A 144,179-nucleotide genomic window follows, 5' to 3' on the forward strand; every position below is an offset into this window, starting at 1 on the left:
CGACCCTAAGTGGCCCATACCATATTTTGCACTACTTTAATCCTCTTAGTACCTTACTACTACTACTACTACTACTTAACGGTTTATTTTATAGTGAGGACGTATGCTTGTCGTAAGTCGTAAAAACCAAACTCGTTTTTTGGGGCACGGCTTATTGGTCCACTTGAAGGGCATCATTTGTTTTGTGTAAGTAATGTATTATTCCTAACTGTTTATTTATTATTACTCAGCAGGTGTTACTTTACTATAACTACAATAATCCCAAGTGTAAATTTCATTAGATAGCGTGACGAGCGTTCACGTTGGGTTACCTATGTCTATTTTTGTATGGGATTTATAACAGCGCATCAAGCGGGTCGTTTTGGAAACTCAAAATTCCACTTAAAGCAAATACAAAATGACACTTAACGCGAACCGCGTACGTCACGTCACGTTATCTAATGAAATGTACACTAGAGATGCACTGGATATTCGGTTACTATCCGGTATCCGGCCATTAATTTACTATCCGGTCGGATACAGGATAGTGACTTACTATCCGGCCGGATACCGGATAGTAACATTGCTTGATTTTGGAGTAAACAAATTGGATTTAAGAAACAGACACGGTCATAGTCGTACTTGTTTATTATTTTTAAACAATTTAAACATTCCACTGACTTGCACGCGCACTCATTTCGAACCTAGAAATGTGTCCGCGCGAACGTTCACTAGGAAACAGGTCAAACCTGTAGAATGCGCAGCTGAAAAACCGAAATGTAGGTATAGTTTCGCTGGCCGAATATTCGGCGGCCGGATACCGGATATTCGGCCGATGATCAGGCCGAATATCCGGTATCCGGTATCCCGCCAAACAACTATCCGTTGCATCTCTAATGTACACCAAGGGTACAATGTATAAGGTGTATTCAGGTAATTCTGGAAATTGGGTAATACTTATTATAAAAATACTACAGTTGTTATTCCATTGTTAGTGTAACGCATTCTAATTATTCAACAGTTGTAAATAATTAATTATAAATATTTATACCTATACGAATACTATCAGGAAAATTTTACCGGCACAATAGTGGCGTAGGGTAGAAGATGTTTAATACAAGGTTAGTATCTAGGGGTCATCCATTAATTACGTCACACGAATTTCTAGGTTTTTTGACCCCCCCCCCCCCCCTTGTCACATTTGGTCACATTTGGCAAACCCCTCCCTCCCTAGTGTGACGTCACATTTTTTCTACGAAATCGCCAAATCGAATTAAGTAAGTACCTAAGTATTATTAATATTTTATCAAAATATTTTTGACGATATAAATATTAGTAATTTTATAACCCAAAACTGCTTAGGAAAGAAAATTAAAAGAATAAAAACCGGCCAAGTGCGAGTCGGACTCGCACACACACGAAGGGTTCCGTACCATTATCTATAAAAACGGTCACCCATCCAAGTACTGACCCCGCCCGACGTTGCTTAACTTCGGTCAAAAGTCAATGTTGTATGGGAGCCCCACTTAAATCTTTATTTTATTCTGTTTTTAGTATTTGTTGTTATAGCGGCAACAGAAATACATAATCTGTGAAAATTTCAACTGCCTAGCTATCACGGTTCATGAGATACAGCCTGGTGACAGACGGACGGACGGACGGACGGACGGACGGACGGACGGACGGACGGACGGACGGACGGACGGACGGACGGACGGACGGACAGCGGAGTCTTAGTAATAGGGTCCCGTTTTTACCCTTTGGGTACGGAACCCTAAAAACGATTATCGTTTTAAAAACTTGTTATTTAAATGTACAGCGAATAAAATAATTACAAAAAAAATTCGGTAACTGATGAAGTTAAAGTGACGTCACAAAGTTTGTGTCTCCCCCCTCCCCCATGTCACAATATGTCACATTTTCTTGACCCCCTCCCTCCCCCTAAACGTGTGACGTAATTAATGGATGACCCCCTACCTTGGTACTTACTTATTAGTCACTCTGAATTTTCAATGCATTCCATTAGTTTGATTAGTTGATTGATTTTAAGTAGTAGCTTAATTACTAAAGATAAATTTTGATAGGTCCAAAGATATTGTATACATTTTTATTGTAGGTATTCTTGAAATGGTAACCATTTCTTTCTAATAAATAAGTAAATTAGGGTACCTACTAAAAGTTTGTTGGAATTACTATATTAAGGAAAAGTATGTATCAAGAGTCAAAGACTGCATATCAAGCAAGGCTTTTAAATCTTTGAATGTAGGTGCAGGTAAAAAACTTAAGTACGAACAGAGCCCTAAAATTATATGCGTTTGTAAACCGTACATTAATTCAAATACACATCTATCCGAAAGCTTGAGGTGTTTGCTTAGGTTTTTTACCTATAATCCATTTAGGGAAAGAAACTACACGTTTCTGATCGTTTCAATTCATATTAAAGTATACTCGTTCGTACCATATATCACGCTCCGCGATTGTGGCGCCATTTAGGGTCCTAGCTAAATTGTTTGTTCAATACTTTACGCTATAGAATTTCCAATTTAGAAAGAACCGTAAACGGCATAACAATCCCGTGTGGTGACTGTACCTATGTTTATAAAATGCGATCAATTGAACACGCGCTTACATGATGTTAATATCTCAAATTGCTGAGCGCACGTACGTATTTAAATTTAGCTGATAAATTGATAATATGAATAAGAGTAAGTAGTACCTACGAGTAGGTAAACATTTTTCTGGCCATGTTTTTTGTCTGGACAAATTTTATGTCAATAATATTGAAATAAATACCAATATATGTATGTGTAAATGGTAAAAACCAGATAAAAGAGTTAAAAATGGTTTGTATTTTATTTAAATTTTATCCTTTTTTCGTTCCGTTGACTGAAGTAGTATTTGAGTTTTGGATGAAACCGTAAAACTTCCTATTTAGAAATGATCTTAATGGTTCCACTTCTGTATAAATATCTTCAGATATTTCCTTTAACTGTCGTTTTTGATCCAATTCCGCTTTGAGATTTCGATATAACTCTGCTTTTTGTTCTCTAAGGACCCCTCCATAAGCATAATCTCTAAAATCAGTGATATTTCCTGTCAATTCAATAAGCTGAGTGTCGATATCTGCAGCTTGCAGCGTCTCCCGGTAGTGTGGCTGCGCCGAGTGGTGGTCGCCCGTCTGCACCAGCCACTCTTGCATAAAGTAAGCCTTTGTAGCAATATACAGGTCTGATACTTTATTCGTGTTAAGACGGTCTAATATATCTAAATTCCCTTGTAACCAACTGAAAATAAAAACGTATTAATTAAGACAGGTGGGATAAGTTCGCCGGAGCAATGCGTAGACACCATTGCGCACCATTTTCACAGAGTGGGACAAAAAATAATTTTATAGGCGTATTTTCGCCTTGCTTATTTATTGGAAAGTATAGTTTTCCAAAATCTTCCATTTCACTTGTTCGTCTGAAACAGTGTCACTTATTCCGTGGTGAGCACTTGCCCCTTCTAACCATTTAAATTCATCAGTCACCTTCAAGTTTGAAAGAATCTCTAAGCTTAACACGTTCTACTGCCATGGTAATCGGCGTCAACAAGTACCTAATAAAAAAAATCACTACCAGTGCATATCAATTATGTGACCACGACGAGTGGGGTAAATTTTGCACTTTATATATGAGGAACTCGTTACGAAAAAAGTACTTATTAGACTGACTTGGCATAGTATCGCAGATCAGTGTAGATGAGGGGCAGGTCGTGCGTGTAGCCGCAGCCGAAGCCCCAGGACTGCAGGCCGACGAGCGCCGCCAGCACCGTTAGCGGCGCGCCCGGTGCCGCCAGACACGGCGCCAGCGGCTCCACCTCGCGCGCAGCCCCGAGGCACAGCGTACCTTGCCCACTCTCCAGCTTGATCATATGCTGCAATCGATCACAATTATTCTAGCTATCCCGAGACACTACATGCTAAAAGGAAATCATGTAAAGGCCTGTTCACACATTGATTACCTAGTGTTAAGTGCAAGTTTATATTATAAGTAAATTGTTACTTGCCTTCAGTTGAACATGTATGAACTCACACTTAACAGTAATCTTTGTGTAAATAATAATATACCACGGCATTGATTTATATTATACACAATCATTTAAGAAAAACAGTATCTTTACATGCCTTCTGTCTCTAATTTCTTTCAATTTCATAACATGTTGGCATAATATTAGTAGGTACACTTACTTTTTCATATCCCACACAATAGGGGCTTTCATCAAGATAAGAGTGATTGAACGAGATAGTCCGCAACATGGGATCTTGCTTCTCGTCCGGAAAGTAGACAGAGGACCGCGGCAAGCACAATTCATTGCCCTGAAAAATATTCATAGTGTTGCAATAGATGGAACTACCTACACAAGACCTACACTTATAATACCTACATCGGGTGCATAAATTTTATTAATCCTCTTTAATATTTTAGATTGCTGAAAACTGCATTAGGGTGAAAATTGTATTGTTACTAATCCTAGGGACATGTAAATAAGATTAGGTCAAACGCGGATTCATTATTGATAAAAACCATGTGATCATCGATATGACTCTACTAAATCTAAATTAGAACTATCGCAAGCCCAAATTCAATTAAGGGTGATGTGTAATGATCCCTCATACACGTCAGCTGCCGCTCCGTTGGTCGGTTGAGGAACTGCAGCCACCCAAACACGTAATCAGTTGCTAAGTTCATGAATTAGGCGTAACCCCTACTTTCTACTTTACGAACTTAGCAAAGTTGTATACCTAATTAGAAATATGTATCAAGAAGAGGTAAGGCGGGTATTTTTTGATATATTCATGGGACTAGTAGACGGTCATTCCACTGCGATACAAACGGCTGACGATTATTTTAATTCACAATAAAATCTAAACAAAATTTCGGTCGGGAACCCATGACTATTTTTCGTGTTTGGATGGCTGCCGTTCCACAAGCCACCAACAAAGCAAAGTAACTTACCCTCCAGTCACAGCGGCCCCAGCCGGTAACAAAACGCTCGGCCACCACGTAACTTACCACCCAGTCATAGCGGCCCCAGCCGGTAACAAAACGCTGAGCCACCACGTAACTTACCCTCCAGTCACAGCGGCCCCAGCCGGTAACAAAACGCTGAGCCACCACGTAACTTACCCTTCAATCACAGCGGCCCCAGCCGGTAACATAACGCTGAGCCACCAAGTAACTTACCCTCCAGTCACAGCGGCCCCAGCCGGTAATATAACGCTGAGCCACCAAGTAACTTACCCTCCAGTCACAGCGGCCCCAGCCGGTAACATAACGCTGAGCTACCAAGTAACTTACCCTCCAGTCACAGCGGCCCCAGCCGGTAACATAACGCTGAGCCACCAAGTAACTTACCCTCCAGTCACAGCGGCCCCAGCCGGTAACATAACGCTGAGCCACCACTTAACTTACCCTCCAGTCACAGCGGCCCCAGCCGGTAACATAACGCTGAGCCACCAAGTAACTTACCCTCCAGTCACAGCGGCCCCAGCCGGTAACATAACGCTGAGCCACCACGTAACTTACCCTCCAGTCACAGCGGCCCCAGCCGGTAACATAACGCTGAGCCACCACGTAACTTACCCTCCAGTCACAGCGGCCCCAGCCGGTAACATAACGCTGAGCCACCAAGTAACTTACCCTCCAGTCACAGCGGCCCCAGCCGGTAACATAACGCTGAGCCACCAAGTAACTTACCCTCCAGTCACAGCGGCCCCAGCCGGTAACATAACGCTGAGCCACCACGTAACTTACCCTCCAGTCACAGCGGCCCCAGCCGGTAACATAACGCTGAGCCACCACGTAACTTACCCTCCAGTCACAGCGGCCCCAGCCGGTAACAAAACGCTGAGCCACCACGTAACTTACCCTCCAGTCACAGCGGCCCCAGCCGGTAACATAACGCTGAGCCACCACGTAACTTACCCTCCAGTCACAGCGGCCCCAGCCGGTAACATAACGCTGAGCCACCACGTAACTTACCCTCCAGTCACAGCGGCCCCAGCCGGTAACATAACGCTGAGCCACCACGTAACTTACCCTCCAGTCACAGCGGCCCCAGCCGGTAACAAAAGCTTTCTGCGCACCTTGTCTTCGTAGATGCGCTGCCTTGAGTCTTGGTTCCCTGTCATCAAAATTCTTAAAAAGGGCAATCGGCTTTTGATTGATCCTGTAAATTCAACATCGTTAATAGTTAAATCAATTAGCGTAGATTCAAGAATATTAGTTTAACTTTAGATAATTTTCAAACAAATTTTCTGTGTTTGGTACCTAAGATTTATAAAGATCTAACTGGTGCGTTAAAACTTCTTCATTCGGCTAAACGAACATGCTGATCGTACCTAGTGGTTAGTAGGTATGTAAGTGTAGACAAATATGAGTATATGATACTCGTATAGCCAGTTGGACGGTTAATCAGTAGGTAGCTTTGTGAAAATAAAGACTAAGACTTATTAACAGTGGCGAGGTCATCATTTGATAAAAGCTATTTTACAAAAGACAAAGATTTTCTATCTTATCAGTTTCCAAAAGTCAAGAATACACCTTTAAAATTTAAAATCTGTCGAGTTTTACCAGCTCACGGTGTATTTATGGTGCACGATGATTCACGCTACTATTATGTTAATACTTCGGTAACACGAAGTGTAGACGTGCTACGACTGCTACGCTGTAGTCCCGTAGCAGAGTTCGGAAAATTCAGTCCCAGGCATATTCATTGCGTAAATATTGTTTAAAATAGATACCTAATTTCTAAGCAAACTTTCATTCACAACCCAACAGGCAATGTTTTTCCATGCCCGTTTTTTTTTCAAATGTTTAATCATTATTTTGCTAATAATCTCAAAACCAATCCTCTTTAGAATGTTGATCTCAAACATACATGCGAAAAATGGCCTCGTAAAGCCTCAGCAACACAATGTCCGCCTTCAGAGTGTAGGGGTCGAAGTCCTGGTGCGTGACCGCCAGCAAAACGGTCAGGTAGTTCGCGCCGCGGTCGCAGTACGTCTCGCCCGTCACCACGCCAAGCTCCGTCAACGGGACACTGGTACAATTGGTACAGTCACCTGCAATAATATGTTACACAACGGAGGCCCCAAAAATATCTAACGCGATCTTATTTGTAGAGCCATAAGAGCGTGTCACATATTTTTGCGGCCTTCGAAGAGTACCATATTATTGCAGGTGACTGTACATACCACAAACGAGATTAATCCATGACTTAGGGGCTCAAATCTAAGGTCAAGCGGGATTAATATATACATATTGAGAATTTTGAATATCACATACATATTTCTACTACGAAAAGCAAATATATTATGTATGCTAAATGTATGTAAATGTATTGCCGGATTAACACTCAGCACAGCGCAAACAAAATTTCTGTTATGACAGGTCATGTGAAGGGAATGCTCTCGGGGCTGAATTTGTATGCCAAGATCCGGAAATTCCCGGTCCCGGGACTGATTTCGTAAAGAAAACCAATACCGGGAGCACACCCTAGTCATGTAGGTTTCCGGCCGCCCACAAAAACCAAAAACTCGAGTTCACTAGTTTATTTCTAAGCAACATCTATCTCAAATCTCAATATACTTTTTAGGTCCACACCACTGTTTAAATATTCGCCCGTATTGAATTTACACACTATATAATACCTTCATATGACTAAACTAAATATATTTATAATAAATAATAATAATCACTTCATAAAAACTAATAAAATTGCATAAATACCTACCTGTTCCGCATGTAACGAGAAAGAACAAGAGGTCATAGTCATAGTCGCAAGATGAAAAAGATGCATGGTATTTTGATTTTTGAGCGATCATTGCGTAACACGACCGTGGCCTGTCGATAAAGTTTACACTGTGACCCTGTCTGACTGTGACTGTGTGTGTGTGTGTGTTAAGTTAGACAAAACTAATGAAAAATAAAGTGGTCTGCTGCCCTGGAATTTTTGTAGACCGCCGGCCATCTCGTACATGGCCTGCCCGTAAAGTAAAAAGTGTAGTGATCGGCTGCACTTAGAGATGGGTAGTGAGTAAATACTCACGGGTAAATACCGAGTAAATACTCAGTATTTACTCAATATCAGTCAATATACCCGCATTTACTCGTTTATACCCAAATTGGTGGGTATAAACTATTTAGAAAGCTGAAAGGGGCATATAAATTTGAAATATAGGTGTATTTTGTAAGCCGCTACTGGATTAAGTACTCAAATTTGTAAGAAATGTATTTTAAGAGGGGCACTCCATACATGTAACTAATTGTCACAAAAAAAATCAGAAATCTCCAACGTGTTTCACATCATTAAATGGGTCTTTAAAAATAACTAGAATGCTTCTAAGAACTTTTTTTGGATAAATTGAATATTTTTGGAAAAAAACCCTTTCGAAAGGCCAAAATAATGTTTATCTCTCTATAACTTTCGAACCAAAGTTCAGAAAAAATATGAAAACATCGGGAGATTAGTCGTATAATAGAGTACAAAAAACAATATTTTGAACATGATCGGTTAAGCCATTTTAGAGTTTTCTTTAAAAAAACTCTTAATAAAAGGTCGTAAGTACCGCGTAAACACGCACCGCACTTTTGCGCGACAGTTATCTAGAAATTCTAGAACATCGATAGAATTTAAGTACCGTATTTTTAAAGTAAATACCTTCTTATTTAAAACAAAATTGTTTACATTATCACAATTTGCCTCTCACTGATAATTACCTTTTTTTCAGAAATTAAGCGTCCTTTATGCTTTTTATTTTATAGATATTGTTAATACACGTTAGCACTCTTCAATGAAAAACAATTTAGTTCTTAAATCCCACTTTTTTATATTTTATAAGCAGTCGTTTTTACCCATCTAAATGAGTAAATACGGGTATTTATCGGGTGCTTTGAGTAAATACTCAGTATTTACTCACGCCTACCCATCTCTAGCTGCACTCGAATGGTTAGTGTAGGTACTGCCGGCGGATGAACGTGCCGCGCCGCTGAGAGTAAAACATTCAGGGATCGGAGTAAGATATATGTATACTATACTATTTGATTCTAGTGTCTCCCAACAGTCTACCTGCCTATAATGTTCGTTTTTGGATATGTGAAAAAATCATAGCATTGGTATGAAAATAATTAAATTTAGACTTCTTTTGTTTTAGAAATATTAGGCGAGGCAAACAAGTAATAACTAGCGTTTTTTTCTAATGTGTGAGTAAACTGATCAATCACAAGGAATGTGATCTGTGAAGTTAAATTATCTTATCTTCATACATCACATTCCTTGCATGATACTTTATCAAAAATAGGTTGCAATGCGTTGTATGAGGATTACCACAAACTCATTACTTAGGTATGTCTTTATCCTACTGTGACCAAGGCCAAACTAACTTGTACAAAGGGTGAGCCACGGTGACGATAGTGTGCACACTCAGGATGGCCCCGACGAGGTAGTGCGCGTGCAGCCGACGGATGCTCACCACGTACGGGTGCTCCTCCACCTGCACACGGGTCCCACGGAAAACCTAACACACATGGTAAACTGTCATAAATCTAGCAAAATGGAAAGAAATGTTTTAAATATGCTAAGGTAGTAATAATTTGTGTTGAAAGTCAACACGAGTTCCTATTGTATCATTTATCTCAGCAAACTGCGTATAGCGTAATACCTATCAATAGAGTAATTGAGGAAGGTATAGGTTTAGGTGCATAATTTGTTAAAGTTTTATGTAACCCGTGCGAAGCCGGGGCGGGTCACTAGTTGCTGTAATGTAATAGGTATACGGCAAATTACATAGGGAAGGATTCTGTATGTTTTCTATCTATGTGTGTATGTTGAGTTCCACCGTAGCAACAAAACTACCTACTAAGCAGAGTTTAATTAATGAGGTGTCTCTATCAATCTATTTGTGTTTCTATGACAGATAAAATTTTAACAGACTTATAAAGTGGAGGTATCTATTTGCTATAGATATGAAAAAAAATGTAGTTCCTATAATGTTATTGAAGTCAAAAAGCGTACCTTGCGGTTTAGCACAGGAACATCGCCGAGCTCCGGATACGCTTTTCGGCTAAACACCGCTGCTTGAACGTCATCGAACTTTTTGTCCGGGAGCGGAACATCCTGCGGTTCCTGCGCCGAGCTCGACGCGACGCAAACTACTTCAACAACATTTTCTGCATTAGGGTAGGTTGGGTGATACTGGACCACATTACGTAAGTAAACCTTTAAGGTTTATTTGTATCATCTGGCTGTTTTACCTATGTAAGTTGTAAGAAGTTCCCGAATGTTAACAAATCGAACTTGTTACAAATAAGCATCAAGTGTCTTAGGTATTTTACAAACGTAAGTACTTACTATACGACTTGAGGAAACATATATTTATAAATCTCTTGTTGTTTCGATTTAAACCCCCTTGACATTTTAAAGGCACTGTTTATTTTTTTAATTACCTACCCAGTTTAAATCGATAAATATTCCCTTTAAACATACGACTGGGCGTGACATGGAAAAAATGGTGTCAGCAAGTAAAAAAAGTGTCTGTAGCGTAGATATATAAATAATCCGGCTTTACCTCGATTCGGTGTTACTCTAACATACCTTTCCTAACCTAACCGAACTTTTAATGGAAACTAAAGTACCTAACTAATGCTTCAGACAACCTCGTCGAACTTTGATCGAATAGGCAACGCCCCAGCTTTCGAGTACAACAACACATTCGCAGTGCCCTTCACTCGGCTCCATAAAATTAAAAAATCATTCATGGGTAATTGTGTAAGATTTTATAATAAACTTCCAAACCATATTACTGAATTATCTATTAATAAATTTAAGAATTATGTAAAGCGTAAACTTATTTCTAAAGCTTATTATACCACACAAGACTACATGAATGATAATACAACGTGGGATTAATTGTTATTCGAAATGATTATTTATTTACTAGGTATATTTGATTATTGATGAGGAAATGGATATTCCGATGTAATACTATCTACTTCTTTTGTTACTTATGCTTTTTTTTGACATTTAGATTTTATTCTAGAAATTCTAGACTAGTATTATTTTATACAATCTTTCTAATGTTTGACGATCCTTTTGTGAAATTCTTAGTGTTAAATTTGATATGTATAATAATTCAATTTTATTATGGAATAATTATTAACATCAATAAATTGCTCTGATAATTAGATTAAGATTAATTACGATTCATAAGAGCTTGTTGCTAGGCCTACATGAATAAAGTATATTTTGATTTTGATTTTTGATTTTGATTTGTTATTCGATAGGTAGTTACCTACGGTGCGAGCACTTATTCAACAATTTTAGATTATGCTTTAAAGTTTAAAGTACCTATTAGTTATTTCAATTATTTTGGTATTAATTAATAGTGCTTACGGAGGTGATAAAGCCGACGGATTTCACTAGCAGAATTTTAAACCAAAGTAGTTATACGAGTAAGTACGTTAAAAGCCGCACGTCAGCATGCATCTTCCGTCGCAAGTTTCGCACGGCGCACAGAATGGTACCTATATCACTGATCTGAGCGGCCAAAAGTCAATTTTTAAAAACTGATTGTGGGTAGAATAATGAGGTAGGTTCAGAAAGTCTACTTATTGACGCACTATAATCTATCAATGTATTCGACTTTATCGCTAAACTATGCTCGTATAGCTGGTTGCAATATTAAGTATTTGAAGTGCACTTATTTTCTCAAACGACACATCAAATAGGGGTGACTTTTAATAGTGAATTTGTATGTTTTTGCGGTAGAATATATAATAAGTTACCTTAAATGTTATGATGGCAGGTAAGAATGTTTAGTTTGTATATGTTTTTAATAGGATTGATTATGTTATGACGATATGGTAGTCATTCAAAAGTACACCCTTTTAACGTTCTCGTTTTGCTTGTATTTTGACTTATCGGAAACATTTAGTTGTAGTTCCCGAGGTGTCCCGGCAGAAATAGGACATGTAGCACATACCTCATTTATTCTAGTTTACGATTTAGCTTTGATTTTCCACGGAAACACTCCGGAAAATGGAAAATTAGGCATCCAAATGTTATGGTCAAAATGTATGATTTTATGAATTTGTTATATTTCCCGAAAGTTTTCGAGGGTTTCATGCGATAGGGATGTACTTAACAGATTACTCGTGACTTCGGATCCTCTAATAACAGGTATGAGACAAACACCGCGTAAAAAGACAAAGCCATTCGCAACAGAAAGTCTCGAGATGCTGCTTCCCATGGAGCCTCATAGAGATGAAATGGTGTCTGATGAAATATCGACAGAGTCGTCTTCGTCTGATCAAAGTGACACGATTTCTGACTGATTTTTGTTACTTTTGTATATACTATGTACAGTCGCCATCAGATATATCGGAGCGGCCAAGGTGCTCACAAATATCGGAACACGCCTCTATTGTCAGGGCGTTAGAGCGCGTGTTCAGATATTGTGAACACCTTGGCCGCTCCGATATATCTGATGGCGACTGTACATATATTATTATACCTACTTTGAGCTAATATTGAAAAATCCTTATTTTTTTGTAATTTCACCATAATTTTCTTACCGTATAGATAAAAAATGAAATATTAGCTTAATATTACTGTAACTACCAATATAACATCAAAAATAATATTGGCCGCCCAGATCAGTAAAATACCACACTGTGCGGCGCGGCATATATTTTGTTCCTTTCTAATTTCCTGGCTTTACATCCCCTCTCAATAACATTCAGATTCCAATTTTAGAATCACTGGCTACGTTTGTGGTTCAATTTAGGAATCTTTAGGACGCTTGCTCGGGTATCAATATTAACACGAGGGGCTAAGCAACAACTTTACCCCCATAGGTATAAATAACTAGAGTCGGACCAAAAAAAGTCTGCAGCGGATTTGAGAGCCACCGCAGTGCAAGTGTCATTTATACGTCATAATTTCATAGAAGTTTGACGTTTAAAATAACACTTCCACTGCGTGGGCTATCAAATCCGCTGCAGACTATTCTTGGTCTGACATTACGGTAGCAACTTATTGATAATTTTAACAAACGTTTGCTTTTGTGTGTAAAACTAAAGGAGAATATTTTGAAGATAATACGTTGTGTTTTAGTTTAATTATAGTAGTTTTAATTTAATGGCTTTTTGTAAAGTTCGTATATGTAGGAAAAATATTCCTAATAATTATTCGTCATTATTTTGTGCGACCATGTATTCATTAAAAAGAAGAAAAAAGTGTTCCCAGATTTCTATACGAAATTTAAAAGTCAGTTTGATAATAGTGTCATGCAGCAAAATGTAAAAATACAAAATAACGGATTTAAAGGGGCCCACTGATTAACAGTCCGCCGGACGGTATCGGCCTGTCAGTTGTTCGGAACTGTCAAAATTTTGTTCTAACTGACAGGCCGATACCGTCCGGCGGACTGTTAACCAGTGGGCCCCTTTAGCCTAATGGAGCTTTCTTCGAAGCACTATAAAGTGAAATTGTTTATTTACCTGTAGCACATACAATCAATAGGATTACGCTCATCATTTTGTTGGACAAACGCAGTTGAACTACATACAATAACATCTAGTTGGTTTCACCTTACGACAGTCGTAACAGTATGCGTTTCGTTTCAATTATTTAAATTAAAAAAATGTTAAAGTAGAATACCTACTAATATCTTAGATTTATTATTTTCTCACAGTAAAATAAATAAAATAAATTAAATACAGATAAGTATAGTGTATAATTATTTTCCATCGTATTTTCACAGAAACGTACGAACGTGTCTGCTCGGTCATTCTCGGTACAAAAAGTACTGTGAGGCTGACTGAAGTAGCATGACAAATAGGTACCAATCCCAACGTTTTCGAGAAAATACGATAGAAAACTATTATGCACTACTTCTGTACCTACTTATCCACCGTATGAAAAGCGCCCGTTCGTTACGGATGCATTAAACATTAAGTAAGCTTTTAATCTGTGGTGTTAAGAAGTATCTTACAGGAAAAATTCATTACTTTATAGTCTGTATTTTTCAATTTCTAGATTTTTTTACTGATGGTTTAAAGGGTATTATGTGATTTCTAATAAGTATAAGTCGCAAAAATCTAGCTCGACAAAAAACTAGATAGTTAAATAATTAAAATCAATAATTGCATATCACAAAACTAAAAGGGCTTATTCAGAACCAATCAACATAGCTCCATAGGCCGGGGCGGCTCGATCCAATCGAACAGCTTACTACCTAGGTACCTACAGTACCTACCCTAGTTAGGTGTAGCGCCTCTGCGGCTTAATCATCCGGCTAGATAAGCTGGTTATAATGACCTAACCTCTCTGTACCCGAACTACGTAAGACCATCATTTACATACGTCGCGTGGTTTACTACTTCCTCTATTTTTTTTTTTAGTTGTAAATACTCATACTCATATTCCTACTCAATTATTCATAATATTCTTAAAATACTACATGTGAACAATATGTGTAGAGTTAAACTAAGAAAAGTTTCCTGCGATTTTGATAGCATACGCAGTGCAAGTGTTATTTAATACGTCATAATTTCATAGAAGTTTGACGTTTATAATAACACTTGTACTGCGTGTGCTATCAAAATCGTTGCAGATTTTTCTTGGTATAACTCTTTATACGAGTATGTAGGTATTTATAGTTAATTTAGTATTATTTCTGTTTTTATATTATTATTGTGAAAATATTCCTCTATCATAGCAATTTTAATTTAAAGTTTGTTTACAGAAGAAACGCGAAAATCTAAACGTCGTTATCTGCCTCTTTATCGCTCGTATATGCAAGAGTGATAGAGAGGAAGATAGCAATATTTATATTTTCTTGTCTACTGGTAGGCCCTCAGATTACTGCCCTACGCTACGGTTAGCGTAATATTCCGTATTTGAAAATAGTAGTTTGTGTTACAAGGGATCAAAATGATATATTTCCGTCAAGGGCGTACATTGAATCCTGAATGAAGCGATGGCTTCTACAATAGAATCCCGAACGTAGTGAGGGATTCTAAAGTAGAATCCTGAGCGTAATGAGGGATTCAAGTGTTAACGCTAGGGCATGCTAGGGAATTTGAGAACCGGGAATTCCCGGGAATTTTATAGTGTCAAAAGAACCGGTACTGAAGACCCGGTACCGGTACTTCCCGGTTCTCATCATATGACTATTTATTCCTATTGCAATAGTAGTATTGTTTTAGTACTTTAGCTCGGGACAATAAATATTAGTGCTAAATGAAACGGGGAACCCAAATAACCAGACAAACTAACCTAGTAAAGTAGGCATTCCAATATTTTCAATCGATATTACGGATAATGGTAAATTGTAAAAATTTACCCAATTTTCTAATTCAATTTTGTTTTTATCTGAAACATCGCTCAGTACTTTTATGCTGGTTACATAAAGGACTATGTTATTAGCAATCTATGTATGTTTGTGTCGTATGTCCCGATGAAGCCTTAAAGCTACTAAATTACACCTACATATTTAGATGAATTAGGTGTCTATCTATACATTTTGACCCGGGTGACTTAAGATAGAGATCTTTATTTTGCATCCAATGTTGCTAAGTAAGTAAGCTATATCTTAAAACCACTTTTAAATCTTAAGTTGGATATTCGAATATTCTTCTTCTAGGAAGTTGGATTTATATGAAAATATTCCGTTCTCGGGTTGAATTTTTAACTTCTGTATGCCGTGCCGTCATACTGCTGATGCTGAGTGCATCGACTACGCTACGGCCGTGTGGTTCGGCTCAAGCGGAGGCAAAGTGTGCCGGTTAATTTCGTAGAATAGGTTGGAACGCCAATTAAAGTGTTATAATGTTTTTAAATAAAATAAGTCATGTATTAATACTTATGCAATTATTCACTGAGAGAAAAAACTAACAAAAACACACTTAGAATTACAAAAATAAAACTTAATCCGGGGACAAGGAGAGTCAACTAATAGGAACAAATTGACTTTTGCAATTTCCATTTAGTAGGAAATACAACTTCTATATTTGTAATTTGAAGTATGCTAGAGTAATTTCAGAAATTTGGTTTTGTTATTCCGAGAGGTGCTTTAGCAATATCGGAGGTGATGACGTCATGGGTGAAAACTAACCGTTTTGTAATTCTAAGCGTGCTTTAGCAATATCGGAGACGATGACGTCATAGGTTTTACTAAACTGTACTGCGATTCCAAGCTAGCTGTTGTTATTCTAGAGATAATGACGTCACAGGCAAAAACTAAACTGTTTGCAATTCCTCCGCCCCTAGCAAACGGGCGCCGCGAGAGCATGTCGCGCGCGTGGTAGCTACCCGTCTCTATTTCTGTCTGTATGAATAAAAAAGCATTTGGTAGTATATCTCTGTACTAAAGAGGCACTATAAAAGCCTGTCGAGATATTCTACCCATTCCTTTCTTATTCATACAGTCAGAAAGAGACTAGTAGTTATTACGCGCGCAACATGCTCTCGCGGCGCACCTGTGCTAGGGAGGTTGGAATTGCAAACAGTTTAGATTTACCTTTGATGTCATTATCACTAGAATAACAACAGCTAGCTCGAAGTTGCAGAACAATATATTCCTGTAGACCCCAACTACACAGTAGGTCGCGGGTTAATATGTCCATGGCCCACAATATATCCTAAATTTATTATTTAACTTAAGTATGTTTTAAACAAAGAAGACACGAGACACGCCCGCCCGACATCCGACACAATACTAACTCTAACCAAATGAACGTAGCAAGTAGCTGTGTTGGTATTACAAAACTCGTTTAGTGATTGGTACAACAATGAACATAAACACAACAAGTCTATCTACTAAATACCAGTAAACTTTGTAATGTCGCTATAGTAACAACTGAATTGTTATTTTAAATGGGGTAATGTTATTCCCGCGAACTCGTTTTTTAGATATTACAAAACTATGTAAGTGAGACATTTACTAAAATCATAACTTGAAATCACAGATGCTTTTTTCCAAAAATCACAAACTTTACTAGTAAAAATCGGAGAATTTTAGTAGTAATAAAAATGGATTGTAACAAATACTGAACTTTGTTTAATGCTCCATTTACTAAAGTCTGTTTGCTGAAATTAGATTTAGTATTACTGAGCTGTTTGTAGAAATAAATAAATTTTACAGAAATAGTGAAACTTCCATGATTACTACTAAAACTTCATTTTTTCCCCCAGTACAGAACTGTTTATTAATTCCTGGTGGTGATTTTTCTCTCAGTGTTGATATGAAAACAAAGTCATTCATAAAGATTGTACGCTAAAATAAACGATTTCTTAAAAACAATCATAAGATTCATAAGATGCCTTGAGAACCGGGAAGAACCGGGAACCCCGGTTCCGGCCATGTCCAGAACCGGGAAATGAAATTCTTGGTACCGGGACCGGTACTGCATGCCCTAGTTAACGCCCAAGACGAAATAATTTTGATACCGTGTGACACATACTGCTTTTCACATCAACTATGAGGAAAATAAAAAAAAATTTTAGTGTTGACACAATCTGATGCTTAAATAGTTTATTTAAGCTAAAAAAATAATGTGCAAAAAAATTTAAAAATAGTGTGCTAGAACAGAAAAATGTTACTTTGATCCCTCTTAGCAGGGAAGAAAAGTGCCATTTTGATCCCTCCTAGCAGGGAAGAAAAAGCTCTGTTCCGAATAGGTGGTGTGAAAAATATTTTTCACCACACCAGCTCGGAAAGGCTTACTTTGCATTTCAAAAACTGATAGCAAAGTTGCATTTTATTCACATGCGAGGCAAAGTAATCAAATGCAAGTTTTGAGTTGTTTTCTTATGTTTGCTGGTAGAATTGACTTTTAAATTATGATTTTGGATGATAAATATTTAATAACATTCATTTGGATTTGATTTGGTTTGACTCGCTACGCTCGTGGTTCAATTTTGAAATCTTTCGCTTGCTCGGGTATCAATAGTAGCACGAGCAGTTAAACAACAACTTTGCCCCCTTTTAAAACAAATAACTATTAATACATAGTAGTCCAAATACTTAACGCTCACCGAGGGTCAATTAACACATTCACCGCTACGGTCGTAGCGCTACGTCGTAGCCGATAACATGGGTTTCCCAGCATTGCTGTTAGTTAGTAAGACGAAACAGGAGCTGAGTTTAAAATATTTTAGGTAAATATACCCGTCTCGCTAACGGAAGCGGTACCTAAAAGTAGTGCGATAAGGACAAGGCGAAAAATCCTGCGTAAAAATCTCAAAAATCGAGGCTTCGTACTCCTCTGTTTCCTCCTCCAAAACTTAACCAATCGTAACCAAATTTGGAAATCTAAATGACTATGAAATTATCTGTGTCGGACCGTTTTGCTTTTTTGGCTAATTGATATCAGTTTTGAATGCCACGCCTCTCATTGCGGCATAGTCAATTAGGCCATTTTGGCCATTTTTGAAGGGCTCTAGCCGCTAGCGCCTTAAAAAACGAAAATATCAAAAAAAAGCAAAACGGTCCGACACAGATATTGACAATATTAATCTGTGTTGAAAAAATCATTGCTCTAGCTTCAAAAACCACGGAGGAAAACGAGGAGTAAGTTTGTATGGAGAAATGACCACTCCCGTTGGCTCTTAAGGACTCCAGCCAACCGAATCACTTATAATAATTAGTTACCTTAAAAAAATTTACTTATTTACCTACTCTAACATGTATTCAAAAACCTAATGTAACATGTACCTATTTTGGCAGTCCTTAAATCTCGCTCCTAATTGGAAAAAAGTATACGCTTATATTATAGGTACTCGTCAACGCTGTGTATGACGGCAACGGAACGAATAATGTTCTATATGCAAATTTTGGGAGAATTTTCACACATTTTCTATTAAAACTAGTAGAGAGACCTAGGTACATTTTTTATTTTGCTGAAAGACCTTATCTATCTACTTACATGTATAGGTAAATGGTAATCTGATCTGACTTTTATTTTCTTTACGTTTCTCTACGTCACTTGCTCGAATATCAACAATAAAAAATAAAAACCCAGATCGACGAAGGCCTGAAGTCAGTTAATTCTTAGCCAGCGTGGTAGCAGGCGCGTCGCTGTCGGTGGGCGTGGCGAGGTGCACGCGCGCGCGCGACGGCCAGGCCCCGGACCGCGCGCGCTCCATGCGCCCCAGGCACGACGCCGCGCTCGTCGCGCCCGTCGCGCCGGTGAACGTGCTCGACGTGGCTGCCGAACGCACTGATATCACCTGATCACAGTAATATCCACATGATTGGAACAGTGAGATCTACGCCAATTTCGTGTGGATAATCGAGTTATCAAATCGACATATATAATTCATGAATAACGAGGCTAAATAAACAATTAAACATGCACCGATATTTAGTTAATAAACGTTTTAAAACGAACCTTAGACAACCCAAGTAACAGTGGGATACTCTCAGCCGACGAGTAGTCATCGTCGTCGATGCTACGGGGCTGGTAGCCCTGCGCCATCTTGAGGAAGCCGAGCATCGCTATCGCCAGGATGGTAGCGTATACGAAGAACTCGGTAGCCTGAAACATTTATATCTACATGTGTCAATAGCCCGAACACAATGCCACTTTACGTCTATTTATACTCTTAAAAGCTGTAAACGTTTGAAATGTGATTATGGAACTTAGCTTGTATATTCTTTTCAAATGACGCAGCATTAGCACGAATCAGCAATAAAAAATAAAGCAGCTTGCTTGCATAAAACAAATTATTTTTAAGAGTAGTATTAATATTTTTCAGTATAATATTAATAGTTTGGTTATTCCCACTAGTTATCACCAATGGTAACAACTGAGATTTTTTTTTCACGTCACCACAGTTGTTACCACCGGGGATAGATGGGAAAAAAAATATCTGTTGTTATCTGAGTAGCAACCCCACGCAGGGTGGGTGGGACAGGCCCCTCTGTCTGGTTTGCCTTAGTCGGCCGTCCAGAGTGCAGTCTCAAGAGCTGCGTTCTCGAAGGTAAATGTGGAGGCAAACGTGGCGAGTTGGCTACCTATATGTTTAAAGTCCAGTGACACCTCTCTACCCCCAGCCCTCACACCGGTGAGCACTGCTGAGATATCTGCGATGGCGCTTTTTACGGGGGCCTATCTTTTGGGGACGAGTCACCATCAGCCGGAAAGAAAAGTGCATACCATTTTATTAGGCAGGCGTCCGGTTTAAGTCCCTAAACCGCGGGTCTAATACGGATACGGATTTAGACCATCGCTTTAACAGCCTCAATAGCCTAGTACATTTTAGATTTCATCAACTCTCAATAGTCCTTACAACGCGGATGCTGCCACTGCATAGGTTCCAAGACACGGGCAAGGGCAGCATCCGCTCGGCATCTAGGTCTTGGCTTCGACACCGCGCACGCTCCCTAATATCCGGAACATCATTGTTCCGTAATGGGTAAAGACACAGGTACATTTAATATTTCACTATAGATGTAGGAGGAGGATGTTGAAAAATAGAGAGTGAAATATCTGCTAAACTGTGTATTTATATACACACCGAAACACACTGGTGGTTTTAGTTCATTATTCACCTAGGCTAAGGCACTTGTCCCACCGCCGACGATGAGCGATAAGCGAGTAGAACAATAAACTAGAAACGAGTGGGCGAGCGGCGAGAAGCGAGTGTTAGCTCCAATAGTTTTGTCGCTCGGCTATAGGCGAGTGTTCGAGTGCGACGGGCTATTACTCGCGTCACTCGCTCGGGCGGTGCAGCGTAGCTGAACACGCAGACTGACTGGTCTCGCAGCTTGAGTTCTAACTACGAAGCGAGCATCGCCGAGCGAGTACCGCTGAGCTAGTTTTATCTTATCGCGGCGACAAACTAGTAGAGCGAGTGTTCTCGCCAGCAGTGTGAACAGCCAGCGATGAACTATTAATATATGTGTCTCTTTTACTAACACAGGATCCTAATCTTTTGTTCGTGTCTTGGGCGAGAAAATCGCCGATAGTTAATCGCTTACTCGCTCTTGGTGGGACAAGTGCCTAAGTGAGGTGTGCAAAAATGTAGCATAAACGTACTTACCCTGGATTCAAATATTTTAGCTTGAGCCACCAGTATAACGATAAAATTACCCACGGCCACCGACATGTACCAAGCCGCTATAGTTATCGTTTTCATGCTCTTCGGTGCCTGCATTTGAACAAATTAAAAAAAATAAGTTTCTGATCAAAACTATGTGAGGTGCAGGGGGGAAATTTCGACTGCGGGTTAATATCAACTAAACGAAATATTTTCCATGTTTTACATTATTAAAGTTCCAATTGCCGTACCTAAACGGCCATATTTTATAATAGGATACTTGTGTATTATCGATATTGATGTTACAAAGTATAATGACATTCTTTTTAATGGATTTCAATTAAAATACGTCAAGTAATTTAAATTAAACTTACCTACATGTGCCTATTTTTAGGCAATTATGACTTTAGTAGTATTAAAATTCTATTAGCTAATAAAATTGATTTCGAACCGTAGTTATTTCACTATCGTGTTTTTATAAACTCCGTTAATTTGAAGAGTAGGTAAGTACATTCCTGAGCGTAAATGAAATAATTTCTCAAAGACACTGGTATTCTAATGTCTCTGTTTGGACGATAATGAAATATCTAATTAATTTTTAGCTGGCAAGGCATTTCTAAGCGTGCGCACTTGAGACTACTCGTATAGTCTAAGATACCGCTACAAATTTCTGCACCTAGGTACATTTGAAATGAACATTCTAATTTGCTGCTTGTTAAATCTAGCCACAAAAACCTAATATTTTTTGTGCATGGTTGTGGTCGTTTTCCATTTTTCTCAGATTTTGATAAAATTTGGTGGATATATATAGATAGAGTTTCCTATTCTGTGCGACATAAATTTCACCGTATGTCCTACAAAATATTCCACTCAGTTACGAAAACGTATGGAATTTTCGTAACTCAATGGGAATTAACATACATTTTACTGTCCCAAATTTGGATTGAATGTCGTGTGATGTAATTTATGAATGACTCCTCAGAAGGTTTTGGGTACACCTATAAATGAAGAGGCAGTGCCTTTTAAATATTTGAAAAGTCATACGGTAAACTTAGAAATGCTGACACAAAGTCTTTCAATGAACGAAAGATGAAACGGAACTAACACTACTCGCCACTACAAACCGAATACGTTAAAGTTCATTCGATGTGCTCGACAAATCCGGAGAGTATTCGTTAAAAAAACTTATTATTGGTGTATGTTTTTTTGCAGTACAAACGCAGTGTGCATGGTTCTATGCTATGCGCAAAGTATGTGCCCCTATTTATCCGTTAAGGCGCGGTGTGTAGTAAAATGCGCTTTTTTGTCACCATATTTACAGACTTTTACAAGGATGTCATGCATTATTTTCTAGTATGTATAACTTCAGTCCTTGAACTACGTTATTGCTTGTCAGAAACACGACGGCTCATTATTTTCTCGATAGAATCTTAAGTTGAAAACATGCCTAACACTGTCTTTATTTCCTTATGTTAGAAGTACTACGACGAAAATGTATATGAAACTTACTTCAGTCGATAGCTTTTAAGTAAATCTTCATTATTGCTTGTCCTTTTATCGATACGTAAATTTTTTCATTCATCATTTGATAAATTCAACATTTTGCCTACTAAATTACATCCTACGCGGCAATACCTTGCGCCCATTCCTCACGCCAGTACGCCCGTGACCACTGTCAGCGTCGGACCTATGCTAGTTTAGCGGACGTTTCATAAAATGGGTAATCACAGTATAAATATGCAAATATGTTATACACACAATGGTTTTCAACATACTTGCGAAGAAAAGCAAAATAATTCTTAAATACGGTGACATTTCAGACATTCGTCCGTCATATTGTCATTTTATAACAAGTTGGGCAGCAAAGGCACACACCCATCTAACCAATCCGGAATTCAGTCACGATTGATAAATTGTGTAAACATATTTTAAAAGGCTATAAAATTAATCAAATTGAATAATTTTTAAACATAGATATACAAGATTCAAATATTTTTGACTGGTCATATTTTTCATAAAATCGATGTTAACTGGCAAATCGTAATACTTTTTGGCAACCGGGTTTTTTAACCTAATTAGACCTCGCTGAATCCGAATTTGCTGGTTGCTTGATCGAATTCTTGACCGGAAGTGAGATATTTGATATTAAAGGACCCTTTTTTTAGTTTTTCGTAAATAACTCTTAAACGGTGGCGCATAGCAAAAAATATTCTATATAAGTAATCTGCATAAAATTGCCTACAAGAAAGATTTAGTACAATTTTTTGCTAGGATCAATATTCAAAGAAATATTAACGCGGGAAATTCAATTATAATCAATTATAAGCTCCATTTTTTTATATTTTCGTAAATAACTCGTAAACGGTGGCCAATATCAAAAAATGTTATAAAACGTTAATAATCTACACAAAATTTTGTACAAAAAAGATTCAGTACACTTTTCGCAGGGATCAATATTTAAAAAGATAATAAAGAAGGAAAGTTAATTATAATAAATTCTAAGGTTCATTGTTTGTATTTTTTCGTTAATAATTTGAAAAGTATGACTCATTGCAAAAAAATATTATACATAAATAATAAACATAAAATTTCCTACTAAACATGTAGAACTTTTCGCTAGGATTAATATTAAAAAGACAAAGCAGCGGGTAAGTTAATTATAATCAATTTTAAAGTCCCTTTTTAGTTTTTTGTAAATAACTCGTAATCGGTGTCCCATAGCAAAATAGGTTTTAATTAATAAATAATTTACATAAAATTTTCTCCAAAAACATCTTGAACATTTTTTCTCTAGGATCAATATTTAAAACGATATTAAAGGAAGAAAGTTAATTACAATCAGTTCACAGGTCACTTTTTTTTAGTTTTTCGTAAATAACTCGTAAACGGTGGCCCGTTGCAAAATAGTACATTTCGATGCTAGTGCGGAAGGTATGTCATTACTTCACGAGTACCGAGATATCTTGCCACGAGCCGCAGGCGAGTGGCAAGACTCGGGACGAGTGAAGAATGACATTTCCGCACGTGTATCGAACGACGTTTTTTAATACAGTTGCGAAAAAATAAGTAAGTAAAACATTGTTAATCGTACACTAAACAAAAGTGGTAACAGTGACAGCTCGCTTAGACGTCGTCTTTAAGTATATTATATCTATGGGCGTTTGGCAGCTATTCCGTTCCATTCAGACAACTTATTAAGAACGGAATTTTCAATATTCAATATTAAAAAATAAACGTGTTATAATGATGAAGAGATAAGTATTAAAATATGAAATATGTATATTTTTCACATTCTTACTTTAACAGTAGGTTTTTATGCTGATTACGACGTTTAAAGGAAACTAATATTAACACTCATCAATAAGTAGTCGTGAATTGGAACAAGTATAAATTTAAAAAAATTGGAAAAGTAAAAAGCACTAGTTCGAGATAACCAACTTTCCGCACGCTAAACAGCTACGTAAAGTAGCACTTTTTGAGCAACTGTATTAAAAAAATATTATATATAAATATTGAACATAAAATTGTCCACAAAAAAGGTTCTTTACACTTTTTCGATACGATCAATATTTAAAGAGGTATTAAAGGGGGTAAGTTAATTAGAATCAATTTCCAGGTCCCTATTTTTAGGTTTTCGTAAATGATTCGTAAAATAAGGCTCATAGCAAAATAAGTTTTTAATGTTCTTGTAAATAAATAATCGGCATAAAATTTTCTACGAAAAACATAACACTTTTCTCTAGGATCAATATTTGAAACGACGACGACGACGACGTTTTCTTAAATCAACTTTTTATCTCTTTGTTAACTTTAACAACCCTAAAGTATTGATCGTAACGTAAAAATAAAAAGATCCAAATTTGTAGGAAATTTTATGTTTAAACTTTTGTTATTGTTTTGTACCTATGTTATTCGTACAGATATTCGAGATATGAGCAAAAATATGAAAAAGGTACCTTCACCCCCCTCCCCCCTACACCCTCAGCACACCCGCTAAGCTAGAGGACATTAAGTATGGTTGTCTGGACACCACAAGGTATAACTGTGCCAATTTTCAAAATTATACGAATTATTTCCGCAGTTTTTTTTTATTTTCTTGAGCTATTAACTACTTAACTCGAATGTCGAAGTAGAAGTGTTTTTTGTCATTACAATCTTTAAATGCTTGACTTTTACTCGTCAATTCAAAATTAGAAAAATAGTAAGTAATTACAGTTAGAGTTATAAATTGTTATAATTCTTTTTTGTGAAGACAGCTAATTTTATCTACTTATTGGAGCTATGCATAACTCAATAGTCCCACAAATTATCTTAGCTTTGCTAGTATTCTTCCTTATTTTCACTACCTACTTGCCCGAAATTGACTGCTAGAGTTAGACCAAGTCTGCAACGATTTTGATAGCATAGGCAGTGCAAGTGTTATACATAATTTCATAGAAGTTTGACGTTTAAAATAACACTTGCACTGCGTGTGCAATCAAAATCGTTGCAGACTTTTCTTGGTCTAGCTCTATTACATTTTTAATGTCTATTAGTAAGTACTATTGTTTGTCTCAGTTTGTCGCGGTATACACTCATATTGTATATAATTAATAATTATTTACACTCACCGTCTTACCTACCATTTTTAATTTCATTAAGTACTCATCAAAATTCAAATTTGCTAATAAATCTTATTCAATATTAATTGCCGGAAAAAATCCCGGAACTGACAATTCAGAATACCGATGTCGTCAGAATAAGGACGTAGACGTGCTGCGCGGGAATGGTGCGGTGCGCCGCGCGGGGCGCCCGCCTGCCCGTTCTACCACGCGTCTGCTTCACCCCCTTGAAAACGTAAAACTCGAGTATAAGAGCGCCTTAAGACGTATACTGCAAAACGTGCTCGATATTGCCGTATGAACAAGCCTTACTTCATATTGCGCAAACTGATAAATTCGTTTTCACCACACCAACTGGTAAAGTCTCTCTTGATTGTTCAAAAACTCATAAGAAAGTTGCATTTTATCCACATGTGAGGCAAAGTAATCAAATGCAAATTTTTTGTTGTTTTCTTATGTTTGCTGGTAGAATTGCGTTTGTTTTAAGTTGGTGTGGTGAAAATTTAATGTGTTTCACTCGGTGGCAAAATTTGTTTTACCCTTGTGCCTTGAAATCCTCGCAACACTCAAGATTCCATGTTTCGAACCACTCGCTACGCTCGTGGTATCTATTTTGGAATCTTTCGTATGCTCGGGTATCCATATTAGCACGAGAGATTAAACAACAACTTTGCCCCCTTGTAAAACAAATATAACTATTAACACATTGTTACCTGTGTGAATGAAAACTCCAGCCCGGAGACAGCGAACAAGATCTCGGCGCAGGAGATAAGCAGGTACTGGGGCAGCAGCCAAGCGAGGTGCAGCTCGTTGGGCGGGTTGGGCGCGTGCAGCTGCACGCTGTCGAGGCGGCCGCGGCGCGCGCGCGCGCTCAGCACGTACACCCCGCCCGCGTGCAGCGTGCCCGCGCCCGCGCCCAGCTGCCCGCCCGCGTGCTCCGCGCCCCATCTGTACCTTGCCGTAGAGGACAAGTACGTTTAGAGTAAGGTATAATTGAGGTTCGAAATAGTAACTTCATTGTTACCACCACAATATTTGAGATTGTTTAGGTACTCATTCTATGTTAAATATTTGAAGATAAGTATATTCTACAATTCATAAATATGTAAAACAACGCTCGGGTCAGTCTCGGAAAAATCATAATGACCAAAACTACATGCATAGATATTTAAGTACCTAAAATCTAAGTTAATTTAATACCTCAAGTCATTTACCTATCTTAGTAAATTATATTTAGCGTTCCGAAACCGCAAGTAAAACGGCTATTTGGTCACGTATTTGGCCAATGGAATTGAATGGAACCACTAGTTAATTTGGATGAGATAATTAATTAAATTATAATGAGCGAGCATGCATATTGTAAAGGTGCCGTATTTATCCCATTTTTAGAAAACTGATACAGTAATAGTGAAACCGTTTTCTAAAAATACGGGGACGAATACCCTTACTATTTTCAAACAAATTAACTGCAAGTTAATTTCAGTAGCACGATTGTTTCAGTTTTTTTGCATTATATGTACTTATGAAGGATCTGATATTTGTCACTAGAGAGGTGTTTTAAAAACTTATTTTGATTAAGTGAATATTTTTGTAAAAAATTACCTTGTAAGTCCAAAATAATACCTAAATACCTACCTACTCGTCCCCACCAAAATTATTTTCAAAATGGACAGTACAGACATTAAATAGTTTAAAAAAAACGTCTCTTCATTAAAAAGACTCAAGTGCAGCGAACATAAGCCCTTTTGCTTGTAGGTTCAGATTTTCTGCATCGTGTGAATAAGATACCGAACCCTTCATTATGCGTGGTCCTACACGCACTTGGCCAGTTTTATTATATAGCTATACCGTTAATGACATGATTAAATAGTTATTTAACACATGTATTGCATAAGTACCTACAGATTTTCTAAATTGAAATTAGTGAAAGTGTAATTATACTATAAGTAGGCGAGTAGGTGTCGCAAACAAAAAAATGTTATCATCAATATACTTCAGGATACAACTGTTCAATTGAATAAAACTATTCGTTACGGCATGTACGGCCAAGTACGAACGACATGCACGTTTAGATACCCATCATTTCTATGTCAAATTGTACGTCCGAATTGGCCTCCGTGCCATAATTAGCCACTCCTCGACTTGTCAATGCGAGCGTAAAAGTTTAAGTTTGCAGTATTTTTTGGACTTGGAGATATCGATATTATCAATGCGTAGTTACCTGCCCGGCACCAGATGCATGTACGCCGACTCGCTGATATTGTTGATGGGTGAGTCGGACACGTAATAGATGTCCATCAACTGCTTGTCGGACTCAATCGATATAGACACGTTCTTATTCGGCGCCGTCTCACCCACATATAACACTCTGAAAAATAAACAAATCACCTGAATCAGTTACTACATACACATAATGTTGAATATATGTCGGTAACAATTTCCAGCTTAAAGAAAATCGAACCGGAATAGAAAACCAACCTAAGTAGACTTGTAATAACAAACTGTTAACTCATCAGCGTTACATGAACTTTAACATTTCTATCCCAGATTCTGCAAAACTTGTTGGACTCTTTTTTATTATTTACCGTCTAGGTATACGTGCACGTCAACCACACGTTTTACCGTCACAATACATAAAATAATGGACGGAAATGCATGAGATTGTACCTCTATTCTGTCACTTTTAATTTACCGCGGTCGGTAGCGGGTAACGGCATATATTGAACGTCAACGTCCCATTATTCACACAATTAATCAACACTTACTTAAGTTTAGGTTTCCCAGATATTGATTTGGAGAATGCATTAGGGTCCATAAAATGAAACGATATGTGGTCATCTGAATCTTGTCCAATCACGACTGGCATGAACTGTAAGAGTTTAGCGGATGTTACATGCATTTAATCGATATCGATGACGATACATTGTTGCAAAGCCTCTAAGAAGCATTTTCAAGACACCTACTGGTACCGGAAGAACTATGGAGGATGTTTTCAGTGAATGAGTTAATGTTATAAAATAATGCAATACGGTAACGTTAAGGTAGGTAAAACAATAGTAAGTTAGGTAATTGTAATTATCAAGTCAGCAGCAACTAATTTACGGTGACTAGTGAGAATTCTCATATTTAGGGATGTGATGGATTATAATTACAAGTCCTGCAACAGTTTTGATGCTAGTGGTGAGTTCGTGCCGGCGCATGTGGCGGCCGTCGCAGGAGCGCGGACAGGCGGCGTGCAACGCGAGCTCCGCGTGCGGCAGCGGCGCCAGCAGCGCGCTGCCTCGCGCCGGCAGCAGCACGCCCACCGCGTCGCGGACCGTCAGCTCCACCGGACACCTCAGCGTGCTCAGCACCACTAGCCCCGACTGGTGCCGCCCCGGCGCCTGCAGCGTCGAGCGCTGTTAAGCGAAATGACTGCTTATATAACATACAGCTTTTCCCTACTATATCCCCACTAATATTATAAATGCGACGGAGAACCTGTCTGTCTGTCTCTTTTTTCACGGTTAAACCGCTGAACCGATTTTGATGAAAATTAGTACCTAGTGGCGGGCAGAAGCCAGTTTCATGTATATTTGAAATTGGAAAATGTTAATAAACCTTGACTTCATTGATTTACTGGAGTCAGTTACGGATCGCTGCCATATATGACCCAAATTTTTTTTATTAAGCTATGAGCTTCATCACATATGATCTCTGAGTAATTCTAAGCATTTCTAGCCTCGGAGGCGATGCGAAGCGTGCGTCTAGTCGAGGAGGGCGGGGTACAAAGATGGCCGCCACCCGTCATCGTTCAAAAAAATCTGTTCTGGTCTTGGTGGCTACTAGGGCAAGTTTGGTATCATTTTCGTATAAACCGAAGACGTAGAATTCATTGCTGATATTTGTTTTTTTCAGTTTCATAGTAATTTTGCAAGAAAAACGTAAAAAGATAAAAAATTGTAATGGAGATTTTTGCTTTGAGAGCTAATAACTTTTGTATAGTGGCCAAAAGTGTCATACAAAAAATACTATAATAAAGCGCAATTCATGCAGCTTCTAAACATATACATGTTTAGTAATATCCTACTGCAAAAAGATGGTGAAAAAATTATTAAATGACCGCAGCGCGGGTAGTTGGCGGGTAGCTCTCGCTAGGCGGCGTTTATCTTACAAAATGGTCAAGTACGAGTATCTACGTAGGTAACTATGCTTACTTTGCTAGATTTTATGATGACGAATAAAATGCTTTCTGTATATTTAATGTCCGCAGTTTCCAGTACACAGACATAATTCTGGTATAGGTTAAAAAAATAGACACAGGTATCCTCATGTCTAAAGAGGAGGGCGGCTCGCTTAACAAATAAGATCATGTACAACAGCAATTTCAGGTTGGGTTAGGTTAGGTTCGTTTTATCCCTCAGAGCAGAAAATAGAAGCCCCGCGAGGCGGGGCTTCGTTGGTTTGTCACCAAGTCATACTTGCATAACCTATATTAGTATGACAAATATACATAGCTGTTATGATTTCTAAATGTAAGCTCTCCGCATAATAGTTATTTGTTTTACAAGGGGGCAAAGTTGTTGTTTATCCGCTCGTGCTAATATTGATACCCGATCAAGCGGAAGATTTCAAAATTGAACCACGAGCGTAGTGAGTGGTTCGAAAAATGGAATCTTGAGCGTTGTAAGGGTTTCAAAGAACGAGGGTTAAACAAAATTTGCCGCCGAGTGAAACACAGAATTTTTCACCACACCAACCTGAAGCAAATATTAAATGTAAAATATCAAACAAAATCAAACCAAATCAAATCCAAATGAATGTTATGTGCAGCTTGAAGTTATTTATTAAAAACAACAAGTAAGTACCTATAAAATTACTTAAAGTGAGTTATAGCATGAAAATTATCGTGAAAATAAATATTTTGCCTCTTCCTAAGTAGTACAATTTCTCTCATAAATAGTGTTTTAATATTATCAGCAAAAATAAGAGCGCTATTTTATTACAATAATTTCATTTATAATAGTTATTTCTCGGACCCAATTTTGGACCCGGGTATATCCTTAAACTACGTTCAAAAGAGAGGTATGGGCACTGTAAATGTCATCTCGCTTTGTGTGGTAGGGCGTGGGTAGGGCACAGCACAGCGGATGTCATTCCAGATCTATCCGAGCAGAGCCCAACTGGGGAAGTACGTACTTACCTCCACCTTACAGAAAACACCGGTCAAATAACACTAGGCCCCACTCAAATCGTTGCAAGTGCATTAAAATTAAAGTGCATAAAATTATGTCTGTATGATGAATTATGTCTGGATGAAAGTATTTTATTCGTCATCATAAAATCTAGCAAAGTAAGCATACCTACGTAGATACTCGTACTCGATCATTTTGTAAGATAAACGGCGGTCCGCAAGATAAACGAAAGTCCAACTACCCGCGCTGCGGTCATTTAATAATTTTTTCACCATCTTTTTGCAGTAGAATATTACTCAACGTGTATATATTTGGAATCTGCATGAATTACGCTTTATTATATTTTTTTTTATATGATATTTTTGGCCACTATACAAAAGTTATTAGCTCTCAAAGCAAATATCTCCATCCTAAATTTTCATCTTTTTACGTTTTTCTTGTAGAATTACTATGAAGCTGAAAAAAACAAATATCAGCAATGAATTCTACGTCTCCGGTTTATACGAAAATGATACCAAACTTGCCCTAGTAGCCACCAGGACCAGAACAGATTTTTTTGAATGATGACGGGTGGCGGCCATCTTTGTACCCCGCCTCCCCTTATTGCCTCCCAGGCTTGAAATGCTTAGAATTACTCAAAGATCATATGTGATGAAGCTCATAGCTTAATAAAATTTTATTGGGTCAACTTCATAACTGACTCCGCTAATTTGTACAAACTGAACATTACATTACAACATTAAACATTTCAGAAGTGTAACTATGGATATTTAAATAAACTATTGATATAATGTTATTGTTCTGTGCCAGAAAACCATAAGTTTAACCGTAAATGCTTAATTGCTCCGGAATTGTTGAAACGGAATGAATAAGACGTCTAGATTTAAAATCGGTATGTAGGTACCTACCTAAATCCACACTGTAGTTTATTAGCAGAATCCAGTTAGGTATAGAGAGAATGAGATAAGATAACCTAGTCGATACGGTATTATAAGTACCTCGATGCCCACTTGGAGTATGCCGGCCGCAAAGAAAGCCATGGAGGCCAGCATGCCGCCAACGAACATCTTGGTGAGCGGCGGCATGTCGGGCAGCAGCGGGCACGCGCCGCCGGGGCACGCGGGGATGAGCAGCAGCACCAGCGCCGGGTTCAGCACCTGCAGCTGGTCCGGCATCAGCGTCACCCCGAACAACTCGCCGCGCAGGCGTGACGCTTGGAACGTCCAGCGAGAACCCTGTTGGTAGTGGCGGAAAGATGCACTGGTAATACTTAGTTGTGGCTTTGTTTAGTTTAATAATAAATAATAATAATAATTCAGCCTATATACGTGCCACTGCTGGGCACAGGCTTCCTCTCATACGCGAGAGGGCTTGGGCTTGTTAAGTTTTAATTTAGTTTAGGGTTAATTTTAATTTAATTATCGAATATGTTTAGGTATAAGCGTTGATTTGTAATAGGATTAGTTGTAGGTATTTAAAATTTAACTTTATGACTCGTAATTGTATGTGTCGTTTCTATTTGAGACAATCATCTTCATACTATCAGAAGGTAAGATACCTACATAGGTACATATTGAACAGATCAGTCTGTAAAGCAAGTCTATTTCAGAATACAAACATTTTCTTAAAACGATTATCTATTTCGTAAGTTTATTACTAAAATAATTATAGCGATTGATAACCAAAGAGTTAAAATAAGAAGAAATAATTCTGAGATTTTGATATAATATAGATTTTATCGTCCCTGAACAAAAGTCTCTATGGGGGCTACCACTGTTGCCGAGTCCCTTTCAGAGTTACGACTGATTTTGTATCAGATAACAAATCATTAATTAGATGCAATTACCAACTATTTCTTTAAACAATTGACATTAGATTGAACCTATATTGCGATATTTGCGATAAGCTGGCCATTTAACGAAAGATAAAATGACTGCAATGTCAACTTCAAACGTGCGTCATGTGCACTTCGTGATAATAATGTGAATATATACCGAATAAGAATATTTAAGTAAGGTTTAGATGTAAGATTTACAAATAGGTAAGAGTAAAGTAGAATGGCGTTACTATTAGTTAGTTAGAGGACATTGCTTTGTCTGCAATAATGCCTATGTTCCTCGTGCTTTGCGGCGGATACCGGAAAATAACGACGAAAAAATTCAGATGGCGATTTCATACAGAGAAAGTATGAACAACATCCCGGCTGAGTTTAACAATGAGTCCCGTGTATGTATTAACTGTGACCGATTGCTAAATACAGAGTTGGAGGAGCTGCGTCGCGATGATTGTATTGTTTTAAACGTTCTGAGGCAAAGGTCGAGCAATACTTGCATGATTTGCAACTCACCAGAAAACCATCCCCGGTTGAACCTCAATGCAAGAACAAACGTCTTCATTAAACATTTATGTACCCGCATCATCTCGATGTTGTGTTGGACACTTGGCCATTTCCGGGCTACTACTTTTAGAATTAGGATTGTCCATTTTTTTTTTAAATGTTCTATTTCGAAAACCATTTCGAGATATGAGGTTTTCAAACAGTTTCCGACATTTGCTGCGATATAATAATTGAGGATTGAAGATATTTCAACAAATATCCTTATGACCTTAGTTTGACCTTTCTCGTTGGCTGAATGTAAAGTCATCGCATAATAAAAGTTATCGGACCATAGTAAATCAATCCGTCACTCACGTAATTGTCAAAGTTATCATTGTCATAATGAAATTTTTCAGTTAAACCGCTGCGCTGGTTTGTTATGATTTGATTTATAATTGATACCTAAACAGTAGTTTTCGTTGCTTAATATATCAAAGACCTTGTTCCTACGTGTGGGAATGATTCACAAAAATAATTGTTCGAATCCGCGAAGACCTACGACGTGAAACATGGTGCCGTGAATTGAACTTGGAATACCTACCTACTTACACACAGTATTGCTGTGAGGATCACGTCGATGTAAGTATAAAATTAATATTATTTTACTACAATTATTTAAAAGCTCACTTTGTAGGTAGGGTCGCGGGGACCTATGTGTTTTCTGTGGTAATGTAGCCAGAGTATATAAAGGCAAACCGTTAAACAGTGATGGTGCCTATATACTAGAAAGAAACACTATACAAGAATCCATAGTCATACTCAAAATTCAGCCTGAAACTGCTTTCAAAAGATATAATTTCTAATTTCCAGGTACATGTTGCAGTTCAAGCTGCTGATATCATGGTGGACAAGACTTAAGTTAATAGTTGTGAATAATAAAACATGTTTTTGTTTACCTACTTTTTTATTAATTTAGGAAATATATGTATGTATGTTTCCCAAAAAAAAGTAACTATACATATATGTATGTTCATCATGTTCTGCACGAGCAGCTGACAATGATGGCTTCTTGTTGACGAACCAGAAGAGAAGTGTATGGTTTGTTATTTACTCTGTTCCCAGGCATTATTTACTGTCGTAAAGTATTATGACGATTAATATGACGTTCGTTTCGATACAAAATGCTCAACTTTGTTCAGGGCCCAAGTGCCTTAACAAAATCAATCTCCTTCGTACATTACGTATCCCACAGCCGTAGCTAAATAGGAATCACATGATGACCTGAAATTATAGGATATAATTAGCAAAATTGGCATGTACCTAATATAGTACAATATCCAAACAATGGTGACAAGCCGGTAGAACCCACTGGGTGCTAAGCTACCTTAGCAATGGACGCTTATAACGATTTTATGAATCCAATCATCTTACGAATCGAATCAGTTAAAAAATATATGATGTAACTTACATTTGTATTTTTGCTCCCCTGATTTCAGCCAAGTTATGGTTGGACTTGGATGCTATATGGATACATACTCCAATAAAACTAAGTTATATTATATAACTTAGGCAGATTTCTGGAATCAGCTTTCACAAATTTATAGCGTAGGTATTTTGAAATTATTGATTAAAGGATTCAAAATAAACGAGTTTTCCAGACGATATTATTTATAGAAACGCGTGACACTGACATTGTAGACAGGTGACATTACAATCAATTGACAATTACAACTATTTTTTTAATGTTTGTTATTGCTTGTGCTTTATCAAATCAGCCACTACATGTAATTTACGAGAAGTCGTATCTCATATTTTCAATAAATAGGCCTGATGACAAATTTTGAAAACCCTTTTTATATCGTCGGTACGCTTGTATTAGTTCCGAAAAACACTATATTTCAGTTATACTCATAAGATTTAACATAGATAATTGCATTTTATTATAGCTAGTTTAAACTTCGCGCGAAAACGCCTCGCATGCCATTTGTGACGTCATCATTTAGTTGGTGGTAGGGTGGTAGATATTGTTTACATACTTACAGTTACGAATTTCCCTTGAATCCGAATGATATTGTTAATTCAGCACCATATATTACGATTAGGGATGATAAATACATTACAAAAATTTATCACAATAACTCATTTTACACAAAAACTCTCACACGGTTGCAGTTTAAGATGAATTATTTAGGTACATGTAAATTTTGAGTGAAAATCACCGAACGCCACTTTTACTTTTTAATTTTTCATTTTTTCTAGTTACGACTGCCAACATGGCAATGATAGTTCCATTCAGCCAAATAATTAAAAAAGTTTGTTGTTGAAATATCGTATTATTTAGCATTTTATTTAAATAATAACAAATAAATATCTACTTTATATCGTGTAATAATATTTTTTGGATGTAATAAATGTTTAGTGGCGAAATAACATTTTTTTTGCACCTTTCCAACTCTTTGGTGCCCACGTATAGATTTCGGTCAATGAGGTTGTCTATGTTGCTCTAAGAAATATGTTATGGATTGATGACGTCACTGTTTGGAACGTTTCTGATTGGCGTTTCGGTAAAAATGGCCGATTGGAGAATTTTGCACTTTTATTTTATTGAATATATTAATAATCCTTCAGTTTATACTGAGATTGGGCCATTTTTTAGAATCATATTAACATATATGTTTCGTTGAAACCATTATTTCCATGATTCTTTGTTACTTGCAACAGGCCTATTATAAATATTCAACCGAGCCGTGAATTAATAAATCATTCAAATTGGTATCTTAAATTAACCTATATTTTCAGAAAATAAAATAAAAATGGGGGTCTAAAAAAAATGAACAATCCTAATTGAAGCCCACGTTACTATTTGTTAAACGACGTTATCGACTTGCAGGTCCTGAATTGAGTTCATTCCTACAAACGTTACGTAAGCAAAAAAATTGTGATGATTTTGACGTAGACAACATTTCAGAAGAAGATTTCAGTATCATATCTCCCGTAACAAAACAGCAATTTCAAGACATGTTGCAGTATTGTGTCCCGATTAACGACGGGCGCTATGTCTCAGAAAAAAAATATTGATGTTCTTGGTGAAAATGTGTCAAGGACTCTGATAATTTCCTAAAAGTTCTTTTCAAATACAAGTCTAGAGCCAACGTGAGTCGCGACATTAAAATAGTCAGGCAATCATTATTTATAAGATTTGTGCCCCAGTCCATTGGTTATAATGCCATTACTCGAGATGACTTCATTAATGCCCACGTGACACCATTCGCTAATGCACTATACAATCCTAATACTGACAATCGACAAGCAATAGTTATTATTGATGCATCATATACTTATATAGGAAAACCTAGCAACTTCAAATATCTCAGAAAATCTTTTTCTTTTCATAAAAAACGACATTTAATAAAACCCTGCCTAATAGTAGCCCCTGATGGATACATTTTAGATATACACGGACCCTATTTTTCAGACTCCAAAAACAATGACGCTGAACAGGATTCATGATATTAATGTAATGCAAGCACGGGTGGAAGCTGGCGTTAATCTAACTAGACGTAATGCTAATTGGAACCTTCTTAATGAAAATCATTTTCCGCAGTTTCCTAGGCTTGACATGGCGTATTTGAAGCGATTGGTATTTACCAAATTAATTTAAGCCCTGCTTACATACAGGACAAAATGAATATGGATAATAACGATGTATTTGAGTTTGATGAACTAAATGAGCACGGCCTGATACGTATGAGAATACGCTCGCGTTTTCGAAATGCAGTTCCAAAACGAAATTCCGGAAGAAGAGCCTATCTTGGCCTATTACTGTAAATTCAAAACCGGGGCCAGGACTATTGGTTGCTGTGCTCATGTTGCCAGTGTCGTATGGTACCTTGGTTATGCACGACATCAAGAAAACGTGAAATACCCAAGTACTGCATTATTAAACCACATACTTGACTGTGCGAACAGAAATGAACCCTTAATAAACCGAGTTTAAAAGTGTACATGTGTATCTATGAAATAGTTATTTGTTTTACAAGGGGGCAAAGTTGTTGTTTAACCGTTCGTGCTAATATTGATACCCGAGCAAGCGAAAGATTCCAAAATTGAACCACGAGCGTAGCGAGTGGTTCGAAAAATGGAATCTTGAGCGTTGCGAGGGTTTCAAAGCACGGGGGTTAAACAAAATTTGCCCCCGAGTGAAACACAAAATTTTTCACCACACCAACCCGAAGCAAATATTAAATGTAAAATATCAAACAAAACAAACCAAATCAAATTCAAATGAATGTTATTAAATATTTATCATCCAAAATCATCATTTAAAAGTCAATTCTACCAGCAAACATAAGAAAACAACTCAAAATTTGCATTTGATTACTTTGCCTCACATGTGAATTACTGATAGCAAAGTGCAACTTTGCTATCCGTTTTTGAAGTGCAAAGTAAGCCTTTCCGAGCTGGTGTGGTGAAAATATGTAAATATATGTAGATAAGATTTAACGAGTAACACTATTTTTCTTTCATTTTATCCGTTATTAATAGTTTGTTTTGTCTGGTACAGTCTACTGTAAAAATATGGGTGCATTAAAATGCACAAAAATATGTTCCAATGATCTGTATGTTGTTGTAATAAGAACTTCTTAAAATATTTATGAAACGATTTATTTTGCACTTGAAAAAGACGCTGGAGGTGTCATATTACTGATATTACTGTCACTGTGACAAGGTGTGAATTGGTACTAGAGTCGATTTCCTTGAGGGTACAAAATCAGTCGTAACTCTGAAAGGGACTCGGCAACAGTGGTAGCCCCCATAGAGACTTTTGTTCAGGACTTTAAAATCTATATTATATCAAAATCTCAGAATATTTAACTGAAACCACATTTTCCATACTTTTGGTACGGGGTTCTTTGTAAATACCTAATTTGTAAACATATTCAATTCAGAACTGTTTTTATTCCATATAAGATTTCATTGATTTTTATAGTCTACGAAAATGGATTTTATTAGAAATATAAAATAAAAAGAACATAAATACCGTTGTTATACAAAGATATTTAGTACCTGTTGATCAAATAGAGACCAAAAGATGGGCACTGGCAGGTACAAATACAAGATAGAGAAGACTATCTTCATGTCCGCGACAAGCTTGCTTCCATACTTGTTTATAGAATAGTCAAGCCAATGTGCGGGCGGCGCACCGGCCTCTCGAAATCGCATCTTCGCGGCATACTGAAATGTCATAATTTATTAAATTTGTACACGTTTGTAATCCTCACCCCATACAAGAATGTTTGAGACTGGCTTGAAAGTATTGTCTACCCAACACCGCTTTACAATAATAAACTCATCAATTTAGAATATTAAACTGCAACAAAAGGGCATACATAACTATAACGTGATAATTTTATGCGTGATCGGACGCAACAAGTTCACTTTTTCGCGTTTTTTAACAAATTAATGGGAATAAAATAACTTAAATTACATATTACATAGAGGAATCGTTTTAGATCAAGCCCACTTTACAAATGTTGTCAATAGGCCAGGACTGGCAGGACTCACCCACGCGCACGAGACGAATTTCAATGTTACGTTTTCGCGGGGCTGTTTTATTCTGTACCAGCCTCTTCCCGCGGCAAAGATAACTGAAAACAAAATCTAAAGTTGCGCAATGATATTGTACGTAGACAGTAGATAGGTTGAAATACATAAGGAGGGAGAAAGTACCTGGGAGACCGAGCTTTACTCGGAGAACATGGAAAAATTAAAAATGCGCGTTTTCCCAGAGTTAAGACCTAGCTATAGTTGGCCATAGCTATGATTGTCAGTCAGTAAGAACCAGGAAAACTATACTCATCCTTTTCTTTTGGGTGCTAGTACTAGTGTAAGACAAAGATAGTATGATTCTCTCTGTCTATGATTGCAATGAGACAGTCCTTTGACAAACTATACCTAGATCGATTTTTGCCCCCTAAAACCCCCATATAGCAAGTTTCATCGAAATAATGAGAGCCGTTTCCGAGATCCCCGAAATGATTTTGATTTACTTTTTAATCGAGCTTTACGGTTATAATAACTCGATTGTAGATCACTTAGATAACATTATCCTTTCAGCTCAGTCTCTAGAAATGTTCCAACCTGTATAGAATATACATACCTATCTATCTATATATATAAATGCAAGTGTCCTGACTGACTGACTGACTGACTGACTGACTGACTGATTCATCAACGCAGAGCCGAAACTACAAAAGATAGAAAGTTGAAATTTTCACACCAGATTACATTTATAAAGTGTACAAGAGATAAGAAGCGATTTTGAGAAATTCAACCCCTAAGGGGGTTAAAAAGGGGATGAAAGTTTGTATGGGGTTCAAGTTTTATTTTAAGCTAGGAATTTGAAACTTCGTAAAAAGATATATTATTAAAATACACGAAAACTAATTTCAGCGTTTTTGAAAATTCATCCCTTAAGGTGGTGAAAAAGGGGTTGAAAGTTTGTATGGATATCAAAAATTATTTCGAGCGCGGGACTTGAATCTTTGTATTTGGGGATATTATTAGAAGACAAGAAAAGTAATTACAGCGTTTTGTAAAATTCATCCCCTAACAGGGTTAAAAAGGGGTTGAAAGTTTGAATCCATTACAAATGCTTTGAAACTTCTTAGAAAGGCATAATAGCCGATTACAAAAAAAAGTAATTGCCAGGTTTTTGAAAATTTAACCCCTAAGGGGGTTAAAAAGGGGATGAAATTTCGACATAGGGTGCAAATTTTATTTTAAGCTAGGAACTTGAAACTTTGTAAAAAGGTATTAAATTAAAATATAAGAAAACTAATTTCAGCGTTTTTGAAAATTCATCCCCTAAGGTGGTGAAAAAGGGGTTGAAAGTTTGTATGGATATCAAACATTTTTTCGAGCGCGGGACTTGAATCTTTGTATTTGGGGATATTATTAGAAGACAAGAAAAGTAATTTCAGCGTTTTGTAAAATTCATCCTCTAACAGGGATAAAAAGGGGTTGAAAGTTTGAATCCATTACAAATGCTTTGAAACTTCTTAGAAAGGCATAACAGCCGATTACAAAAAAAAGTAATTGCAACGTTTTTGGAAATTCAACCCCTAAGGGGGGTTACAAATGGGATGAAAGTTCGTCTTGGGGTGCAAATTTTATTTTAAGCTAGGAACTTGAAACTTTGCAATAAGGTATTAAATTAAAATACAAGAAAACTAATTCCAGCGTTTTTGAAAATTCATCCCCTAAGGTGGTGAAAAGGGGGTTGAAAGTTTGTATGGATTTCAAACATTTTTTCGAACGCGGGACTTGAATCTTTGTATTTGGGGATATTATTAGAAGGCAAGAAAAGTAATTTCAGCGTTTTGTAAAATGTATCGCCTAAAAGGGTTAAAAGGGGGTTTAAAGTTTGAATCCATTACAAATGCTTTGAAACTTCTTAGAAAGGCATAATAGCCGATTACGAAAAAAGTAATTGCAAGGTTTTTGGAAATTCAACCCCTAAGGGGGTTAAAAAGGGGATAAAAGTTCGTCTTGGGATGCAAATTTAATTTTAAGCTAGGAACTTGAAACTATGCAAAAAGGTATTAAATTAAAAAACAAGAAAACGAATTTAAGCATTTATTAAAATTCATCCCCCAAGGTCGTGAGAAAGGGGTTGAAAGTTTGTATGGAGATCAAATATTTTGTGAGTGCGGAACTTCAATCTTTGTATAAGGGCATATTATTAGAATACAAAAAAAGTAATTTCAGGGTTTTTAAAAATTCATTCCTTAAAAGGGTTAAAAGGGGGTTGAAAATTTGTATTGGGTCAAGTTTTATTTTAAGCTAGGAATATTTAATTTCGTAAAAACTTATTTCATTAAAAGAGAAGATAACTAATTTCAGCGTTTGTCTAAATTCATCCCTTAAGGTGGTGAAAAAGGGGATGAAAGTTTGTATGAACGTCAAACATTTTTTTAAGTGCGGGACTTGAATCGTTGTATAAGAGCATATTATTAGAATGCAAGAAAAGTAACGCGGAAAAGTAGTCCACGCGGACGAAGTCGCGGGCAACAGCTAGTACATATATATTTTATTTCCAACAAAGTCGTCTTCAAGCGCAAAAAGGTGCAAAAGTTATAATAAGTCTCTGTTCATCCATTTAACTATAACTTAATATGTAAAATGTCTCCGTAATTTCTTGACAGGATTTAAAACACTTTTTTTAATATTAAGTATCTGCTTGATAAAAGATTGGTTTAAAATTTTATGACACTTGTTATATCGGTGAAGCTAACAATCCTTCACATATCTTAACCCTTTACCAGGCTAAGGGATATAATATTTCCCACATGCGGCCCTTCAAACATATCTTCTATTTTCGATGAGTAAAACATTCGATTGTCATTTTTAAACTGTCAGCCTGGTAAAGGGTTAACTTATTCTACCTACTTAGAGATGGGTAGGGGTGAGTAAATACTGAGTATTTACTCAAAGTACCCGATAAATACCCGTATTTACTCATTTAACGTAACAGCACCAGTCATGGGACACTTAAGAGGAAATTTTGAGTATTTGTGATATTTCCATGACACATGTAAGAGTTAGACCGCTTAGCGTGTTAAAAGATGAATGTCCTATCCGCCTTTCATGTTTCAGGCGTATTGTATGAAAGATACTGCAATTAGTTTCCACATACTTAACAAATTAAAACTATGTTTTTTTTCTCCAGTCATGGACACCAAAGTTCCAGTAATGGCGCCCCGGTAATGGACGTGGATCCAGTAATGGGCCCCCTGTAATGGACTTTGCTCTATCAGTATAAAATATTGAAATATATAAATTAAGTTATGGCAAAAAAAAACATTTTTTGGTATAAGCTTTTATCGCTGAATGTATTTTTCTTTCCACAGCTAACTAATACTCCTCGAGACAATTCTAACAAACCCAAACACAATTAGTTTGCGTTAATCACAGAGTTCCCATGGCCACCTCCTGTCTCCATCATCAGATCAGATCCATGTTATCGTAATATTGCATTATCATCCGATTAGCAAAAGTATGCAAAATTTCAAGTCAATCGGAAGAAATCTGAAAGTGGCTCAAATTCAGCTTCCAAGATTTGACCCACACTAACTAAAATACAAACACAGGGCGAGTAAAATAAAAGTTTGTAAAAACGATATCAATTTATCCGAGGTCCGAGCATACCTCCTGACATATTTCGTAACTACATTTTACTTCTGTATTGTTTAAACATGAAATTATGGCATGGCGAGCATCATTATGTAAATTGTCCCATCATAGGAGGTATGCAGTTTTACAGCTCCTATAATGGGATTGGGGCAAATACCACATTTTTTTACATCTGTGGAGTCACAACTTAGTGTGTTGTATACCTTATCTCATGGTAAATGCAATTAACAAAACACATTCTAGTTTTCACCAAGTATAAATTAATTAACATTTAATAAATTAACTCACCTCCTTTAGCGAAATTGTTAAGAATTATTAGTGGTATTTTTTTTTTCATTAACACGACAACTTTTGTGTTGACGCCAATTTCTTAAAAAATAACCGAATTTAATAAAAATTCAAAATGAAACAGCTCTAGGACTCGTATTTATGATAAAATATAGCCAGTGTTTATAAACTACTTTTAGATAATTATTTTAGAGGATTTGTGGTTTTTTGTCCCGGTTCCACGTCCATTATAGGGTATACTACATTAGGTGGGTAAAACGATTGCTTATAAAATATTCAAAAAGTGAGATTTAAAAACAAAATTGTCTTTTATTCAAGAGTGTTAACGTGTATTAACAATATCTATAAAATAAAAAGCATAGAGGACGCTTAATTTTGGAATAAAAGGTAATTATCAGTGAGAGGCAAATTGTGATAATGCATAGTTAACAATTTTGGTTTAAATAAGAAGATATTTACTTTAAAAATATGGTACTTAAATTCTATCGATGTTATGGATAACTGCATGTCGCGCAAAAGTGCGTATTTACGCGGCACTTACGACCTTTTATTAAGGGTTTTTTAAAGTTAACTCAAAAATGGCTCAACCGATGATGTTCCAAATATTGTTTTTTGTACTCTATTTTACGGCTTATCTCTCGATATGTTTTCATAATTTTTCTGAACTTCTTGGTTCTAAAGTTATAGAGAGATAAACATTATTTTGGCCTTTCGAAACGGTTTTTTCCCAAAAATATTCAATTTACCCAAAAATGTTCTTAGAAACATTCCAGTTATTTTTAAAGACCCATTGAATGATGTGCAACACGTTGGTGGTTTCTGAATTTCTTTTTGTGACAATTAGTTACATGTATGGAGTGCCCCTTTTAAAAATACATTTCCTACAATTTTGAGTACTTAATCCAGTAGCGGCTTACAAAATACACCTATATTTCAAACTTGTATGCCCCTTTCAGCACTCTAAATAGTTTATACCCACCATTTGGGTATAAACGAATAAATACGGGTAAATTGAGTAAATACTGAGTATTTACTCGGTATTTACCCGTGAGTATTTACTCACTACCCATCTCTATACCTACTAGTTTACTCCCCGCTGAAAGCGCTGAATCAAGTCAAGCCAATCAAATCCCGCGGATTTGTAAATTTACTGACACAGCAAATTAACTTTCATTTAAGTCGACCAAGAATACAATAAAATACAATGGAGAATAAAGCTATTCTTAACCCGTAGTTAATTAACATTAATTGTTAAAAAGGAATTAATGAACATTATGTACATATCAAATGAAGGATCTCTTTGACGTTGATTTGATCACTAAATAATTGAGTCGCCGGCCGCGAATTTACAAAAGCTATACTATTTCAGTCACGACTCAGATTTTAATAGGTGAGCTTTTGTTTATGCATATTACTTGACAATATCTATACCGTTTCGGTAAAAAGTAGTCACTGAAATGGATTAGCTTTTTGCATACATATTTTCAAATATTATTCACGCCAAAACCTAGTCGAGTTTAGTAAGTTCAGGCACGTTTGAATGTGATATCTAAATTTTAATAATACTTATTTACTCAAATGGTTTAGATTTTGTCGCGATATATTTAAACATTAATGCTCTCACAATACCTAGTCGAGCGGAATCTCGCCGTCATTATTCAATATTATTCATCGAGTATTATTTGTACGACACTAAAGTTCACTGAATATTGATTTCAACTATTATTTTTTTACTAAATTACTTTTCACCTAGTATTCATGTTAATTGCCAAAAAAGTAGTTTAGGTTAGTTTGATCTGCAATCTCCAAGAAAACGAAATGTTGCTGGAAAAGTGGGTTAGGTTAGGTTAGAACTGCGACCCCCAAGAAAACGAACTGTTACCAAAAATGTGGGTTAGGTTAAGTTAGAACTGCGGCCCTCAAGAAAATGAACTGTTGCCAGAAAAGTGGCTTAGGTTAGGTTAGAACTGCAACCCCCAGGAAAATGAACTGTTGCCAGAAAAGTCGTTCTATGTAAAAAAAAAGTCGGTTCGCTGTTTGGTCGCAGTTCACCTAACACGCTCTTCCTCGCTTCGCTCGTCGTCGTACCTATCTTGACTCAGTGAACTCTGTCAAATGACTAGACGATATCGTATTAATAAATATCTAGCAAGTTGAATGATTTGACCATAGAAATGTACTCAAAACGTTGTACACATAGTAATAATCTACATAACAATAATTCTATAAAGTAAAACGTTGTCATGATGAAAATTTGGCGAATGTTGGTTGCCAAAGTAAATCATCTGCGAAAAGTTGTCTGGCAAGTGAAATTCGGACAATAAAACTTCGGAGAAAAGGCAGAACCACCGTAGTAAATCTTGGTCCTTAAATAAATCATCTACTTCGTTATGTACCAATGTATTACAAAATACAGTCTACTTATAATTGTATTACGATTTCACATTAAACATGTCCTAATAAGAAATCTCAACTGATATAGTTCTTAAATGAAAAAAAAATTAGGCATTTTTAAGTAATTAGCACGAACGGTAGTTAATACAATACAATCGGAGTCATTACTAAAATATTATTCAAGTTTAGATCGCAACAAACTAGCATTTGTAGCAACAATATCCATATTAATTTAGCCAACAAAGTCTATACGATTTCAGTAAATTTCTGTACTGTAATGGATTAGGGTTTGGTCAAGTTTTGTCCAAACAAAAGCTAATCCAGTTCAGTTCGCATCTGGACCTTATCAGTATAGGCTTTGTAAATTCGCCGCCCGGCCGTTCTAATTAAATCTTTTGTTAGTTTTCCTCCGCAATCAAAACTTGTTCCAACATCTCAAATGCTACTCAGAACCGATTACCTAGATACCTACTCCTTTAATAAATTTGAGTTAGTTTGTAAAATGTTTATAAATGCCTTGAATCGTCAATTCCCATCGGGGAAGTTATAATTATGTATAACCTATATTAAAATATTTAATATAAAATATTAGGTAATCGATTATACGTTTTACAGATGTGTTAGTGTGAAGAGTTGGCGCCTAACCTGAAGACAACTGAGAGTTTAATTTTACCTAGGTATGTAGGTATAGGCGCGTTTATTCTGAATTTTATTTTAGTTTATTCAGAAATATAGCAATCGTAGAGTTATCTACATTTGCTTACGTAGTTGACGTTGGCAGGAACAAAGGTCTCAATAAGTCGGAGGTCAGACTGTTCATATTTTTGGAGACAAACAGATTGAAGCCCTCGTGTCAAATGTATAGTTATCGGTCGTTTGATTAATAATTATAGATCGTGTCATTCACGAAGACGCTTGCCTTGACTCGTAATGTCACGTTATTAAAGGTTAGATTTAATAAATCATTTATATTGATTTGACAAATCGCGTGTTTATCACAAATATTTGTTCCTGAATTACATATGTTTTCTATATATATAAGTATTTATATATAGCTATATACAGGTTGATTCAGGAGACGTGAGCAGGACTTACACTGCGCATATCGTTAATTATAAGCAACTGTTTCGTATCGGTATTAGTGAGGTTAACGTTATACGAAAAAAAAAGTTATTTATTTTTTTACGACATGCATGGTTACCCTAAAATTCGAATACTAAACTACCGATATTCTGTGTCAAATTGAATGTCATTACTGTCATCACGGTCTGGTTACTTTTGAAAACTCGTATCTCACTCAAGTTTGACAGTTTATTTTCTTCGTAGTCAAAATGCCATTACGGTTAAAGAGGTTTTATGTTTATTAATTAGGTCCTGTAGGGTGACCATGATTGTTGAGAATTAAATTTGCCCTCACCAAAGAGTAAAAAAAAACCGGCCAAGTGCGAGTCGGACTCGCGCACGAAGGGTTCCGTACCATTACGCCAAAAACCGCAAAAAAAAAAAACCGGCCAAGTGCGAGTCGGACTCGCGTTCCAAGGGTTCCGTATATTACACAATTTTTAACAATCAGTGCCGGATTAAGATATTTTGATGCCCTAAGCATTTCTAGGTGCCCCCTCTCCCTAGGGTCATCAAGATTACATTGATTTTTTGGTAAATTGAGAGAAGTTCATTGCCGCGTTACAGCTGAGAATGGAAATCAGTCACATCATTTTATCACGAAAATTGACAGTGCCGCAGCAGTAATGTTGCAACAGAGTACCTAATGCTGTTGCAGTCGCCACCCGAATGTCACCTTTATCATAGCTTAGAAAGTAATAGAAACGCGAGCGAAGCGAGCGCGAAAATTTTTCGATATAAAAACGCAATTTTACTTTTAGTCCCAACCAGGCGCGAATCCAGGATTTCATACAGAGAAGGGATGGGACAGTTTTCTATCAGCCTAGCTTCGCATAGGGCTCGATATTTAAGGGTCTCAGCGAGGTTGTTTTCATGCATAAAATATGCAAGAAAGCAGTGCTTGGAATTGAATTGGCGAAGTTTGAGAAAGGCAGTAGGCCCAGCTGCGAAAGAGGAAAGCTTGGATTTGGATCCACGCCCAAGTGTAATTAAGGCAGAAGATCAACTTTGCCGTAAGGCAGAAGGCCTCGCATAAGACCTAACGCCGAACCGCAAAAGAGTGGGTTGAAATCGAATCTATGCATGTAATCACGACTCTTCTACTGCTACCGATTGTTTCCCAAAGAATTACGCGCCATTATTTTTGCAAATTAGCTTTTGGACAGCTAAAAAAAATCGTGTGGTAAAAACGATGTCTGTCCCTAATTTTAAAATTTGTTCACCTTTTTAAACCTGGCATTTTGGTGCCCCCCCCCCCCCCCCCTGAACGTGGTGCCCTAAGCACGTGCTTGTTTTGCTTATTGGTTACAAAGTCTTTATTAATTCAACCATTAAAGTCGACGAGTACAAAAAACTTTGAGCTAGCTCTCAATTTAACAGTGTTTTTTAAATTTTTTTTTTAATTTGACCTTACAATTACTCGTAAGCAGGTAAGACCGTTAAATATTTAAAATGATTATCTTATCAGAAAATTATCACCAATTATTACTCTAAGAAAACTACTACTCTAAGTAATCCGGCACAGTACGGTTACCATCAGTTTGTCACTGACATAAACGCCGTCGAGAACGTAATTTACTTTCTATACATCTCGCTCGCACTCGCATATTAGTGCGAACGGGACGTATAGAAAGTAAATTACGTTCTCGACGGCGTTTAAACAGTGACAAACTGATGGTAACCGTACTGTTAACAATGTATTTTTTATGTGAAACGTGAGTGAAATCTCTTTAAAAAATCAGTAGGGGTCGGATCAAAAACTGTAATTAAGTCCGACTCACGCTTGACTGTACATTTCTAATAGGTTTTCCTGTCATTTATAGGTATAGACCTATTTTATGTATTTTTTTTTTAATTTAAGACTTAGTAGTTTCGGAGATAAGGGGGGGGGAATGGTCATTTTCTGCCTATTTTCTTGAATAACTTTTAAACTGTTTACTTTAAAAAAATATATTTGAGATCCTTACAATAAGCTCTTTCATTTGATATGTAACATGATATAGTTAGAAAATTTTAATTTTTTCATTTTTTCATTTACCCCCCAAAAGTGGCCCCCATGTTTAAAATTCATTTGTTTACGTTACATGTCCGTATTTGGGACACAAACTTACATATGTGTACCAAATTTCAACTTGATTGGTCCAGTAGTTCCGGAGAAAATCGGCTGTGACAGACGGACAGACAGACAGACAGACAGACAGACAGACAGACAGACAGACGCACGAGTGATCCTATAAGGGTTCCGTTTTTTCCTTTTGAGGTACGGAACCCTAAAAATAGGAAAAAGTGTGGTTGTTTCTCCTAAATACGACGGTGATCGATCAATTATCAGTTACTGAGTGTGCAGGATTAGTCCTGCTCACGTCTCATGAATCATCCTGTATAATCGTCGTTTACAATACAAGCCTTACTGAGCTTACTGTGGGACTACGTCGATCTGTGTAAAATTGTCCTAAAATATATATTTATAGAACTTATAGCTCACAGATAGAGAGAAACACGAGGAGGGTGGGGAAGCCGAAGCCGAGCGCGTAGCAGGTGTCATCGCCGAAGCACATGACGCCGCGGCGCAGCGCCGGCGTCAGCACCATACCGATGAACCCGCCCAGGTTCACGGTGCAGTAGAACGTCGAGAAGAACCGCTGCAGCAGACGCTCCTCTTCGGGCAGCCGGAACTGCGGGGTAGTCATAGACTAGGAATCCTCTAGACGGAGTTTAGAGCAATTATTTCATTAAACCGATGCTGCCAAAAATACGGGGGTGCGGGGGACGAGGTGAGCGAGGTCCCGTGCCGTGATTGGTCCGTTCAAAGACACGGACGTCACACAATGACACTTTCGACTCGAAAATGGAGTAAAACTACCGTATGCGTGGCAGCTAGAGGGGGTAGAGTAGAGCTACTATGCTCAGTCTGGAGGGAGGGAGGGAGGGAGGGGTAGTTAGCCAATCTGTACGTTGGTTACATGTTTTATGCCGGAAATATAAAACATACATTCTTATACCTATGATTAATTAAATATAAAAATTATATAAAAAATTTTGGTAAATGTTACGAAATTTGTGTAGCGTGATTGAAAGGTTGCGTTTTTTTTTTGAGAAACGCCCATCAAGCGAACACTCGTCGAAATCGTTACGCGATTAGCCGCTGTAAAATTTTAAGGGTTTAATTAGCAATTATTATATAATCACCACGTGTACGAATAATTACAATAATTGATAATCGATTTGTCGAATCTGTATATACACGTGTAGCTTTGCAGCTGGTTGCAATATGTGACTTTCAATAGTTTCAATCCGGAGGTTGCGGGTTCAAACCCAGGCTCGCACCAATGAGTTTTTCGGAACTTATGTACGAAATATCATTTTATATTAACCAGTCGGTTTTCGGTGAAGGAAAACATCGTGAGGAAAGCGGACTAACCCCAATAAGGCCTAGTTAACCCTCTGGGTTGGAAGGTCAGATGGCAGTCGCTTCCGTAAATACTAGTGCCTGCGCCAATTCACGGGATTAGTTGCTAAGCGGACCCCAGGCTCCCAGGAGCCGTGGCAAAACGCCGGGATAACGCGAGGAAGATGTTACGAAAATTTATGTGGCGTGATTAAAGATTGCGTTTTTCTGAGAAACGCCCATCAAGCGAACACTCGTCGAAATCGTTACGCAATTACCCGCTGTAACATTTTAAGGGTTTAATTAGCAAATATTATATAGTCACCACGTGTACGAATAATTACTATAATTGATAATCGATTTGTCGAATCTGCATACACGTGTAGCTTCGATAAGCTACACGTGTATGCGACTGGTGGCAATATGTTCTGTGGGTATTCAGATATTTACGCATTTTTACGTGCCTATTGGTTTCACTAAAACATTGAATTATTTCATTACAAGTACAGCCAGCCAAAAGTACCTAATATATTTTCGATGAATTGCACCATATTGATAAGTTCATATACGTAAGTACTAATAACTTATCGAATAGCAATTAATTAATATACATTCACTAACAACCATTTGTCTTAGAAATAAAGACAAACGGCGAACTCGTAGCTTTATAATATAATACTCGATGATGATCTTAGAAGTCGGCTAAATATGTAGCCTTATTCATCAAAATAGGCCCAGTAGTTTCTACCCTTTTCATTTAGAATTTAAGCTAATTTGGTTCTTCAATAGGTATAAAATGCCCAATGCTATGAAATGTCCAAACTCCAATGTAAAGAAAAACCTACGGGCTCGACAATCAAAGTGCGTGATAATACTGATGATCAATTTTTTAACAAGCAGATACGTCTGCGAGCGATATTCCTAATTTTTTCCTTTAATATAAAATTTGGAATACTGATGATAATATAGACTTGTAGACTCGACACACATCGGCTAAAATAATCACGATCACGGAATAATTTAGATAGGTAATATCCATGGCACTGGTGTTTTTATTAAAGTATCAGATGACATCGACAATATTTATATTTATTCCGTGACCAAAGAGAATCTGGTGTTGAATTTCTGATAATTTCAGCCCATGTGCGGTGTGCCGTAATCGGGTAAAAGGTTATGGACTCCAGTGGTGGGCAAAGTACGCCCGCGGGCCATCTGCGGCCCGCGAATGGATTTCATCCGGCCCGCCGCCGGTCGTATGAAATAATTAGAATATCGGCTATGTGGCATTGGCCAACGATTATCTCAAATCAAAATAAATTTTGGCTACAAGTCTGGCCCTCCACTTAAATTTCCTAAACTTTCTGGCCCCCCATGAAGAAAGTTTGCCCACCACTGGACTAGGGTGTATGGGTACCTGCTCCCCACCGAAGGCCGCAACACAGGGCTTCACGCAGCCCGTGCCCGTAGCAATCAGCGCGAGGCCAATCATGGACGTCGTACTATTTATCAAAACAAAAAAAACATTCATTACTTGAAACGTATCGTTTTAATACAGCGTAAAAAGAAACACGTGGTGAACTGATTGTACTAATAGAACTAATTAGTAATTACGTCGTAGGTTAAATCAGGAGTCGGCCATGTCAAGTTGACATGGCCGACTCCTGATATCCTTGATATCCAGTTGACATTGTCAACTGCCCGGCGATAACAACTTATTAGGTATTCTTTAGGGTGTTCCTACCTATTTGTTCTTGGCAGTGTAGATGTTTTGCGCAATCCTATGATTAAGCTTCAAAAGCTGCACACAAACAGAAATGTGAGTAGGTATGTATTGTACATAATGTCGGAGCCGCGTACATACTTTGCTTCTAATTACAGTTAAATTGGCCAATTTACAATCATCATGACTGTTTTTGTACCTTCTTACCTGTCTACTAATTTTGTACTTAATCAGATCGGCTGGACAAATTGGGGCAATTGGACTTTAATTTTATTAGTATCTGGGATATTAAACAAACCTATATTTCGAAAAGTATTCTCCTTATTTTAGCAATAAATTTTATTATTTTGAAAATCCACTGGGAGTTACTAAATAAATACGAGTACTACCTACCTACTTACTGAAGTAAAACACATATTAGACGAGTGTGCTGTTGAAGATGTAGGTAATTTAGCCCAAACAAAGAGAATAGATAGTATAGACCCCTCTATACTGTCATAGTAAATTTTGTAGTCACAGTAAATTTACTGACATCTATCGACACACGGCTAAAACTCAAAATGAAAACGTATAAAATTATCAAAAAAATGTATATACATTTTTTTGATAATTTTATACGTTTTCATATATATATGGATAAATGATTTAATCATTTTATATCATTTTAACCCATGTTCATTCACTGATATTTATGTGTTAAAATTGTTAAATATGAAACGGTGTCGTCACGCCATCTAGCCGAGCATAGGCCAAAGGTGTGTGCGCCATCTATCCGAGAATGACTTTTTCTTGATTTCCGAGGCACGTTTTTTCCTTAGACTTTATTCATCTTATACGAAGTTACATATGTCTTTGGCCCAAACCTTTCTAATTAATTACATTCCCTAGTAGGTACTCCAGGTGAAATGAAATATCTTACTCACTGAAATGGAATTAGACTTATAAAGTAGACATTATACAGGAGACATAGCTGGAAGCTAATAAAGTAGACCTACTGAATATAGGTATTTATTCAGCTGTAACCAAGCGAAATTTACCTATTAAAACCGGTCAAGTGCGTGTCGGACCACGGATAATTGAGGGTACCGTACCTTCATACAATATAAAAAGGCATATTAATTAAACAAAAGGGCGTCATCTTCGTGGCACTTAGGTCTTTAATAAAAAGATAAGTTTTATGGAAAAAGCGCATTAATGGCTCAACCGATCATTTTAAAAGTAGGTAATCTTCCTAGAAATATTTATTAAAAGTTAGAGGGGAGATTTTTTTCAAATATTTTGCACGGCCGGTTCAAAAGTTAGAAAAAAACTCAATGACATTGTAACAGTTTTTCGATCAGGTCACGTGTCCGTCTTACGAATCTTACGGTCACGTGACACCTGTCGCGAGTTTAACATTTTATCCCCATCACAAAAAGTACACAGCGCCGCTAAAGAAGTTTTCACTTCAAAAATGATACGTACCTACCTATAAATTAAATCTCTACACTCCTCACGGCTCACAAAATACACCTACTTTCCAAATTTCAAAATGGCTGTTACATGGCGAAACTTATGTAGTTACTTACGTAGCTGGTAGCTTGAGCAGAGGTATAGATGAACAACATGTGAGTGCGGTACCGAAGAAATAAATGATGGAGAAGTAAAGTATTACTCTGAAACAAGACGCGTAGGTATTGCTATAATTTTTACTAATAATATATTTATCCTACTTTACGTATCAAATGAACATTCCTGGCGATTGACAAAATTAATAAATAGAATAACGTCAAGCAACAGAGTTTGCGTTACTAATTTTATTAGACGCGTAAGTTGTAGCGACAGTAAGAATTACTAAGAATAAATGAATAACACCCACTTGTATCTTCCTAGGAAGTTATCTGCTAAAATAGCTCCTACAAATGGCATAGTATAACACATCATTATGAATATATGATACACCACTGTGGCGGCATTTTCGTGGAGGCACAGGACGTTCCTCAGGTAGAGAGAAAGAATAGCTGAAACACAGATGAGTTTAGCTGAGTCGGAGACTAAGTATAACGCTAAAACTCTGTAATTATGTATTTTATGGCTCCTTAACATTCAAGCATTATGCTGGATTTTTCCATAATTGATGCTAAGAACCCATACTACTTATTTCTACCTACATCGACCAATAAAAAAAAAACTATCAAAAACATTACGAGCAGTTACGAGCAAATCGTTTGAAAAACTAGCCGAGTTTAACCCAACTATTTTTTTAAATCCGCTTCTCTTTCAAAGCTGGCTAAAATTTAAGCTTGTAATGTAACAACCGCGTCTACGTAGTACGTGACACCGTAATTCACCGTATTGACAAAGAGCACGAGGTCACCACACATAGTTTTAGGGTTCCGTACCCAAAGGGTAAAAACGGGGCCCTATTATTAGGGTTCCGTACCCAAAGGGTAAAAACGGGGCCCTATTATTAGGGTTCCGTACCCAAAGGGTAAAAACGGGGCCCTATTACTAAGACTCCGCTGTCCGTCCGTCCGTCCGTCTGTCACCAGGCTGTATCTCATGAACCGTGATAGCTAGGCAGTTGAAATTTTCACAGATGATGGATTTCTGTTGCCGCTATAACAACAAATACTAAAAAGTACGGAACCCTCTGTGGGCTAGTCCGACCGCACTTGACCGGTTTTTACTTGTAAAATGCTACGTAGGTACTATTCGAGTAGCACAACTGAGTTGTACCTATTCTATAGCTATAGCCTATACCATTTTACAATATTAAAATTATTATTATTTGGAAATTTTAATTGTATTTTACCTAAACGAAAATTACTATGAAAACATAAACTGACAATTTTTTATACGTGTCTTTCGAAACTAGTAGAAGCTTCTGCAGTAATAGGCATCAAATGGGACTGTATAAATCGCTCTACTCGTTCACAAACAAGAAACTAACAGAACTGACTACGAAGCTACGAACAAAATAAAAGCAAAACTGTTTGAACACTCTGAAAGCTTCGCTTACTCCGCAAGCCGCAAAATGAAAACCTTTCGCAGAACTCGGTTGCGATGATACAGAAAATTGCTGTCGTATGTCCTGGAAACATTTTTTCCTACTAAAAAGTACTGTAAATCAATAAAACTTATATTTACTTATCGATGTGACAGACTATTTGACAAAGAGTAATGTAATATAATTGACAAATGAAACTAAGCGAGTACCAAAGAGTAGGTATAGGAAGTATTTAATAATATCTGATAATATTAAATACTTACTATACCTACTTACTACTTACTTATTACTTACTAATATAAGTATTTAATATTACTTTACTAGTAGTTCGCCCCGAACTGAGAACTCGCGGTTTGCCAAAAATTATATACATACTTTATTTGTTGCGATTGACTTTGTTGCAACTACTTACTCGTATAGTTCGACATAAAATAGTAGAAAATAATTTTCAAGAAAAAAAACTGACTTCTATGGGGACCGGTGAAAGATTATTGTACATATATAGATGGTGCACTAGAAAAAAAAAGTCTGTGCGGAAAGAGAAGAGTCGTGGCAGAAACGGCATGGGAATCAAACCTTTGACACCTGTCTTGTAAAAAGTAAACAAACTTCTGTCATTGTATATTTTTAATAACAAAAACCGCAAGTCTTACGTATAAAATAACACGAAAACACGATAAAACCGTACATAAAACCACAAGGAAAATTATATTTAACATTGTTCGGTTTTGTCAGCGGGAAGAAAACGGCTAAAACCCGACTATCGACTTACAAAAAGTCGCGGAACGTGTTTCCGCTATTCACGGGTATTGATGTTGTATTTAATATTAAATAATTACCTATTTAATAAGCCCCCTAAGTAACTTGTCTCCGGTACATAATCGGTAAGTATATTCATTCAAAATATATTAATTTTCATAAATATGCAGGTCATTCATGATCTTTAAAATAACTGACAAATAGTCTTGATACTTGCCATTTTATGCATATTTATATGTAATTTTTTTTCAAGATTGTGTAAAAGTACCAACGGTATCTCGAATAAAAAACCGCGAAGTAGGTGAGATGCAAGAATTCGTAATCTACGTGCCGGATTCAAGCACATCCAGTTCAGATGAAGATAGTTCTAACTAGGGACTAGTTGTTCTGAAGCTAGCTCAAACATAAGTGACATTGAATATTTTAATTCAGACTTCGATTACAAAGAATAAAACTTTTTCTAATAATATATTTTTTTATTTGTAAGTTCGTTTACTAGGTTCTGAATAAAACTTTTTCTAATAAAATATTTCTTTATTTGTAAGTTCGTTTACTAGGTTCTGTTAGTTACGAAATTGTATTTCATATTTAGCAGTGACTTTTCGGCGAAGTAAAATATCGTGAGATGAGAGAACCGGACATATCCCAATAAGGCCTACCTACTTATGCACTATTTTTATTCATATTCATATTTATTATTAATAATGTACACATACATTACAAGTCAAGTTTACAATGGGTGAAATATATCCCATATAGTAAAATTACAGTTCTATTGCCCAATTTCTACCCGATCTACCCGGTTTTGTATTAAAAACTGCTGGACTGCACAGATTAGGCAGTACATAAATGTGACTCTATCTTGTTTGGTACTAAAATTACAGTTAGTATTGGGTAGATTCTTAACTAGTTTTAGCAGTTTTGTCAATCGCACTGTCACTTTTTAGTATCTGAGACATAAAAACAAGAGTGTGTTTTAAAAAGAAAACTTGTGCCTGCGCTAAATCAGAGGATTGAGTTGACGAGCCGATACCACCACCAGGCTCCGTTTAGTAAGCCGTGGTAAAAAACCGGAACAAAAGGGATTCAAGTATTTAACCTTTAGTGTCGTATTATAATCACGTGACCAGTGTTGTCAGCATAGCAAAAAACATAAAATAGCACTGGCGCGCCCTCAAATCCCACGACTCTTCTCTTTCCGCACAGACTCTATCTAGAAAAGGAGGTAAAACCATCCACTTTTCTAGCATTTCGTTTCTGTAAGGGTCGCAGTTTTAGCCTCACGAACCCACTTATCTGATAGTAGTTCGGTTCTGTGAGGATTGCAGTTCGAACCTAACCAAAACCACTTTTCTAGTAGCATTTCGTTTCTGTAAGGCTCGCAGTTCTAACCTAACCTAACCCACTTTTTTTCGGTTCTGTGAGGATCGCAGTTCAAACCTAACCTAACCCACTTAACGGCGCGTCCGGTGCGGTGTACGGGGGTTTGAGCGGGAGGGGCTAGTAAGTTTGGCATCATTATACTTTATACCTACATTTTATGATAGGTAATCATAGTGGTTTATTTAGATTAGGTATCAGTGGTTTTCTGGGTCAAGGTCCGAGTCCGGGTCCAGTTCCGGGTCCAGGACCAGGTCCAGGTCGAGGTCCAGGACCAGGTCGAGGTCCAGGTGTAGGTCTTGGTCAAGGTCCAAGTCCTGGTCTAAGTCCGGGTCCAGGTCCGGGTTCAGGTCCAGATAAGAGCCCGGATCCGGGTCAGGTCTGGCTCCAGGGCCAGCTCCGTCAAAATCGAAATTCGAAATCGCCAAACGTGTAGTCATTGAATAGTTCTGTTCTGATCATCATCAGCAGTTCCACTTAATCAAAGGCGACGGTTTATAATGTAAATTCTTGATTTTCTGATGAATATACACAAATGTCTAATCTCTACAGTCACACGCATGCCTTTAAGATTTGAGGAGTTCCCTCAATTACTCATGGATACCATCATCAGACCTCGAGCTTGACAAAAATGTGGCTTAAAACTGAACTTGCTTAACAAACATAACGAAGAGGACAAATCGCCAAACGTGAACTATGCGTCGTTGAAGAGTTCCGTTCTGATCATCATCAGCAGTTCCACTTCATCAAATGCGACAGTTTTTAATGAAAATGCTTGATTTTCTGATGAAAATACAAAAATCTCTATACGCATGCCTTTAAAATTTGAGGAGTTCCCTCGATTCCTCGTGGATCGCATCATCAGAACTCGAGCTTGACAAAAATGTGGCTTAAAAACTTAACTTGCTTAACAAACATAACGAAGAGGACAAATCGACAAACGTGAACTATGCTTCGTTGAAGAGTTCCGTTATTATCATCATCAGCAGTTCCACTTCATCAAATGTCACTTTTTTGAAAGTATATGCTTGATTTGTTGATAAAACACATAAATCACTACATGTAGGCTTTTAAGATTTGAGGAGTTCCCTCGAATCCTCATGGATCCCATCATCAAAACTGGGTTTTGACAAAAACGCAACCTATCTGTATGCATATATATAATAATAATAATATATCCCCCCAAAGGGATCACCTTGTCGTGGTGGGCGGGCTTACGGGTTGGTGATACTATAGACGTGAGGTTGAAACACCTAGACCACACCCCAATAATAGGGAGATACAAATATATGCGCCAAAATCAACTAGGCTTACCCTTCCCAAACTAAGATTCCAACTATCCTATCCTTTCTTCTTCTTCCCTCCTTTTCTTTTTTATTCTTCCCTTTCTAGATTAAATATGCAGTTACGATCAAGAAGTTTACGTTCGGGGCCGCTACCTGAGGGCAATCGTCGGGGCGCATCTGGAGCCGTTTCTGGATGCCACAGCATGCGATCCAACGGCGATGCGGAGTTGAGCAGGCGGGCTCCCATCGAACAATTTGTTACAGCCGCAGAAGTGCCGCTTCCCGAGGGCGATCGTCGGGGCGCACCTGGAGCCGCTGCTGGGTGCCACAGCATGCGAACCAGCGGCGATGCGGAGCTGAGCAGGCGGGCTCCCATCGAACAATGTACTACAGCCGAAGACAACTTGATCCCTGCATCTACTACGTCGTTTTCTCCATGTCCTTCGTCGCCAGCTTCCTTGTTCTCGTCAATCCTGTCGTCACCTGCATCGTACTTGAACTACTCTGATTCGGAGAGTTCGCCAGAAAGAGTAAAAACACGTAGAAAAATTGCTCGTACACAATTATCTACCCAGTCTCAGACTGTTGTAGACACTTCCCGGAATTGCCGAGAATTGAGAAATAGGACAGTAACTCCATCAATTGTGGAGTTAACTAATAAATCACGACCAAGCTCAACAACACTAACCTTGTGTGCTACGCAGGAAGCAAATGCTTTTCAACCTGCGTCCACCAAGGCTGGTAAACCACGAGTACGCATGAGATGGAGTAATGATGTGAACCTATTTATCATGCGTACATACTACAAAGTTACTAAATTAGAAACAGATTTCACAGTATATCGAAAACTTTTACACGATCAATTTATGCAACAATATCCGGGAGTAAATGTTTCGGAACAGAGAGTTTCAGACCAACGACGAACTATTATACGCAACAAAATGATTTCTGATGATGAATTGACACGAATAATAGAGGAAATTAGAGTAGAATTAGAACACGAAATTATATCACCATCCCAACTATCCACACAACTTAATAACATACCTAGTATAGATTTCATGTTTAATCTAGAGATATCCACGACACCAACCAGTACGCTTACCCAGAACCTGACAGAAACCATTCCGGACGCATATTTACCAACAGAGACCACAAACATGCAAACTGAAGATGAAGTAATGCCACCTTTATCTGATTCTGTAGGACAGAGACTTTACGAAAACCTTAAAACTATTTTAAGCCAATACACCGGTACCGACCCTATACTAAGACCTAAATTGCCGAAACTCAAATATAACGCACATCTTACACAACTAGTAGCACTATTTAACCAAAAAATACTACATGAGTTTATTTCACTAGAAACGCAACTTATTGATATTCATACACTAGTCTATTGCAGTGCTTTGGTAATATCACAGGAACTAGGATTTAAAATAGAAGAATGTGACCAACCACGTCGTAGAAACGTAAGAAAACCCGCATGGTGTATAAGATTAGAAAAAGACATAGCTCAGTTGCGATCAGATATAGGTAAGTTAACACAATATATTAATAACAATAGGTCAAGGAAAGTCGTAGAGCGGGTAAATGAAATATTTAAAAATTATAGAGTTCACAGCAGCCACGAAAACAACAATAGGAAACCTGAAGAATATCTGGACACTCTGAAACAGAAGTTGGCACTCAAAGCTCATAGATTAAAAAGGTATAACAAAGCACTCAAAAGAAAGAAGGATAATAAATTATTCAGTACCAATGAAAAAATATTTTACAGACAGCTCAACAACCCGACAGATGATACAACGACTAACGAACCTGAAATACCCGAGGTAAGTGAGTTAGAACAGTTTTGGGCCGGTATATGGGAGACTGAAGTCCATCACAATGAAGAAGCAAGCTGGATAGAAGAAGAAGAAAGAAGATGGGAAGCAATAGATGAAATGAAATTTGAAGCAATATCTGAGTCAGACATAAAAACCATCACGAGCAGATTACACAATTGGAAATCCCCAGGTATAGATAGAATCCATAATTTCTGGTACAAAAAATTGCACGTCCTCCATAAAGCAATAGCTAAAAACATTACCGAAATTATTCAAGGTCAGCAGATAATTCCAGAATTTATCGCAAAAGGCACCACTTACATGCTACCAAAAGGTAAGTACACAGCACAACCATCGCAATATAGACCGATTACCTGCCTTCCCACCATTTATAAGATCCTCACATCCGCAATAACCCGAAAAATTACCAAACACATAGAACAAAATGATATAATAGCTGAAGAACAAAAAGGGTGCAGACGGAACCACATGGGGTGCAAGGAGCAGTTAATTATAGATTCATTAATACATAAACATGCCTCAAGTAATAAAAGAAACTTACATTGTACATACATTGATTACCAAAAAGCGTTCGATAGCATACCTCATTCTTGGCTAATACGTATACTACACATATATAAAATAGATCCAGTTTTGATACATTTTCTTAAAAACATCATGCAATTGTGGAAGACTACTCTACATCTTGACGGGATTAAAACTAGAGAAATCAACATTAACAAAGGTATTTATCAAGGTGACTCCTTGAGTCCCTTATGGTTCTGTCTTGCACTCAACCCGATCTCTCATCTACTGCGTAACCAACGAGCCGGATATATCCTGAAACATAACAATAATGAAACAAACATATCACACTTAATCTACATGGACGATATAAAATTGTACTCAGAAACTGATAAAGAAATGAAATTATTAATAGATACAACAGCACAATTTAGTAAGGATATTAGAATGCAATTCGGTCTAGATAAATGTAAAACTATACACATCATTAAAGGTAAGATCCGACCAGGTGATTACGCAATAGGTAACACAGATACAATAACTGCAATGGAACCGTCTGATTTATACAAATATTTAGGATACCAGCAATCGAAAGGCATTGATCACTTCAAAATAAAGAAAACGCTTACAGAAGAATACAAGAAAAGAGTCAATACCATATGCAGAAGCCAACTCACAGCAAAGCACCTGATAAAAGCAATAAATAGTTATGCAGTTCCAATTCTGGTTTTCTCATTTGGAATTATTAAATGGACCAAGACCAACATCCGACAAATTGAAATTACCACAAGGAGAATATTTACAAAACATAATAACCACCATCCCAAATCTGCAATAGAAAGAATGTGTCTGAAAAGAGAAAGTGGAGGCCGAGGATTAATAGACATAAACGCATTATGGGCAAAACAAGTAAGTAACCTGAAAACATTTTTCTTCCATAAAGCCAACAGCAGCGACATGCATAAAGCAGTAGTATGCAGTGACGCAAACTACACCCCTTTGAATTTAATGGAGAGGGAAACACCGACTACTGATATAAACTACGAGGCCCTAAGATTAGAACAGTGGAAGAAAAAAGTTTTACACGTAAGACACCCCCAGGACCTAGCACAATCACACGTAGATTCTGTAGCTTCAAATAATTTTTTAAAACTCGGATATTTATTCCCTGAAACAGAGGGTTTCATTATTGCCATTCAAGATCAAATCATAAATACAAGAAATTACAGGAAATTTATAATTAAAGACCCTCAACTCTCTGATGATAGATGCCGAAAGTGCCACCGCCATCCAGAAACAATTCAGCATATCACCCTAATCTTACACAAACCGACTACACCCATCGACACAACCAGGCAGCAAATATCGTACATCAAAAACTGGCTCTTAAACACAATCTTATACCACACAGTAACACACCCTACTACAAATATAGCCCTAGCTCTATTCTAGAAAATGAAACCCACAAAATGTACTTTGACCGCGCTATACTCACCGACAGAACGACTCACTATAACCGACCGGATATAACCTTGACTGACAAAATACATAAAATCACTTAGGGGCTATTCATAAATTACGTCATTTCAAATTAGGGGGGGGGGGTCTGGACATCGGATGACGGTAGCATGAAGTAGGAGGAAAGGGGTCATTTGAACATGATTTTTGGATGATTATAGGGGGGGGGGGGGGTCAAAAATCGTCAAAAATCGATGACGTAATTTATGGACAGCCCCTTACCTAATAGATATCGCTGTCCCCAACACCCACAACCTACATAAAACTATTACTGAAAAAGTACAAAAATATACTGACCTTAAAGATGAAGTTACCAGGATCTGGAATCAGGAAAAAGTATACATTGTCCCCGTAGTTTTGTCAACCACTGGTGTAATCCCTAAATACCTCCACCACAGTCTGAAACTTATTGACCTGAAACCAAATACATATATACAGTTACAGAAAGCAGCTATACTTAATACTTGCAGAATCGTACGGAAGTTTCTGCAAGAGGATGAAAAAAATAATAATCTAACCTGATTGCACATATCATCTACTTGGCTACGGCCCGTAGATAATATTAATTACCAGCTTAGGCTGAGAAAGAGAAATCTTGTAGAAAAAGAATAATATATAATAATTCAGCTTATATACGTCCCACTGCTGGGCACAGGCCTCCTCTCACTCGCAAGAGGGCTTGGGCTATAGTCCCCACGCTGGCCCAATGCGGATTGGGGACTTCACATACACATTTGAATTTCTTCGCGGATGTATGCAGGTTTCCTCACGATGTTTTCCTTCACCGAAAAGCAAGTGGTAAATATCAAATGATATGCATATACATACAATCAAAAAATAATTTTCAAAATCGGTCCAGTAATGACAGAGATATGGAGTAAGAAACATAAAAAAAATCACAATCAAATCTCCTCCTTTTGAGATTTGGAAGTCGGTTAATAAATGAGGGCGCCACTTTCTACGTAGCTGTCACATTTTTGAAGTAAAATGCTTACACATGGCAACAATTTATAGTCTGTCAAGCCATTTCCGTCAGTAGAAAAAAGCGGCTAAAAATGTAGGCGCGAAGGGTTATCGTCCCATAAAATAAAATTTGAATAACGCGCCATTTTCTACTGACAAACTTGTTTGACCGACTATAGTATGGAAATTTGAGAGTTCCATTTTATTTATAGCTGGTCAAGCAGATCTTGGCAGTAGAAAAAGGCGGCAAGTTTGAAAAAGATAGGCGCGAAGGGCTATCGTTTCCATCCAAAAACACACACCTCCACACCACACACCCACACACCACACACCTTGCATTCCACCACCACACCACCACCACACTACACACACCTCCACACACCTTGCTCCACAGACCTTGTATTATATCCACGCGATTTTTGATCCATTGCCGCCTATAGTGGTACATAAAATAGTAGAAATTATAGACTTGGTCAAGCAGATCTTGTCGGTAGAAAAAGGCGGCAAATTTGAAAAATGTAGGCGCGAAGGGATATCGTCTCATAGAAAATTTGAATTTCGCGCCTTTTTCTACTGACAAGATTTGCTTGACCATCTATAGATGGGGGTGATAGCACCCCCTTAACACTCTAAGGTAAAGTTCAGGGACAATGATAATTAAATTAATTGACCGAGGATTAATTTATTTAACAGTAGGTAAGTTACAACGATTCAACTGTATGATAATATATAAAATACATTAAAATTGTATATATACATTTAACACTACATTGACCCTCGAATCCATTTACATACTTCATTTATTTTAAATAACTAGATTTGGGCCGGATGAGCAATTTACTATTTACACCATAGTTTTATGATAGTTATAACCAAGATCACATTCAATATACATCAGCAAGGGTGACGTCACAGTGGCACCGCAAGAGAATGCGGCGGCGGTGTGCAAGTGAGGCAGCGCTATTATGTCTATATCGCTCTCTCGCTTGTACACCGGCGCCGCATACGGTAGCAGCGCCAGTGTGAAAACTGTCTCAGAAAACTATAACTATATATTATGCTGATATTGCAACGATCGTAAGGATGTCTAGCTATGCTAACTAAACGGTAATACCGTCGATAATACCACAAACGTATATGTGATTGATGAATACACTTAAGAGCAATGCTAAACGTGTCACTTTGTATTAAGAAACTTCTCGTCTTCGCTGCCCTTGAGAGTAAGTAATATTCGATTCCGAATCTATAATAAAATAAGTAATGAACATAATTCTGGCCTGCTATTTCTTCTGTCTGGTAAAGTTTTCGGTAATAAATAGTATACCTACTAAGTAAGTGAAGCGTATCATTACAATAAACTGATATGATATGAAAAAATAAATAAAAAAATAATTACAATAAACTGATGCGTGAATGATTTCAAATGAGTGCCAGCCTGTAGCGTTTCTCAAGTGACACATTTGGAAAAACATTAATTTGCTATTAGGTATCGCTTAAAAGCATGTACCAACTCGCGGTTACAGCCGCTATTCCATACTGTAAGTTGGTGGTTAAGTGTTCGTTCGAGCGCCGCCGCGTTCGCGACCGCAAGTACCAAAGGGACACAAGTTGTTTAGCACGGAGTACGCGGCAGACAGGACGTCACTGCAGGAAAGCGGCCGGCAGCTACCCCTCGTGCTGACCGTCCTCGTCAACCCACTCCCAAACTCCCCGCTCCTCCTCCTCCTCCTCGTCTTCTGATTCGCCCCCATCATCGTCGGGTCATTCCCACCTACAACATTTACATTAAATGTCATAATCATAGTAATTTTGCACACTAACAATAGGCCTGTTGCAAGTAACAAAGAATCATGGAAATAATGGTTTCAACGAAACATATATGTTAATATGATTCTAAAAAATGGCCCAATCTCAGTATAAACTGAAGGATTATTAATATATTCAATAAAATAAAAGTGCAAAATTCTCCAATCGGCCATTTTTACTGAAACGCCAATCAGAAACGTTCCAAACAGTGACGTCATCAATCCATAACATATTTCTTAGAGCAACATAGACAACCTCATTGACCGAAATCTATACGTGGGCACCAAAGAGTTCGAAAGGTGCAAAAAAAATGTTATTTCGCCACTAAACATTTATTACGTCCAAAAAATATTATTACACGATATAAAGTAGATATCTATTTGTTATTACTTAAATAAAATGCTAAATAATACGATATTTCAACAACAAACATTTTTAATTATTTGGCTGAATGGAACTATCATTGCCATGTTGGCTGTCGTAACTAGAAAAAATGAAAAATTAAAAAGTAAAACCGGCGTTCGGTGATTTTCACTCAAAATGTACATGTATCTAAATAATTCATCTTAAACTGCAACCGTGTGAGAGTTTTTGTGTAAAATGAGTTATTGTGATAAATTTTTGTAATGTATTTATCATCCCTAATCGTAATATATGGTGCTGAATTAACAATATCATTCGGATTCAAGGGAAATTCGTAACTGTAAGTATGTAAACAATATCTACCACCCTACCACCAACTAAATAATGACGTCACAAATGGCATGCGAGGCGTTTTCGCGCGAAGTTTAAACTAGCTATAATAAAATGCAATTATCTATGTTAAATCTTATGAGTATAACTGAAATATAGTGTTTTTCGGAACTAATACAAGTGTACCGACGATATTAAAAGGGTTTTCAAAATTTGTCATCAGGCCTATTATAAATGAAAACTCTCATTCAATTTCAAGCAGCGTAGCAAGAGAAATAAATGAGTTACTTTGAAATTTTATTATAAAAATACCGTACCCGGAGATAAGTAATGCACACCGGTCTTTATTGGCCTCTCTACCCTTGCATTTTAGAGCGCTAGAGAGGCAGACAAACAAACTTCGATTTTCGCGGTGTGTCGTCACTCCTTAGGTATCCGTAGTGTTGTCTACTCACTCCGGGTGCTGCGGCGCGAAGTCAGCGTACGTGGGCAGCAGGGCGGCGAACAGTAGGCGCAGGTCGGAGTGCGCCGAGCTGGCGGCCGGCGGCCCGAACGTGTAGCCGTAGCGGTTGATGCCGTGCAGCGGCGGCGACGGGTCCGCCGACACCAGGTTCGTCACTTGCGGCACCGCCTGCAACAAACCTATCATGTACCACGGCCTCCCTCTGTCATCAAATCTTGCAAGTTGAATTTGAAGCATTTTTTGGATCGAGCGCATCAATTTAGCATTCTTACAATACTTATGTAACTGGTGACTATTCCATAGTACCACAGTCAGTATAGCTACTTTATCAGCGGCGTTAAGCTGCGCTAGTTCACTTTCAAGTGACTCGTATGACATATTAGTGCATTGTGCATCTAATTTCATTCATCAATGCATTGCAATATTTGTAATATGCTTAAATTGGAGAATAAAGATTTAATTTACAGGTTACTTTTGGTTATGTACAGTCGGCATCAAATAGATAGTGGCCAAAGTGGCCAAAATACGATTCGTAACACATTTTCACTATCGAAATAAAGTTGTGTCCCGAATCCCGATATATTCGGCCACTTTGCCCGTCACTATCCATTTGACGCTGACTAAAGCTTAGGGTGGTATTCCACCTCTCCAATGTGTATTTTGTCTCACATTATGCTTAATAAGAGAGTGAGACACAATGACATTGAACCAATATATTGGACAGATGGAATACCACCCTTATAGCTTGCTGACTTGTATGAAACACTGACCCCGTCAACGAGGAGGTTGGCCATGGGTTTGATGACGCACAGATGGCGGATGACCTCGTCGGGCCAGCTCCGGAACAGGTTCAGCTGCTCGTTGGCCAGCGCCTTGGCTCGCTCCTGCCGACAATACATACCTACAATCACAACACTGACAACTCACACCCATACATGCCCATACAACGCCGCGAGAATCGTCATTGTTGTTTATTATTTACGTATGAAAACTGTCACTGTCAATAGCAGTTAAGCAGTAAGCTATTTATAATTTCAAAACGAAAAATTGGTCTTTCCTGACCGCTGTCGTAGAAACAAAAGTAAATGAAAAGCATATAAATAAAATGATTTTTAGCATATTATTGACCGAATATTAAGCGCCTTTTCTTTGTGCCACAGTTCTCTTCTACGCAGTGGCGTAGCTAGGCGTGGGCGAAGTGGGCCGTCGCCCACGGCCTCGCGCCCCAAGTGAGGCATCGCGCGAGGCCCCTTCGGTCACAGTGAAAGAAAAGAGCCTCGCAGATGTGATTTCGCCCACGGCTAGATTAGTTCACGCTACGCCACTGCTTCTACGAGTCGTATTTCGTAACCGATTCGCGTGAACTTTTGAAAACAGGATGGATTTTTAGTGCTCCTTACAAAACATTGTATCACTTCGGTCTTGCAAATCAGTTAAATGCATTTTTTGGTCTTATCCGTTTTAATATTTTTCAAAATGGCAGAGCCAAGGGAGTTCGCTCAAGGTCTACAGCTCACAGAGCCACTAGTGATTATTTAATGGCGGCATTTCGTGTCAACCTATTCTAAGATCACCCGTACCTGCGTGGCGGGGTCCCGGTCGTATTTCTCGGAGAGCTCGTTGGCGTTGCGCTGCAGCCAGTCGAACACGGCCGGCTCGCGCCACTTGGACCATGTCAGTTTCGCATACAACAGTATCAACTCCTTTAGATTCTTCGTGATTCTGCAACATTAACACATGATCGATCCATTAATTACATCACACGTTTAGGGGGGGCTCAAGAAAATGTGACATGTTCTGACAAGGTGGAATCACAAACTTTAACTTCATCAGTAACCGAAAATTTATTAAAATTATTTTATCCGCCGTAACGATGATCGTTTTTATTAGTTTAACTAGACGGGCCCGCGGCTCCGCTCGCGTAAATGAAATAAAGAGTTTGTCTTAAGTTTAGTTAAATACCGACATTATTATGTATTCAACCCTGTCAGGGTTCATAACTGTGATAGGGACTTCTTATTTGGATAACTTAATTCGCAAATTTCGCAATAAATGATGTGATTTGATAAAAGGCAAGATTGTATTTTTTCATCTACGTAGGTATTTATTTAAAACTTGTTTCAATAATATTATTTATTTTTATAAGCCCACTCCAGTCAGCAAAAATGTCCATAAGATTAATTTCCGCCTTAAGACGAATGTGGACGACCACCGCCCAAAAATCGCCTTTTCATACAAACGTAGGTAGTCCCCATTTTCCTCTGGATATTTTTAACATTACTTACTACGGTGACGCAGCGACCCAAAAAGAGTCCTTGCCTCCGACACCAGATCACGCCATGTTTCTCGGTCTTGCGATAGCTCTCGCCAGTCGCCATGGCCGAGGTTGAGCAGGTCTTGAGCAACTACGTCGTTTCAGCGGTACCTAGGACGTCCACTCGGGCGTCTCCCATTTTGTTGTCCCAAGTACGCTGTCTTCACGGCACGATCCTCTCCCATTCTCTCTAAGTGCCCGAGCCACTGAAGCTTATAGCCGCTTTGGTTTCTCCAATACCCAAATATATCGGAACACATCCTTATTTCTATGGCAACAAAGTTATATTACGATATATTTGGCTACTTTAGCTGTCACTATCTATTTGATACTGACTGTACATTTGCTTCATGAATGTGTAGTCGCCATTAGATATATATCGGAACCACCAAGGTCGCTCAAAAATATCTGAACATGCACTTTAACTACATTATAATTTACATTGTTCAGATATTTGTGAATACCTCAGCCGCTCCGATATACAGGTGTGGCCCGTAATAAGAGCAAAAAATCAAACTGGAGATTCCTTGGAGTACCCAAAGTTACCACCAAGTGGTCCCGATGGTTCAGAATTCTTAATTTAGGAGAAATTTTAATTTAAGGTGCCGTGGGTTCAGAAAACGAAGTTTTTAAAAAGCCGTAGCTCTGTTTTGCTTCACAATACGGCTGCCATACATTCAATTAGCAATTTTGAGGGCTTTTTCTAGTGACTTCCGCGATTCGAATCCTAAGTTTTTGACTTTTGCTCGATAGAAAACGATCACGAACATAGGTCTAAAACGGACTTTAAACATTCGTAACAATTTGTGCACAAAAGATAAAAATATGAAAAGTGCTTCTAATAACGCGCAATTTTATGCTTGAGCGAATTCCGCGATTACTTTTTTTTTAATTTAACATTAAATAAATAAGTTCAAAAACATGATATCAGCGGTCCCGTGCACGCAACTTCTTTGATCAGATGCCCGCTGGGCTTGAACGAAGGCGGTCCTATCGCGGGGCGCACTAAACTGACAGTTGGATTTTGCAATTATTTTGACATTAAATCATATACGTATACGAAAAAGTATACCAGTAGACAAATTGTATTTAAAAAAATAGGGTAAATTAATTATCATCACATAGAGCTCGAGTCTCATCTTAAATTTGATTTGTTGTTGTTTACGGGGGATAATTATTGAAAAACGCAGTAAACTATCTTAAAACAATACGGTTCTAAAATCATTTAAGTAATTTGCTCCTTGAAACCCCGCTTAAAATGAAAAAAGTTTGAAGACTCATACTTACTGATTGGAGTTAATTTTCATTATGCTGGTATTACCTAATATTGCGTAATTTTAAAAACGTACCCATGTGACTTCTGTACGTCAACGTCAATGAACTGATTGTGATGACAATTTTGTGATCTTGTATTTATGTTAGAGAACTTTTGATCTTCAAATATTACCTTCAAATAATACGGAACGATATGTAAATATTTCGTGTACTACTTGAAAATCTTGAAGCGGTACACCTATTTTGTTGCTGTGAGGTCCGCCCAGATATATAATGCGGTTACGTGCTGTTCTGCAAACCTTCATGAAATCAAGAATAAATAAACGACTATGGTCTAGCCTCAGTCCTACTGAGTTTTTGCGGCTCGTGAGGCCGAGATATACTTGCCTACGAGGCTTACAGGCCAATACCGTTGCGGACTGGTTTACTGTGATTGTCTATGTATCGATTGTTATCCAAATTTACTATAAAATAAAACATGGTTTCTAGTTAAATTATATTCTGTGCATATTTAATTTTATTTTTTATACCTCGTCGATGACAAACAAGCATACGGCCCGCCTGATGGTAAGCAGTCTCCGTAGCCTATGGACGCCTGCAACTCCAGAGGTGTTAGGTACATGCGCGTTGCCGTGCCTAACCCTCCGCACCCTCGTTGATAACTGGCAACCATACTCACCGGCAGGAACAATACTATGAGTAGGATCTAGTGTTATTTGGCTGCAGATTTCTGTAAGGTTGAGCTCTGCTCTAGATCTGGAATGACATCCGCTGTGCTGTGTCCTACCACACAAAGCGAGATGTAATTCACAGTGCCCATACCTCTCTTTTGGACGTAGTTCAAGGACCAGAGGAATGTCCATATATCTTCGTTCAGTATTTTCGTACTAAATAACTTGTGAGCGACGCACTTAGATTTAAGTTTTTAAATACCAGTTTTACGTTTGTCAAAGCTAGGGGACGCACGGGGAAGGCGGGGTGCGCGGGAGCGGCCCTGATAGTTTACCGCACTAGAGCAAATTTTAAATCAGTCGATATAAGCTGTTGCACTCTCCGCACGTCCCTTTATGCTAGTATTTTGTGGATGTACCGCCCTCTTAAAAATATAAGTAGTTTCCATAATTTTGGCTATTTTTTCATCGTGAAACGAACCCACAAATCTCACAAAGTGGTCTTCGAGCCGGATCTTGATGTTCATCACGCCGCCGTCGAAAATAATGGTCAAAACTCGTGGAACTGTAAGAAGAGAACAGGAGAGAAAGGAAGCTTACGAAGCCGTTCAAAGTGAGCCGAGTACGAGTGCAGCTAAAAATGATGAAGCTAAAGTGCTACCGGACAAATTATTGGAAGTACGAAGTGTGAAATCCGAGATGTTTAAAGTTGAAGTGATGCCCGGCTCCCATAAACCCGTGTCCGAGAAATCGTTTACAACTTCTATGGAGGCTCGCAGAAAGCTAGAACTAGAGTCGGTCGAGAAGAAATCACAAATCGTGCAACCTGATAAAACAATAGTGTTAAAAGCCCGAAGTACAAAGTCCGAAATGCCCGGCTCCCATAAGTCTTTGTCCCGGAAATCGTCTACATCTACCATCGAGGCTCGTAGAAAGAAGTTAGAACTGGAGGCGGCCGAGAAAAAAGCACGAATAGAAATGCAGCTTATCGATAAACGCTTAGAAGCGGACCTTGCAGAATTAGAAGAAGAATACAGTCCCCCGTCGGAAACCGATAATCGAAGTGAAGTTGCTAAGTGGGTAGAACGCAGTAATTTAGAGTTGGAATCGCAGCACGCCGCTAATCAAGGTCAATCTTCAGGCTTGCTGCACCCGCCGGCCGTCATGGATTCCGGCACAGATGGTCCAATTCAACAGTTAGCCTGTGTACTTAAGGATATGATGTCCACTTCTGTTTGCAACCAAAACAACAATTCTAATTTGCTAAGCCGCATCAGCACACCTAAAGAGTTACCCATATTTTCTGGAGACCCTATGGAGTGGCTTCAATTTAAATCTGCATTCGACGAGTCTACCCGAGTCTGCAAATTTAGCGATAGCGAGAACCTGTGGCGCCTAAGGAAATGCCTTCGTGGACCCGCCAAGGACGCAGTGAATGCCCTACTTATCAGTACCACATCTCCAGATATACTGATGTCAACCTTAGAGTTACAATTCGGGAACCCTGACGTCATATTATCCCGAATCGTCTACGAGATCAAACGATTAGGCACAATGACCCCTGATTACCACAAAGAAATCATTGTGTTTTCGAATAAAATAAGAAATTACGTCGCTGCCGTACGTGCCCTAAAACGTGAAGAATACCTACAAGGAATGAGTCTTGTCACTATTGTGTTGTCAAAGCTGCCTACCATATTGTTATCAAAATGGGCCGACTATAGTTATCAACGCATCACCGAAGGTACTACTTCTAGATTCGACTTATTGGCTAATTTTCTTCACGAAGAAGCGCTCAAAGTGTCTACATGCAGTGCTACGTTACTAAATACACGTCCGGACAATTTTAAACGTAATAAATATCACGATAAGAATGACTATAACGCGCAGACTGTGTTAGTGCAAAGTGGACATAACGAACTTAATAATATGTGCCGTTACTGTAAAATAGCTACACATGACTTGCCGCAGTGTAAAAAGTTTAAAAAATCTTTACGCAAAGATCGCTGGCAATACGTTAAACGCCGCGGTTTATGCTACAAGTGTTTGTTATCGCATCACGACCGAAATACTTGTCCCGCAGCCGCCTGCGATGTAAACAACTGTGGATCAGCGCATCATCGGTTATTGCATTTTATACCTAATGAGAAACAAAATGAGGACAATAATAGTACAGTGCAAGTAACCGAGATTGAAGCGGAGCCTAAAACGGAAATAGTGTCGAACGTGAACTCATCTTCTACGCCAAGGGGCTTAATAAAAGCAGTGCCTATAAAAATCCATGGACCCTGCGGTGTGATTAGTACCAGCTGTTTGCTTGACGACTGCAGCTCGGTCAGTATGATAAGCGCAAACCTTGCCAAACGGGTGGGGGCGCGCGGCCGTCGCGAGTGCATGCGTGTGCGTGGCGCGTGGAAGGACTCGGAGCTAGTGTGCGAATCTTATCTCGTGGATATAACTATATCTAACAAAAATGGACAAAAGTTTACGCTTACCGCGCAAAGTGTTAATGACCTTGACCTACCGAACTATAATAACATGAACTTAGTGAACTGTGATGAATATACTCATTTACAAGGACTCAAAAATAATTTCTGTGATGAAAACTTAAAACCAGAAATACTGATAGGCCAGGACAACTACCACTTGCAGTTACCATTGGAAATCGTTGTTGGTAGTCCTGACGAGCCCTGTGCCACTCGCACACCTCTTGGTTGGTGCATACATGGAAGAGCACCCACCCGTATGTCGTCAGCTGCGCTGCACTCAACTCTGTTTATCTGCAATAATGACGTCACCGATGACGCGACTGAGAACAAGCGACTGCTGCGAGACCTACATGAAGAAGTACGTCGTTCTTTCACGTATGACTCACTGGGCGTAACTAGTAAACCCCGTGAGAACTATAACGACGTATGCGCCGTAGAAAAACTTGACAAAACTTCTAAACTTGTTGATGGACGGTGGCACGTTGGACTCCCCTGGAAGAATGAGCAATGTAAATTACCTGACTCTTTCCCTCTCGCCATGTCGCGTCTTAAGGGAGTGGAGCGCAAGATGGAAAAATGTGATGGCTATAGAGAGAGATACAGCGAGCGCGTCCAGCACCTGTTTGACAATGACTACGCATAAGAGTTAAAGGATACCACAGTAACTAGCAAAACATGGTACCTACCACATTTTGGAGTGGATAATAAAAATAAAAAGCGCCTCCGTCTTGTTTTTGACGCTGCCGCTGAAACGAATGGATTGTCGCTAAACCATTACATACTTAAGGGCCCCGACCTACTGAGGTCACTGTTTGGAATAATGTTGCGGTTCCGAGAGCAAAGGATTGGTGTAACTGCCGACATTAAAGATATGTTCTTACGCGTCAAAATCAGAGAAGAGGACCAAAATGCACTACGGTTTTTATACCGAAGCGACCCCAAGGGACCAGTGAAAACCTATGTTATGACTTCGCTAATATTCGGTGCTAACTGTAGCCCCTTCGTAGCCCAATATATAAAAAACAAGAACGCTCAGCGTTTCGAGCCGACGATGTTACCTGCCTGCGAAGCTATATACAACCAACACTATGTGGACGATTATATAGACAGCCTACCAGATGAAAAAACCGCTATTGAGTTGATAAGAGATATAAAATCAATTCATCAGCAAGGTGGCTTCGAATTACGTAACTGGACTTCTAATAGTAAACAAGTTCTCGAGTCCATGCCAAAATCAACTCTCGGTGAAGCGGCTGTAAAGTTTAAAACCGGAGAACAATATGAAAGCGAACGAACTCTTGGCTTAATCTGGTTTCCACATGAAGATGTACTGGGTTTTGACGTTTCATTTAAAAAGATTCCTGCAAATATAATCAACGGAACACAAAGACCGACAAAACGGGACATTTTACGTGTTGTTATGTCCATATTTGACGTCTATGGATTTTTATCTCCGTTCACTGTAAATGGCAAAATGATTCTACAATTATGTTGGCAAGAAAACATAGATTGGGATACGGAAATACCTAACAAAATATATGAAAAATGGTGCAGTTGGATAAGTTGTTTGCAGTCATTACGTAACATACGGCTGCCGAGATTCTACTACAACGCAGCGCATATGGGAGTTACGGGAGTGAAGGAGACAGACTCGATCGCGGCAGCGGCCGGTACCGCTAGTGAGCGAGACAAGGATGGCGCGCCCGCGCCGGTGCAACCGCTGAACTTAGAACCATCGCCCGCTGCATGCTATACGAACCTACAATTGCATTTGTTTTGCGATGCGTCTGCCAAAGCTATGTGTGCCGTCGCGTACTGGCGCTGGGAAGGCAACGCTCATGTGTACATGGCGTTTGTGGCAAGTAAGTGTCGAGTTTCGCAAAATAAAATTACGTCAATCCCGCGACTTGAACTGAATTCTGCTGTCCTAGCTGCTAGATTGGCTGACACTATAATAAAGGAGCATAAAATAAAACCTAATCGCAAATATTCTGGAGTGACTCATCTACGACTTTACACTGGATCAGAAACAAGTGTCGCACTTATAAGCCATACATAGCTAATCGCTTAGGCGAAATAGATGAACTTACCTGCAGTGACGAGTGGAGGTACGTCCCTACGCACCTAAATGTAGCGGACGTAGGAACAAGAGAGGCGTATGATGTATCTATTCTGCAAGATCAATGGCTACACGGACCGGTTTTCTTACACGATAATGAGCGCACTTGGCCGACGGATTGTTTACAACCTGCAATAAATGACAATGAATTAGAGTGTGTTAACATTATACAAATGGTAAATAATGATTGTAAGGACTTACCTGTACCTGAGCCTACGCGATTTTCATCTTGGCTGCGCCTGCTTCGAAGTACTCACGCTGTTTTGAAGTTTATAAAAAGATGTCGAAAACTTACCGATAATAATAATTACGAGGCAATGGAGGAAGCCGAGCACCTGCTGATAAGACAATCACAGGCCCAATCGTTTAGTGAAGAGATTAAAATCCTGAAACAAGGAAAATACATAGAAAAAAGTAGTAAGCTACTTACCTTATCACCTTACCTTGATGAGCACGGAGTCCTGCGCGTCGGGGGCCGAATTGATGCTGCTGCCGATGTGTCACCTGAAACAAAAAGACCAATAATCCTAGATGGAAAAGATTATATAACTAGATTGATTGTGAAGTCTTACCATGTCAGCGCTGCTCATCAGAATCAAGAGACTGTGGTGAATAACCTTAAACAAAAATATTGGGTTATTAAACTTCGCCCAACGGTTAAAAATATTGCATCTAAATGTATGGTCTGCAGAATAAAGAAAAGCCGACCTGAAATTCCCAGAATGGGTAACTTACCTGAAGCACGGATGGCTCATCACCAGCGACCGTTCACCTTCTGCGGAATAGACCTGTTCGGCCCCCAAGAAGTGGCAATTGGGAGAAGACGGGAGAAGAGGTACGGCGTAATTTTTACATGCTTAACCGTTAGGGCTATTCATTTGGAAACCGTTGCTTCCTTGACGACCGACGCCTTAATTATGGCCCTCCGTCGTATGGCCGCGAGGAGGGGATGGCCTCAACAAATATTTTCCGACAACGGAACGAATCTTCGTGGTGCCGACGTCGAGCTGAAAAGGGCCCTTCAGGAACTGAAAAATAATGACGAGATTCGCAACGCTGCCATAAATAATGGAACCAAATGGACATTCATCCCCGCCGCTAGCCCACACTGGGGTAGGGCATGGGAGCGACTTATAAAAAGCGTAAAGAGCTCGCTGAAAATCGTCCTGAAAGAACGTGCACCCAGAGAAGAAACGTACAACACGTTACTCGCCGAGGTGGAAAATATGGTTAACAGTCGACCTCTTAACGCACGTCTCTGTCGAAGCCGGAAGTGCAGTAACCTTGACACCAAACCATTTTCTTTTGGGCTCATCGTCAAACTTACCTCAAATGGGCATTTTCGATAACTCCGAGTTTTTCCTTAGAAAACAATGGCGAATTGCACAGAGGCTTGCCGATTTATATTGGAAACGTTGGGTCAGAGAAGTGTTACCCGATTTGTTACCGCGACCAAAATGGAATAAGGAGCAGAGGCCCTTGCAAGTGAGGGACCTAGTCCTTATTGTCGACCCTGATGGGCCCCGTAACATCTGGCCACGAGGCATCATCGAACAGACTTTACCTGGACGAGACGGACGAACCAGAATGGTTAAGATAAGGACGAAATCGGGTGTCCTAACCCGATCCGCCGCACGCGTCGCTCGAATACCTATTGCAGAAGAGTGCTGCTAGGGCAGCACTGGGGTGGGGCATGTGAGCGACGCACTTAGATTTAAGTTTTTAAATACCAGTTTTACGTTTGTCAAAGCTAGGGGACGCACGGGGAAGGCGGGGTGCGCGGGAGCGGCCCTGATAGTTTACCGCACTAGAGCAAATTTTAAATCAGTCGATATAAGCTGTTGCACTCTCCGCACGTCCCTTTATGCTAGTATTTTGTGGATGTACCGCCCTCTTAAAAATATAAGTAGTTTCCATAATTTTGGCTATTTTTTCATCGTGAAACGAACCCACAAATCTCACATAACTATTACATAGATTCAGATTCTGAACATATAACCGTAAGTTTACCAAAAATTTGGCGTAGCTGTACAGTCAGATGCAGAGAAAAACAATCCGCCAAAATTAAATTTCCACCCTGCCAGGAGATTATTTATTGATGAAGATAACGATATGTTTGCAAAAATGTAGTGATGAACATAGGTGGACAGTAATTTTGGATGCGTAGGGGAGAGCGGGGAGAAACGCAACACTTTGTACTTTGACCTTAGTTTCTGGCTAACCGTTATTATATTTAATTACACAAACGGGTCTACCGCGATATAATTTCATTGTTTTTACCTTTAATTCCGACGTTTCAGCTGAGTTGCACCAGCTGTGGTCACGGAAAGACACCGTTATTAACCGTTATTATTTTGATGAAATTAATGTAGTCATATATAACTTCATTGCATGTTCTGTACATTAACATCTTGATTAACCTTATAATTGTGTATTTTGTATGTAAGTACCAGAGTGACTAAAAAATCTTCTTTTGTTACTCATGACCCCGTTGGCGTGCAGAAAGTAACACGTGTGGGTCAAAAGTAACAAGACACAGTGGGCTGTAATTAATATAATATGATAGGTATATCAAATCAAAAAAGTACTAATTAAATATGTAAATTATTATTGATCACACACTTTAATATTTGCATTTTAACTACATAAACATTAGCATTTTAAGAAAATAAATCAATATTAAGTCCTCGTTAGAAATTGTTTTTATTTCAAGTGATGAGATCAATTATTCTGTTATAAACATGTTTTCTACTCAGATAATTCAGGGTCAGAGTTTTTTCACTCACAAATATGGCATACATCGTTTAAATCATAATTGACGCATTAAGCATGTGACACCATATTAGATTCAATAGGTATATATTGTATGGGATGTAAATGTTACTTTTGTACCTGTACGGCTTTGTTACTTTTGTACCCGATCGCATTTTTCTGAAAACATGAAAGATATCTTTGAAACGGAACGTGCTCGAGAAAATAAATTGCAATCAAGCTAATCAATAATCAATATCCCTTCTGGTGGCAGGGCCTCCGGTTGAAGGGTAGGAGAAATGGCGCGGCCATTTTTTTAAATATGCCCCTGCGTGGCAGAGGGCGGGAGCCGGACACTTCCCTAATTGGCGGCGAACCGGGAGACGGTTCCGTCATAACAAGCCCGTGAGTGGCAGAGACCGTCTCCCGGCCTCTGTGCGACATCGTATTTCGCGCCTAAAATAAAACCGTTAAAACTATGCCTTGCTTGCTCACTCTTGCAAGATGCATTCGTCAATAAACAAGGATGGTATTCCTTAACGGTCGAATTCCCGCGTAAAATAAAGTTTGTTAGAACTGTGTGAATCATATTAAATGTATTGTTTTGTCATAAAAACTGCTTTTTCTACAATCAATTGTTTTATTTCCTAATTATACGTATTTTTATACATGAAAGTATTTTTTCTACTTGGTAAAAATATGAGATTTGATCAAGTCCAGCATAATTCACATAAAATAGAATGTAATTCATTGGTATACAATCAAATAAACCATTTTATGCTGAATTCAATAATACATTAATATGTTAATATATATCATTCATACATATTTTTTGAGAAATGGTCATATTTCTAACGCGCGACCACCCTGGAGGCCCCGCCACTTCACGTATATTTTTCCAAAATGGCCGCGCCACTCAACCTCAACCCACCGTTAAATCTGAGGCGCCGCCATTCAACGGCTCGTTATGTCTGTCCGTCTCCCGGCTCCCCGCCACTTACCGTAGAGACCGGGAGCCGGACAATGCCACTCTAGGAGATATGCAAATACCCAGAAAATGTATGTATTTTAATACAACGTAAACATCAAATAACTAAAAGTCGAAAAACGTACTTTTGATTCGAAAAATCACGTTGCGTCCTCTCACACAACCACGTGGCGCCCGTTTCGACTGAATGCAAGTGAAGGGGGCGCCACTGTCTATCACCTAATAGCAGCAGAGTGGTATTTTGACTATTAGATAAACCTACAGAGCAATAGTTACTTTCCTTTCCACCCGCCGTTACGTCTGTCCCCGCTCTCCCCTAAATTTCACTTGAATAAGCATGAAAAATTTTCTTATTAGCTAGGTACTACAACTAAATATGTACAGATTGAAGCTACGCTAAGGTAAGTAAGTTATATAATAATAAGATCATCGGAATACACATATGATTTCAATGAAATTGTCATTGAGGCTTATCGAAAGCCCTATTGAATAGAGTAGTACCTAAATAACGTTTTTCATCTGACGACTTCTGTATTTATTCGGTTTATTTAGTACGCGTATCTAATGAATTCGATTTTAGTTAATTTACATTTAAATACGTCACATGTGACATGAACAGACAAGGAGAGTAAGATAAAATATATTGTTTCTCTTCCTTCTTTCAATGGAACTTTTTTAGAGTTTCTCTTCCTCAAAGGAGGCTAGTGGTTAACACGAAACTCAAAATACTCTCATTTGCATTTAAAAAAAAACAGGATGGGTCACTGACCTGTCCCAGTAAAGTGAGGTAGTGTGCGTGAAGTGTGCTTGTGTGTGAAATGGGGTAATTTGACAGAATCTGAAAATTTTCCTCGGGCATACCTCGCCTTAAAGTCAAGTTTAGCAAGCAATGGATTTTCACATCGCGTTACGGTCGCTTATCTGTCGTAAGATGTCATGGTACCGGGACGTCTTGGTACGCGCCTTTTAGTACAATTTATTTTAAAAATTTATACAGAGAAAAGTAGCTCTTATTATTAGGAAATCAGAACTCATTCAATATGCAATGACACGTTATGTTTTGTTGACAAACTCGAAAATACTTTTTTTGCTATGTGATGGAAAAAGTTTTTAAAATAATTTATTCTCGTAATAAAAACCTCCATAAAACACTTAACTTCATTACCTACCTATTTGAAAAATGCTTTGAACTTTGTCAATACTGACAACTGTCAAGCGAATGCATAACAATTATTTATGTAATTTAATCTAAACAAGATGACTGAATTACATGATTGAACGGTGGAGCTAGAAGAAGTTCAAAGCAAGCTGTTGCACCGCAAACGATTTCCCGATCGGAGGCAGACTGACAGTGTCATCGTCAACGTTGAACGTAGTGCCACGTTTGAGGGACAACGAGCCTGTACCCGGGGCCCGGGACGGCGGTGCAGCCTGTCAGCCAGCGTGAGGGCGGTGATATTCGAGTCAATTGTTGGCGGTATACCAGAGAATACTCCGCAATTTTCGACAACCACCACTACCACCAGTATAAAAAAATCAGAACTATGTGTATTCTATTGATCTGACCCAGAAGTCGTTTAAGGAGAAAAAGTACCTCATACATAATAAAGTCATTTGATAAAATAAGGATATCTTATTACAAAAAAGCAATCTATCGGGCAAGATTATGAACGGAAACTGAAAAGTGTTATTCTTATTTGTTAGTTGTGTTTATGTAAGTACTTGTGTTATGTAGTTGTTTAAGATTAATAAACGCAGTACGTTTTTGTTTATTTTTTTTTTCTTGATGATGCTACGTCTATCGCTTCATGCAATTATTTACATGAAGCGTTAGACGTAGCTAAGCCCAATTTCCATCGATGGGCAACTAAGTCATTATGTGTGATCAGTACAAGTATCTGGGTAGTATGATGCACCATTCTGGGAATGTGGAATGCGACATTCAACACCGAATAGCCGCTGCTTGGCTAAAATGGCGAGAAGTGACTGGTGTTACGTGTAACAGGAAAATGGGGGTCAAACTCAAGTGGTATACAAAAGTATAATAAGGCCGGTTTTTATGTACGGCAGCGAGACGTCGGCAACGACTCAAAGACACGTGCATACCATCTAAGTCGCCGAGATGAAGATGCTGAGGTGGATGTGCGGCGTTACCAGGCTTGATAGAATCCGTAACGAGTACGTACGAGGAAGCCTGGGCGTGCGCGACATTGCCGATAAAATGCAGGAGAGCAGGCTGCGATGGTATGGTCACGTAAAAAGAAGGCTTTCTGACTACGTAAGAAATTTGGAACTACAACTTTCCATCCCAGGTCTAACATCTAGGGCAGACCCAGAACAAGATGGAAGGGTGTAGTGCTAAAGGAATTGAGTGACTGCAAGTTATCCGAGCACGATGTCGTGGGCAGGGCGAAGTGGATAAGGTTAAGCAGGAAAGCTGACCCCACCACCATGTGGGATAAATAGTTAGGTCTCTATCACGCGTCGATATTAGTGCGACAGAGAGAGAGAGAGAGAGATTAACGTATCGTTCACTACGGCGCAAACGATTGGCATCTTGGCTAAGCACCCTGTACATATTTAGTACTTTTGCAAAGACTGCATGCAAAATAATAAAGACAGCATATGTAAATAACAGATTGTTTAGAACACTGTTTTCTACCGGAGTGCGTCACCTTTCAAAAAGTTCATAATTATTGTATGAAACCTTCACAGTCACAAGACATAAACCACGCATTGCAAATTTTTCAGGGATTGTTTACTCTATTACTACATACATGACATTGTACGTCATGTTGCTAAATCAAAATAAAGCAAAATAGAAATAATACAATTAATTATGAACTAATCAATTATGCATGTGAAATTATGTAACATAGTATTAACGAAACAAGAGTAAATGTTAACCGAGCGTTATTGTCAACTCAGAGCTACGAATGTGGGTGCACCAAATGTGATTCTGATTGTGATCGTACGCCGTGTACAGCCAGATGAATTAGCTGTGAAATTCTTCGTTAGTTTTGAGACTTTTGAGAAGGCCCTACACCTAGTATTGCACATGTCGATGTCGTGTCGGACCGGAGTCAAACGGAGAACAGGTTGTACTGTCGTTCGTAGTCGTTGTCGTGAAAAGGAAACATTCTTACAAAATTATAAAAGTGCAAGTTTTCTCGTGAATCGTGAGGTGGTTATGCAGTAAGATTGGCATAATTATTATCAGTGCTTTTATTAAAGTGCACAATTTTAGTTGGAACTGCTTAATAAATAGCTTAAGTTACTTTATAGCATTTTACTCATTTCGTCCTTTTGCCCATCAGGTCTATTTGATAAGAAAACTGTTAAGTAATGTTGAAAGATGTGACTATTTAATTAGAATTGCATATGTTTAAAAAGCAATGTTGATGTATTTAATAGGTTTTTCAATATTATTGATAACGATCGTAAATGTAAATGTCAAGTAATCCGACTGGACACATAATGTCTGCAGTACATTGCTGGGTCGATTAATTTTGTTAGAAAATAATAAAAAAATATTTTTTCATTTTAATTAATTGAAACTATTTGGACTTAATTCCTGGTTAGTTAAAGGGTATGTACTTTAATTTTTTGCTCTTATTACAGGCCACACCCTGTATATGACGGTGACTGTTCAGCAAGAAAAAAAATCCTACCTGGTAGAGTCGTATCGTATTACGCGAGAAAACAGTTCCCGAATTGATTATATCTCTAACGTCATCCCTTGAACTGATGGTGAAGCCCATATTAACTTGCTATCAACTTTGTATTTTTGGCCCTTCTCGGCAGCCTGTTCTCCGGACGAATGGCAATGGTTGCCGAAGCCGTAAAAGTCAATCTGAATAATATAACTCGATAAGAAATTTAAAACAACAAAATGCAAATTAGTAATATGTTAATATACTAATATGATAAGTCATAAATATGACATAAGTCACTCGTATGGGCAATTGGACATAGACTAAGGTTGTCAACGACAGCACTTTTTATTTTACTTCGAGTAAAAAACGCCGAAATAACTGCATACCAACATAACAAACATAATTTAGGTTACTTGAACCACCGAAACGAAAGCAACCAAGAGTTGCCGGAAATGGCCGATCGTCGTAAAATGAAGATTGTTATGAAAATTTCTTTTGCTTATTGTAAATTAAATACGCATCGAAAGCGATAGTTTTTATGCTCTAGTTCTATTCTCATATTTAGATAATAGATTGGAACAGTTTTTTCTTATCATACGTGCGTCGTATTCGAGAAACGTGTCAAAAACTTTTTTAGTAATTTGTAAGGCGCCATCTCGCTCCTTCCCTCATTTTTTATCCCGTTCTGGTTTTTCAATTTTATATATGATGATGATTTTCTTTCATAGCCCGTTTTAGGTTATAAAATTACTAATATTTAAATAATGTTTTGAGTAAAAATTAATAATAGGTAGGTACTTAATTGGATTTGCCGATTTAGTTGAAAAAATGTGACGTTACACCAGGGGGGAGAGGAATGTGAAATGTGACTAAGGGGAAGGGAGGGGTCAAAAAACCTTGAAATTCGTGTGACGTAATTAATGGATGACCCCTCACTGGAGATTTAGTGCAGTGATAACAAGAATATGAAGACATTTGTTAGTGTGGGCTGCATACTTTCAGCCCTAAGCAGTATAATGGGGTCTCACTTGGTTTCGGCTATGCACGTGAAGAGCGCGCAGGCCTGCAGGCGCGCGCCGGGCGGCACGGACGCGCACTCCAGCAGCCGCAGCACCACCGCCGGGAACCGCAGCATGGCTGCTTGCAGCAGCTCATCCGCCTTGCTCGTGTCCTCTGTACAATGTATATGACATTAGGATGAATATCGAAAGGCCTCGAACGAATTGAGGCTAGCAGCGTCGGCCGCTGACACATTATAAAAAAATATAGTATAGCTGACGCAATACCTCACCTTTATTTTTAGTAGCAACATGGAAATGCGCCATAGCATACGAGTACTGTATGCTAAAGAGGAACCCGGCATCCCTCTCCTTGGCCCAGTGGTCGACGGCGTCGATCAGCCACTGATGCTCGCGCGCCCGGAGCGCCAGCGTGTCGATGACCAGCAACACCGCTAACGGGTCCGAGGGGTCGAGATTCAGTAGCAGTTTAGCTAGTTCTAAAGCAGTGCGGTGGCAAGCTCGATTTGTCAGCAAGTGGATATATTTTAATACAGCGACATGGAATGTCCTGTTTTCCATATATGTGTATAGCAGCCGCGTTCTGGGCTGAAAAACAAAAATAAAATGTTTTAGTGAAAATTTATCTAGACATTTAGAATCTGCACTGACTGAATTTGGACTCACATCTGCTAGCTGAAATGAGGGATGAGCAACATACTGCATGTAGGCTATAGCGCGCTCGACCAGGGTGTTGGCTGCGGTGTATTCTTCTATTTGGAACAACATGTCTGCACTCTGGAATGATACCTTTATTATTAGTTATGTGGCGTGACCGGGGTTTTGGTTGCCACTCGGGGTGAATGACCTCAATAACTGCTTATTCAATGTCGTATATTTTATAAATATGTTATCTACACTAAAAAAGCGTCTTTTTAGCAATTTAAAATGTATCGCGGGCTTAAAGGCGTATTCATATTAGTAACATACTTGATATACCGCGGTGTGGCATCCAAAACCCCGATCACCGTAGATAGATTTAGATTATACAATTATACATAGAACAGGCAGGCCGAGAATAGCAATCTATCTATCTATAGAATAGCATAGTAAAGTAGCCCGATTTACGTTTAATGGCTGCGACAATTCTGGACAGTTGCAATGCCTAAAAACCAAGTTCATTAACTAGTAAACTTATCTCACTATCTTTCTCTTTGCCTCTGAAACATGGACGTGGAAACCTCGCATGAAAGAAAAGAATAGATGCATTCGAGATATGATACTGACGCAGAAAATTAGTCATCACTTCGGTACATCGGCGCTTGCATTCACGTATCTGTACAGTAAGCAGCATAAGTTGCTAAAAAATTACCTTGACACGCTCTTATTTTCTTGACAATAAAGTCGCGTCAAGATCATTTTGAACCCCTCGCCCGCTTAGCAACTTCTGCTGCTGACTGTACAGAGTACGTGACACAGTACCTCAAGCATGGCTTCGACGTGCATATGGCGCTGCGCCTCCTCGATGGCGGCCTGCGGCCAGCCCTGGCGGCGGCCCACGGAGGCCAGGTGCAGCAGCCGCTGGTGCATGTGCCGGTACTCCTTGCTGTGGTCGAACGTGAAGTGCGCGCACCCGTCCTCGTTGCGCGTCATCGACATAGATAGCCCTGGAGAAATTATCAATGAAAATTTTACGATTTACGACCATAGACTACTGAGCCATTCAGTGACCTTTCAATCTGCAAAACCGCATGCTTGTGTAAATAATTCGGTCCGTGCTCAAAGAACACGCCACTTAAAGTGCATAGGCAAATTCAACTTATTAAGATATATTTGGAGACAATAAGATATAAGAAGTTATAGTTTTCACTATGTAACTTACCAAATTTCTTGAAATCGGCTGTGTATTCGACTGATGGTACAATGATAGTTTTCTTTTGAATTCGGAGTTGTGCCTGACGGTTACCCCTGATTAGAAATAACCAATTATAATACATGGTTGCACGTCGATATGTAAGTTAAAAATAAAGTAACCCGTTATTCATAAACAACATACAACCCTCAAAAATTGCAATAAATCATTTGTATGTAGGTATTGGTCACTTTAGTGAACTAACAGAGGATTGTCAAGTTAATAAGGGGTAGGAATCCACTAACCGTTTGTTTCTTTCCTCAGTACGTTCAGCTCCGAACATTTTTTTCATTTCATTGGCGACATTCAAGTGTTTCTGCTGCACCAGCAACACGTCGGGGATGAGCACCTGCGGCGGCAGCGGCTGCGACGCGGCCGGCGCGGCGGTCGGCGGAGCGCCCATCAACGCATTGATTTCCTTTAGGGACTTGTCTATTTCATCCTAAATATATAAATTGTTTGCAGGGGTCATGAAACCAAATTTACGGAAATAGGTACAGCGAAAAAAACATATTTTTAAATAGATAAATACCTACATTAATGTGGAAACTAGAAAATTTTAAATACATAGTAACTATGTATACGGGATCTCTTAGAAATACTACCATGTTTTTTGACTACCCAAATTAATGTGGCACATAATATTTACCAATCTAGGTTTTTATACTGACCTCTCCATCTTCATTTTTAACTGCCTCTTTAGCCTTCTTTTGTTTTTTCTTTTTTCGTTTATTTTTCTTCTTGCTTGTTTCCGGCTGGGGTTCAACCTCTTCAACTGATTCCGATTCTGAGGGCTCCTGCTCTTTTTCAGAGTGAGAGCTCAACTCAAGCTGTCAAAAGCAAATGGTAGATTTTAGGTTTATTTACCTATATTAACTTTATTACACAATTTTCAAGTTACACTTGGCCAGACGAAACCCTTTCATTTTGCTTTTAAAGCCCTTATATAAAGCGAACCCATTTGAGTAATCGGTAGCCTAATACCCTTACAAAACCCTTATCATCTGCTTACTTAAACACCTTGCATATCGCTTATAAGGGTTAGCCTTATAAAGGGCTTCCCTTTTAGCATATAAGTGTGCTAATTTAAATCGTCTACCTTGTTCATAAAGCACACAATACTTCGAATCCGAGCGATCGCCGGCGGCGTGACTAGCGTAGATATACATATACTAATCCTATCTCTTTCACGCAAGGCTGAACTACGACATTACTAAAGGGAAAGGGAAAGCTTTATAAAAAGCGCTTAATGATAAGGGTAGGTAACCCTTATTAAGGGATTGCAAGGCATATAGGTAAGCTTTTCGGTAAGGGGTAGTCAAATGAATGGACTTGCAGTTCAAACTGGAAAGTCTTTCAATGTGTTAGCCGAGTTTAAGGGACGCCCATTGAAAGGCTTTTATCGCGGAAAGGGTTGTCCGGTCCCTGACAATGTATGGTAGAACAAAACTAAGGAACAAGGAAATGTATCTCAACATTTTTATGCTACATTGGTTGCATATACAGGCATTTTCTCGGGGGAGCCTGCATCCCTAGAGAACGCCTGCATCCCCAGGCGGCGGATAGGGGGGGCTCGCTGCTCACTACCCTGTTAGTGAGCAGAGGGCTTGAGGGAAATAAAATACCTCTCGCGGACCACACAGGCCGGAGAAGGACACTCCGATATCAAACCCTCGTCTTCAAGCTTCTTCGACATATTCGGAGCAGAGGCTGCAGACGGGCTGGGCGCTTGGCTGGAGCGTACAGAAGGGATCGGCGGCGGAAGAATCTCTAGTAGATCAACGGCGGCGACCTAAAACTTTCAGAAAGGCTACAGTCTTGGCGTCAGGTGGCAACCGGCCGTAAAAACAAAGCCAATCAAGAAATCTCCTAATGCATTATGAAAGTACACCATATTAGAGAAACGATAAATACTAGGGCGTCCCCCGGAAGCGACGGTCAGAGCTCCCGAATTCACTATGCGCATAATACTAGGGCGTCCCCCCCAAGCGACGGTTTTAGACGCAACGCAACGTCCATGCGTATAACTACGTGGAATATTGGCTCGCTGACCGAACGCAGTCAAGAACTTGCAGAGACTCTATACAGACGACACATAAATATATGCTGCATCCAGGAGTTAAAATGGAAGGGTTCCAAGTCCAGGGATATCGGATACGATTACCAACTTCTATATAACGGCTCCTCAACGTCTAGAAATGGCGTAGGAATTATACTAGACAAAGATCTTAAACAACGTGTGATCAAAGTAGATAGGATAAATGACAGAATAATGTACCTTAAATTATCACTGGACAATCAACCCCCCTTCAACATTATCTCAGTGTACGCTCCTCAAACAGGCTGCAAAAGGGATGAAAAAGAAGCTTTTTGGGAAGAATTGGAAGAAGTTCTTCTTAGCATACCCAACACGGAAAGGAAAATAATCGCCGGAGATTTTTATGGGCATGTCGGACAACTTTCCCCCAAGAACACACATACACATGGAAACTTCGGTTTCGGGACCCTAAACGAACAGGGGAAGGATATCCTAGAATTAGCAACCAACCACGACATGTCTATAATCAACACCTTTTTCCAGAAGAAGAATGAACATCTAATCACCTACAAAAGCGGAAAATCCCAATCCCAGATAGACTACTTCTTGTGTGACTCACCGATGCGTATGATGTTTAAGGATTGCAAAGTCATCCCGGGAGAGCCCCTCACTACTCAACATCGACTCCTCGTAGCCTGTCTCCGAATTCCCATCTGGAACACTAAAAGTAAAATAAAGCCTTGTCCTCGCACCAAATGGTATAATCTTAAGACATCAAAGGGCGATCAAGCCTTAAAAAGGATAGAAGTCTGTCTTTCCGCCTGTGTGATGTCACAGGATGCCAACACAACATGGAACAAGCTTCACACGCAAATAACCTGCATTGCCAAAGAAGAACTCGGAACATCTAAAGGCAAACTAAACACAGGGAAAGACGCCAGTTGGTGGACCGAGGAAGTAAAACAAAAGCTTAGTGAAAAGAAAACCGCTTTCAAACGCTGGCAAGATACTCAAACAGATATTGATAAAGACATATATAACATTGCAAAGAAAACTGCCAAGCAGGCTGTCGCAATCGCTAAGAGAAATGTAAACAAGACCCTTATCGCCCGATTGGAAAATTCGGAAACGGATAATGAAATATTCAAAATAGCCAAACAAAGAAATAAGCAAAGCCAAGATTTTAAGCGAACTAAATATATCAACGATGCCTCAGGACATCTGCTAACATCGGATGAAGATATCAACATAAGATGGCAAGAATATTTTACACACCTACTTAATGAGGAGTTTCCGCAAAAACCGCTCACATTACTCCCTGTCTTACATGGCCCCATTGAGGCGATACAACCTACCGAAGTAAAATCAGCCATCTCCAACATGAAAAATGGCAAAGCGACTGGCCCTGATGAAATCCCGGCAGACCTGTGATTTGTGTGGCTTGTGTGGCTGACTAATTTCTTCAACCTCATCCTTACATCCGGGAAGATGCCAGATATGTGGAGGCTCAGCAACATGATACCCTTCTACAAGAATAAAGGAAACATTGCAGACTGTGAGAACTATAGGGCTATCAAATTGACCTCCCACACTCTGAAAATATGGGAAAGAGTAATTATCACCAGGCTAAACAAACTTTCCACCATAACAGAAAACCAGTGTGGCTTCACAGCGGGAGTAGGTACTACGGATGCCATACATTGTATAAGAATACCGATGGATAAATACAAGAACCTAAAGAAAGACCTACACCTGGTATTCATTGATCTGGAGAAGGCTTTTGACCGCATACCACGCAAGCTAATATGGCAAGCGTTGAGAGCACAAATGGTCCCCGAGTATTACATTCGTATTATACAGGATATGTATAATAGCTGCGTAACAACAAGAGTAGTAACACCTGCGGGCACGAGTGAAAGCTTTGAGGTCAAGGTCGGGGTTCACCAAGGGTCAGCATTAAGTCCCCTGCTTTTTAATATTGTTATGGACTACATAACAAGGGATATCCAAAAGCCGGCCCCGTGGACGCTTCTGTATGCGGATGATGTTGTTTTAATTGAGGAATCCCTAACGGAAATCCAAAACAACCTGGATAGATGGTGCACGGCCTTGGAAGGTTGCGGGCTGCGAGTAAGTCGCCAAAAAACCGAATATATGCACTGCCGCTTTTCAGAAACCACCAACTTGCAAAACGTAGCGCCAACTATTGAAGGGATACCTCTGAAACGAGTAGAGGAATTTAAATACCTTGGATCCATAGTCAACACTGAAGCTAACGCCGTAAAAGACCTAGACAACAGGATCAAGACAGGCTGGCTCAAGTGGAGGTCACTCTCTGGGGTCTTGTGTGACCCAAAAATTCCTATCCGAACTAAAGGCGCCGTATACAAGCAAGCGGTTAGACCGGCCATGCTATATGGGTCCGAGTGCTGGGGAGTCAGAAAAAGTGAAAACCAGAAAATACATGTTGCCGAAATGAAAATGCTACGATGGGCGGGAGGAGTTACGAGGTTAGACAGAATTCGGAACTCATACATTCCAGGGACTTTTAAAGTAGCTGACATAACACAAAAAATGCAGGAAAGCCGTCTACGCTGGTATGGCCACGTCATGCGCAGAGACCTGGATCATATGACCAGACAGGTCCTGGCCATAGATGAAGTGAAGAGGGGAAGAGGCCGCCCACCGACAACTTGGACTAGGACTATTAACAATGATATGCTGACGATGGGCTTAACGCCAGAACTGACTCAGAATCGCCATGACTGGCGCAAATGTATTAGGAGGGCTGACCCCGAATAGGGAAAAAGCCAGGGGATTGATTGATCGGTTGCATATACAGCTTAAACCGTAAATATCATCAATTTTTAAACCTGTATCATACACTTGGCTTGGCTTAATTACCACAAAATACAGCATTGCATTTATTTTAGTCTACCTGGACAAGGTTAACATTGTGTAATGGTGATATTCATTTTTGCAGTAGTTATAAGCCCTTTTCCACAAAAAATATATTTGGTACTAGAGTTCTGCTACAAACTGACACAGTATGTCGCCTGGCTGATGGGACAGAATAACAACAAGAAGTAATTTATTTACCCACACATTCCATATAAGATAAGATAAGAATAGCCTTTATTGACCAAAATAGAATTAGTACATATTGCATTTAAATAAATTCACATTTCATTTATCATTATATTAGTTTCAATATCTTTCCTAATAAATTATATTGTAATGTCATTGTTTTTAATATTTTAGGACAAGCAGGAACTGCGTGTCACGGAAATGAAGATGCTACGGTGGATGTGCGGAGTTTCACGCAAGGATCGCGTCCGAAACGCCCACATTCGGGGTAGTCTTGGCGTCCGTGACATCGCAGACAAACTGCAAGAGTGCCGCCTTCGTTGGTATGGCCACGTCTCGCGCAGACCGGCAAGTTACGTGGGTAACAAATGCCTGGCCATGCCGCCTCCTCCCGGTACGGGAAGAAGAGGCCGGCCCAAGAAGCGATGGCTTGATGTCGTTAAGGAGGACATGCGTGCCAACAGACTCACCACCAGGGATGCCGAAGATCGGGCAAAGTGGACACGAAGGAGTCGGAAGGCGGACCCCGGGTCCTCGCGCCCCGCGCGGGGGCACAGCCGGGATTGACGCCAGGATGATGATGATGATGTTTTTAATATGTATTTTAGTCTGCCTTCTTGGCATAGGCCTCCTCCAGCTCTCACATTCCATATACATTACAAAAACTAGAGAATTGATATGTTGGAGAAATGTGTTTTTTATAATTTTAGGTTGTTTTAGGAACACACAGCTCCAAAACATAAAGTGGGTAAGCACTTTTGCAGCTTGCTGTACAATAGTAAATTTCGCTTTGCAGTTCACATTGCTTAAATAGATTAGAAGAACAATCATACGGTTTATAAGTTATAGGACTATGACTATATTAATAGTCTAGTATAAAAAATACTACAGGATAATTTTACACAAAAAAACCTACTCCCACAGAAAACTCAATAAAGCTTGCGTTGTAGGTACAGTCAAGGACATAAATTTGTATACATTTCTTCACCTTAACCCATTGAAATAAGGTGAAAAAATATATACATATTTATGTCCTCGACTGTACTAGATGACAATAATATATATGTTAGCGGCTGATCATAAAGTTCCTGTGTAATGTTTTGACAGTAGTCACATTAAACCAATAGATATGTAGGATAGGTTCGTTTGGGTGCTTCAGATGCCTGAAGGGCAAACTGTTCAGAAACAAGTAGCTAACTCCGGGAATGAGACACTTTTCATGTTTCACTATACATATACCTAGGAATTTCATGATCTACCTGATTTTACAATTGTGTGCCAAAATATACCTACAATATATAGTTATATAAATAATTATATACATAGGAAACATCCATAATTCAGTAACAAATATTACAGTAAGTATTTCAACAGGGTATTTAATAGGAACTTAGATTTTGTAAAGACCTTCATACTTAGGTTATAAATAACTCTTAAGTTGTAACATTTGGAAATCATGAATGTTTATCACAGAGGTCACCAATTAGTTTCATCAGGGATCCTGTTTTTAACATAAAATGATCAATGCAGTGTGTTTCTATGTTCATTAATTAAAAAAGCAAATGTAATGTTCAGTACTAATAGGATGGAGGTCCGGATCCCTGGTTTATCTGTAACTCTGAGGCGATGGTGACAACACTGAAATATATGTTAAACTCACAAGAACACCAAAAACGAAATGACCATATGTGTCAGCTTTAAGTCAAACCTTGTATTAAAACTGATAAAATGGGTAGTTTTTTTATCATCTGCATAAGCCATCAACACAACATACATTTAAATCCAGTAAGGTATAAGATTATATAAATATTTTACACTAGTTATTATGTACTCACCCCTTCATAAGTGAACTTAGAAGCTGTATTCTTTGCATATAGGGGTTCATAATCATCATCAGAATCATCACAGGGCTCTGGCAGACGATTATCACCAAATACTTTGCGTACATTTCTACTGGACATCTTTATATGTGGCTTGTATTCTGTAATTAATAAAACGTTAGCATTAAAACCTGCAGAGTTTACAGTATCTAGGAGTGCAAAATTTGCATCACAATATACTCAGGAGATGTTTGATATCGTATTTAGATTTAGATAAAAATTCATCAGCCAGACATAAAAATAGAGCATAAAAATTAGATATATAAAAAAAAGCGGGTAACGAAATGGTGCAACAAAAATAATTATAATATAATATACATGCCGAACTGGAAAATTGACATAATATAGCTTAATTATTGTATTATGCTGGTCTTTAAATTCGTATTGTACTTATTTCCTTACCTCTAGCACAAAAATTCTGCAAACAGTAGAACCCAAAGAGTATAAATAAGTATGTATAGTAAGTAGTACCTAAAAAGTAAAAATTACATTACACGCAAGTACATAAATCACAACATGTGAAATAAGCAAATGAGTGAATGGAAAGAATGATATTAACGACAATTATGTCAATGATGTGTCCTCTCTGCGATGTGGTTTGTTCTGTTCAAGGCATCTACTCTCCATCTACTCCAAATGCAGACGAAGTCACGGGCAGAAAATAATAAATATTAGGCTTGAGTCGGTCCTGAACTAAGAACTATTAAGAATGAAATCCCATCAAGGACCGAAAGGAACTAAATCTTTTTGCACGCTCTTAATCGGTCTTTAGGTCCTTTAGTTCAGTGGGATTCGAGAGCGCTTGACTGAGTGAAACGTAAAATGGACGGAACGAAACGGTTGTCAATGTCGCTGGCACGGGTATGAACGAGATGAAAGAACGACGTGACACTCCTAAGCCCGTAAAATATGAAGGAAAATCAAATATATTTCGACATATTTGATATTTTTTAATTATGTTAAGGTGTTTTAATTTTTAATATCGACATATCGTATCGTACAAGTTAAATTGTATTCAGTTACCAAAGATTGGAAAGAAACCAATGAAAAATCGACTCCTATTCATTCCCGGCTCTCAACGACCGAACTGAACTAAAGGAACTAAAAGACCGAACTAGTTCGTTTGACCGATTGACCGAGAGCGGAGCGCTCTCTGTAGTGACCGAGCAGGCACAAGCCTAATAAATATAGTTTGGCAAGGCATTTCCATCGGTAGAAACGGACGGCAAATCTGAAAAAATGTATGGGCAAAGGGTCGTCCTCCCATAGAAAATTTTAATATTACGCTTTTTTCTACTGGCAAAGTGAGTTTGCCAGAGTATATTATAAATATACAATACTCTACATTGCTTAACATTGCTCAACATCAAAGAATATAATAGTGGTAACAAACTATCGCACCGCACCAAGGTCATTGTGCGACGCACCGATAAGTAAGAGCGAGAAAGATATATTGCTTTCTCGCTCTTACTTATGGGTGCGTCGCACAATGACCTTGGGGCGGTGCGATAGTGTGTTACGGCCTTAATACTCACTAAGAGAAGAGTAAGAGAAGAACGGTAACTCCATACAAAAAAATGTCCCCTTCCGTTTATACGTTTATACTAGTAGCGCCATCGTTGTGTACCAATGGAACTAAAATTGACAACCGGTTTAGCCTGGCGGGTATTGGTAGGTAGTATTTCTATTGATAAACATGTTATATCATAATATCACGTAAAAGATGCAGATATTACCCCTTGTTTGTGGTATTATCCATTGATTTAAATAAAAGGCATATTTATGTTTATAACATTGTATTATTTATTAAAAAATGTTTTACATGTAGAAATATACACACATGTAGAAATATACACTGAAAATTAAACCCTGACAACTTAATAAAAAATAGACATTAATAAAGCGCATTCACAATATATTCAGTATAATACAAATAACTTTAGGCATGCCTACCTATTACATTTTACACACACAGATACAGTAAACTTTACACAGAGCATTTTCCACAGATTTCCAACTTGTATTCATACATTTCTTCACGGTTAATTAATACGCTTTCCAGATGCGTTATGACGCGGTTCCTTCTGAACCCACTAAAGCTGTGAATTTCACTCAAATATGTATCTTCAACAGCCGTTGCTCCGCATTTAGCACATTTTCTATGTGCATTGCTGTAATCCATGTAGGTACAGACTTACAGAGTCTTAAGTGGTAGTACCGCTACGTTGTATTGTATTTATTATTTAAAGATTTAATAAATACAATTTTCGTTATGAACTTTAACCACAGCAGTTGGAAAGAGTCATTGACAAACATATTGTTTTATTATGATGGGTAGACGTACAGTGGGTGTCTACCCACAAGTTGGAAGCAAATATTCATTATAAAATTTAAGTGTTTTAAGTCCCGTTTTATGATTAATAATGTATAAAATTCGTGAAAATTTAAATCAGAGTTGGGAGCATGGTCTAATAAAACATGGTCTTCTATTCCCAGAGTGACACGGGCCTACGTCACAATAACATTGCCACTTTATTTCAACATAACATGTTACATGGGTACATTATAGCTATGGTTAATAAGTTAAAATATTTCTTTATAATTTTATAATTTTCATTTATAATGTATTTTATCTTAAATTTTACAATAACACGTCATTTTTAATTATTCGTTAGCAATATCTTCCGATTCACGAAAGAAATTTCAGACGTTCGGGTAATTCTGTTTACATTACTGGCAACACAGGATAGCGCTGTCACATTTGGCAATTCGGATCTAGATAACTTCATGCCCTGACCGTCATCCTTGTCTAACGCGTGTTAATTGTTATTTCCTTCTTGCTCAGTGTCAGCAGTCGCAGTGTTTTCCAAACTTTTCACGTCGTAAGCTTGGTAATTAATGTGTAACTGTGAATTAGTTTTTTAAACGTTTGTCTTGTATAGATAAATAAAGTTTAATTTAATACATTAGATTTGTTTTATTTTACTATGTTTCTACATGAATAACTTAAAATTAATGCCGTTAAAATAATTTTCACCGTTGGTTAAAATTCTCCCACATTTTAAAGTTTGAGAACCTGTAAACAGCATTATGACGTAGGCCCGTGTCAGTTAGGTCATACGCGAATCTCGGAATAGAGTACCAGGCGGAGTATATTATTATACCATGGTTGGGAGCAATGTTGCTGTAGAATAATGATTTTATTTTTATTACTGGCAACTTTTTCTAGGAGGCCAAAGCACACATAGAAGCTTTAGGCGTACACATGCGCAATTATTTGGGGACTTAACTTTTTTTTTTTTTTTTAATGGCGTTTATTACAGTAGCCAGTGTCATGTCGATATGTATTGAATCGAAAATTTAGAAATTATAATGAGATAATTAATAACAGTTGCTGATTTCAAAAATGGTATATATCAAAGTTTCAATTTATTAAGTTCACAGAAAGAAGCTAGAGCTAAAAATATAAATTTGTCTTTGGATTTAATCAATTGTATAATAGAAGTAGGTAAGGAAACTTTAAGGTGAAAAAGATCCGTATAAAGGTAATCATGATTATATAAAGGGCATGCAAGAAAAATGTGATTTAAGTCACCTTCCTCCTGCCCACATTCGCACAGCGAGGAGTCTCGACTCTGGATTTTTTTCAGATGGACAGGAGAACAGCAATGGCCCAGTCTCATTCGAATAATTATGGAACAGAACTGTTTTGGGATAAAAATCCTTGAGAACCAAGGTTTTCTTGGTACATCAAGTTGTACAAGGTAATAAGATTTGGTTCGGGATCGATTAGCGGCAGTCCACTTGGCCGACCAGGCTTGGAAAAGCCAACTAGAGGCCAGAGGGACTAAATCATAACAGTAGTTCCTGAAAGGCGTTTTGTCACCGCAAACCACGGCTTCCTTAGCTACCCGATCAGCTCGTTCATTCCCTGAGACCCCTGAGTGGCCCGGAACCCAGATCAAGGCAACCTCAAACCCCCTTTTATTACAAATTAGAAGATTCTCCTTAATTTGGAGGATAATTGGGTTGTGGAATTTGGACGAAAACGGGTTAGATAGTAGTGCTTGTAGACAACTACGGGAATCTGAAAAGATGATAGCTTTCTTAAGTTTGAAAAGAATAATAAACTTCACACAATCCAAAATGCCAATACATTCTCCAGTATATACAGACGTTTCAGGAGGGCATTTAATTTTTTGTACTATGTTATATTGAGAGTGGAAAACTCCTACTCCCACACAGCCAGTTGGTGATAATTTAGACGCATCACAGAATATAGTGTTCCAGTCATGCCATTCGCGCGTAAGGATCTGGCGGAGGTACTCATCTGCATGAGGATCATTATGACAAATGTCGAAGTTTAGAATAACGCGGGGCTGGTAAATGATAATCGCGTAGTTAAATTCATACAAAGGTAGTCGGCGGGTATGGTAAACTGGATCTTTGAGAGTTTGAAACTTTCTTACTTAGGCTATTCACAAGACAGGGTAGGTCAAGACGATTAGGGGCAGACACTGCTTTAAGGTCATATAAACGGTGAATGATAGGATGATACGAGAATTGTAGCGATCGGAAAAAATAACTATCCGCTAAGAATTGACGGCGCAAAGCGAGGGGAGGCTCAACACACTCTACCTGCATAGCCCTGATTGGGCTAGACCTCATTGCACCCAAAATAATTCTTAGGGCTTTCGATTGGATTAGATCAAGTTTTTTCAATCCAGCTTTATTCCCTGGTACCAAGAGATGGGAGCCATAATCTAATATGCTTCGAACAGTAGCATTATAAATTAGTTTCAGGGAAGTAGGATGGGAACCCCACCAAACTCCCGCTAGGCATCTGAGAGTGTTAAGTCCACGTTCACATTTTTTAACTAAATATTCAAAGTGTAGGTCCCCGGTTAGTTTAGAATCTAAATTAATTCCTAAAAATTTGTAGGAGGGACGGAAGGGAATATTAGAATCGTTGATCGAAACATTCAAATTAGGCAGGGCTCTTTTACGAGTATAAACGACTGCACAGCATTTAGAAGGAGACAGGGACAGACCATTATTAGAGAGCCAGTTATTTAAAGACTGAAGTGACATGTTGATAGACTCACTGGCAGAAACTAGGTTTTTTTTAAAGGAGTAAATTAAAAGATCATCTGCATATTGGAGTACTTGGCAGTCAGAAATAGACCGCTCCAGGTCATGAGTGTAAAAATTGTACAGTAGGGGGATCAGGACAGATCCCTGTGGTAATCCGCGCCAAACCAGTCTAGAAGGGTTGATGTGAGGGTCTTTGCCCCGGAATGTAACTTGCCTTTCGGAAAGTAGGTTACCCACAAGACAGGCCAATCTCGCAGGTATTATCAAATTACGGAGTTTTTCTCGGAGAATGGAAAGTTGAACATTGTCGTAGGCAGCCTCTACTCGACGTCCAAGAATACTGCAAGAACCGAAGCTTGTTTTGAAAAAGCTAGTCTTATATCTTTTGTGAAAATAGCCAAGCTATCAATTGTACTTTTACCTTTTCTAAAGCCATATTGAGATTTTCCTAACAATTCGTGGTTTTCAAGAAACCATTCCAATCTGTTCTTGATAAGATGCTCTAAAATCTTAGTTAGAACGGACGATAAGGCTATAGGTCGGTATGATTGTGGGTCATTTGGGTCCTTACCTGGTTTAAGAAAGGGCATTATCAGTTGAGATTTCCAGGACCGAGGGGGCCGGCCCGAAAGCAAAATAGAGTTAATTAGGCCAAGGAAGTAATTAAGGAATCGGTCACCAGCATTAGCAATAAACGAATAGGGAATACCATCATGTCCTGGGGCGGAGTCTTTTACCGCTCCCAACACATTCCTAAGCTCCACAAGTGAGAACAACTGATCTAGGGGGTCAGATGAATGGTTATTCAGCAAACCTATAGTGGAGTCAAGAACCCCAGGAACATATGGAGGAGCTATTTTGGTTAGAAAAGATTCAGCCCATTGTAAAGAATTTGGGTAAGGACATTTACAAGGGTTATATGATCTTCTAAATTTTCTGATATTGTTCCAAACAATTGTATCCGGCGTAGAGGGACTTAAAGAGGAACAGAATGATTTCCACCCTTCAGACTTCTTATTCTTAAGCAAGATTTTGGTATCCGTCATGGTTTTTTTCAGTGAATCAAAATTCTCATTTGACATATTTACAGCATACTCCCGCTCTGCTCTTTTTCTAGCCCTGATAGCCTTAGAGCAGTCACTGTCCCACCACGGGGGAGAAGCCAGTTTGCCAACAACTGTGTTTTTAAGGGGAAAGACCTTATCCGCAGACGTCTTAATGGCTGCAATTAAGGCGTCGGAACAAAGCTCTATAGAGTGTGGAGTGATGGGAGGAAGATGTAACGTCTCATACTCTAGACGTTTTTTGTAACTATCCCAGTCTGCGTTGTTGATATTATATATTAGAAGGGGATAGGTTATTGAAGGTCTTTTAGAGGAACCAAAAGGAAGACACAGTAAAATAGGGAAATGATCGCTTCCATAAGTGCTGTCCAGGACTTCCCAGGAAATTCGAGATGCAAGAGAAGGAGAGCAAAGGGATAAGTCAACTGCACTAGCTGATTGATTAGGGAGAGAGCGTCGGGTGGGTGAACCCGAGTTTAGTAGGCATAAGTTGCATTTGTCCAATATATCTAGTAGAAACTGTTCTCCTAGAGCGTCATCTTTTTTCTCACAACCCCATAAAGCATGGTGGATATTAAAATCCCCAAGAACAATAATAGGTTGGGGGAGGGGTTCTATTAACTTCCTAAGAGACTTTAGGATGTTAGAAGAAGGATCAGGAATATAAAGGGATAAAAATGTAATGCCTTCCACACGAGCACAAGCTGCGTGGAAATTAGGACTATTATTAGGCAGAGAAATAGGTAAGTAGGAAATATGGTCTCTAATGAAAAGGGCACTTCCAGCACAGCCATCAGCCCGGCAATCCATTAGAGAACAGTAACTGGGGATTTTGAAATTGGAGTTTTGCTTTAGCCATATTTCTGATATGGCCAAGATAGCTGGATTGTATTTATTGATAAGGTAAAGTATCTCTTGTTTTTTATTGTTGATACTGCGACTGTTCCACTGAAGTAATACTTGATCCATTATGATTTAACAGAGATGAAATAAAAGGCGCTACGTGGGAAATCAAAGAAGGGTTAGCCAAAGGGCTGGCGGGAGAAAAAAAATTTACGAAGGAAGAAATCAACTTTATAATTTCTGAAACTATGAATTGTTCCTTAGGGGGTGGTTGATTAGGGAAGACCGGTCTGGATTCGACAACCGGGGCCCTTGTGTTGTTGCATCATGAGCTCTTTTATCATACCCTTTTTCGAGGTGAGGAGGCGTGCGGGGTTGACGGAAAATAGTTTTTCTATAAGACTGCGGTTGGAGAGAAGAAGAGCAAGAGGCCGCAACATTGGCGTAAGATTTGTGAGAGACTTTAGCATGACGATTTGAGGCTTCAATGTAGGAGATATTCTCCTCCCCCATGGTTTTTTTAATGTTTGATTGTCTAACCAATTCGGGGCAAGATTTGCTGTTGGCTGTGTGACCTGCCCCCAACCCCTGAGGGCAGATACAACAGAATGGTTGAGGTTCACCATCGCCGTTACAATTGTCCCCCTGATGAGCACCTCCGCAGCGGAAGCATCTAGGGAGAGACCTACATTTATCTTTCGAATGACCATACCGGCAGCATTTGTAACATTGGATAGTAGGGAGTTGATATTGTTCGACCACTAGAGAGTTCAGACATAATAAAACCGGGCAAGTGCGAGTCGGACTCGCGCACGAAGGGTTCCGTACCATAATGCAAAAAAAAACGAAAAAAAGCAAAAAAAAAAACGGTCACCCATCCAAGTACTGACCACTCCCGACGTTGCTTAACTTTGGTCAAAAATCACGTTTGTTGTATGGGAGCCCCATTTAAAGCTTTATTTTATTCTGTTTTTAGTATTTGTTGTTATAGCGGCAACAGAAATACATCATCTGTGAAAATTTCAACTGTCTAGCTATCACGGTTCGTGAGATACAGCCTGGTGACAGACGGACGGACGGACGGACGGACGGACGGACGGACGGACGGACGGACAGCGAAGTCTTAGTAATAGGGTCCCGTTTTACCCTTTGGGTACGGAACTCTAAAAATACCCTCTTATATTAGGGAGAGTTTGGCCGTCAAAAGTGACAAGAACAGTTTCGGATGGAAGCCACGAGTAAGTGCCGTCTTGTTTGTTTTTTTTTTAAATTGAGGCGTCTAATTTTAATGGGGACGGGGCCTCCCGAGTTTAAGGGGACCTTAAGATTTTCGAGCACCTCCTCAGGGGACCAGTCAGCAGGAATTCCTCGCACCAGTCCCAGTCTTGAGACATTAAAAGATGGCACAAAAGTCTTGTAGTGACTGTGTGTTAAAGTGGAAGATTCTAGGAAGTGGTTGGCATCTTCAGCGGAGTGGAAGCAGATTGATACCCGATTTCGCCCAATTCTTTTAACCGACCCCTCAACAATATTGGGAAATTCCCTTTTTCGCGTTTGCAGGAAACGCCCAAATGTCACTGGGTGTAGAGTTGTTCCCGAATCTAAAGCCGCTTCTATTTTTTGAACGTATACCAAAAAAGGACCTTGATCATTGGTTGTGTATTTAGTGCGTCCAATTGGGGTAAGAGGGGAGGAAGGGGACTGAGAGGGAGTTTTATTTTCTTGCGAGTCTATTAAATGAGCCGACGGAGTAAACACTGAAGACTGCGCCATCGATAGTTGTCCTGGCGGGATTTGACTCTCCTCTGAGCTGCAGTGGGGCTGATTAAAATCCATACTCGAAACATCCGACCATCTATCAGGGGGGCTGCCGGACCTGGAGCGGGCCCCCTTATCCTTATTTGACATTTTGTCGTTACGATCCTTTTCATGAAGCTCCTTACGCTTCTCCCTTTCGCGCCTATGAATTCGTTCCAAAACGGGAGTCGAAGACTCAGACAGATGTGAATTCTCGAAATACTCATGATGAGCTAAGCTAAAAGATAAAGAACGATTGGGTTCTCCATCTCTCGGACGGTTTAAAGTAACGTCCTCGTTCATGAGGCTCTCAGTATATATGTCGCAGTCGGATCGTATAATCCGCCGTATTACATTACGGCTAGCCGTTTTCAAAAACAGGGGCGTTTTGAAATGCGGCGGTTTAACGATTAGCCGGATTGAATGCGGCTGAATGAGAATCCGCCGGAATGTATTCGGCGCCATACGTTCTTCAACACGGCTAGCCGTAATGTAATACAGCGAGTCATTAGCCGCCGCTTTGACAGTTTTTAGTTCCCATTTTTAACACCCGTGGCGCTGCCTGACAAACGCTGGGGTGTCCATCAAATCTGGAGTTCGTCGGACTGTTTATTTTCAAAAAACATTTCTTTCGCAACTTAACTAGACGGAGCCCCGCTTCGCGGGGCTCCTATTTCTGAGCGGTTTGCCCTTCGGGCATCTGAAGCTAGGTACCTAACGAACCTAACCTACCTACCTATTGATTTAGTGAGACGTCCGTGAAAACATTACACTTTGGGGAAAAAAGCGTAGGTAGGTAAGTAGGTTAGGTTCGTTAAGTAGCTTCAGATGCCCGAAGGGCAAACCGCCCATAAATAGGAGCCCCGCTTGCGGGGCTCCGTCTATTTAAGTTGTGAAGGAAATGTTTTGGAAAAGAAACACATGTAGTGCGGTGGGACCATGGTAAAAATAAATTAAATTGCAAACATTGTCAAACTCCGGTTACGTAGGCGACCGAAAGAACTGGTCACTACAATCTAAAATAGTAGTACCATGCGGCTAAACGTTGGCCGCCTTATTGAAGAACGTATCGCAATGACAATCCGGCTAATCGTCGAACCGCCGCATTTCAAAACGCCCCTGTTTTTGATAACGGCTAGCCGTAATGTAATACGGCGGATTATACGATCTGACTACGACATATATAAGTTACTCTATGCATGAGGCGTTACTATGGTTGCCATGGGCAACCACCCTACAAGATAAAAAAGAAAATTATATCGCTTTTTATGCACTAACTAATACGTCTTACCACAAGAATTGGAATAGCAACATATAATTAGTTAAATTTAGCACTTATTTCACCAGCTGGGTATAAAGATAACGCCAGAGATTTAAAATATTTTAAAATTCAAATCAACCGCGATCGACACTCAACTGAAAATCCCGGGACTTAACTTTCTTAGGAAGTGAACAGGCCTTGGCTCAACATTAACAACAAAAACCAAACAAGTACGAGTCGGACTCGCCCACCGAGGGTTCCGTACTTTTTAGTATTTGTTGTTATTTATAGCGGCAACAGAAATACATCATCTGAGAAAATTTCAACTGCCTAGCTATCACGGTTCATGAGATACAGCCTGAGGGGCTACCGCTAAAACCGAATTTCGCAAATGGCGAGGATCTTTCTCTTTTACTCCAATGAAGGCGTAATTAGAGTGACAGAGAAAAATTCCCGCAATTTGCGAACTTCGATTTTCGCGGTTATAGACGGACGGACGGACGGACGGATGGACGGACGGACGGACAGCGGAGTCTTAGTAATAGGGTCCCGTTTTTACCCTTTGGGTACGGAACCCTAAAAACTACATTTTATTGAATCTAGGCATCCAGCTCAATAATTTAGAAAAAAAGTCTATCAGTGCAGAGCATTTTGACGTTTGACGTTGACGTATTCAAACTAAACGTCAGTTACTTCAACACTGCAGTCAGCCATGGTCTAATATATTATTATACCATGCAGTCAGCTAAGTTTCGCCTTGCTTGACGAATTGATTGTCGCCGTCGAAAGCGCTGAACACTTTTCTTTCCGTACCTAAATCGAACCATGACGTATTTAAATTTGCACAGATGAAGCCTATGAAATAGGACATTTCATTTACGGAGAGTTTAGTTGCTTGCCGGCTCGGCTGGTATCGGTTACTTGCCGGACAATTATGACATAGTTATTTATTGACTTTTTAGTGCAAATATAGGAAGTCAAAATGAACATCAGGCAATTACTTGTCGTATATTTCGCCGTTTTCTTAGGTTTAGTGAGTGGTGCAGTTATCGCTAACGACGACGATGTGGAAGAGCAGGGCTTGTATCGTAAGTCAGACAAAGTTGTTATACTAACTCAACGTAACTTTGAAAGAAAAGTATACGGCCAAAACAGAGCGCAAGTTGTGCAGTTCTATAATAGTTACTGCGGGCATTGTAGAGCTTTCTCGCCAAAGTTCAAAAGTTTGGCTGCTGAGATACAACCTTGGGAAAACATATTTAAATTAGCAGTTATGGATTGTTCTGAGGAGGAGAACAATGAAATATGCAGGCAATTTGAGATTAAGGCGTATCCGTCCCTTCGATACATTCATGAAAATTATATTAAGAGCAATGCTAATGTAGGTGAGAAACTAAATGCCATTGATACAGCTGAAAAACTGAAATCTGAAATTGTACACAAAATGCAGCTAGAGCAAGCAATTGGACGTTTATCTTTTGTGCCTCCTCTCAGTATAGCCTCATACTCCAGTTTCACTGCAGCCCTTTCCGATGTGCCAAATTCTATCATATACACATTCTTAGTGTTTGAGTCTGAGAACAGTACTGTGGGCTCCGAGCTCACTCTCGATATAAATGACTACACTAATATCAGAGTGAAAAGAGTGTATGACACTAGTGAGCTGGTTAGATTGGCAGGAGTGACTCATTTCCCAGGTCTAGTTGCAGTAAGAACTAATACATTAGAGGCTACCCCTCTAACACCTAAAAATCCTACAAAAGCTAATCTATTGAAGGCTGTCAATACATTTTTACAATCTAAAAATTATGTGTTTCCAATTCGCAACACACATACCAATGATGTTGATCGTGACCATAATGCCAACAAAATCATACATGACAGTTCTGACACAGTCTACTATAGTGACTTAGAGAAAACAATTAAAACATCTTTACACACAGAAATTACAAGATACAAAATATTGAGCGGGGAACCGCTACAAGCTCTATTAAATTATTTGGATGTATTGCTCAGTTCATTTCCCTTCAGAGGTAATCTTCAGGAATACATTCAGGACTTAAGGAACAAACTTGCAACTAGAATTGAATGGGATGGTGCAGATATATTTGAAATGGTGAAGACGTTGGAGACAGTCCATGCACCCGTGTATGTTACTAACTTGGAATATGTCGGCTGCCGCGGTAGCCAACCAACATACCGCGGCTACACTTGTGGGCTGTGGACCTTGTTCCACACACTCACTGTCAATGCTGCCCTCAGACCTGGCAAGGAGGGACCCAGGGTACTGCAAGCTCTTCATGGTTATGTAAAACATTTCTTTGGATGCACAGAATGTGCACAGCATTTTCAAGCCATGGCAGCCAGGAATAAATTGTTTGATGTGAAAGAAAATGAGAAAGCTGTTTTGTGGTTGTGGATTTCCCATAATGAAGTGAACTTAAGATTGGCCGGTGATGTCACTGAGGACCCTGAGCATCCCAAGATACAGTTCCCAAGTGTGAGCAAGTGTCGTGAGTGTCGGCTCGCACGTGGCGCCTGGAACCTGCCTGCAGTGTACCAGTACCTGCAGACGGTGTACAGTTCTGGCAACATCAAGGACGTCGCCAGAAGGTCGGCCCTTGCTGCTCCGAGCCCGTTCTCCAACCTGGACCTCGGAATGCTAAGCCTCCTGTACATATTATCTTTTATTCTTCTTATTCTAGTAGTAAAATTTTTCCTTACTAAGCATTTTTACAGAAAACGTGCATACAGGCATGGACGGGGTAAAGTTTATATTATAACACAATGACTAGGTATTATATTAGTTACTTGTTTTTTAATATTTTTTTTTTTTTTTTTTTTTTTTTTTTTTTTTTCTGGCTTACTCCCTGGAATTTTGCACAGGGTGGATTTGCCAATGTCGGTGTTGACTTTCACACGTGAGGAGAATGTTCGGTATAATAATTTTGCATTTTTGGGAGGATGTAGTCGGGGAAACCTAAAAACAAATAATTGTTATGAACATCACAGACAAACACATGACGAATACAACGATTAGCAAAAAAGCGGGAAGCGGATGACAGAACGTTAGTAGTGCCAACATGAAGGAAGTGGAAGAGAAGAAAACGATATATATAATATAGAAATATAGAGTTTAGAATAAAACGAGTATAGATTGACATGAATTATACGCATTAAATTAGAAGAGATAAGACAATATTTAGAGTTTTATGTTATTTGTTTGTAAATATTTAATTAGAATAGAAGTTAGCTTAGTATCCATGTGGCAAAGAAGCGAGCTAAAGCATATAGGTCGTGGAACATTTTCGGGTAGTACATCGTATAGTGAGTAGCTACATTTTGTACAAGCATTTTAATAATATTGTTATCAAGTTAGTGAATGACACTTGTCATCATTTGTGTGTTATGTTTTCACATAAACATGATAATGGTGATATAACTATTGCATTGACACCAACCATCATCCATGTTATATTATTATGTCACACGGCATGTCACGTGTTTTTGTTAGACTACTTACATACTTCTGACTTATTAATTACTGTTTCAGCTATAACCACATTTAGATTTGCGCAGATCATTTATTGTCGTGAGTGTTAACAGTGCAGTAAGTTACCATCAGCATCACTAACTTCACTAAAAATGCATTTTAACTGGTCACATTTTAGTCACAGCTTGGAACTTCTCAATTGTTTCCTTAATTTTTTTTTATTTACATCTCATAAGGTAAGACCCGTTAATAAAACTTCTCGGAGAGCCTACCGCGAAACGCGAAAGATGTTTAGCCTCTCTGTCGCACTTGTAAATTCGTATGTAAGTGCGAAAAAGAGGCAAAACTTCATTCCTGGTTCGCGGTAAGCCCTCTGAACACTTCCACAGAGGTTCCGATTTAAGCACTGACTAATTCGAGTTTACGTACTTTTTGCCTATTAAATGAGTACGTATGTACTTTTTGAGTGTCTTGCAGTGCGAATTTACTTAGAAAATATGACCAATTCTTTAAAAAAGGGCTCATTTCTACTGCTTACAAAATTATACACATAACTGTCGTTCAATTGTTTTTCCAATAATGTCTATTATCAATTATCATTCCACTATGTTTAGGTACTTGATTGTGTTACTAATCTGAAATCTTGGATTCATTCTTAGAATAATTGATGCCAATTAACTTACATTTAGTATATTATATAGTATGTAATAGAGTATTTTGGTCTTCCAAACAAATCAGTCATTCAAATACTTACCTGCTTAGATTTTTTTAAATCTTTAACAGTTTTATAAGTCATGATTTACTTTTGTGCAGTAGAGTAGGTGTATAAGTAACTATATTTTTATGCAAACGGAATGTTTGAAAGCATACAAACGTTAACATCAACATAAACACATGCCAAAACGAAAGTTCTCTTCAGTTAACCTTTCCTTTCACTATTGAGTATCGTCAGTTTGGTTGCTTTTGATGTCACGACTTCGGCGACTTCCTACATTGACTGATTAGCATTAATTAACGAGTAGTGAGAAGTGGCATGGTGGAGTACCTACTATGATAGCGTATCGACGGGATTCATACTATTCATCATTTCATTGTATTGTATTGTATTGTAGTTCGGGCGATTTTCCGCAACTCGACGTCTTGCGCCTATTTTGCGTGATAGGGGGTGGACTAGTCTTGCCAGCCCAGCTCCTCGAGGAATCCTATCAGATCTTTGATGTTGAGTAGGACCTCGGGGAGGTCACTCGGGGATCCGAGATGTTTTGCCCTGTATGGGGCCAATCCGCTGCATTCCAACACCACGTGAGAGGCTGTTTCTTCTTCCTCCATGCATCCACGGCATAGGGGACTGTCTGTGACACCTGTTATAAAAAGATGTTTGTTAAAAAGTCCATGACCTGTTATGACACTGGTTACCATACTCAGTCGAACCTTTCCTAGTTGAAGGAGCGCCCTTGTGAGCTTACCGTTCATGCTCGGCATGGCTTGCTTGGCCTGTCTGCATCCAGTTTGGTTTAGCCAGTGTTCTGTGTGTAGTTTCCCTGTACGTGCCAGCAGCATTGAGCGTACCTTACTAAACGGTATCGGGAGGATCGGTTCCGGGCCAATCGCCCCCGCACCCGATCCTTGTCTGGCGAGCTCGTCCGCGGCGTCGTTACCTCGGGATCCACTGTGTCCTTTGATCCATTGTAAGGTGATCTTATTGTTCTGACATACCTCCATTAGTCGTTCGTGGCATTCGTGTATAAGTTTGGATGTGACTATATGGCTTTTTAGGGCCATTAAGACTGCTCTACTGTCGGAGAGTATGCGGATGGAGGATCCTACTACCTTCCTTGCAGTGATGGCAGCCGCCGCGTTAATGATGCCCATGCACTCAGCCTGGAATACCGAGTTATGGGCTCCTAGCGGAGTGGTGATTGACATGTTCAGGTCTTCTAAAAAGGTTCCAGAGCCTGATCCGCTGTCTGTTTTGGACCCATCAGTGAAGATTCTCAGCTCCCGGGGATTGAGTCCTTCGTAGTTGTCGTCCTCAAATAATTGTATTTTGTACCTTTTGTCAAAGATGGCTTGTTTGTGAATTCGATCCGTGCCCGCCATGAGCACTGGAAATTCGCTGTATACTTTTTCCAGGCATGCTGTGTGAAGAGCTCCTGTGGTGTTAGACCATATATTGAGGGTTCGTAACCTTACCGCTGAGAGACTGGCCTCTTGTTGTATGTGTAGGTGCAGCGGTGAAAGGTTTAGCATGACCTCCATGGCTGCAGTCGGAGTGGACCTCGTGCAGCCAGTGGTGGCCGAGCATGCGAGCCTCTGGAGTCTTTGTAGCTTGTCTCGTACGTTGCCTAGGTTTGTTCTTGGCCACCAAACCAGAGCACCGTAACAGAGTAGGGGGCGGATTATAGTCTTATAGAGCCAAAGGGTAATTTTCGGGTTGAGTCCCCACCTCCTACCAATCATCCTTCTGCACTGCCAGAAGACTACTCCCGCCTTGTCTATGCGTTTGTTGATGTGATTGTTCCAGTTGAGTTTACTGTCGAGCGTTAGCCCTAAGTACTTAACTTCATCGGTCAGCTGTAGCTCAGTCTGGAAAAGTGTTGGTCTGGTAAAGTTGCCAAGTGCCCTTTTATTGGTGAACATTACCATTTCTGTTTTGGTGGGGTTAACTGATAGGTCAAAATCTCTACACCAGCGTTCTACGATCCGAAGAGCTGCCTGGGTGAGGTCGCATACTGTACTGGCAAATTTACCCGATATTAATATTGCCAGATCATCAGCGTAGCCTATTGTGTAGAAGTGTTCCTCGTTCAGTTTGGTTATGAGGTTGTTGACTACTAGGTTCCACAACAGAGGTGACAGAACTCCCCCTTGAGGGCATCCTCGCACCGCCGCTACGGCCTGCGGTTCACCTACATACCTTATTGTCCTTTGATTTAGCATGTTCATGATCCACTTTACTAGTCCGGGTTCAGCGCCGTGGCTTTCCAAGGCGTTCCCTATACTGGAAAAGTGAGTCTTGTCAAAAGCGCCCTCTATGTCAATGAAAGTGCCGAGGCACATTTCTTTGCCGTGGATGGCCCTCTCAATGCGGCTTACAACCATGTGTAGAGCCGACTCCGTAGATTTACCTGAGCTGTACGCGTGCTGGTTGTTGTGCATCGGTATGTTCTTTAGCGCTCGGTCCCTCAGGTCCCTGTCGCACAGTTTTTCCAAGGTCTTCAGCAGGAATGATGTGAGACTGATGGGCCTAAAGGATTTGGCAGCTGTGTAGTCGTTCTTACCTGGTTTAGGTATGAATACCACATTTACATCTCTCCATCTCCTGGGCACGTACCCCCAGGCTAGGCAGGCTGCCATGATGTCGGTCAGGGTTTCCTGGATGAGTCCTAGACCCCACTGTAGGAGAGCGGGGAAGATCCCATCCGGACCAGCCGCCTTGAAGGGATGGAAGCTGTCTATGGCCCACCTGAGTTTCTCAGCGGTGACGACTCTGTGCGCCATTTGCCAGTTGTTGTCCGTTGTACTGTATTCCTCGTCCTGCTGATCTGCATCGGCGAGACTTACGCATCCTGGAAAGTGAGTTACCAGGAGAAGGCGTTGGGTCTCTGCAGGGCTAGATGTGTATGTGCCATCGGGTTTACGCAGTGAGCCCAATTGTGATGTGGGCTTGTGCGCTAAGGTTTTCCTTACCCGGTTGGCGTGGTCAAGTGTTTCAATGCTGCTGCAGAAGTTCCTCCATGACAGGGATCTCCAGTACCGCAATCTCTTTTTGTACCTGGCCTTGGCTTCGTAGTAGTTATCCCAGTCCACCTCAGCCGTTGTGTTCATGGCCCTGTTGAAGAGTCTTCTGGTTTTCCCCCGGAGTCTCTCCAGTTCTGGGCCCCACCACTGGTGACCCTTTATGGCAGTCTTTGCCGGTGGTTTTAAGGGGCACGCCTTGTGGTAGCTGTCTACGAGGGTATCAGTTAAGATATTTACCTGCTGTTCTATCTGAGCCGGTTCCCGAAGGTCATCCCTCGGTGGAAGCCGGTCAAGGCTTTCCCCTAGGACCTTCCTAAAAGTGGCTCGGTCCGTTTTCCTGGGATTCCTCCGGGCGGTTGGTGTGTCTCTAGATGCTAGTAGATTGAAGCGAATCCATCTATGGTCTGAGCAGGAGGCCTCCTGGGAGACTTGCCATCCCATAATTAGTTCACTGACCTCCTCCGAAGCCAGAGTCAGGTCGATAATCGTCCTGCATCGTTTGTTTACAAATGTTGGTTCAGCGCCTATATTTAGAATGTTTAGATTAGTAGTCACAAGATATTCAACAAGTGTCTTACCTCTGTTGTTGCTGGTCTCCATTCCCCACAGTGGGTGGTGTGCGTTGGAGTCGGCCCCGATGATTATTGCGAGGCCTGATCTCTCGCAGTGGCTGACCAGTCGTTGTAGTTCGGCAGGCGGTGGCTCGTCCTCTCCGGGCATGTACGCCGAGGCGAGGACTAGGTCGCGACAGCCTGTTGGCAGTGGAACTTGTAGTTTAATCGCACACAGGTCTCTGGAACAGAATTCAGTGAGCGGTTGTGCAATAATATTGTTAGTAGTTAGGATACATGCCCTAGGGACGGCATGTACCGTGGAGTAGTAGAGCTTACCTTTCGTGTCGGACAGCCCGCGTATGTATCCATTGCCCGCCCATGGTTCTTGTAGGAGGGCAACGGCTGTTGGCAAACCTACCAGGCAGCGTCTGAGTTGGGCCGTAGCGGCCACGCTGTGCTGGAGGTTTGCTTGGATGACACTAGTTGGTGTCCATGTTGTCGGTGGTGGGGGCGGCATCTTGCATCACCCCTCCCTCCTTGAACATGTCGGCCAACCCCGACACTATCCAAGCCGACAAGTCCTCACCCTCGGATGATGACCCGGCTGGTCCCTCACCAGTGCCAAGGAGCTCATCCTCCGAGAGTTCGGGTATCGTCGGCTTGGGTAGAGGCAGGGGGGCAACTTTCTCCCCGGAGACAGACTTGCTCTGCTCGGAGGTGCCCGCGGCCTGTTCGTTGGGGACCTGTACTCCCGTTACCCTTAGGGTGGAACCTTGCAGGGTGGGAGGCTGGTCCAGGTATTTGCCTCCGGGACCCCTGAACCTGAGGTAGACATTGCCCACCCCACAGTTCAGGGATCTCCCCCTCTCCATGAAGGCGGGGACGAGGTCTTCGGGGATTGTGAACTCGACAAACCACCCCTGGTCTTGCCGTAGTATTTGTATAATGGACCAAGACCCGACCTTGGCCCATTCGTTCTGGTACCTTAGTCCGTCAGCTGCCTGACGGACGTCTTCCCAGGACGAGTTATTAATGTTGGGTATTAGGAGCCCGCACTTAATTCTCCTTGCCATCTCCGACTGGCGAACCGCCTTAAGGGAGATGTCTGGCAGGGTTAGGGCCTGGACACATCGCTGAGACCAGGCGGCCGAGTATTCGTCTTCTGCGAAGACCCTCAGCTGCCCCTCAGCGAAGATGGGCTTGCCCTTGAATTTGGGTGGCCTGGCTCCTACGAGGTTTCTCCTCGCCTCCTCCACGATTGCTTGGTGCAACCCGCGGAGGATGGCGTTGGAGTGGTCAGCGGTGATCTTCCCCGACTTCGCGTCAGTAATGACGATCGTCAGGTCAGATGCCGCTGCTTGTGCGTACGACAACGGTTGGCTTGGGCTCACTAGTCGCTGCTTTTTGTTGTCTCCTTGCGGGGAGAAGGACTCATCTCGCATCCTTTTAGCAGCGGCTCGTGCGAGCTTACCAGGTCGTCGTTTGGAGGGATCTGCGGCCGAACCCGTAGGGCTGTCGCCCGACGTTCCAGCCTTAGGGGGTAGGGTGGAACCTTTTCCCTTCGGCGGAGGCCTGGCAGCAGCAACCTGCTTGTTCGGCGCCGGTTTGGGTGCCGGCTTCTGGGAAGCCTGCACACCCACACCGGTTGCAGAGTGTGTCGGTGTTGGTGTGTTGTCCAGTTGCTGCTCTCGCGCTAGACGAGCTGCACGCCTCTGGTTCTTGTTTTTCTTCTTCTTCTTAGCCACCCCACCTTGACATTTAACAGGGGGGGGTGGGTTAGAGGAAGAAGAATTCACAGGTCTGGCAGGGTGAGGCTTCCCAGCAGGGGGTCGCTTCTTGGACCTTCGGTCCACTACCTGCCAGTCCTGGAAGGGGTTTGGGCCGGTCTGCTCCCCAGATGAACTGGGTTGCGGACGGGCCGGGGTTTCGGTCTGACGCACTGTCACTGGAACAGCTTGTCTCGCCTGTGTGGCTTCACCATTAGCGATGGACGCTGCTGGATCAGCTTGGGGTTTTTCGTTAGACCTGGTATCCATAGTTCGTAACGATTAACTTCATCCTCATCGGCTCCCACCCTACAAGGGCCCACACCTTGGGAACGCTTACACACACATATAAAAGGTGCTTTCAGTCGTTAGGACACCGACTCGGGTATAGAAGTGAGAAGTTGGCTAGTTGCGCGACATCGGAAATGTGTGAAGGTGGGACGTAGGGTCGTCCAGGTCAGACGCCCTCCGCCCGATTCACCTAAACGCACTTCCTCAGCATGGCCTTTCACCACCGCATCAGCAGCCGAAACTGCCTCTGCGGCCCTCTCACTTCTCGCCGTGAGCCCACCTACGGTTCCTCACTTGACCATTTCCCGGACTGTGGCTAGTAGCCCGGGCTACCGTTTTGCCCGAAATTAGGGCCGAAGCAGACGTGTTACCACGCGGGTTGGCAATGGCTCAATCCCCAGGATCCCGTCATCCTTGCGTACGGCGCTCTACTGTGCAGGTCCTAGCACAGGTAGGTTATGTATAGGTCGTCAGTAGTAACCTACACCTACTGACAACACCAGTGTGGATGTTAGCCGCCACTAGAAAGAGGCACGAATGCCAGTCGCTAGTGACGTTGCCCAGGATGGACCGGGGGTGACAGACGGACCTTTGGGCAGGCCGGAGCCCACCCAAACTTCCCCCTGTCTCCCGCTCGGGGAGGTCATCACACCACTCCACCCCTTCATCATTTCATTTCAAGCAGTATTTTCTAGAAAGGAATAGAGTACGAGTAAGTAGTTATTAGGCATGTCTTGGTGGAATCGGAGGATAGTGGATCGTTTTGAATACTTAAAGGCAAAGGATTCTTTCGTGCGTTTTTCGACACTAATTTGGACCCCATTATCCGTTTAAAAACACATTCGAATTCAAATCCTATCATATGGTGCATTACAGAAAAAAGGAACCCATTGCCACTTCACAAACTTGTAATATCTACTAACGGAAAAGATACTTTAGTTTGTTTTACAAGTTACAAGGCAAGACCCTGTAGATTCTAATTGGTACAAATTGATAGTAGATTACATTTACATGTAATCGCTGGTACGCTGGTGGCCTACCGGTAAGAGCGTGCGACTTTCAATCCGAAGGTCGCGGGTTCAAACCCCGGGAGGAAGATGAGTAGATTACATTTATTTACATATAACCGTTACTTTTTAGACAACACCAACAGTGCTGAGCTAATAAGCGTGTTAATAATTGTATCCAAAATGTTACAAGACTGGTTTATAGAGAGAAATGTATAAATTAGGTATAAATATTAGGTAATAGGAGGTACAACTCCTAACGGTCTCTTATAAAGCATAATTGTATACATTAAACAAGCCTCTGCGTATGTACATCACATGTTTGTAGTATTATAACTTACTAGCTTTTGCCCGCGACTTCGTCTGCGTGGAGTTAGTAATATGGGTAGCTTATTTTTTATCCAATCTGCTTTTTATCGATTCCCCATACAAACTTCCACCCCCCTTTTCACCTCCTTAAAGCGTGATTTCTGTGATAAAAACTACCCTATGTCCTTCCTCGGGACTCAAACTATCTCCATACCAAATTTCAACAAAATCGGTTCAGCGGTTTAAGCGTGAAGAGGTAACAGACAGACAGACAGACACTTTCGCTTTTATAATATTATTTCGCTTTTATAATATTACTAGCTATTGCCCGCAACTTCGTCTGCGTGGAATTAGTGACAGCAGCTAAAGTAGGTATACCGCCTGGATAATGCTAATAGCAATCATTCAATTCGCGCATTGCTTAATTCAATTATTAGGCAATTCATTAACTCTTTCAATTCTACCCCCCTTTGCACTCTCTTCAGGGATGATTTCCGACATGAAAACTATCCTATGTCCTTCCCCGGGACTCAAACTATCTCTATACCAAATTTCAACTGAATCGGTTCAGCGGCCTAAGCGTGAAGAGGTAACAGACAGACAGACAGACAGACACACTTTCGCCTTTATAATATTAGTATGGATAACAAAGCTAAATTATTTATAAATAATACATATTTACCTTTTTGAAACACCTACACCACTTTGTAGGCTAAGTAATACCTTCACGTGATATCGATGGATTTCCAAATAACTCCGAATTCGCCAATAGCCGCCACCTGGTCAGGAAACCATCCCTTGCGAGTGCTGTTGCAGGTACACTTGGTTGAAGGGCGGTATTTTTACACGACTGCCCAAAAAAAGGAGTGTATTGGGTACTTTCATTAGGTTATCGAAATGTACCTATCGCAATAAACGGCCAAGTGCTTATCCGACAACGCGCAATATAGGGCTAATTATATTTCTTCTATATGAAGCAAAAATACTATATATATGTAAAAGCTGACTGAATTTCCGTTCTTTTACTTTCATTGTTCTCAAATGTATATACATTCATATTAACTTGTCTCAATTATTAAAACTCCAAACACAATTAGGTGGCGTTGTTTTATCACAGAGTTCCTATGGCCACCTCCTGTCTCCATCATCAGATCAGCTCGATGGTACCATAATATCGCATTGTCACCTGACTTACGCACATCTCGACGACTTATATTTATAAGTATCCAAAATATACATATTTATGTATGCAAATTTTCAGCTTCATCGGAAACCGGGAAGCGGGTTAAATTTAACTTGCAAGATTTGATCACAGACCCACACACAGACAGACAACGGGACAGGTGATGCTCAAATAGTGTCTTTTTTACAATTTCAAACCAATTTTTTTGTTTACTTACTTACTCCTCTGGCGCAGCGACCCAAAGTGCGTCTTGGCATCCAACACGCCTGCTCGCCAACGATCCCGGTCCTGTGCAGTTTCTCGCCACAGTGTTCGACATAGAGCTCGCGCAGATCCTATTTTTTGGCTATAGTGTAAATAAACCCGCACCCAAAACCCTGGGGTAGGTATACCTACTTATCTTGTCATCTAAAATGCTTACATGTCGCATGTCGTCTTTTAAAGCTGCTGGTTGTTATGTACCTGCCTAATGCAAAGTTTTCGTGAAGGTATATGAATACTTTGTCAAAGTGTATTTACTACTATCCACAGTCGTTTGCCATTTCAAATCGGCAATAGTTATTTGTTTTACAAGGGGGCAAAGTTGTTGTTTAACCGCTCGTGCTAATATTGATACCCGAGCAAGCGAAAGATCCCAAAGTTGAACCACGAGCGTAGCGAGTGGTTCGAAAATGGAATCTTGAGCGTCGCGAGGGTTTCAAAGCACGAGGGTTAAACAAAATTTGCCTCCGAGTGAAACACAACATTTTTCACCACACCAACCCGAAGCAAATATTTAATGTAAAATATCAAACAAAATCAAACCAAATCAAATCCAAATAAATGTTTTTAAATATTTATCATCCAAAATCATCATTTAAAAGTCAATTCTACCAGCATTTTTGGATTTGGTTACTTTGCCTCACATGTGAATAAAATGCAACTTTGCTATCAGTTTTTGAAGTGCAAAGTAAGCCTTTCCGAGCTGGTGTGGTGAAAAGTATATTGTTTTTATTGACCCTGCAGGTGTCGATTATCAAATAAATTACGACGCCAGTGTTCTCGCTCATGGGCGTGGGCGCCCATTATATTATATGGTGACGTCAGCCACACTTTTCTCCAAGATAAACTAAGCGCTATATTCATCGATGAATACTTGATTCACTCAATCTTTGACATTTCGTCATAAAGGGACTTTAGGATAAAACTGATGAAAACTTCTGAAACCAAGTTTTTCGCAGTCCTCTTCCTAACAGCGATTACTGACCCCACGATACAGCTATGTACGATATTTAGATCCACGTTCTACGATAATCATTTTTATTATTCTCAAGATGTATTTAATACCTTAAAATATCATAAGTACCTACTTAAATTTGTGAATGACCTAAGATATCAACGGGATTAATATTTCACTGTTTTATTCACTTTATTTATTTTAATAATATTAACCTTTTGAGCGCCATAGAATTTGTCATCGAGCGTGCTCGTGTCGCCGGGGGGCACGAAGTTATACGAAGTTTTGTCTTATTTATCAGACCGCGGCGAAATGAGCCTGATTTTGTTTGTCTTGTATATCAGACTACGGCGGTCAAAAGGTTAAATCCTGTAAATTCCGGGCGTGCCTATTTGATTCTTCGTTACTCAAAATCGTGGGACGTACAGACCTAGAGGTAGTTGTTCTGCTGTGCTAACCCGATATCGCGTCGAAGGCAGTTGAAGGCTTAAAGGTCGTGTAAACATGTTTTTGCCAAATTGGCGCAATCGATGTCTTAGAATTCTTAGACCAAAGAGAATAATAATCAATACGTTCTTAATAGACCTTTACAGGTTGATCCATGATTCATAAAAAAAGTAACACATCAGTGTGGTCAGTGCACGCAGCATCTATGTTACCTTGCAACCTTGTACTCGGGGTTTACCTACTCAGGCTATTTCGAATCATTTTCCTACTATTGGATATTCCATTTCATATAAAAACGGAGTGTACAACTAAGGTTTTGCTAGGCTGACGTGTGTAGCTTGTTTAGATGTAGGTACTAATATGACAACTACCCGGGTTGTAGGATGACCGACTTGCAGAGACGTCTTGCAGGGCATTTCCCCTTCTAAAAACATCGTGTTTTATTGTTTTTTCAATTTTACGTAGTGAATAAATACTAAACGGTTTACAATGACCTAACTAAACAACGTCATATTAAATTTAGCCCAATTTATTTTATTCCCGTCCATTCATAAGTTCAATACTCTCTATTATCATATCTGTATCATATAGTCCACTAATACGTAAACAATGTTATTTTACTGAAACATATCAATTGCTAGTATAAGGCTAGGTTAGCGCATATGTTAAGGAATTATATAGATGTATTATAGTAATATATTCGTAAAGATTAACATTATAAAATAACATAAATATATATTTTGTATTAACTTAGAAGAGATTACGGATCGGTTGCCGGAGATTAGTTACCATGGGTGAGTTTTACTGTATGTAAGCATTTTACCTATAATATGACCAACGTTACGCTGCGGGTATTCAACAAATCATAATTATTTGACTACGCGTGAAAAATCCCATAACATAATGCAATTCTAATAACATTATTGATATTATTTGAATATGTACCTACGGTATACTGACAACCATTGATGTTAATAAAATACTTATACATTAGAAGGGTTCATTCCCCAAAAAAATGTTTTTATCCTCAGTAACTTATATTTTTTTAAATATATACAGGGCGTCTTACGGCTTTGCCACATGGAGGGAAAGTACCTTGAATATTGCAGATGGAACATTTTACTGAAAGAAGACAGTATTTTAATTTAAGAAACAATTTAAACTGCATTCATAGATTTTTAAATAATTACAAGGTTGAACCGGGAATCAAACCCGCTAACACAAGAAAAAAAATATCCTGTAGCTTTATCATACCGATCGAAAGGCTTCATCATAAGGATTATTTTTTGCTAAATAACATAGTGTCAGAAATAAAAGGAAGCCTATGAATTTTAACATTTGATGTGAAATTTAGCGAAATAATCAAAAGAGTGCGTCTTTGTATTCAACAGAATGGGACTCATTTTGAGCATAATTGTTAAATTAAATTGATTAATTGTGATTTAAAAATGTTAAAATTCATGGTGTTTCTTTTATTTCTGACACTATGTTATTTAGCAAAAAATAATCCTTACGATGAAGCCTTTCGATCGGTATGATAAAGCTACAGGGTAATTTTTATTCTAGTAGCGGGTTCGATTCCCGGTTCAACCATATAATTATTTAAAAATCTATGAATGCAGTTTAAATTGTTTTTTAAATTAAAATAATGTCTTCTTTAAGTAAAATGTTCCATCTACAATATTCAGGGTACTTTCCCTCCATGTGGCATAGCCGTGGGACGCCCTTACAACTAATAAAATAACATTATTAATTCCATCTACAAATATAAATCGTTTTCCTTTGATATTTGTTATATTTAACAAATATCAAATTATATTTTTTATATTTTGTTTTATTTTATTTGTTTTGTTTTATTTATCCTATTGGATGTCGACCGTTTTGAAAATCGAATTATTAAACAGTGGTCAATTAGCATACGTTGTTTTAACTGTTTAGAAGTTAGATCTCCCTGTGTTTGTATAGTAACTAGAATTTTTGTATACAGCATGATTGTTCGAGTGTTGGTAGAAAGAGGGCTGATAAGCCAGCGCAGAAGGTCAGTTGAAGGATTCCGTTGTATGTGTATCGTGGTGGCGGTTGGTGGCGGTGGTATTAACTTAATTCTAGTCACTTTGGATACAAATATTTATTTTCGGAAGTTAAAAAGATCTAGTATAATTTGAATATAGCTCTTTGTAATGAATTAGGCTACTAAATGTGACATATAAAATAATATAAATGTGAACACTGTTTGGTAACATTTAAAATTGAAATGTCGAGTAGAGTTGTTGAGCTGTCCCAAAGCTCGTATCGTCCACAACTATAAGCCTGGTATAGTACCTACCTTTAGGTACCAAAGTACTAATTACTAACAAGTCGTAAATAGTAACCTACGTGTTGCAGAAATGGGGTGATGCAACATGTTATTTGAATTTTCGCATTCGATCTCCTTAGGGAATGTATTCCGGGATAGTAAAGTATTCTAGTCATTTTCCAGTTTATAAACTACATACTAGCTTCTGCCCGCAACTTCGTCTGCAGAGATGATTTCCATCATAAAGACTATTCATGCCCTTCCCCGGAACTCAAAATCTCTATACCATACCTAAGTATATTACAATTATTTAATTTCATTTAGGTAATACATATATACTTTTAATTGAGCCCTACCCTATTAATTGAGCGTGTAATTTAATTACGTTTAAATTAGGGTTACCAGATCGGATTTCCTGTTTTACGGGACGACTACTACTTTAAATATGCGGGATACCTACCTACTGGGTTAAATTTTCGGGACAAGTAATAATTAGCTTATTTGTTTGTTGTCAGCTTAAACATACATATAATTACCTACATATATAACATCTACTCTTAAATCTACTTTAAAATGAAATTATGGGGCAATGCCCTACCTTAAAATTCCATCGACTTTAATAATATAGGTAGGTAAAGCCTGACCAGGAAAATATGATCATTGTCAAAAGGGCGCTATTATTCTCATTTATATGGCAACAGTTCAGTATAGTCTGAACAATGTGGATTGGCAACGCGTTATTTTGACTTACATACTTTTATTCACTCTAATCATAATCAGAATCCAAATATTCGGTGTTCAAATTTTTTTATTGTCGGTTTTTACCGTATAAAATTCATGTATTTCCTTACGCGTCACACATGTGTCAAAATTACCTTACATAGGGTCTGCTACATTGTCAATGAACAAAATTGATCGTCTCTAATGTCCATAGCAAAGAGAATAGAGTGTATAGCGAGTTATTGTCATAGTAAATTTTGTAGTCACTGTAAATTTATTGCCATCTATCCAGTGGCGTAGCTAGAGGATATAGCGCCCGGGGCAGACACCAAATTTGCGCCCCCTCCCCCCGCCAAACGAAATGAACTAACGAAAGGGTTATTTTTTTGCTTATTAAAGTTTACTTTTAATTTAGACAAATACAGTGTACCTATATGTTTTTTTAGTACATCGGTGGCTAACAAGCTTACGACCCACCTGATGGTAAGCGGTCACCGCATCCTATAGACGTCTACACTCCAGGGGTGTTACATGCGCGTTGCCGACCATTTTAAATTATAAACTTCTTTTTTGGAGATCTCCTTAGACTTAAAGGTTCAATATCGCTTGTGAGTTTGGGATCGTAGACTACCTATTCATAGGTACAGCGCGCCTTTGGACTGATTTGAAGGGTCCAAGGTGGCATCCAGGTGCTCCTGTCCAAAGGTGACAGCAGTACTCAATATATGGGATCAGTCTACCCCAGAGTAAAGTATCGCCTCCCTTTATTGAGCACACCGAGTTTTGTTGGATACGAGCGCAGCCTACCCAGCAAGGTGGCTACGAAATTATTGGACGTCACTGATGGAGATGTCAACACCGATCGAGGCTCCCAATACTCCCTGACATGGGAAGGGTTGTGCGTTGAAAAATGAGGTTTTCTTAGCGGTAAACGCGCAAAATTGAGTCTTGGTGGCATTGAATTGGACTAAATTGTCCCGATCCCACACCGAAACTCTGGATAGAATGCTCTCGATCCCTGACACAGGTCTTTCACGACATTCTAGTATCACAGACCGAGTGACGTTGGCACGGCATGTGTTATACAGGGTGGTCCAAACCTAGACGTTCAAAAATTTTTTTTACATTGCTCACGCTGTGGGCTATTAGAATAGTATGGGTATGTATGTTAGCCGACTTTTCGTAGTTTTCGAGTTATGTTTTTTATTACTTTTAAGTTTTGTTAAGAAATTCCGGGGTGAAGCAATTAATTTATTAAAAAAAACTATTGAACTTTTTTAAATGTTTCTTTTTGTAACATAATCCTAGACAAACGGCGCAGTTGCTAAAAAAAAATCAGCATCTTCACTTGGCTGAGTTGGGAAAAAAAGACAAAGTTTTACGTTCAAGCATCTCAAGCTTAGATGTTGCCCTTACCTAAATAAATAAAAAATACAAGCGATTTCAAGGACTTTTGGTTATTTTAGAAACTGCTAGACCCTAAGTTTTTTAAAAGGTCAAAAAAGTGATACTTAATAGTCATAATTTGTCAGAGACACCGTTCAAAGGAACTGAGGTGGAAAGCTTCCAAATTAGTAATTCATTAAAAAAATCCTCTTTTGTTATTTCTACTATTATTTTTTCACGCCACTGTTCGGAAATGTGGCAATAGATGGTCTAAAACCAAGCTGGAAAGTAGGCAATAGCTGTAGCACCTGAACCACCACTACTACAATGTTTCATTGTTATCATCATCTGTCATTGGTGACGGTTCGCTACAGCAATGAGTATCATTTAAAACATAAAAATCAATAAAAGGTCTTTTTGGCGAAACTTTTTCCTTCAAAAATAAAAATAGGTTAAAATAAAATTGGAGTGATCTTTGAACGGCCCGGGCAGGCTAATGCCGCCTTGGCAAATAAAAACTTTCTGGAGCAATATAAATTTATAGCCTCCATACCAGCGGCGGCCAGTGAGGTGACTGGTGTCATCTTACATGTGCCCACGAACCTGTCTAATGCGCAGATTTATTCAGCAATATCGTCATCTAAAAATATTGTGTGTGTGCGACGGTTCATGCGAAAGGTGAACAATGATGGACGCATTACTGAAGAGCCCACTAAGACAGTTTCGATAACTTTCTCTTGTCCAGTACTACCTGACAGCGTGGACCTCAATAGTTGGCGCTTTGTGCTTCGGCCGTACATCCCGCCGGTGAAGCAGTGCCTTCGCTGCTTAAGGTATGGACATATTGCTAAATTCTACAAAAATGAGCTGCGCTGCTCCATATGCCAAGATAATCACAAATTTACTGAATGCCAAATTGACCCAAAATCTGCCAAATGTGTCCACTGCTCTGGAAATCACATTTCAATTTCAACAACTTGTCCTGTCAAACAACAAAAAATTAATGAGAATAAAATAGAAGTTGAGAAGAAAACACAAAAGTTCACAGATCTCTTTAATAGCACTAAATTTCCAAAATTAAACTCGAGACCAGACAACATAAGTTCTATCATAAGTTCTGACACGGTTATGAATTTATTAATCGAAGCGGTAGTCAAAATCATTAGTTTAAATAAAGGCAATGAAAAACCAATTTGTAATCAAAGTATTAAAGACATTCTCCTAGAAACCATTACCAAAAAGAAAGCAAGTAAATAATTTTGTGTTAAAGATTTTAAGTCAACATAATACTATACTATGCTAGTCTAATTAAATATTAATTTTAAAATTAAAACTATTCTCATTTTTTTGTCATAATATTTATGGATAACATAATAAATATTATGCAATGGAATGCACAGAGTTTAGTCAGTAATAGATTAGCATTAACCAATTTTCTATATAACAACAATATTCACATAGCTATTATTTCTGAGACCTGGCTAAAGCCACATCAAAATTTTAATATTCGAGGGTACAGAGTTGAGAGGAATGATACAGGTAATAAGCATAACGGTGTAGCTATTTTACTTCATAATAGTATTGCTTACTCTAGGTTGGTAACAAAATTTGATAATTCTATGCAAAATATCGGTGTTCGCATTTCTATAGGTAATAAAGAACTAAGCATAATTAGTTTCTACAGCCCTACTAATTGTACTCCTGTCTTCAACAAAAAAAATTTGATACATTAATTAAATCTATTCTGGAGCCAATGGTTTTTGCTGGTGACTTCAATGCCCATCACATCTCATGGGGTTGCAATTCTACTGCACCACGAGGTAGAGATATTCTAGAAGTTATTGAGGATAATAATCTTGTGATTCTGAATGATGGTCGTCCTACTACTGTAGGTTCTCTGACTTGGCGTCATAATGCTCTTGATTTGTCTCTAGTTAGTCCATCCTTAGCATTATCTTGTGACTGGTCCGTCCATGATGATCCACTTGGAAGTTATCATCTTCCTGTAATAATAAATTTCACATTAGATAACTTGATTGGTAATAATCCTGTTCAAAATAATTTGCTTCAGTGTCAACAGTTTCCAAATTATAATTTAGTAGATTGGGAAAAATATCAAGAAAAAACAGATTCTTTGCTGTCTGTCTTTAATATTTCATCTCATACTCCTTTAATAGCATAAGTATACTTTATTTTGTGAAATTCTCCATTGTGCCATTAAATCATCTTTACCATCAGTACCATCCCGTCACAAGTTTCCACTTAATTCATTATCTTCTAGGAAATTAAAGAGAAAGTTTCCTTAACCATGGTGGAATTCAAAGTGTTCTGAAGTTGTTAAAAATTCAAAAGATGCTTAAGTATATTAAGTTCAAGATTGATCCTTCTGAGCAAACTTATTTAGAATTTAAATGTTTGCAAGCACTTAAAAAACTTACATTAAAGCAGGAAAGAACCAAGAGCTGGCTCGTTTCATCGTTGTACTCCTCTCTCTGTCATCTGGAAATACATGTGCAAATTTAATAGATCTTATATACCTAACCATAGTCGTGATGATAGTTGGGTGTTGAAGTTCTTGCAAAAATATACCCCAGATCATGTTTCTAATAGTTTCAGTTTTGATTCCTGGGCAGATGTATCCAACTCTAATAATTTCTTTTTAATTCAACCATTTACATTGCAAGAGTTGAAATCTGCTGTTAACTCTAGAAAGGATTGTACTTTTGGTTTAGATGGCATTCCCTATAAAATGATTAAGAACCTAAAGGAAAATGGTTTGTTAATATTATTAAATATCTATAATTATCATTGGGATAACAATGAAATTCCCTTGTTTTGGAAAACTGATTGCTTGGTTCCCATTCTCAAACCTGACAAACCAAGTTTAAATGAAGATTCATATCGTCCTATAGCTCTTACATCTTGTATTGGAAAAATATTTGAACAACTTTTGAAACATAGGCTAGAGTTTTTTGTAGAAAAGCATCAAATATTACCATCAAACCAATTTGGTTTTCATAGAGGCCATTCATCTATAGAAAGTATTTGTCAGCTTCAGCTTGATATTCAAAATAGTCTAGGTCATGGACACTCACTAGTTTCTGTTTTCTTTGATATAGCAGGGGCCTTCAGTAGTGTTAACATTGATATTCTATCCATTGAGCTTAAGTCCATTGGGTTACCAAATAAATTGATACAATGGATCACCAATTTCTTATCTGACAGAAAAGTTTTTGTTAAGCATAATGATCATCTTTATGGTCCTAGACTTGCCTCTGTAGGGGTATGTCAAGGAGGAATTTTGTCTCCATTAATTTTTATATTGTACATACAACGTTTGAATTTAATTTTAGGACCAGAAGTTAAAAATTTACAGCTTGCAGATGATTTGGTTGTTTATTCCAGTGGTAGTAACATAGTTAACTTGGTGACCATTATTAATAATGCTTTACAAAAGTTATTACAATATTTCTCATATTTATCTCTTAGTGTCAATCCTCTCAAATCAAAATTTCTCGTTTTTGGAAAAAACAGTTCATCAGTTCCTAGTGTTCTTTATAATAATGTTGCTATTCCAATTTCGCTCGAAACGAAGTTTTTAGGTGTTATATTCACTCATAATTTATCCTGGAAGAAATATATTGATCATATAGTTAAAAAATCCAACAAAGCTCTTAATGTCTTAAGATCTTTAACTTCAACCTATTGGGGCTCAGATCCCAAAATATTACTTCTTTTATATAAATCTATGATTCGTAGTCATTTTGAGTATGGTTTCTTTTGCTTTGCTGATAATAATAAATATGTAGATATTTTAGATAAGTTACAAAACAAATGTATGCGTGTGATAACAGGTGCATTTAAGAGCACGCCAATAAATGCTTTTTGCAAGTCGAGTGCAATCTTCCTCCTATCGCTATTAGATTGAATTATTTGAAAGAAAAATATATATTGAAATTGTATTCTCAAAATAGTCAATTTTTGTCTAACCTTTTAGCTCCTTCTGTGTCGCTTCGAGGCACTTTGTATATTCTTCAAAATGCGGTTGAATTAGTTCATTTATTTGACAGTTGCAATATTAACAAGTCCTCTACTCGAGTGTTACCATGTTACGAAGGCAATCCGCATTTTTGATAGTAAATTCCCTGAAATTGACATTTTTATTGACAATGAATTGTCTTCTAAAGAAGAAGTTTATAGCAAATTATCTGCATGGAATGATCATCATTTGATATACACTGATGGATCTAAAATTGATTCTAATGTTTCTTTTGCCTTATTTGATAGCACTGTGGGTAGAGGTCTAGGGTATAAGTTAGATAAGAACTGTAGTATATATTCAGCAGAGGCTATTGCCATTCTTGCAGCTCTAAAGCATGTTAAGCATCAAAATCAAGGATTTCGAAAATGGCTTATAGTAAGTGACAGTATGAGTGTGCTCAAAAATTTACAAAATCATAAATTTCATGCTAAAACGAATTATATATTTTTTCTTTTTAAAGTGTTATGGGTTGATCTTTTTTATGAAGGTATTACTGTAAGCTTCATGTGGGTTCCGTCCCATTGGGGTAGTAGGAAATGAACGTGCTGACTTTTTGGCTAAATCAATTAATGTTTCAAATACTGTAAATTCATATTTTAATGTTGCGCTACCTTATACAGATCTTATTCCAGTTTTGAAGCATAGGATGACTAGAAAATGGATGACACATTGGAACCATGCTATTCAAGTAGATAATAAGGGATTGTGGTATGCTACATTTAAAGTAAAAGTTAATAGTCAGCCATGGTTTTGTAAAAGTAATTTTTATGTTAATAGAAAATTTTATTCCATTATTATGCGTCTTCGTTTTGGTCATTGTCGATTAAACTTTCATTTGTATCGTCTTAAAATGGTTGATAGTCCGAAATGCTCACATTGTAATTTAAATGAAGAAACCATATCTCACATTATTTTTGACTGCTCATCCTTTGGCATCAGCGCCTTGTGCTATTGGATGAATTATTACTTATCTTTGAGCGTTCAGAGTGTATCCCGCGTAACATTACAGACTTAATTGTAAATAAATGTAAATATTTGCCATTGTATAAATATATAGTTAGCACTGTTGGTGAAATATAGGATAAGGAATTTGTAAATTAGTTGTTTTGATTTGGTACGAGTTTAATTTTGAATCATCACAGATTAATCTCTGTGAGGAGTATACATTTTTTTGTATGATCTGGAAGTAACTTGAAATTCTAATAGGGAATATTAGGCAAAGCTCTGTGTAGGTGGCGCCACTAGACATACAGTAAACAAAGCTCTATATCTCTATGGAAAGCTAGTTGACATCATCAATGACACATCATGTCATGGTGTCATGTTGTCATGTCATAAACAAATAATTAGTAAAAGTGAAAAGTAATTAAATTATTATAATAGGTACTTACATAATTTTAATAATAATATTTAATTACTTTTACTGTGAATATGGCGCCCTACGGACATTTAAAGGTCGAAGAACTTAAAAAGCTGCTTCGGGAACGCAAACCTAAAAGGAAATAAATTAATAGTTTAAAAGAACACTAGAAAAACACGCTTGATGCCTGATCGTGTTCAAAGTCCATTACGTGACCGTTCTCACAAGTGCAAACACGACTATGATAATATTCCATCATGGAATGCCAGTCGCTTTATCATCAGAGCTTGAAACCTAATCGTGGTAAAAGTTCATTTCAAGACTTTTCTAACAAATCCAAACACAGCTATGATACGATGTTCCAACATGAAGTTCCAGTTCATATCTTCCGGCTCCATCATCAAATCAGTTCGACAGTACCATATTATTGTATTGTCATCAGAACTACATACAGCTGCCAATTTTCATGGCGCTACGATCCTTGGAAGATGGTTAAATTAGATTCCATTACATAGTTACATACAGGTCGACGGTCGACCATAAGCGTGTTAATTACTTACTTAATCATATTTAAACCTATTTAATTCCAATTTTCAGAATGTAATTTTTACTTGTCTTGTTCCAGGCTTACCCTATACGACGAACATAATAACTTTGGTAGCATAAAAAGTGGTTACACAGGTTACACTGAAGGCAACAGCTCAAAATCTTTATTCACGCCATTGCCGGATAAATTTAAAGACATCAATTCTAGCTCAGATTTACACTGACGACCTACACTTTATATAGAGTCCTTACAAAGATAATACCTACTGTTAAAACCTGTGTGTGTCTAACTATCCAGTTGGCGACCTGCAGTGTAATCACTTATTGTACTACAAAAGTTATTATTTTCATAAGCCTTGAAACAAGTAGTTTTCGTCGACTCATTAGTCTAGTCTAGTTTTTTTTTTGTAACGCCATTATAATATGCTACTGTTACATTGTTAACTTATAAATGAATAAATGATTATAAGTGTTATGTTTCCGAATCATTTCAACCTTTATTATATACAAATTATTACTTTATCAATAAACAAAGGAGTCGTCATAACTAGTCGTGCCCACAGAGCCGAGGACAATTGGACATAGACTTTCTTGGGCCACAGCTTCTTCAAGATAATGAACACCACAATCGAATGCTGCCGTCTCATACGAAGCGATGTTGTTGTATTAAAACCAGGCATATAGTTTTGCAACTGTGGGTTATATACACTATTTTGTTGCGCCACAACACAATCAACACCACAATCGAATGTTGCTGTCTCGGATGAACATTTAGAAAGGGAGCTAAGTCATCAGAGTTCTCAACATGTGTAACCATTAATTTTCATTTCGCCTCACTCGCTTCAGCCTGTTCTCGCCTTTGATTAGTTATTATAACTTCCGTTTTAGTCCACTGTCAGATGGAAGGCCCAGGTTCCCTTCTTTAAAACGCGCCTGGTATCATATAATCCTGAAAATAATAACAAGAGGTTTAGGGTGTGCTCAGAATAAAAATGGGTAGTAAATGTGACGGTTATTCTATTATTTCGAAATTCTTACCTGAAAAGTTTTCAGATGCAATGAAATCTTCGGATTTAAAATGTGCTGAACATATCTTTGAGGTTTTTTTTTGCTTTACGACGTACTACCGCTTCCCACAGCTTTCATACACTTTGGTCTTTCGGAAATGAATGATTCCCTTGATTTCTACAGCCAAATACGCAGCACTGATGCATTATTGTATTAACATATCTTGTAAGTATTAACCTTATTTTAAACTCAAATTATATTAATATATTTAGCAATTTTATTTTAATCCCGTTTTGAAAGACTTGTCAAAATTGTCAAAAAACTGTTTACTATATGGATCGGTCATGCCCTCTGGCTGAAGAACAATGCAGTAATATTCCCTATTTCTACTGGATTTGAAGAAATACCTAGATATGGTAACCCTGATATTGACAAGGTAATCTACTAAACTGAAGACTTATTATTGGACTGGACAATATATAAAACAAACTATTGAAGACAAATATACTGAAGACATATTTATTGGATTTGACTAATGGAAAAAAAAACGGAAGACTTTAGAACCAAAATGACTTATGAAAGTTAATTTCACCGAAGACTAGGCAGTATGGCCTTTGGTCTTAGCCTGTCCAGAAAGGACGAATAAAAAAAAATCAAACTAAACGTCAGTCACTTCAGTCAGCTAAGTTTCGCCTTGCTTGACGAATTGACTGTCGCCGTCGAAAGCGCTGAACACTTTTCTTTCCGTACCTAAATCGAACCATGACGTATTTAAATTTGCACAGATGAAGCCTATCAAATAGGACATTTCATTTACGGAGAGTTTAGTTGCTTGCCGGCTCGGCTGGTATCGGTTACTTGCCGGACAATTATGACATAGTTATTTATTGACTTTTTAGTGCAAATATAGGAAGTCAAAATGAACATCAGGCAATTACTTGTCGTATATTTCGCCGTTTTCTTAGGTTTAGTGAGTGGTGCAGTTATCGCTAACGACGACGATGTGGAAGAGCAGGGCTTGTATCGTAAGTCAGACAAAGTTGTTATACTAACTCAACGTAACTTTGAAAGAAAAGTATACGGCCAAAACAGAGCGCAAGTTGTGCAGTTCTATAATAGTTACTGCGGGCATTGTAGAGCTTTCTCGCCAAAGTTCAAAAGTTTGGCTGCTGAGATACAACCTTGGGAAAACATATTTAAATTAGCAGTTATGGATTGTTCTGAGGAGGAGAACAATGAAATATGCAGGCAATTTGAGATTATGGCGTATCCGTCCCTTCGATACATTCATGAAAATTATATTAAGGGCAATGCTAATGTTGGTGAGAAACTAAATGCCATTGATACAGCTGAAAAACTGAAATCTGAAATTGTACACAAAATGCAGCTAGAGCAAGCAATGGGACGTTTATCTTTTGTTCCTCCTCTCAGTATAGCCTCATACTCCAGTTTCACTGCAGCCCTTTCCGATGTGCCAAATTCTTTCATATACACATTCTTAGTGTTTGAGTCTGAGAACAGTACTGTGGGCTCCGAGCTCACTCTCGATATAAATGACTACACTAATATCAGAGTGAAAAGAGTGTATGACACTAGTGAGCTGGTTAGATTGGCAGGAGTGACTCATTTCCCAGGTCTAGTTGCAGTAAGAACTAATACATTAGAGGCTACCCCTCTAACACCTAAAAATCCTACAAAAGCTAATCTATTGAAGGCTGTCAATACATTTTTACAATCTAAAAATTATGTGTTTCCAATTCGCAACACACATACCAATGATGTTGATCGTGACCATAATGCCAACAAAATTATACATGACAGTTCTGACACAGTCTACTATAGTGACTTAGAGAAAACAATTAAAACATCTTTACACACAGAAATTACAAGATACAAAATATTGACTGGAGAACCGCTACGAGCTCTATTAAATTATTTGGATGTATTGCTCAGTTCATTTCCCTTCAGAGGTAATCTTCAGGAATACATTCAGGACTTAAGGAACAAACTTGCAACTAGAATTGAATGGGATGGTGCAGATATATTTGAAATGGTGAAGACGTTGGAGACAGTCCATGCACCCGTGTATGTTACTAACTTGGAATATGTCGGTTGCCGTGGTAGCCAACCAACATACCGCGGCTACACTTGTGGGCTGTGGACCTTGTTCCACACACTCACTGTCAATGCTGCCCTCAGACCTGGCAAGGAGGGACCCAAGGTACTGCAAGCTCTTCATGGTTATGTAAAACATTTCTTTGGATGCACAGAATGTGCACAGCATTTTCAAGCCATGGCAGCCAGGAATAAATTGTTTGATGTGAAAGAAAATGAGAAAGCTGTTTTGTGGTTGTGGATTTCCCATAATGAAGTGAACTTAAGATTGGCCGGTGATGTCACTGAGGACCCTGAGCATCCCAAGATACAGTTCCCAAGTGTGAGCAAGTGTCGTGAGTGCCGGCTCGCACGTGGCGCCTGGAACCTGCCTGCAGTGTACCAGTACCTGCAGACGGTGTACAGTTCTGGCAACATCAAGGACGTCGCCAGAAGGTCGGCCCTTGCTGCTCCGAGCCCGTTCTCCAACCTGGACCTCGGAATGCTAAGCCTCCTGTACATATTATCTTTTATTCTTCTTATTCTAGTAGTAAAATTTTTCCTTACTAAGCATTTTTACAGAAAACGTGCATACAGGCATGGACGGGGTAAAGTTTATATTATAACACAATGACTAGGTATTATATTAGTTACTTGTTTTTTAATAATATTGTTATCAAGTTAGTGAATGACACTTGTCATCATTTGTGTGTTATGTTTTCACATAAACATGATAATGGTGATATAACTATTGCATTGACACCAACCATCATCCATGTTATATTATTATGTCACACGGCATGTCACGTGTTTTTGTTAGACTACTTACATACTTCTGACTTATTAATTACTGTTTCAGCTATAACCACATTTAGATTTGCGCAGATCATTTATTGTCGTGAGTGTTAACAGTGCAGTGAGTTACCATCAGCATCACTAACTTCACTAAAAATGTATTTTAACTGTTCACATTTTACAGTCACAGCTTGGAACTTCTCAATTGATTCCTTAATTTTTTTTTATTTACATCATAAGGTAAGACCCGTTAATAAAACTTCTCGGAGAGCCTACCGCGAAACGCGAAAGATGTTTTGCCTCTCTGTCGCACTTGTAAATTCGTATGTAAGTGCGAAAAAGAGGCAAAACTTCATTCCTGGTTCTGGTCTGAACACTTCCACAGAGGTTCCGATTTAAGCACTGACTAATTCGAGCTTACGTACTTTTTGCCTATTAAATGAGTACGTATGTACTTTTTGAGTGTCTTGCAGTGCGAATTTACTTAGAAAATATGACCAATTCTTTCAAAAAGGGCTCATTTCTACTGCTTACAAAATTATACACATAACTGTCGTTCAATTGTTTTTCCAATAATGTCTATTTTATCAATTATCATTCCACTATGTTTAGGTACTTGATTGTGTTACTAATCTGAAATGTTGGATTAATTCTTAGAATAATTGATGCCAATTACAATTACATTTAGTATAGTATACAGTATGTAATAGAGTATTTTGGTCTTCCAAACAATCAGTCATTCAAATACTTACCTGCTTAGATTTTTTAAAATCTTTAACAGTTTTATAAGTCATGATTTACTTTTGTGCAGTAGAGTAGGTGTATAAGTAACTATATTTTTATGCAAACGGAATGTTTGAAAGCATACAAACGTTAACATCAACATAAACACATGCCAAAACGAAAGTTCTCTTCAGTTAACCTTTCCTTTCACTATTGAGTATCGTCAGTTTGGTTGCTTTTGATGTCACGTCTTCGGCGACTTCCTACATTGACTGATTAGCATTAATTAACGAGTAGCGAGAAGTGGCATGGTGGAGTACCTACTATGATAGCGTATCGACGGGATTCATACTATTCATCATTTCATTTCAAGCAGTATTTTCTAGAAAGGAATAGAGTACGAGTAAGTAGTTATTAGGCATGTCTTGGTGGAATCGGAGGATAGTGGATCGTTTTGAATACTTAAAGGCAAAGGATTCTTTCGTGCGTTTTTCGACACTAATTTGGACCCCATTATCCGTTTAAAAACACATTCGAATTCAAATCCTATCATATGGTGCATTACAGAAAAAAGGAACCCATTGCCACTTCACAAACTTGTAATACCTACTAACGGAAAAGATATTTCAGTTTGTTTTACAAGTTACAAGGGCCAAGGTCCCTGTAGATTCTAATTCGTACAAATTGATAGTAGATTACATTTACATGTAATCGCTGGTACGCTGGTGGCCTAGCGGTAAGAGCGTGAGACTTTCAATCCGAAGGTCGCGGGTTCAAACCCCGGGAGGAAGATGAGTAGATTACATTTATTTACATATAACCGTTACTTTTTAGACAACTCCAACAGTGCTGAGCTAATAATAAGCGTGTTAATAATTGTATCCAAAATGTTACAAGACTGGTTTATAGAGAGAAATGTATAAATTAGGTATAAATATTAGGTAATAGGAGGTACAACTCCTAACGGTCTCTTATAAAGCATAATTGTATACATTAAATAAGCCTCTGCGTATGTACATCACATGCTTGTAGTATTATAACTTACTAGCTTTTGCCCGCGACTTCGTCTGCGTGGAGTTAGTAATTTGGGTAGGTTATTTTTAGGGTTCCGTACCCAAAGGGTAAAACGGGACCCTATTACTAAGACTTCGCTGTCCGTCCGTCCGTCCGTCCGTCCGTCCGTCCGTCTGTCACCAGGCTGTATCTCACGAACCGTGATAGCTAGACAGTTGAAATTTTCACAGATGATGTATTTCTGTTGCCGCTATAACAATAATACTAAAAACAGAATAAAATAAAGATTTAAATGGGGCTCCCATACAACAAACGTGATTTTTGACCAAAGTTAAGCAACGTCGGGAGTGGTCAGTACTTGGATGGGTGACCGTTTTTTTTTTGCTTTTTTTTCGTTTTTTTTTTTTTTTGCATTATGGTACGGAACCCTTCGTGCGCGAGTCCGACTCGCACTTGCCCGGTTTTTTTTATCCAATCTGCTTTTTATCGATTCCCCATACAACCTTCCACCACCCTTTTCACCTGCTTAAAGGGTGATTTCTGTGATAAAATCTACCCTATGTCCTTCCTCGGGCCTAAAACTATCTCCATACCAAATTTCAACAAAATCGGTTCAGCGGTTTAAGCGTGAAGAGGTAACAGACAGACAGACAGACACACTTTCGCATTTATAATATTAGTATGGATAACAAAGCTAAATTATTTATAAATAATACATATTTACCTTTTTGAAACACCTACACCACTTTGTAGGCTACCTTCACGTGATATCGATGGATTTCCAAATAACTCCGAATTCGCCAATAGCCGCCACCTGGTCAGGAAACCATCCCTTGCGAGTTCTGTTGCAGGTACACTTGGTTGAAGGGCGGTATTTTTACACGACTGCCCAAAAAAAGGAGTGTATTGGGTACTTTCATTAGGTTATCGAAATGTACCTATCGCAATAAACGGCCAAGTGCTTATCCGACAACGCGCAATATAGGGCTAATTATATTTCTTCTATATGAAGCAAAAATACTATATATATGTAAAAGCTGACTGAATTTCCGTTCTTTTACTTTCATTGTTCTCAAATGTATATACATTCATATTAACTTGTCTCAATTATTAAAACTCCAAACACAATTAGGTGGCGTTGTTTTATCACAGAGTTCCTATGGCCACCTCCTGTCTCCATCATCAGATCAGCTCGATGGTACCATAATATCGCATTGTCACCTGACTTACGCACATCTCGACGACTTATATTTATAAGTATCCAAAATATACATATTTATGTATGCAAATTTTCAGCTTCATCGGAAACCGGGAAGCGGGTTAAAGGGTCTAGCAGGCTAAGCTAACAAGATTGGCCCCCGCAAGGGATTTGGTTGTAATTTGAGGTGCAGTAGTGGCAGGTCCTAAGAACACTGTATGCATAATATCGGCCTTCGATCTTCTTTTGTTCCAGACTTATCCACGAAAATGTCAAAATATCAAGGTCATTTTTAAACGGTTATTTCAGCTAAACCAAGCAAGCGAGAGTAACCAAATAAATTCAGAATGAAGGAGCATAAAATGGGTTTATAATGCATATTTTTACAGACATTCATTTCCTTGAGCTTGGATGAAAAAAAAGTTTTTGTTTTTCGCTTCTATTTTGTGCCACTTCTCGCGGAGACACAACTATCAAAAAAATTACTTGATAAGCCGCAATTGTCAACTACGTACACATATTAAAACATTTTGAAAAATCATGGTGCGTCATGTCAAAAAAAACATTGAAAAATTACCTTGATATTTTGACATTTTCGTGGATAAGTCTGGAACAAAAAAAGATCGAAGGGTGATATTATGCATACAGTGTTCTTAGGACCTGCCACTACTGCACCTCAAATTACAACCAAATCCCTTGCGGGGGCCAATCTTGTTAGCTTAGCCTGCAAGACCCTTTAACTTGCAAGATTTGATCACAGACCCACACACAGACAGACAACGGGACAGGTGATGCTCAAATAGTTTCTTTTTTTACAATTTTAAACCTATTTTTTTGTTTACTTACTTACTCCTCTGGCGCAGCGACCCAAAGTGCGTCTTGGCCTCCAACACGCCTCCTCGCCACCGATCCCGGTCCTGTGCAGTTTCTCGCCACAGTGTTCAACATAGAGCTCGCGCAGATCCTATTTTTTGGCTATAGTGTAAATAAACCCGCACCCAAAACCCTGGGGTAGGTATACCTACTTATCTTGTCATCTAAAATGCTTACATGTCGCATGTCGTCTTTTAAAGCTGCTGGTTGTTATATATCTGCCTAATGCAAAGTTTTCGTGAAGGTATATGAATACTTTGTCAAAGTGTATTTACTACTATCCACAGTCGTTTGCCATTTCAACTCGGCAAAGTATATTGTTTTTATTGACCCTGCAGGTGTCGATGATCAAATAAATTACGACGCCATTGTTCTTGCTCATGGGCGTGGGCGCCCATTATATTATATGGTGACGTCAGCCACACTTTTCTCCAAGATAAACTAAGCTCTATATTCATCGATGAATACTTGATTCACTCAATCTTTGACATTTCGTCATAAAGGGACTTTAGGATAAAACTGATGAAAACTTCTGAAAGCGAGTTTTTCGCAGTCCCCTTCCTAACAGCGATTACTGACCCCACGATACAGCTATGTACGATATTTAGATCCACGTTCTACGATAATCATTGTTTTTCTCAAGATGTATTAAATACCTTAAAATATCATAAGTACCTACTTAAATCTGTGAATGACCTAAGATATCAACGGGATTAATATTTCACTGTTTTTATTCACTTTATTTATTTTAATAATATTATTTATTATTTACTTAATCATATTAAAGTAAATTATTTATAATAATATTAAATCCTGTAAATTACAGGCGTGCCTATTTGATTCTTCGTTACTCAAAATCGTGGGACGTACAGACCTAGAGGTAGTTGTTCTGCTGTGCTAACCCGATATCGCGTCGAAGGCAGTTGAAGGCTTAAAGGTCGTGTAAACATGTTTTTGCCAAATTGGCGCAATCGATGTCTTAGAATTCTTAGACCAAAGAGAATATAATCAATACGTTCTTAATAGACCTTTACAGGTTGATCCATGATTCATAAAAAAAGTAACACGTCAGTGTGGTCAGTGCACGCAGCATCTATGTTACCTTGCAACCTTGTACTCGGGGTTTACCTACCTACTCAGGCTATTTCGAATCATTTTCCTACTATTGGATATTCCATTTCATATAAAAACGGAGTGTACAACTAAGGTTTTGCTAGGCTGACGTGTGTAGCTTGTTTAGATGTAGGTACTAATATGACAACTACCCGGGTTGTAGGATGACCGACTTGCAGAGACGTCTTGCAGGGAATTTCCCCTTCTAAAAACATCGTGTTTTATTGTTTTTTCAATTTTACGTTGTGAATAAATACTAAACGGTTTACAATGACCTAACTAAACAACGTCATATTAAATTTAGCCCAATTTATTTTATTCCCGTCCATTCATAAGTTCAATACTCTCTATTATCATATCTGTATCATATAGTCCACTAATACGTAAACAATGTTATTTTCCTGAAACATATCAATTGCTAGTATAAGGCTAGGTTAGCGCATATGTTAAGGAATTATATAGATGTATTATAGTAATATATTCGTAAAGATTAACATTATAAAATAACATAAATAAATATTTTGTATTAACTTAGAAGAGATTACGGATCGGTTGCCGGAGATTAGTTACCATGGGTGAGTTTTACTGTATGTAAGCATTTTACCTATAATATGACCAACGTTACGCTGCGGGTATTCAACAAATCATAATTATTTGACTACGCGTGAAAAATCCCATAACATAATGCAATTCTAATAACATTATTGATATTATTTGAATATGTACCTACGGTATACTGACAACCATTGATGTTAATAAAATACTTATACATTAGAAGGGTTCATTCCCCAAAAAAATGTTTTTATCCTCAGTAACTTATATTTTTTTAAATATATACAGGGCGTCTTACGGCTTTGCCACATGGAGGGAAAGTACCTTGAATATTGCAGATGGAACATTTTACTGAAAGAAGACAGTATTTTAATTTAAGAAACAATTTAAACTGCATTCATAGATTTTTAAATAATTACAAGGTTGAACCGGGAATCAAACCCGCTAACACAAGAAAAAAAATATCCTGTAGCTTTATCATACCGATCGAAAGGCTTCATCATAAGGATTATTTTTTGCTAAATAACATAGTGTCAGAAATAAAAGGAAGACCATGAATTTTAACATTTGATGTGAAATTTAGCGAAATAATCAAAAGAGTGCGTCTTTGTATTCAACAGAATGGGACTCATTTCGAGCATAATTGTTAAATTAAATTGATTAATTTTGAATTAAAAATGTTAGAATTCATGGTCTTTCTTTTATTTCTGACACTATGTTATTTAGCAAAAAATAATCCTTACGATGAAGCCTTTCGATCGGTATGATAAAGCTACGGGGTATTTTTTTTTCTCGTGTAGCGGGTTCGATTGCCGGTTCAACCATATAATTATTTAAAAATCTATGAATGCAGTTTAAATTGTTTTTTAAATTAAAATAATGTCTTCTTTAAGTAAAATGTTCCATCTACAATATTCAGGGTACTTTCCCTCCATGTGGCATAGCCGTGGGACGCCCTAACTAATAAAATAACATTATTAATTCCATCTACAAATATAAATCGTTTTCCTTTGATATTTGTTAAATAGCATGTCGACCGTTTTGAAAATCGAATTATTAAACAGTGGTCAATTAGCATACGTTGTTTTAATTGTTTAGAAGTTGGATCTCCCTGTGTTTGTATAGTAACTAGAATTTTTGTATACAGCATGATTGTTCCAGTGTTGGTGGAAAGAGGGCTGATAAGCTAGCGCAGAAGGTCAGTTGAAGGATTCCGTTGTATGTGTATCGTGGTATTCGTGGTGGCGGTTGGTGGCGGTGGTATTAACTTAATTCTAGTCACTTTGGATACAAATATTTATTTTCGGAAGTTAAAAAGATCTAGTATAATTTGAATATAGCTCTTTGTAATGAATTAGGCTACTAAATCTTACATATAAAATAATATATGTGAATACTGTTTGGTAACATTTAAAATTGAAATGTCGAGTAGAGTTGGTGAGCTGTCCCAAAGCTCGTATCGTCCACAACTATAAGCCTGGTATAGAACCTTCCTGTAGGTACCAAAGTACTAATTACTAACAAGTAGTAAATAGTAACCTACGTGTTGCAGAAATGGGGTGATGCAACATGTTATTTGAATTTTCGCTTTCGATCTCCTTAGGGAATGTATTCCGGGATAGTAAAGTATTCTAGTCATTTTCCAGTTTATAAACTACATACTAGCTTCTGCCCGCAACTTCGTCTGCAGAGATGATTTCCATCATAAAGACTATTCATGTCCTTCCCCGGAACTCAAAATCTCTTTCCCATACCTAAGTATATTATAATTATTCAATTTCATTTAGGTAATACATATATACTTTTGCACCCTATTAATTGAGCGTGTAATTTAATTACGTTTAAATTAGGGTTACCAGATCGGATTTCCTGTTTTACGGGTCGACTACTACTTTAAATATGCGGGATACCTACCTACTGGGTTAAATTAACGGGACAAGTAATAAGTAGCTTATTTGTTTGTTGTCAGCTTAAACATACATATAATTACCTACATATATAACATCTAATCTTAAATCTACTTTAAAATTAAATTATGGGGCAATGCCTACCTTAAAATTCCATCGACTTTAATAATATAGGTAGGTAAAGCCTGACCAGGAAAATATGATCATTGTCAAAAGGGCGCTATTATTCTCATTTATATGGCAACAGTTCAGTATAGTCTGAACAATGTGGATTGGCAACGCGTTATTTTGACTTACATACTTTTATTCACTCTAATCATAATCAGAATCCAAATATTCGGTGTTCACATTTTTTTATTGTCGGTTTTTACCGTATAAAATTCATGTATTTTCTTACGCGTCACACATATGTCGAAATTACCTTACATAGGGTCTGCTACATTGTCAATGAACAAAATTGATCGTCTCTAAAGTCCATAGCAAAGAGAATAGAGTGTATAGCGAGTTATTGTCATAGTAAATTTTGTAGTCACTGTAAATTTATTGCCATCTATCGACACAAGATTAAAACTAAAAATGAAAATGTATGTTATGTATAGTAAATATTTTTCAAACACATCTTTGTTACTGTACTTAAGTATTTCCTCGCTTGTATAACATAACACTACAATAACCAAGTCGTAATAACCAGACTATAATGACATTTTGATTTGTTTACCTGTCAGCTCTGATGTTAATTTGGAAATGTTTCGTAGCGAAATAGTTTAATTTCCCGAACAGTTCTTTTCCAGCAGTTTATTATTTACATTATCTACAATGTTTCGCTCATAGTTTTGGCCATTAATTTTTTGTCATATATTATTTAATATGCAACACTTAAGTATTATTCAAGTAAACCGCCACAATGACACTGACAACAGTGACAACTTATCATTAAAATTATTGCCAGTGTAAGAAATTAGTTCCAATGAAATTCCGCAACATGGCGCATGATCATATATTCCTGGTCATGTAATTACGGCTGCCCTATCTTAAACTCAACTCTGGCTACGAACCCTGGCGACAGAAATCTCAAAATAATGCCCATCCTGTTTCACAGTGGTTAAAAAACGCAACCAACGTAGTGGTTATATTCTCTTTGAACGCACCTACCTAGGTTACTTGATTAGCAGTGATCGGACAAATCATCGCAAAACCATCAAAAATCATTTATATCTCAAAATATGACAAGATTTATTAAGCTCATATTATGTACACAGTATCTTTATAAAATTTCCAGATTATACTCAAAAACTGCAGTTCAAAATTGTAAAAATAATTGTATCATGTTCCATACTATATTTATTTTTGCGATTAATTGTCCGAACTCTGTATAATTAGTATACAGATATACATATATATTTTTTTAGCCAAAAGCCCCTTGGTTAGGTAAGGAAATTGTACAACATTTATAATCGAAAGATTAAACACACTAAATAACGAAAAAAAGTAGGTAATTACCTATGGTCAAACTAATAAGACACGGATAATGTTCAGATTATTAAAATTCGCTTTCCCTCTTATTGTTAACGGATAAAGTCTAGAAGTGCATGTTACTCGGGATCAACCACGAACGCTTAATTACGGCTGCAGAACAAATGCTTTACGTGCATAACGATATGGACTTAATTAGTTCCAAAATGCGAATTTATTATGAGGTTCATGTTTATAAAACATTCCTCGAACAGTATCGGATTGGCCCTACATGAAACAAACTCGTTAATTGGATCCATTAAATTGGAACATAATTATAGGTACTTACATTCTATCAGAGCCATGGAAGGTGTTACATGATTCTTAGTAATTATTTATTCCACCAGAGAATAAAACATTTCAGGTTTAATGTAAAAAGCATAATCCAAAATAAATATTTTGCTTTCGATATTCCAATGTTATTATACAGGTTTAAGTTTGTACTCAAATTATGCGGATCGACCCTCTGAAATTTCTAAAGTTATGGTGTATCAGGGCTATAACCGCGAAAATCGAGGTTCCCAAATTGCGGGCTTTTTTCTCTGTCACTCTAATTACGCCTTCATTGGAGTAAAAGAGAAAGATCCACGCAATTTGCGAATTTCGGTTTTCGCGGTAGCCCCTCAGATCCGTAATGACGTCGTCGACTATACCTATTTTTATTGCTTAGCTACTACAGACACCGGCACGCTTACGCTCCGACTAACCCGGGTGCTTCATTGCCATAACTATGTACTTATTCGCTTTGTAGATTGATGATCGGAAATTATAATGGACTATGGTGAGGTTTTCTTTTCAGGTAGTATACATGTCGTAGTCAGATCGTATAATCCGCCGTATTACATTACGGCTAGCCGTTTTCAAAAACAGGGGCGTTCAATCCGGCTAATCGTTAAACCGCCACATTTCAAAACGCCCCTGTTTTTGAAAACGGCTAGCCGTAATGTAATACGGCGGATTATACGATCCGACTGCGACATACATATAACTATACATAATCACTGAAATATAAACTATTTTAAGATACCTAGGTACAGTCACCGCATGAGATTTTTATGCGATTTGGGGTTCTTGCTAAATTGGTAATTCTATAGCGTAAGTATTGAACGACCAGCTAGGACCCTAAAAGACGCAAAAATCGCGGAGCGTGATGGTACCTATTTATTTGGGGCTTTCCAAACAGGAGAGTCCTTATGCTTCATGTACAATAAGGTCCTTTCCATCTGAAATTCCTACAGAAATTCTGATAAAACGGTCCTTATTGCACATGAAGCATAAGGCCCTTCTCACAGAGAAACAATTGTTGAAGACCACAATTTAACTAAATTAAATATAAGTACCTACTTATCGTGTAAATTCGTTTTGTCGCAAATGTATGTATAAGTATTTATATAGGTAAGGAGAAATTGATGCGGTAAATTCCGTCATAGGTCAAAATCCGTACATAATATTTGATTACTAGGACTAAAAGCAATTATTGCTGCTTTGTCGATGAAATTATCAATTGCGTATTTATAATTGTACTATTGACAACATACAAACTCACTTCGTCAATAAATATCACCTAAAATTGCTCTCATTTTAAAACAAGCTAAAATAACATGAAACTGGGCATGAACATTGAAGTAACATATGTATAGGTGTCTATGACTGTTATTAGTTTTTGTTGCTATTTGTATCTAATACAAATAAAATTCGTTCAAATAATTCCCTACCTACCTATTTTAAACAAACCTAAAGTATAAATCAACAATAATTGACATGGTTCCATGAGTTCCATCATGGCACGTTGTATTATATTTCGCTGAGTATATATATAGTATAGGTGAAGCGAAAGATCAGTTATTGCACCCAGTTTCTTACGAAAGTGTTGAATTCAGAATTTTATTGTCAATGGCAGAAGGTACAGTCAGCTGTAGAGACCCCCCTGCATAGACTGTTTGTATGCAGGGGGGTCAACTGTCTTGGCATCTGACTGTACCTTCTGCCATTCACAATAAAATTCTAAAAAACGACATGTGCTACGCTTGCAGAGATACGACCTTTACAAGCAAAGTAGTGTACGCGGCTATTGTCACGTCACCGCTACATAACGAGAATAAAGTGTAAGATTTAATTTCGATATAACACCGTGTTTTTATTGTATTCCGTTAACTTCAGGGTTCGGGGTATGGTTAAGTACGTAAGAAAACAAAATAGCATAGATAGGTAATTTAAAAAAAACATTTTCATTTTGTTATTAACAGTGATCGTACATTTTCCAGCATTTTTAGTGCAGCAGAGTGGTGTTAACGGAATTGGTATAGATAATTTCAACTGAAATAGTAAATTAAGGTTAATATTAACGTAATTAACGCTAATTAATCATTAGTCTACTTCTCCACCAACACTCTACTGTCGGCGGTCAGAGAGTGGGACGCCAGTCCGCTGCACGAGCGATGGAGGGCCTACCACAAGCCTGTCGTATCGGGGTCGGGGTGACCCGAGACTCCGGTCCTTATAATTAATTGTTGTGTTTGTGTACGTCTTTAATCTAATTTAATTTAATCATAATATTTTATTATGTAATTAGTTTTAAATGTTTTAATCACATATGGATTCACATTCTGGAATAAATTAATTTCATTCATTCATTCATTCATTCATTCATTCATTCATTTCATTCATTCATTCATTAGGGTTGAAATTATTTATACAAATTCCGTTAATACCACTCCGCTGCACCAAATCGATTCGCGTGGTGTTAACGGAATGGGTATAGATAATTTTAACTGAAATGGTAAATTAAGGTTAATATCAACGTAATAAACGCTAATTAATCATTTTAGGGTTGAAATTATTTATACCAATTCAGTTAACAACACTTCTTGCACCAAAAATGCTGGAAAATGTAAGATCACTGGTTATTAAATGTTGCAAATAGCGTCGTTGTAACATTACATTTAACTCAACCAAACAATTGAAAACTGTAACATATGTCAATGTCATTTCGAACATTGATTGTCCGAGATTTGGAGATAGTAAGTGTAGGTACCTACTTAAGTTTAGTAGCAAATGAATGAACTCATACCAAACCCTAATCAATATGTACCTAAACAAGCCCTAAGCAAGTGCACACGCTCATAAGTAGGTGCCTTAAAAGAAAAAAAAAAATTATCTCCGAAATGGAGTTAATTAGAATACCGGTGTCTTTGAGAAAGTTACTTGATTTAAGATTGATGCACCCTCGAAATTAATGAAAACAATAAAAACACGTTGTCTTTACGTGCAACTCATATCTATCATTCCGTTTATCGGTCTGTTTACAACACAAGTGAGGTATTATTTAATTAACCGGCATCGCAACAGGCCCAACAGGGCATGTAACACTATTTTCTAAACATTAATTACTTAGAATGTATTTCATGGAATAACAAAATCTGGAAGTTCTTGAACAGCAACTAAAGATAGCTCAAGTTTTTTACTTAAATAATTTCGTGTAATAATTAATATCCTCTTTAATTTCCAGGTACTTGCCATAATAAATCGGATCTCGAAGATGACGTAGCACAAACATCACTAGATACGCCCAGTTTTATTCTCATTCCAATTAGGTACATTAATATAATATACATAAATATCATGAAACAAATAAATTGCTAATGTGAATTCGTATTTTAAGATAAGTTAGGTACCTACCTATATTAATGCGGCTTCGTTGATAGGCAGAATATATGATAGCGCTTTTAATGTTCCAGTTAAATTTAAACTAGGTCTACCTATTAAATTAACTTTTTATTAGTATCTTTACTTACAAATAAGGCAAGCCGTTTACTTTAGCATGTCAAAGGAAAGTGATTTATTCCTAAGTCGTACTAATAGCGTAACCATTTGGGCATGTCGTTAAATAAATGTATAACTATTACACAAGGTTGTTTTATTTTTATTCTTTTTATTTTTATCGTTTTTAATTATTACGAGTGATAGTTATGGGAAAAAGCGATAACAGGGATAAACGCCATACCAAACTCACTGTAAAGTGGCCCTACAACGAAATTTTTGAGTACTTAGGTACCTAATATACATTGGCCCTTGCTAAATTCACGTGGGCCAAAGCTTGCATATTTTGACTAAGTATATGTATGTTCACACGGCTCTTTCTAAATTCACTATTTTGGCTGCTGCCGCTGTCACAGTCTTTGGTTCTCCCGCTTCCTTCCTGCGGGCCGGATAGGAAGGGTTTCGAGCAGGGATGTTGCGGATGCAGATTTTTGACATCCGCGGATGCGTAGGCGGATATTTAAAGCCTCACATCCGCGGATGCGGATGCGGATGTCAAGATTTGGTACTTAAAAAACGTCAAATATTACATTTTTAGCATTTTTTATTTAAAAAATACGAAACGTTTAGTATTTGAGCACGAATATAGGTGCGTTTTATTTAATAAACAGTAACTTGGTCGAATATATAATGCGAAGAGCCCTAGAGGACTGGGAGGGAGGCATCTCAATAGGTGGTCACAAGATCAGTAACCTTCGCTATGCAGACGACACAACATTATTTGCTTCTTCAGAACAAGAACTAGCCAAATTGTTTAGGAGGGTAGAGCGTGAAAGCAAAATGGTAGGGTTCTCGGTTAACAAATCGAAGACCAAAATCATGGTCATTGATCGAGCTGGGTTGCTGGTACGGACTGGTGAACTGTCGGACCTCGAATGTGTAAAAGAGTTTGTCTATATACCTGGGCTCACTCATCAGCAATGAGGGCGGCTGTGAGAAAGAAATTCGAAGACGCGCACAGATGGCAAAAGGCGCCATGAGCAAATTGAACACAATTTGGCGGAACAGAAACATCTCCAATGACATCAAGATGAGACTTGTGCGGTCTTTAGTCTTTTCAATTTTTCTCTACGGCTCGGAGTCGTGGTCAATACGGGCAATAGACAGGAAAAGAATTGAGGCATTTGAGATGTGTGGTGTTGGAGGAGAATGTTGCGCATACTTACCGTGGACAGCAAAACGAAGTAACAAATCCATTCTCAACCAACTCAGGATCAAATCCAGACTGTCCACAATCTGTTACCAACGAGTCCTGGGCTATTTTGGACATATTGCTCGAAGACAGCCAGGTAACCTAGATAAACTGGTTGTTGTTGGAAAAGTGGATGGCAAGAGGCCGAGAGGACGGTCACCCACCCGTTGGTCCGATCAAATAAGGAACATAACAGGACTTACTGTCACTACTGCCCTTAGACAAGCCGAAGACAGGGTGAAATGGAAGCAGCTCGTCGAGGCCTCGGTGAAGGCATTTCAGGACAGGCACGACCTTCAGTAATGAAGA

At 38.7% G+C, this 144,179-nt stretch overlaps 4 protein-coding genes across 6 annotated transcripts; 2 read left to right on the plus strand and 2 right to left on the minus strand.

Annotated features, from left to right (window-relative positions):
• Positions 1-18,906: 18,906 nt before the first annotated feature.
• On the minus strand, positions 18,907-92,193 carry LOC134805114 (uncharacterized). The gene is made up of 27 exons (XM_063778414.1): positions 92,057-92,193; positions 91,610-91,755; positions 85,321-85,479; positions 84,895-85,091; positions 84,620-84,705; positions 84,220-84,404; positions 83,425-83,535; positions 83,031-83,346; positions 82,768-82,912; positions 67,057-67,198; positions 66,247-66,360; positions 65,469-65,644; positions 57,818-58,152; positions 53,124-53,265; positions 52,834-52,920; positions 50,960-51,044; positions 48,643-48,832; positions 38,724-38,806; positions 38,226-38,393; positions 31,840-32,076; positions 28,820-29,065; positions 28,433-28,536; positions 27,889-28,035; positions 26,381-26,621; positions 21,070-21,177; positions 19,416-19,562; positions 18,907-19,254 (listed from the first exon to the last, which is right to left on the minus strand). The coding sequence occupies exons 2-27, from the start codon at positions 91,733-91,735 to the stop codon at positions 19,069-19,071; spliced, it is 4,263 nt and encodes a 1,420-aa protein (XP_063634484.1). The 5' UTR covers positions 91,736-91,755; positions 92,057-92,193; the 3' UTR covers positions 18,907-19,068.
• A 10,271-nt stretch (positions 92,194-102,464) lies between these two features.
• Positions 102,465-120,892, plus strand: LOC134804780 (sulfhydryl oxidase 1-like). Its single transcript, XM_063778011.1, has 2 exons — positions 102,465-104,386; positions 120,868-120,892. Exons 1-2 carry the CDS (start codon positions 102,696-102,698, stop codon positions 120,875-120,877), a joined length of 1,701 nt encoding a protein of 566 aa, XP_063634081.1. The 5' UTR covers positions 102,465-102,695; the 3' UTR covers positions 120,878-120,892.
• LOC134805115 (uncharacterized) lies at positions 106,362-111,537 on the minus strand. Its single transcript, XM_063778415.1, has 3 exons — positions 110,074-111,537; positions 109,838-110,018; positions 106,362-109,699 (listed from the first exon to the last, which is right to left on the minus strand). Exons 1-3 carry the CDS (start codon positions 111,535-111,537, stop codon positions 106,377-106,379), a joined length of 4,968 nt encoding a protein of 1,655 aa, XP_063634485.1. The 3' UTR covers positions 106,362-106,376.
• Positions 120,893-127,868: 6,976 nt separating the features above from the next.
• On the plus strand, positions 127,869-142,768 carry LOC134804784 (sulfhydryl oxidase 1-like). 3 transcript variants are annotated; one of them, XM_063778023.1, is made up of 3 exons: positions 127,869-129,688; positions 136,588-136,638; positions 142,368-142,768. In XM_063778023.1, the coding sequence occupies exons 1-2, from the start codon at positions 127,998-128,000 to the stop codon at positions 136,628-136,630; spliced, it is 1,734 nt and encodes a 577-aa protein (XP_063634093.1). In that variant the 5' UTR covers positions 127,869-127,997; the 3' UTR covers positions 136,631-136,638; positions 142,368-142,768. The 3 variants fall into 3 exon arrangements, with proteins under 3 accessions (XP_063634093.1, XP_063634092.1, XP_063634094.1); XM_063778022.1 differs by having other exon boundaries at positions 136,588-136,632; positions 142,365-142,768; XM_063778024.1 differs by lacking the exon at positions 136,588-136,638.
• Positions 142,769-144,179: the final 1,411 nt, after the last annotated feature.

This window comes from Cydia splendana, chromosome Z, assembly GCF_910591565.1.
Source record: "Cydia splendana chromosome Z, ilCydSple1.2, whole genome shotgun sequence".
Classification (NCBI taxonomy): domain Eukaryota; kingdom Metazoa; phylum Arthropoda; class Insecta; order Lepidoptera; family Tortricidae; genus Cydia; species Cydia splendana.

Coding starts and splice junctions, on each gene's coding strand:
- LOC134805114 (XM_063778414.1), bottom strand. CDS start 91,735: ATGTCCAGTAGAAATGTACGCAAAGTATTTGGTGATAATCGTCTGCCA. Junction 84,405..84,619: donor AGCCGATTTCAAGAAATTTG/GTAAGTTACATA, acceptor TAATTTCTCCAG/GGCTATCTATGTCGATGACG. Junction 83,536..84,219: donor ACGTCGAAGCCATGCTTGAG/GTACTGTGTCAC, acceptor GTATCATTCCAG/AGTGCAGACATGTTGTTCCA.
- LOC134804780 (XM_063778011.1), top strand. CDS start 102,696: ATGAACATCAGGCAATTACTTGTCGTATATTTCGCCGTTTTCTTAGGT.
- LOC134805115 (XM_063778415.1), bottom strand. CDS start 111,537: ATGGATACCAGGTCTAACGAAAAACCCCAAGCTGATCCAGCAGCGTCC. Junction 110,019..110,073: donor CCGAGGGTGAGGACTTGTCG/GCTTGGATAGTG, acceptor GGGTGATGCAAG/ATGCCGCCCCCACCACCGAC. Junction 109,700..109,837: donor CGGGCTGTCCGACACGAAAG/GTAAGCTCTACT, acceptor CACTGCCAACAG/GCTGTCGCGACCTAGTCCTC.
- LOC134804784 (XM_063778023.1), top strand. CDS start 127,998: ATGAACATCAGGCAATTACTTGTCGTATATTTCGCCGTTTTCTTAGGT. Junction 129,689..136,587: donor CTCGGAATGCTAAGCCTCCT/GTACATATTATC, acceptor TTTTGTATACAG/CATGATTGTTCCAGTGTTGG.